At 39.1% G+C, this 144,179-nt stretch overlaps 1 protein-coding gene, 1 non-coding gene and 1 pseudogene across 2 annotated transcripts; 2 read left to right on the forward strand and 1 right to left on the reverse strand.

Moving 5' to 3' along the window:
- Window positions 1-59,815: 59,815 nt before the first annotated feature.
- Window positions 59,816-105,271, forward strand: LOC149228403 (putative E3 ubiquitin-protein ligase RHC1A). Its single transcript, XM_089378191.1, has 2 exons — window positions 59,816-60,594; window positions 104,715-105,271. The coding sequence occupies exons 1-2, from the start codon at window positions 59,955-59,957 to the stop codon at window positions 104,921-104,923; spliced, it is 849 nt and encodes a 282-aa protein (XP_089234317.1). The 5' UTR covers window positions 59,816-59,954; the 3' UTR covers window positions 104,924-105,271.
- TRNAK-CUU (transfer RNA lysine (anticodon CUU)) lies at window positions 67,812-67,883 on the forward strand. Its single transcript has one exon. It is a non-coding gene; the product is annotated as a tRNA-Lys (tRNA).
- Window positions 105,272-121,262: 15,991 nt separating the features above from the next.
- On the reverse strand, window positions 121,263-122,081 carry LOC149228405 (cycloartenol-C-24-methyltransferase pseudogene; annotated as a pseudogene).
- Between the last annotated feature and the right edge of the window lie 22,098 nt (window positions 122,082-144,179).

Here is a 144,179-nt window from a genome sequence, read left to right on the forward strand (position 1 = left end):
AAAAGACTCGACTAAAACACTAGGACTCACCTAAGACCTTGACGATAAATTCCACCCTAGCTTTGGGGTGAGGCTAGAGGGAAAAGCTTTGTCGATCATCCGTGTTTAGAAACACAAATGAATCAATGAAATGACAAACCTCCCAGGATGAAATTCATCTCCAAGATAATATGCTTACCTAGGTTGTTACATACATACACGGTACTAGCATAATTTACATTAACATTTTGCAGAATGGGTTGTAAACTCTGACAAACTGACCACTGATGATGATGAATCTAGAATTATCTGAATACTAGGACATGATGGAATCCCTTTGCGAAAAAGTGTATTTCTATAGGGTAGTTGAGACGGAGTGTTCAACAGAGGGCATCATTTTGCTCAATAGAGACTATACTGTGAATGGGATTTATGATCATGTTGATGGTTGACATATTATTTGGGGGAGGCTCCCTTATGAGATTGTTGTAGAAACTAGTGAGCTCCTTCTCAAGGTCTTTATGATCTATTAATTTTTTGCTTGTGTGATCTATAAGGGAGAAGATGTGATTATGGTGCTTATGTTTTAACATGGATTGTGAAAAAACTTTGTGTTTTCCCCTTGTTTAAACTAGTCAATTATGGATTTTTGTATTTAAAGAATCTCTTCCTACTTCCTTCGCTCTTGTAATTGGGTTGGAGTGTCTCCCTCTTGTTGAACGATCTCCTCTGTGTGCCCTTCGAGGATTATTCACTACAAGATGACTTCCATTTTTCTTTCCCACTACTTCTTGGCTTCAAAGATGTTACCTAATTCATCTTTGTTCCATTTATGAATTTGAGACTTGATGACCTTTAACTTTTGTTGGAAAGTATACATTGGGGAGGGTTTGGATACATCTATTTATTTCCACCACTACTTGGATTTGTCCACAAAGGAGGGATCCTATAACAAAAAATGTTCAAATTCGAAGGGACAATTTTTAGGCCCAACTTTTATGCCAAGCTTGAGACAAATAGGTTAGTGATCAGATCTGACACATGGAGGATAACTGCCTCCATAAAGGTGTATTTTTCAAATAAGGATTCTGAAATAAGAAATACACCAAGTCTATAAGAAATTTGATGCTTAACTCCTCAGTGGTTGTTCTACGTGAAGATTTCATTAACTGTGTTAACATATATGGTGGGCATGGATATAATTGTCTCTTTGAATATATGGGAGTCTATGTCCAAGTGCTTGACCCTTCCCTTCTTTTATTTAGGTATTTTGTCATATTGAAGTTGCCTCCAATTTGCCACATATCATTGGCCATTAGCTTTTTTCAATTGAGAGAAGCAATTTAAGAAAGTGGTCATTTTTGTCAGAAGTTATGGCCCATATAGAGTGAATAAGCACCCCTCTGCACTAGATCCTAGAGGCTAAAAATAGCATGCAAATATTCGATGGGTTGCAATCCAGCCGGTAAACTCAATTTTTGTAGCATTCCTCAAGATTACAAGGCCTCCCATGTGGCCATTTGAATCCAAGGCTACAGATTTATTACCCTTCCAACATTTATGCACTAAGGAGTCCAGTCTATCATTGAAGCACTTGGTTTCTTGGAGAATTATCACACTAGGCATGTCCTTTTTAATATGATTCTTTAGGAACCTTTACTTTCCTTTGCAATTAAGGCCCTAAATGTTCCGTGAAATAATATTCATTAAGAAAGGGATCAAGAGGAGGAAAATAGCTCTGTGATCAACATTATTTTACTTAAATTGGCTAGTAATTCACCTGCTCCTAGGATTAGCTAATTTTTGGATTTTCTCCCTCTCTTTTTGTCTTCCTTGGGTGCTTTTGGATTAACATTGAAGGAATCCGTATGGACCTTTAGTGTTGAACCAAACTGACTTTCTCCTGTTTATGAGGGGCCTTCTAGTTTTCACTTTGAGGTAAGCTTGATGGGTTTTTTTCATTTGTGCATCAAAAATTGTTCTAAGATCTTTCCCTTTCCATTCCTCCACCATGGTTGATAGCACTAGCTCATATGTGTCCATATCTTTAGCGTCATCTTACTTCAATGCTAGCTCGACATCTAACATCTTTGTCTCTTCCTCAATTAGAGCTTCATGTGTATTCTCTAGATTCTTCTACATTTTGAAGGTTGAGTCTTGTTTTAGGTCATGTTGAAGTGTCAAAGCCTTAGAGGTTTTTGTTCATTTTGTATCCATTTACTCAAGCAAAGCTAGGACTTCAAAGTTATTCTTGGACTAGGGGGGCTCCCATGAAGAAGAGGAGGGGACTTTTAGATTCCTTATTCTATTGTTGGTTTTTTGGAAACCTTTTGAGTTCACAATTGGGGATTGCATTGGAGGGACTGTTAACCGAGTTAGAGGGAAATCTTTGAAAAAATGGCCATATTCATGTCAACATCTGCATCAGAATAAGACATGTTTATAATTCAAGGGTTGGACTATCTATTCATTCTTATATGAGATCTCTATAGATTCAAGTAGTGGTTGGGATATATTCATGTAGACACATATTCTTGTGTATGTTGTATACCTTTCTTTCTTTGTTATTTCCAAGACCTTGATAAAGGAATAGATTGATTTGCTATTTCCTTCTAATATTTCCTCTTCCTAGTACTCCTTTGGGCGAGAGAAGAGATTGATCCAAATAGGAGCAACCAAAAAATTTCCCTTGTCTAGGTAGTATCTTGGAGTTTATAATCTCATGAAAAAACCAACATTATTGAAGAATAAGGGTTGTTTTCAAAAACACTTTATCCTCAAGGTTGGCAAAGACCACTGTAAAAAACCATTTTGCTCCTAGTTCCAAATCGATGTGCCCTTTTGGTTGCCATTTTTGTTTTATCCATGCCATGAGATCTCGTTCAGAAGGTCATATCCCTATGAACTTGTAGATCAAATTGTGATCCTACATGCGTTGAATGAATCCAATTATTTTATTTGAGCATAATCTGTACATAGGGTCTTGCACAACTTTCGGAAGACAACGATTTCGGCTTCCCCTCTACCAAGCAGTGCCTAGAAACAACTTCTTCATCTATAAGCTCAAGGTTGGTCCACTTTTCAAGAATTCGCCCAGGGCCAATTGACAATGTGCCATTGAAGGGATTCTTTCCCCTTAAATGCTTGCATATTTAGAGACTAGCTTGCATATTTAAAGACTATGTTATAGTAGGAGGGGTTTGCACCTCACCCTCCCCCTCGCCCCCCACCTGCACCTACCACCTTGAGACTATTAGAGCGACTACATGACGAAGGTCACAGGCTATGGAATGACCAGCTGGAGAGGATCGAGCTGACAATAATGAACAAAAACCCTAGAGAAATTGAAACCCTAGTTGCAAAACTACAAATTATGGATAAGAGAATCATCTTACCAAAGTTTTTTTTTTTTTTTTTTTTTTTTTTTTTTTTTTTTTTTTTTCAGTTTATGTGTAGATTTTTTATTTTTATTTTGCTTACCCATGGGGATTGAACCTTGAATCTCATTGTTTACACAATACTTTATATCATGGAAATCACTAATATGTGTAGATTGATAAAAATATAAAGATGAATAAAAAATTAATAATGAGTAAATAAATTTAATATGTTTGAAAAAATATACCATGGGGAGCACCTTGATTAGTGATGGTTGTGATATGAAGTATTATGTAAACCATGTGATTCAAAGTTCAAATCCCCCACAAGTCAAACCAACAAAAAAAATTAAAATTATAAAAATATTATAATTTTATTTTCACAAATTTAGGATAAAATTCATAATTTTTTTAATAAAAAGAAAAAATATAATTTTATTTGATTTTATCCATATTTTCAACTTTTGTTAAAAAATATAACACGAATCTTAAAGAAATTGTATATGATCACGACAACCTTTTTTAATGATTTCTAGAACTAGTACAACCATATAAATTAAATGGTTAATTAACAACTATAGTCATTAATCCATAATAAGCATCAAAACACTTACTTCATGATACATTTCACATTGTTAAAATTAACAAAATCACGAAAACTAAATAAATTATAACATTATTTTAAATTATTATTATTATTTTTTAACGAAAACGGTTATAGTTTATATTAAAAAGAAATCCAAAGCCTGCTGGCCAGTTACATTTAGGAAGCCCAAGAACCAGCTGTCCTCAACATATAGATAAACTAACACCGTAACCTTAATGTTCTGAATCTTCTTAACTCCGTTAGACGAGTTGATTTCCCGAATTTCCCCATGCTTGTGAATACAAACAAACTGTTGAAGTAAAAGATAGTAATACATGAGAAACAGAATTAAGGGATTGGATCCCAATCTTCAACCCCGTCTCTTATTTGAATGCCTGCAGGAAGGAGGACAGCTTTGTTGGCTTCTGCATCTGCTTCCTTATTATTCTGCCAAAGAATGTGGAAAAAAATTCACCTAAAGAAAGGAGCCAACTAGCTTCCTTATTCTAGCAACAACTCTTGCTAGTCGAAAGTCCCTTGGCGACGTGTTATTCACTAGAAATCGAATCAAGGATTGGGAGTCACCAAGAATAATGGCTTTCTCAATACCAAGATCCTATAAATGCTTTAGACCCTACAACAAAGTCATGGCCTCTACTTGCATGTTGGTACTATGACCCAGCCCCTAGGAATAACTATTCTCTATATAGCCATCCGCATTCCTGATGATACCTCCAACCCCAACAATTCCCGGATTTCCTTTGGCGGCCCCATCAAAAAACAAGGAGGAACCATCACGCTTATGTAGCCACATGCGGAAATCGCCCTCAGCAAGCTTGATCTGCCAGTTTTTCGTAGTTTTGAACTGTCTCTCGTCCTCAGAAAACTAGAGGCCAAGCTTGCTCCCCCACGCCAGTTCTTGAGGACTTAAATTTTTATTTTCCAGCTTCTCAAATTTCTCACCGAGAAATTCCTTGAGCAGGCCGTTGGCTTTTGACAAAACAAGGTTACCCTTCTGCGCTTTCTCTTGAAAAATTCTGTGATTGCGCTCAATCCATATTTGCCAGAAAATGAATTTTGGATAAACCAGCCAGGCTGCCTTGAACCAATTGTTTTTGGGGAACTTTCCGGGATAGAGGTGAGCCCAATCAGCAAAGAAACCAGCAATCGAGTTGGGCAGACGAACAGTGGATCCCCATGAGGAAAACGCGTCAACCCAAATACTCTTGGCGAACCTGCATTCAATTAATAAATGAGTGGCATTTTCTTCATTTTCCAGGCAAAGGTTACATCTGGAAGGGCCCAGGAAGCCTTTCTTTTTAAGCCTGTCCTCAGTTAAAATGTTGTTGTGGCACAACAACTAGCTGAAGAAATCGATTTTTGGCACACATTTCTGCCTCCAAAGTCCTCTCCAAGTCGCAAGGCAGCAAGGAACGTGAGGAATTTTCCTGAGCTATGCATAGCCTTGAGCAATAGTATAAGAGCCAATTTGAGAGCCCCAACGTCTCTTATCTTGTTTTCTGATGCTAATCGGGCTCATACCTTTCAGCTTAGTCAGCAGGATTGTCCACGCCTGATCTAGAGCATCTAGCATTTGAGGTTTCTTCCAACCTGCCCACACATTATCCTTCCAGTTAGAGATATCCCACAGAGTTTTGATGCCGTTGTTCAATGTCCAGCTTCGAAGCTCAGAGAGCTCTTGGTCTTCACCTAAAGGTTCTTCGTTCATGATTTTATCAGTGCAGATATTTATGAGCTTGCCATTACCCAGGATCCAAAAGAAATGCTTTTGTATCAGTGGTAAGGCTTGCATGCAAATCCTATGAATATGAGAGCCTTTAATGGTGTGGGTGAGATCATCCAAGCTTCGTAACCTCTGACCCCTGAAATATTTCTTTCATAGCGCCTTTTGAGCCCATCTCGGTTTTGGGGCTATTTGTCTCCACAATATCTTAGCCCCCATAACTATATTTTGAGTCCTCGGGTCCTTGAAGTTCAGATCTCTTCTAGCAAAGGTTTAGCAACTTTGCCCCAACTAACAAAGGGGATCTTCCTGTCATTTTGCTTGCTGCCTTTCCAAAAGAACTTCTAATCCACTCCATCTTCTTGAGGATGTTGGAGGGAGCCAACATGGCCGAGAATTGGAAGATGGGTAGGCTGGTTAGAACAGAGTTAATTAGCATTGTCTTCCCAACAAGATTCAACCATGAGAAGCCCTAAGACTGAATTTTTTTTTTTAATTTCTCAAACATTGGGAGCCAATCTTTACTCGAGTGTCACCTTTGGAAGATAGGAAGGTCTAAATAGATGAAAGAATTCCAAAAAGTAGAGCCAGCGAAGCCCAAACATCTGGAAATTGAGGAAAGCTCGCTGTTGGAGGCATTCCAGCCATAAAAATGGAATTTCCCTTCAATTAGTTTGTTGGCCAAAGTACCACAGAAATCGTCCAACACTTTCATGAATCTGGAGGTAGAGTATACAGAGGCATCACCCAAAAAAAGAGAATCATCAGCGAACAATGCGTGATTAATATCCTTGACACCTCGAGCAATCCTAAGACCCATAATCTCTTGGTCCACCTGGCACTTTTCTAAATAAAAACTTAGAACTGAAGCTTGCAAAACAAAAAGAAGAGGAGAAAGAGGGCAGCCCTGGCGCAGCCCTCTAGAGGCTTTAAAGAACTCCATTGCTCTTCCATTCACCAGAGGGGCAATCCAAGGCTCAGAGATGCAAGCCTAGACCCATCTAATAAACTCCTGACCAAACCCAAACTTGTGCATCACATCAAAGAGGAACTTGTGGTGAACTCTGTCAAATGCATTAGCTAGGTCCAGCTTGACCACCATACCTTTTTCTTTCCACTACAAGCTAGAGTGAATAACCTCTTGCACGAGGATTATGTTGTCCACGATCTACCTACCTTAAACAAACCCCCCTTGGTTTTTAGGAATGACGGAGGGCAAGAGAACCTTCAATCTATTGGTGATCACCTTTTTTATGAGTTTGTAGCCAATGTTGCATAACGAAATCAGACGAAACCTGTTAAAAGTGTAGGCTCCCTTCTCCTTTGGGATGAGGGCGAGAAAGGCAGAATTCGTGCTTAGTCCAATTTTCTTGTTGGAAATAATACTGAGAGGGGGGGGTGAATTAGTATTAGTAAATCAAACACTTTTTCATTCTCATACTCAGATTCATATACGCTACTTCAGTCAAGGCAACCCGCGTGTATATGTAACTGTGTTTAATGCAACTAGCGTATATCCAATAAACTTATGATTCAGTTAGTTAATCTTTAATGAGTACATCAAAACATTATTAACCATGTAGACAGTAAACAGGTGCAGTAAAACAGAACAGATCATCACACATAAGAAGCACACATGAACACCATGACATAAGGTGGAAACCCAATGTGGGTGAAAACCACCTGCTGCAATTTGTCTCTATCTTCTTTTAATAAGAAACTTCTTTTTACAATGTTTTTGTATTGGTGCAGTCTTATACCAGTACACAGGATTCTACCTGCAGAAGGCTACAACCTTCTCTCGTTCTCCAAATTCTCCTGGAAGGGAGCTACAACCCCCTTAGCTCTTGTACTAGCTGATGTACTAGTACGTAGGTGCTGGCCTACAGAAGGCTACAACCTTCTCTTTTCTTCCAGGGACCACGATTCATAAATTTTCATACTGAATCCATAAATACAAAACAATCACCACTGCAATACAATCATCAACAATCTCTGAATCACCCAATATTGAATCATTGAAACCCTATCATCAACACACAGTCACCAGAACACAGACTAGAGGCCAGAACTCTGCAACAGTCACTAGAACCAACAGCAACCTGAAATATCAAGTCTCATAATGTATAAGCTACTTGACTGTGTCAAACCAGTGTGTATACGCCCTTTCACCAAAGAGAACCCGCGTACAGATCTGAAGATAATTACTTATACTTTCACTGCAATCTTCAACTTCAGATATACCCAAAACATAAGATATAAAGGATAATACATGCGTCAATATTCAAATCTATTCATAATCATACCATATAATGATAATGTATTTTAGTCTTCATGATCCCGGTCCATCAACCTTTTACCAACCGCATAGATGCCTCCTTAGTTCAGATCAAGCAAAGCATCACCAACCCATAACCAGCATACTAGATCTCACACTTCATCAGATATTCATACTTACTTTCTTGCACCTCTTGGCCTAATGATCTTCTGCTTATATAGGTTTAGGCTTCTCTCAATACCATGGTCCAAAATCACATAGAACCAATACCTTGGACCTAATACCTGGGGTCAATACTTCGGGCCAAATACCATGGACCCAATACCACGGGCCAAAACTTAGTTTTCCAACATGTACATGCCTTTCCTTCTATGAACCTGCATGTGTATGTATACGCACCTTTTGTTCTGCTAACCCGCATGTATACACACTTTCATCAAGGTTAACCTGCGTATACCTCTCTCTTCACCTGCTGCACTTACGATCCATCATCTGAGTTAATTGCCATCAAGGATGACACCTATATCATAACTCTAAGTGAGTTTCCATCAAGGACAACACATGTATCATACCTGTATCATAATGCCAACAATCTCCCCTTTGGACTTGATGGCAACAATCACACTAAGTCACTCTCCCCCTTTGACATCAAGGGCAAAGGGCGAACCAAGATATTCTCTTCCTTGATATACCTTCTGTTGTCCATACTCCCCCTGAGTACCTGCTAAAATCTCTAATTGAGCTCCCCCTTTGTACATACCAAGATGTACCAATCCATCCATGCTCTCCCTGAGCACATGCCGAGTCATGATAGTCATCAACAGCTATCGTACATCATATATGATCTGTAATATAAGCATCTGTCACTAGCATCCAGATCTGCAATCCATTCTCTTGGCCAATCAATCATCAGTAGCAATACGTGTCAATAAGCATCATCACCAAAGACTTCTAACCATAATGCCAACAATGCATTATTTGAAGCATATGCTCCCCTTGAGCCTGTGCCAACCATCATATACCATGACCGAACCATTTCCTGAACCTGTTCTACTGCTTTTTCTTCTAAGCTCCATATACACGACTCTGCAGCCTCTAACTCGCGTATATACGCGACTTATCTTCACAATATCTGCGTATGCAAATTAGAATACTGAAGGTCTACACTTTTAGTTTCCCCTGTGTCTGTTATGTCAGCTAACTGAGTTATGCCACACCTTTCTGTCTCTAATTCTGTCTAGAATTGTGATGATGTATGATCGTCTTGCTTTGGAGTTCGAATTTTGCTCCTGTATTCCCTTACTTTATGTCCAAACTTGTTACGTGCATAACATCTTACATGTTTCATGTTCCTTCTATTGCAATCAATTGCTTGGTGGCCAAACATATTGCAATGAAAACAATATCCCTTGAAGTACCTGGAATGTGATGATCTTTCTGCGTGACGGTCTTGAACCATTCTACTTCTGCATCTGGCTGCAACATGTCCAAGATTAGAACATTCAACATTATTCATCGGAGGAAATAATCGTCTATCACTTCCATAGTTAGGAGTAAAAGATTTTCTTTGAGGAAATTCTTTCCTTGGCTGTTGATGAGGTTGTCCTCTCATCTCCTTGTTGAGTGTTTCAGAATTAGAGTTCCTTGCCGTACCTTGTGAGCTAGAGTCACCTTCCACAGATTCATAAAAGCCAAGACCAGTTTTGATAGTAGGGGATCTTTGACTACTAAGAATATCATCCAAAATATTAGTACTGTCTTGAAAACGTAACAGTTTATCCTTTTCTTCTAATTTACCTTTTAAGATAATTATGTCAACCTAATGTTGTTCTTCCTTTTCTAGATATTACTTCCTTATGCTTTCTTCAACTTTTCTTCCTTCTTCCACTTGTTGCCTTAATTCGAACACTTCATGTTCTTGATTTTCAAGTGCTTCTTTATTCTGCTTCTTTGATTCTTTAAGATCTTCTTTTAGAGAGAGGATCTTAGATTCAAGTCTCTAAATTGTTATGCTCTGATCTTTTACTACATCCTACAGCTGCTCCCTTACTCTGGTTACTATCTCCAGCTGTTCTTTTAATCTAGTAACTTCTTCTGTTTCTACGTCCTTATTTTCATATGCCATGAGAAGTCTAATGTCTTCATCACTATTCGATGAGTCATTAATTTTATCATGAGTATAATAACTTCTATTACCTTCTTCAGACATCTTTCCTTTGTTATGAGGGCATCTAGCAGCGTAGTGACCATGATCCGGATTTAAACAGGAACGCAACAAATTACAGAGATAACCATATACACAAAGATGCAACGGAAATAATACTTCATTTCATTAATAGAAAATACTGAAATATGCTTACAACCAGAAATGGAAATAAACTAGCTAGGGCGATGGTAGCTTATCTCTGAGAAGAGATGTGATGGCTACATGCCTCTGAATTGTGTTACAATGAGACTCGAAGGCCTATTTATTGTTGGGAAACAATGGAAAACCCTTAACATTCCAAAACCTAACCCTAGGAGATGAAACGCCAAACTGTGGGCCCTGTTTGGGGGTAAGTTGGTACATCAACTTCCCAGGGTCGTAACTTTGGCATATGATCTTCGTTTGACGCGTACAATAGCTCATTAGAAAGATCTATCCGAGCACTATCATTGTTGGAACGGGCAACATATGGACCCATGTTGCCCCCGGATTCCCCAAAAAACGTCGTTTAGGGCCTCAAAATGGCTCCGGAAGTTCAGGACCCGAAAAACTGCTAAAAATAGTAAGTTGTGCTACAATTAAGGAAACTGAAAATGCTGAGAAAGACAATGGTGGGGGTCCAGGTGGACTTGGTAGGTGGCCACCAATATCCACCTGGATCATTCCTCCCCCCTTAGGAAGCAATGGTCCCCATTGCGTTGAGCTCCTCCATGAGATGAGGAAACTTCTGCTGAACTTGTTCCCTGGTGAGCCACTTGCCCTGCTGAAGGAGTTGGCCTGCTTTGACAACGCGATACAGTTGGATATTCTGTTGGCGAGTGTTCTTGATCTGTGTGTCCATGATCCGATCAGTTGCAGCTTGTTCCATGCAATCTGGATTTAATTCTGTGGGTTTGAGCTGTTCTGCAATGTCGGATGTGTCTAGCAATGGTGGAAAGTATGGCCGAAGGCGGTCCACATTGAACACTGGGTGCAGGCCAAGGAATGGGGGAATGCTGAGCTCAAATGCATTGTCTCCCATAGCCTTAGTAATGGTGTAAGGACCATATCGAAGTGGTCTCAATTTCCGATAAGCTCCAGTAAGGCGTTCCTTTTGCAAATGCAACCAGACTTTGTCGCCCACCTGAAACTTGTGTGGCACCCGATGTTGATCATGTCGCTGCTTGTACTTGGCATTTGATTTCTCAAGAATGTCATGGACCTACTGGCGAATATGTTGGATGCGCTCAATGAAGTTGGTGGCCTTATCTGTTTCGGAATGGACATGAGCTGAATTCATGTGAGTAGCTGCAAGTGGCATGGCCACATCAATGGGGCATAATGGCTGGAATCCCAAACCCACCTGAAAAGGGCTATGGCCAGTGGAGCTGTGAAGAGCTCGGTTGTAGCTGTGCTGAACATAGGGGAGGCTCTCGTCCCATGTGCGTGGATGCTTTGAGTTATACATGCGCAGAATGTGCACAATCATCCTATTGACAACCTCTGTCTGGCCATCAGTTTGAGGATGGAAGGTTGTGGACTTCGTGAGTTTGGTGTCCAGCATTGACTAGAGACTGGACCAAAATGTGCTGAGAAACCGACTGTCCCGATCTGAGATGATAGACTGTGGGATCCCAAAGTGCACCCACACTCGTTCAAAGAAGAGTTTAGCAGTGGCTTCTGCTGTGATATTCTTCTTGCAGGCCACCATAATGGCCATCTTCGAGAACCTGTCGACGACCACAAAAACACAGTCATTTCCATGCTTAGTGGAAGGAAGGCCTGACATGTAATCCATGGAGATGGATTCCCAAGGTCGACTAGGGGTAGGCAATGGGGTATAGAGGCCGTGCTTCTTAATGGCCGGTTTGGCAATGGCACAGGCAGTACATGATCGGATGTACTTCCCAACATCCTGTCGAAGATTCGGCCAATAGAAATAATTTTGTAGTACTGCCACTGTTTTCTCAACCCCGAAATGCCCAGCAGCCCGACTGTAGTGTGCTTCCCAAATCATCTTGGCACGCTCGCTTGAAGGAACACAAAGGTGACCGAGGTGGCATAATAGGGCATCCTAGAGGTGAAAATCTGCAACCTGCCGACCCTCCAAGAGTGTCTGGTATGTGTGGCCGAATTCTGGGTCGCTTTTGTAGAGATTTGGCCAATTAGAAGTCTCGTGCCCACAAGAGTTGAGCACGGTGGTTAGCGCCATGATCGGTGGTCGACTGAGGCAATCTGCAACATTATTGGTGCTGCCCTTTTTATACTTGATATTCAAGTGAAACTGTTGCAGGTATGTAGACCACTTCTGATGGCGATCATTCTGCAATTTCCCTTGGGTCTGTATGAACTGCAGAGGTCGGTGGTCTGTGTGGATGACCGTTTCCTTCCCCAAAATGTAATGCTTCCATTGTCGGCAGGCCTGTACAATGGAATACATCTCTTTATCATAAGTGGGGTACTTCCAGACTGTGTCTGAAAGTGTTTCACTGTGATATGCCACTGGATGTCCATGTTGAGTACGGACTGGCCCAATAGCATAGTCAGAGGCATCTGTCTCAACCTCAAATGGTTGTTGTAAATCTGGTAACGCGAGCACTGGTGCCGTGCAGAGGCGATCCTTCAACTCCCTGAATGCCTTCTGTTGAGATTCAGACCAAAAGAATTTTGCTTTCTCTCCGCCCTTGGTGACTTGACTCAAGGGCCAAGAAATATGAGAAAACCCCAACACAAACCTGCGGTAGAAGTTGGCAAGACCTAGAAAGCTGCGGAGCTCTGTTAGAGTGGTTGGAGAGGGCCAATCCCGAATGACTTGGATCTTGGCTGGATCGACATGCACCCCCTGTTCATCAATGATGTATCCCAGATATTGAACCTGGGTCATGCCAAAAGTGCATTTCTCCAAATTGGCACATAGCTTGTGTTGCCGCAGTGTTTGGAGAACCTGTCGGATGTGGTGTAGGTGCTCTTCCCAACTCTGGCTGAAAATCAGAATGTCATCCAAGTATACTACTACAAAGGAGTTGGTGAATGGCCGCAAGATGTCATCCATTAGCCTCATAAAGGTTGCAGGAGCATTCGTCAATCCGAAAGGCATGACCAACCATTCGAAGAGGCCCTCCTTGGATTTGAAGGTAGTCTTCCACACATCGGAGGGTTCGATTGGTACCTGGTGATATCCCGACTTCAGGTCGATCTTGCTGAAATATTTCGCCCCCTTTAGTTGGTCTAGGAGGTCATCAATTCGCGGGATCGGGTACCTATTACGGACAGTGATCTTGTTCAGCGCCCGATAGTCAATACAGAGTCTCCACGTCCCATCCTTCTTCTGTACCAACACGATCGAGCTCCCACAGGGCGATGAACTCGGACGGATGTGACCTTTCTACAGGAGCTCCTGAATCTGCCTCTTGATTTCATTGTTCTCCAGAACGGAGCGCCGATAAATTGGTCCATTGGGTAGCGGCGCACCTGGGGTCAGATCGATGGAGTGCTTGACTTGACAGTGCAGAGGAACCCCTGCCGGGGAGGTGAAGATGTCCTCGTACTCCTCCACAATCTTGTCCATCTATAGTTGTCGTGCAGAGGGGCCCCGTTTGGAGGCCGCGGCCACTGTCTTCTTCTTTCCTTGAGGGCGTATCATCAGAAAAACAAATTTCCTGGTTTTGGAAATGATCTTACTGCATTGCTTTGCAGTAATCAAAGAGAGGGCGGCAGGTGGTGCTACCTCTGGTATCCTGAACAACTTATTTCCCAATGTAATAATAACAGCACGGGGCCTTGATTCATACACAGCATGTCGCTTCCACAAGTATGGTTGTCCTAGTAATACATCACAAACTTCAAGGGGAGCAATGTCACACAATACCTCATCCGTGAAGGGCTTGATGTTGTATGGAAGGCGACACTACTGGCTCACGCGAAGAACTCGTCCTTGGTAAGCCACCCAATGGTGTATGGTTGTGGATGGATTGCCCCCTAAAGTGCGAAGCCTGGAATAGATTTAGGGTTTTGTAATTCTAGGAAGGGTGAAGCGCTTTATCATTTCAAGGATTGTCTTGTGGATGACCCGGTTGGAACCTGCAATTTTCAACACAAAATACATGGATAAGATTATATCATCACTGAGGTAGGCATTCCCATACTCAGATTCAAAACTTTAACTAATGGACTAACTATTCTGATACAGGAATGATCTTGCAGTACATCATTTTTTATAGACTTTTGTAGACACAGTATGGACGCAGCCATCCGTTTATGATTAGTCTACATAGATAATGAATACAAAACTCCTCGCAGCCTGGATGGTAGAAACTAGATCCAGGGTCTTCACTTCTACTTCCCGAATTGGTATGATTCTAGCCATGTGATTAAATGATTCGATGTCGAACATGTTAGAAACCACTTGATTACCAGTCGATGATGTAAACTGTTAACAAGCGTGAGAGAAACCACCAGTAATGTCAATGGTTCTCAAAGTACCAAGCACAACCCGTGAAATGTGAATAGATGTTTTGATGTCGAACACTTCACGGAATCCTTTGATCGAAAGTCAATGATGTAAACTGACGTCAAAGGCAAGAAACCTGCCATTGATGCATGCAGACTTCAAGGTACTGTCGATTCCTAAGTCATCTTTCTAGATAATGTGTCGATGTCGATAGAAAGCGACCCGTTGCAGGCAAGCCCGCAACACGAAATCATTGTTCAAGTTGAAGAAATGTTGCTGTAAGGACTGACTCAGGGATGGTCAAATGGATGACAAGTATTTTGCAGATGAAAGTTTTTGCTTGCAGACCTCTTGAACACATAACGACACGACAGATGGCTTGGTGACGAATAACTCAAAGTTAATCCCCGGAACCCGGTTAAAGACTTTCAAAGTGGTTTGGTCAACTGTGAGGTAAAAGATTTCCCAACCCAGGTGAATGAAAAGTGTCGTGTTCAAGAGTGGTAATAAAGTTTCTTTTAAGACAAAAGGTGACAAACAGGTTCATTCTTCTCTCTTTTCCCCCACCATTTCTGGCAAGTACCTCTTTATTTTTAACAAGCTTGAGGAGGATAACATATGCTTGATTATAAGCTCATCCTTCGGACGAGTCCAACCTAGTTTAAATTCGAACCCTAGGAAGGAGTGGTTCGTTCCTGTTTGTAATTGAACAGGTCCTTTACTGTAAAAGTTTTAACGAGTCCAGTATAGGAGAAACTCGGCGTTTTTCATTTTTAGAGAGTCTGAAAAAACAAAAGGAGACTCCACGTTGAACTTTTTCGTATATTTGTGTCCCTCAAGCCCGAAAAAGTATAAAATAATACCTGGGGGAACCGCTTGATCTTGCGACCAAGGAGTACTTTCATAATAGTGTCGTCGACCTGAAAAGTAAAAAGCGATCAAGGACACGTCGTTTTATTTCCTTATCGAGTTTGAAATGACAAAAACCCGGCAATCTTTTCCTGATTTTACGGTCAGAAAAGAGCTAAAAGGGGACCGTCTTTTAATTCCGTTTTAACGAGTGTAAAAGAAACGCTCGGCGATCTTTTCATGTTTTAGGAGTCAGAAAAGGGCTTAAAAGATGACTCTGAGGTTTCACTTTTTCGTAAGTTTTAACGAGTTCGAAAAAGGGATAAAAATGTACTCATGGTTTTCACTTTTTCGTAAGTTTTAACGAGTTCGAAAAAAATGATAAAAATGTACTCATATGGCCGACTTTCAATTTAATTTACGAGTAGGAAAAGACGGAAAGAACTCGGCATTTTCATTTGTTTTACGAGAATGAAAGATAGCAAAATAATCTCGGTATTTTCATGAGTTTAACGAGTCTTGAAAATAACTAAAATTGACTCGAGATAGGTTTCATTTTTACAAAAGCTTGAAACAGATAAAAACTATGCTTTATGCCCCCTAAGCGTAACTGCTAGAGCGCATGCCCCCCCAGCTTCATTTCATTCAACCAGTAGGATGAAATGAAGGTTCAAGTACGAGATCATTTGAAAGACTTGACCTAAAACTGTAAGAAAACTATGCAAAAAACTGAAATAACTAACCTAAACACTTAACATTTATGAGATCTAGTCAATCTCTTGACTCAATTAGAGGAGGATTTGTTTCATTTTTTAACGAGCTTGACATAGGAAAAGAACTATGCTTGGACTCAGTTTCATGTTTATGCAAGCTTGAAATGAAAAACTATGCTTGTTATAAGTTCACATGCCCCCAGCATAATGACGCGAAACGAGGTACATGCCCCCCAAGCTTCATTTCATTCAATGAGGTGGATGGAATGAAGCTTTACTTTCAAGATCTTGGAAAGACTTGTAGGAGCTGTTTCATTTTTTTAGTGAGGTTGACACAGGAAAAGAACTATCCTCAAAACCCTTGTTTCATTTTTTAAACGAGCTTGACACAAGATAAGGAACTATGCTCATAACTACTCTCTACAATCTACCTAACAAAAACTCTACTCTAAAAACCTTGATTCATTTTTTAACGAGCTTGACACAAGACAAGGAACTGTGCTCATAAAATCCTTGATTCATATTTTAATGAGCTTGACACAAGACAAGGAACTATGCTCTAAAATCCTTGATTCATTTTTTAATGAGCTTGACACAAGACAAGGAACTATGCTCTAAAATCCTTGTTTCATTTTTTAACGAGCTTGACACAAGACAAAGAACTATGCTCATGACTACTTTCTACAATCTACCTACTTAACCTACCCTTGTTTCATGTTTTAACGAGCTTGACACAAGACAAGGAACTATGCTCAAAAAGTTCGCATGCCCCCAGCATAATGATGCGAAATGAGGTACATGCCCCCCAGGCTTCATTGCATTCAACCGGCTGGATGAAATGAAGGTTTACTTTCAATATTTAACTTGAAAAGGGAGTTGTTTCATTTTTAAAGAGGTTGACACAAGAAAAGAACTATCCTCATACCTGATTCATTTTTAAACGAGGTTGACTCAGTAACAGGAACTGTCCTCAAACCTAATTCATTTTTTAATGAGGTTGACTCAGTAACAGGAACTGTCCTCAAACCTGATTCATTTTTTAATGAGGTTGACTCAGTAACAGGAACTGTCCTCAAAACCCTACTTTCTACAATCTACCTACATATCCTAAAATCTACCTGATTCATGTTTTAATGAGGTTGACTCAGTAAAAGAACTATCCTCATACACTGATTCATTTTTTAACGAGGTTGACACAGTAAAAGGAACTTTCCTCGCAATCCTACTTTCTAACTATCTACCTGATTCATTTTTTAATGAGGTTGACTCAGTAATAGGAACTTTCCTCATAACATCCAATTTCATTTTTTAACGAGGTTGAGAGAGGAACAAACTATCCTCGTCAACTGATTCATTTTTTAACGAGGTTGACACAGTAAAAGGAACTTTCCTCGGACACACTGATTCATTTTTTAACGAGGTTGACACAGTAAAAGGAACTTTCCTCGCTAATCCTACTTTCCTATATAACCTACTATCTACCTGATTCATTTTTTAATGAGGTTGACTCAGTAACAGGAACTTTCCTCATAACATCCAATTTCATTTTTTAACGAGGTTGAGAGAGGAACCCCTGCCGGTTCTTCTGCATTGCTTTGCAGTAATCAAAGAGAGGGCGGCAGGTGGTGCTACCTCTGGTATCCTGAACAACTTATTTCCCAATGTAATAATAACAGCACGGGGCCTTGATTCATACACAGCATGTCGCTTCCACAAGTATGGTTGTCCTAGTAATACATCACAAACTTCAAGGGGAGCAATGTCACACAATACCTCATCCGTGAAGGGCTTGATGTTGTATGGAAGGCGACACTACTGGCTCACGCGAAGAACTCGTCCTTGGTAAGCCACCCAATGGTGTATGGTTGTGGATGTGCTGTGGTCGGTAAGCCCTTACTGCATTGCTTTGCAGTAATCAAAGAGAGGGCGGCAGGTGGTGCTACCTCTGGTATCCTGAACAACTTATTTCCCAATGTAATAATAACAGCACGGAGCCTTGAGTCTAAACTCTCTAGCGACAAACAAGACAAAATGGAGTGATCTTTCTCTAAATACACCTTTTAAAACATGAAAACTACAAGTGTTCAGGCTTACCTTATTCCAAAACGCGGTTGTTGTAGTTCGTCCTTGTCGATCCGGATGAGCTCCTCCTTCAAGTCAATTCCTGCAACCACAAACAATCAAACAATTACCAAGCACTTGCATTTCATATAATAAAACATATATTCAACATGCAGACCAAGGAACACATGAAATAACTCATTAACACAAGCTATTGAGAAAAATAAACCAGTTTGTATTAGTAACGAAACAAAGAAACTCTTACAACCTGGCCTTGGTGTTGTGCAAGTTCCTCCCAGGGTCCATCAAGGGTTTTCCTCTACTTTGACAAAGCTCACCCACTTCCAAGTAGAATCAAGCAAAGACAATCTCTCCTCACAAGGTTCTAAATGGGAGTCCTAATTCCTACAGCATTTACCCAAAGAAAATGTATAGCTCCAACCTCTCCTCCCTCTGGCTCAATGTCTTTATTTATAGTGCTGTAAAGAGGTTATTCAGGTCCACCATCAATGGGATAATCCCCCTCTTTGGGTGGGATAGCTCCCTTATTGATGGGATAAGTTCCCCCTTAATAGAGATACATGAACCAACTGGAGGCGCATCCAAATCATCAAACCGACCTCTAGAAAGTTCTAGAAGTAACCATAAGTAACTTTTTTAAGATGAAACTCGCGCATTTTGCCTTTTACAGAAGGACGCACCTGTCCCTTAACATACAGAGCGTCCAAGGACGCACCTTTTGTGAACATGGTCCGCGTCCCCGCAGGTAAGGCTAGAGAGAACCTGCGACCCCAGAGATAAACATATTTTTGACAAGACTTTCTCTCTTCTTTGAGTTTGAGATGGATAACAGAGGCATAAGACTTTGCCTAAGAGGGTAGCATGACTGTTGATTTGAGCCATACTAACTGTAAGTAGTCAAGGTGACATTTTTTAGTGTAACACTTGGATTTGAAGGTAGTCTTCCACACATCGGAGGGTTCGATTGGTACCTGGTGATATCTCGACTTCAGGTCGATCTTGCTGAAATATTTCGCCCCCTTTAGTTGGTCTAGGAGGTCATCAATTCGCGGGATCGGGTACCTATTACGGACAGTGATCTTGTTCAGCGCCCGATAGTCAATACAGAGTCTCCACGTCCCATCCTTCTTCTGTACCAACACGATCGAGCTCCCACAGGGCGATGAACTCGGACGGATGTGACCTTTCTGCAGGAGCTCCTGAATCTGCCTCTTGATTTCATTGTTCTCCAGAACAGAGCGCCGATAAATTGGTCCATTGGGTAGCGGCGCACCTGGGGTCAGATCGATGGAGTGCTTGACTTGACAGTGCATAGGAACCCCTGCCGGGGAGGTGAAGATGTCCTCGTACTCCTCCACAATCTTGTCCATCTATAGTTGTCGTGCAGAGGGGCCCCATTTGGAGGCCGCGGCCACTGTCTTCTTCTTTCCTTGAGGGCGTATCATCAGAAAAACAAATTTCCTGGTTTTGGAAATGATCTTACTGCATTGCTTTGCAGTAATCAAAGAGAGGGCGGCAGGTGGTGCTACCTCTGGTATCCTGAACAACTTATTTCCCAATGTAATAATAACAGCACGGGGCCTTGATTCATACACAGCATGTCGCTTCCACAAGTATGGTTGTCCTAGTAATACATCACAAACTTCAAGGGGAGCAATGTCACACAATACCTCATCCGTGAAGGGCTTGATGTTGTATGGAAGGCGACACTACTGGCTCACGCGAAGAACTCGTCCTTGGTAAGCCACCCAATGGTGTATGGTTGTGGATGTGCTGTGGTCGGTAAGCCCAACCGCTTCATGACCTCTGCCGAAATGAGGTTCTTTTGACTCCCGCTATCAACAATGAACTGTATCAGGGAGCCCTTTACCCACATCTGGGAGTGGAAGAGACGCTCCTCCTCCTCTGGATCTTCGGGTTCATTTTTCTGGATCTTTGCGGTAGCAACAGTGGCGCTGGGGTCCGCATCAATGACCTGCTTCCCTTTTTCATACCCCTTATCGGGTTCTGACTCAGAGTCGGAACATGCATCTGATTCTGAAACCTTTAGCTCAGCCACCAGTGACTGCTTGGCCCGACACTCACTTGTGTTGTGAGTGGAGCTCTTATGGAACTCGCACCATTTTCCAGTCTACTTTCTCGGCTTCGCGGCGTTGTTCTTTGCTTGCAGCTTCGGCTGGTTGTCTTGGGCTGTCCCGCCTTGGCTTTGTCCTTTGTTCTGTGGTTTAGGGGCACCTTTCCCCTGCTTTGGATTCGCAGATCCAAAGTCTCGCTTCTTTTGTTTAAACTTTTGCTCGACCTTGACGGCATACCGGTATGCTACGCCGAGCGAGGGGATGTTTAGGAATTGTATTTCTTCCTGTATGTACTTGTGCAGGCAGCCACGATATTTGAGTATCAAATGTTGCTCCGAATCCTTGATACCCAACTTTGTGCGAAGGGTGTGGAAAAGATTGGTGAACTCCGGCACGTCTTGGTCCCTTCCCTGCCGTAGCGTGGTCCACTTTATGTATTCATCCTCATAGCTCCCGACAGGGTAGTACTGCTCCTTGATGGCATCCCAGAAAGAATCCCAGGTGGGTGCGGCTGAAAATAGTGAGCCAGTACTTTCATCCTTCTGCTCGCAGTAGGTTTCCCACCAGTCCTTGACGTGGGGGGCTGCTTTGAGGAGAGCAAAAACAATCTTTTCCCGACTCGAAATTCATGAACAGAAAAATAACCCTCTAGCAGATTTAACCATTTATCTACAGCATCTGCGTCTATCTGTCCCTCGAATATGGGGATTTCAAAATTAACTTGTACCTTAAAGGGTGTGGCGTTTCCAGAGTAGCTGCTGGAAGCCGATGCATTGCTTCTGGGTAGCCGCTGAAGGATCTGGGCAAAGCTGTCCATCATCGCGTTCCGTTGTCGCTCGAGGGCTTCTTCGAGCAAGATTTTGATGGGATCTCCTGCCCCCTCGTCTTTCTTCTCGTCCGCCATGGGAGGCCGTCGGGATTTGCGAGGCTGGTCTTGCAAAGGTTCAACCAGTTCAAGCCCTAACTCCTTATATCCCGACCTTGTTGGGGACATGCAAAGAAAAACAGAGAAAAAGCAGACCGCTCTGATACCACTGATCCGGATTTAAACAGGAACGCAACAAATTACAGAGATAACCATATACACAAAGATGCAGCGGAAATAATACTTCATTTCATTAATAGAAAATATTGAAATATGCTTACAACCAGAAATGGAAATAAACTAGCTAGGGCGATGGTAGCTTATCTCTGAGAAGAGATGTGATGGCTACATGCCTCTGAACTGTGTTACAATGAGGATCGAAGGCCTATTTATTGTTGAGAAACAATGGAAAACCCTTAACATTCCAAAACCTAACCCTAGGAGATGAAACGCCAAACTGTGGGCCCCGTTTGGGGGTAAGTTGGTACATCAACTTCCCGGGGTTGTAACTTTGGCATATGATCTCCGTTTGACGCGTACAATAGCTCATTAGAAAGATCTATCCGAGCACTATCATTGGCCTTCGGATTCCCCAAAAAACGTCGTTTAGGGCCTCAAAACGGCTCCGGAAGTTCAAGACCCGAAAAACTGCTAAAAATAGTAAGTTGTGCTACAATTAAGGAAACTGAAAATGCTGAGAAAGACAATGGTGGGGGTCCAGGTGGACTTGGCAGGTGGCCACCAATATCCACCTGGATCAGACTAACTCTACCACATGAAAAGCATTTGAAAGGTAGCTTACCTTTGAACCTTCTAGATCCCTGTTAAATATTGTTGACAAAATTTACCTCATCTTCTTCTTCTAAAATGTATCCTGATTCATTGAGTTTTTCCTTTCCATTTGTTGATACTTTGAATGTGGCTTCTCTCATGTCTGATGGTCCTCCTTTTCTCATCTCAAAAGCAGTTAAGATTCCGTGAAGCTGCGTCATAGTGATTTTCTGCAGATCCTCCTTTTCTTCTATGGCAGACACTTTGGATTCAAATTTAGCAGACAAGGATCTCAAAACCTTTTCAACTAAGACAACTTCCTTAATTTCTTCACCCAGATTCCTCATACAATTGACAATCTCATCTATACACAGGAAGTAATTAGCTATGATTTCATTACTATGCATCTTAAGAGTTTCATACCGTATTCTGAGAGTTTGAAGCTTTGCACGTTTTACCTGATCATCTCCTTCATAGCTTAGAATGATTTTGTCCCATATTTCTTTGGTTGATTTGAACTGCATGACCTTGACAAATTCTGATTGTGACAAACTTCCCAATAAGACAGTAACAGCTTTGGCATTGAGTTCATATTGCTTTCTCTCTGCTGTATCTATAGGAATTGCTGATGGATATGTATATCCTCCTTCCATGATTCCCCAAACATCCATTCCAAGTGATTGTCGATAAGTTGTGGTTATTATCTTCTAGTAGACAAATTTGCTCCCATCAAAGATTGGTGGCTTGATGGATGCCTCTCTTTCTTGATTACTCATCCTGATGGATCTTCCTTCAAGTGATCAAGCTTCTTCTGAAGGACCTGCTCTGATACCAATTATTGTAAATAATACTAAGAGGGGGGGTGAATCAGTATTAGTAAATCAAACACTTTTTCATTTTCATACTCAGATTCATATACGCTACTTCAGTTAAGGCAACTCGTGTGTATACGCAACTGCCTTTAATGCAACTAGCGTATATCCAGTAAACTTATAATTCAGTTAGTTGATCTTTAATGAGTACATCAGAACATTATTAACCATGTAGACAGTAAATAGGAGCAGTAAAATAGAACAAATCATCACACATAAGAAGCACACATGAACACTATGATATAAGGTGGAAACCCATTGTGGGTGAAAACCACCTGCTGCAATTCGTCTCTATCTTTTTTTAATAAGAAACTTCCTTTTACAATGTTTCTGTACTGGTGCAGTCTTATACCAGTACACAGGCTTCTACCTGTAGAAGGCTACAACCTTCTCTCGTCCTCCAAATTCTCCTGGAAGGGAGCTACAACCCCCTTAGCTCGTGTACTAGCTGATGTACTAGTACCTAGGTGCTGGCCTACAGAAGGCTACAACCTTCTCTTTTCTTCCAGGGATCACGTTTCATAAATTTTCATACTAGATCCATAAATACAAAACAATCACCACTGCAATACAATCATCAGCTATACCTGCATCAACAATCTCTGAATCACCCAATACTGAATCACTTAAACCCTGTCATCAACACACATTCACCAGAACACAGACTAGAGCCCATAACTCTGCAACAATCACTAGAACCAACAACAACCTGAAATATCAAGTCTCATAATGTATACGCAACTTGACTATGTCAAACCAGCGTGTATACGCCCTTTCACCAAAGAGAACCCGCGTACAAATCTGAAGATAATTACTTATACTTTCGCTGCAATCTTCAACTTCAGATATACCCAGAACATAAGATATAAAGGATAAGACATGCGTCAGTATTAAGATCTATTCATAAACATACCATATAATGGTAATGCATTTTAGTCTTCGTGATCCTGATCCATCAACCTTTTACCAACCGCATAGATACCTCCTTAGTTCAGATCAAGCAAAACATCACCAACCCATAACCAGCATACTAGATCTAACACTTCATCAGATATTCATATTTACTTTCTTGCACCTCTTGGCCTAATGATCTTCTCCTTATATAGGTTTAGGCTTCTCTCAAAACCATGGTCCAAAACCACGTAGAACCAATACCTGGGGTCAATACTTCGGGCCAAATACCATGGACCAATGCCAAAATACCATGGACCCAATACCACGGGCCAAAACTTAGTTTTCCAACATGTACGCGCCTTTCCTTCTATGAACCTGTGTGTGTATGTATACGCACCTTTTGTTCTGCTAACCCGCGTGTATACACACTTTCATCAAGGTTAACCTGTGTATACCTCTCTCTTGACCTGCTGCACTTATGATCTGTCATCTAAGTGAGTTGCCATCAAGGACAACACCTGTATCATACCTCTGAGTGAGTTGCCATCAAGGACAACACCTGTATCATACCTGTATCATAATGCCAACAATATCCCCTTTGGACTTGATGGCAACAATCACACCAAGTCACTCTCACCCTTTGACATCAAGGGCAAAGGGCGGACCAAGATATTCCCTTCCTTGATATATCTTCTGTTGTCCATACTCCCCCTGAGTACCTGCTGAAATCTCTGATTGAGCTCCCCTTTGTACATAGCAAGATGTACCAATCCATCCATGCTCTCCCTGAGCACATGTCGAGTCATGATAGTCATCAGTAGTTATCATACATAATATATGATTTGTACTATAAGCATCTGTCACTAGCATCCAGATCTGCAATCCATTCTCTTGGCCAATCAATCATCAGTAGCAATACATTTCAATAAGCATCATCACCAAAGACTTCTAACCATAATGCCAACAATGCATTATTCGAAGCATATGCTCCCCCTGAGCCTGTGCCAACCATCAGATACCATGACCGAACCATTTCCTGAGTCTGTTCTGTTGCTTTTTCTTCTGAGCTCCATATACATGACTCTACAGCCTCTAACTCGTGTATATACGCGACTTATCTTCATAATATCTGCGTATGCAAATTGGAATGTTGAAGGTCTACACTTTCAGTTTCCCCTTTTTTTTTATGTCAGCTAACTAAGTTATGCCACACCTTTCTGTCTCCAATTTTGTCTGGAATTGTAATGATGTATGATCCTCTTTCTTTGGAGTTCGAATTTTTCTCCTGCATTCCCTTACTTTATGTCCAAACTTGTTACATGCATAACATCTTACATGTTTCATGTTCCTTCTATTGCAATCAATTGCTTTGTGGCCAAACATATTGCAAGCAAAACTATATCCCTTGAAGTACTTGAAATGTGATGATCTTTCTGTGTGACGGTCTTGAACCATTCTACTTCTGCATCTGGCTGCAACATGTCCAATATTATAACATTCAACATTATTCATCGAAGGAAATAATCGTCTATCACTTCCATAGTTAGGAGTAAAATATTTTCTTTGGGGAATTTCTTTCCTTGGCTATTGATGAGGTTGTCCTTTCATCTCCTTGTTGAGTATTTCAGAATTAGAGTTCCTTGCCTTACCTTGTGAGCTAGATTCACCTTCAACAAATTCATAAAAGCCAAGACCAGTTTTGATAGCAGGGGACCTTTGACTACTAAGAATATCATCCATAATCTTAGTATTGTCTTGAAAAACGTAATAGTTTGTAGAAATTTTGAATAATAAACACATATTCAACAAAGATTATCTTGATCATGCACTATTGTGGAATACATGCACAATACATAAGCTCCTCTACGTTGATCATCAATTTAGCAGCATCAAAAACAATGAAACATCAATAGCATGCACACATTAATACAGTATGTAACCCGGGGAAAGCTTACAGATGAAAACCCCACACTATCTGTATATTATAATGATTGAGAACATGTAACATTACATAGTACAATACTCCTCACAAGTATCCAGCACTATCTCCACCTGTTACACACAAAACTAGCTCAGATTTGATCAATCACTGCTCAAATCTCCTCCACTGCTTTGCCTGCCTCCACTGCACAACCCTGCAAGAGAATGAATGATGAATGGCTGATCCAAACTCCTATTTACCTTGTGAAAATCACTCACACTGGAAATCACGTGAGCACAGGCTATTCTATTGGGCATATGTTATGCAATTATCATGGGCATACTCAATACATTGCTTGTGCAAGATCTCATGCACAACTATAGTCACAACTGATAGCAATCTCAACCTCTAACACCTGTCTCCACTGAATTGTACATGCACTGAGTTAACTGATGTATTATCCAGTTGCTTTATGAGTTAATAATTAATTCACACAACTCATCACTAGTCTATTTGCAATTAGACTAAGTACAACTAGTTTAACAAAGTCAAACTGAACACAACTTCATCAACTCCACAGAACTCACATGCATGAGTTCTAACTGATGTCTTGCATGCAATAGCTCAACTGACTCACAAGAAAAGCGTATTTCCTTCTGACAGCTGCATGTGCCACATCTGTAGCTCAAACTGAAGTGCTCCAAGAGGATAAGATAATGTTTATAGTCTAAATATTATTATGAGACAATAATATTTGACTTTTCTATTTTTGACTAGCAGTCTAAAAATAGACTCTAATCACTCCTGCTGTGATCCAAAAATAGAAGTCCATCTATTTTTCCCAACATGACCAATCATCCATAAACAGCATTCTGCAACTCATAGACCATGATCCATATGTCTAAAAATAGACTTTGCGCCATAATTTGCCTGTGGGCCCACTTAGTGAAGGTGACTCCTTTCCACTAAGCTCCATCATCTTGTTGCATTTTCAACACAGTTTATCCTTTTCTTATAATTTACCTTTTAATATATTTACCTCAACCTGATGTTGTTCTTCCTTTTCTAGATATTGCTTCCTTATGTTTTCTTCAACTTTTCTTCCTTCTTCCACTTGTTGCCTTAATTCGAGCACTTCATGTTCTTGATTTTCAAGTGCTTCTTTATTATGCTTCTTTGATTCTTTAAGATCTTCTTTTAGAGAGAGGATCTTAGATTCAAGTCTCTAAATTGTTATGCTCTGATCTTTTACTACATCCTGTAGCTGCTCCCTTACTCTAGTTACTGTCTCCAGCTGTTCTTTTAATCTGGTAACTTCTTCTGTTTCTATGTCCTTATTTTCATATGCCATGAGAAGTCTAATGTCTTCATTACTATTGGATGAGTCATTACTTTTATCATGAGTATAATAACTTCTATTACCTTCTTCAAACATCTTTCCTTTGTCATGAGGGCATCTAGCAGCATAGTGACCAACTCTACCACATGAAAAGCATTTGAAAGGTAGCTTACCTTTGAACCTTCGAGATCCCTGTTCAAGATTCTTGACAAAATTTACCTCATCTTCTTCTTCTGAAATGTATCTTGATTCATTGATTTTTTCCTTTCCATTTGCTGATACTTTGAATGCGGCTTCTCTCATGTCTAATGGTCCTCCTTTTCTCATCTCAAAAGCAGTTAAGATTTTGTGAAGCTGCATCATAGTGATTTACTGCAGATCCTCCTTTTCTTCTATGTCAGACACTTTGGATTCAAATTTAGTAGAAAAAGGATCTCAAAACCTTTTCAACTAAGACAACTTCCTTAATTTCTTCACCCAGATTCCTCATACAATTGACAATCTCATCTATACGCAGGAAGTAATTAGCTATGCTTTCATTACTATGCATCTTAAGAGTTTCATACCTTATTCTGAGAGTTTGAAGCTTTGCACGTTTTACCTGATCATCTGCTTCGTAGCTTAGAATGATTTTGTCCCATATTTCTTTGGCTGATTTAAACTGCATGACCTTGACAAATTCTGATTGTGACAAACTTCCCAATAAGACAGTAACAGCTTTGGCATTGAGTTCATATTGCTTTCTCTCTGTTGTATCTGTAGGAATTGCTCATGGATATGTATATCCTCCTTCCACGATTCCTCAAACATCCATTCCAAGTGATTGTAGATAAGTTGTGGTTCTTATCTTCCAGTAGAAAAAGTTGCTCCCATCAAAGATTGGTGGCCTAATGGATGCCTCTCTTTCTTGATTACTCATCCTGATGGATCTTCCTTCAAGCGATCAAGCTTCTTCTGAAGGACCTATTCTGATACCAATTGTTGGAAATAATACTGAGAGGGTGGGGTGAATCAGTATTAGTAAATCAAACACTTTTTCATTTTCATACTCAGATTCATATACGCTACTTCAGTTAAGGCAACCCACGTGTATACGCAACTGTGTTTAATGCAACTAGCATATATCCAATAAACTTATGATTCAGTTAGTTGATCTTTAATGAGTACATCAGAACATTATTAACCATGTAGACAGTAAACAGGTGCAGTAAAACAAAACAGATCATCACACATAAGAAGCACACATGAACACCATGATATAAGGTGGAAACCCAATGTGGGTGAAAACCACCTGCTACAATTCGTCTCTATCTTCTTTTAATAAGAAACTTCTTTTTACAATGTTTTTGTACTGGTGCAATCTTATACCAGTACACAGGCTTCTACCTGCAGAAGGCTACAACCTTCTCTCGTTCTCCAGATTCTCCTAGAAGGGAGCTACAACCCCCTTAGCTCTTGTACTAGCTGATGTACTAGTACGTAGGTGTTGGCCTACAGAAGGCTACAACCTTCTCTTTTCTTCCAGGGACCACGTTTCATAAATTTTCATACTGGATCCATAAATACAAAACAATCACCACTGCAATACAATCATCAACTATACCTGCATCATCAATCTCTGAATCACCCAATACTGAATCACTGAAACCCTGTCATCAACACACAGTCACCAGAACATAGACCAGAGCCCAAAACTCTGCAACAATCACTAGAACCAACAACAACCTGAAATATAAAGTCTCATAATGTATACGCTACTTGATTGTGTCAAACCAGCGTGTATACGCCCTTTCACCAAAGAGAACCCGCGTACATATTTGAAGATAATTACTTATACTTTCACTGCATTCAACTTCAGATATACCAAGAACATAAGATATAAAGGATAAGACATGCGTCAGTATTCAGATCTATTCATAATCATACCATATAATGATAATGCATTTTAGTCTTCATGATCCCGGTCCATCAACCTTTTACCAACCGCATAGATGCCTCCTTAGTTCAGATCAAGCAAAGCATCACCAACCCATAACCAGCATACTAGATCTCACACTTCATCAGATATTCATACTTACTTTCTTGCACCTCTTGGCCTAATGATCTTCTCCTTATATAGGTTTAGGCTTCTCTCAATACCATGGTCCAAAACCACGTAGAACCAATACCTTGGACCCAATACCTGGGGTCAATACTTCGGACCAAATACCATGGACCAATACCAAAATACCATGGACCCAATACCACAGGCCAAAACTTAGTTTTCCAACATGTACGCGCCTTTCCTTCTGTGAACCTGCGTGTGTATGTATACGCACCTTTTGTTCTGCTAACCCACGTGTATACACACTTTCATCAAGGTTAACCTGCATATACCTCTCTCTTGACCTGCTGCACTTATGATCTGTCATCTGAGTGTGTTGCCATCAAGGAAAACACTTGTATCATACCTCTGAGTGAGTTGCCATCAAGGACAACACCTGTATCATACCTGTATCATAATGCCAACAATCTCCCCCTTTGGACATGATGGCAACAATCATACCAAGTCACTCTCCCCCTTTGACATCAAGGGCAAAGGGTGGACCAAGATCTTCTCTTCCTTGATATATCTTCTGTTGTCCATACTCCCCCTGAGTACCTACTGAAATCTCTGAGCTCGCCCTTTGTACATACCAAGATGTACCAATCCGTCCATGCTCTCGCTGAGCACATGCCGAGTCATGATAGTCATCAGCAGCTATTGTACATCATATATGATATGTACTATAAGCATCTGTCACTAGCATCCAGATCTGCAATCCATTCTCTTGGCCAATCAATCATTAGTAGCAATATGTGTCAATAAGCATCATCACCAAAGACTTCTAACCATAATGCCAACAATGCATTATTCAAAGCATATGCTCCCCCTGAGCCTGTGCCAACCATCATATACCATGACCGAACCATATCTTGAGTCCGTTCTATTGCTTTTTCTTCTAAGCTCCATATACGCGACTCTGCAGCCTCTAACTCGCGTATATACGCGACTTATCTTCATAATATCTGCGTATGCAAATTGGAATATTGAAGGTCTACACTTTCAGTTTCCCCTGTGTCTGTTATGTCAGCTAACTGAGTTATGCCACACCTTTCTGTCTCTAATTCTGTCTGGAATTGTGATGATGTATGATCCTCTTGCTTTGGAGTTCGAATTTTGCTCCTGCATTCCCTTACTTTATGTCCAAACTTGTTACATGCATAACATATTACATGTTTCATGTTCCTTCTATTGCAATCAATTGCTTTGTGGCCAAACATATTGCAAGAAAAATAATATCCCTTGAAGTACCTGGAATGTGATGATATTTTTGCGTGACAGTCTTGAACCATTCTACTTCTGCATCTGGCTGCAACATGTCCAAGATTATAACATTCAACATTATTCATCGGAGGAAATAATCATCTATCACTTCCATAGTTAGGAGTAAAATATTTTCTTTGAGGAAATTCTTTCCTTGGCTGTTGATGAGGTTGTCCTCTCATCTCCTTGTTGAGTATTTCAGAATTAGAGTTCCTTGCCTTACCTTGTGAGCTAGAGTCACCTTCAACAGATTCATAAAATCCAAGACCAGTTTTGATAGCAGGGGATCTTTGACTACTAAGAATATCATCCAAAATCTTAGTACTGTCTTGAAAATGTAACAGTTTATCCTTTTCTTCTAATTTACCTTTTAAGATATTTACCTCAACCTGATGTTGTTCTTCCTTTTCCAGATATTGCTTCCTTATGTTTTCTTCAACTTTTCTTCATTCTTCCACTTGTTGCCTTAATTCAAACACTTCATGTTCTTGATTTTCAAGTGCTTCTTTATTCTGCTTCTTTGATTCTTTAAGATCTTCTTTTAGAGAGAGGATCTTAGATTCAAGTCTCTGAATTGTTATTCTCTGATATTTTACTACATCCTGCAGCTGCTCCCTTACTCTAGTTATTGTCTCCAGCTGTTCTTTTAATCTGGTAACTTCTTCTGTTTCTACGTCCTTATTTTCATATGCCATGAGAAGTCTAATGTCTTCATCACTATTGGATGAGTCATTACTTTTATCATGAGTATAATAACTTCTATTACCTTCTTCAGACATCTTTCCTTTGTTATGAGGGCATCTAGCAGTGTAGTGACCAACTCTACCACATGAAAAGAATTTGAAAGGTAGCTTACCTTTGAACCTTCCAGATCCCCATTCAAGATTCTTGACAAAATTTACCTCATATTCTTCTTCTGAAATGTATCCTGATTCATTGAGTTTTTCCTTTCCATTTGCTGATACTTTGAATGCGGCTTCTCTCATGTCTGATGGTCCTCCTTTTCTCATCTCAAAAGCAGTTAAGATTCCGTGAAGTTGTGTCATAGTGATTTTCTGCAGATCCTCCTTTTCTTCTATGGCAGAAACTTTGGATTCAAATTTAGCAGACAAGGATCTCAAAACCCTTTCAACTAAGACAACTTCCTTAATTTCTTCACCCAGATTCCTCATACAATTAACAATCTCATCTATACGCAGGAAGTAATTAGCTATGCTTTCATTACTATGCATCTTAAGAATTTCATACCGTATTCTGAGAGTTTGAAGCTTTGCACATTTTACCTGATCATCTCCTTCGTAGCTTAGAATACTTTTGTCCCATATTTCTTTGGCTGATTTGAACTGCATGACCTTGACAAATTATGATTGTGACAAACTTCCCAATAAGACAGTAATAGCTTTGGCATTGAGTTCATATTGCTTTCTCTCTACTGTATATGTAGGAATTGCTGATGGATATGTATATCCTCCTTCCACGATTCCCCAAACATCTGTTCCAAGTGATTGTAGATAAGTTGTGGTTCTTATCTTCCAGTAGACAAAGTTGCTCCCATCAAAGATTGGTGGCTTGATGGATGCCTCTCTTTCTTGATTACTCATCCTGATGGATCTTCCTTCAAGCGATCAAGCTTCTTCTGAAGGACCTGCTCTGATACCAATTATTGGAAATAATACTGAGAGGGGGGGGGGGGGGGGGGTGGGGGGTGAATCAGTATTAGCAAATCAAACACTTTTTCATTTTCATACTCAGATTCATATACGCTACTTCAGTTAAGGCAACCCGCGTGTATACGCAACTGTGTTTAATGCAACTAGCGTATATCCAGTAAACTTATGATTCAGTTAGTTGATCTTTAATGAGTACATCAAAACATTATTAACCATGTAGACAGTAAACAGGTGCAGTAAAACAAAATAGATCATCACACATAAGAAGCACACATGAACACCATGATATAAGGTGGAAACCTAATATGGGTGAAAACCACCTGCTGAAATTCGTCTCTATCTTCTTTTAATAAGAAACTTCTTTTTACAATGTTTCTGTACTGGTGCAATCTTATACCAGTACACAGGCTTCTACCTGCAGAAGGCTACAACCTTCTCTCGTTCTCCAGATTCTCCTGGAAGGGAGCTACAACCCCATTATCTTGTACTAACTGATGTACTAGTATGTAGGTGTTCCCCTATAGAAGGCTACAACCTTCTCTTTTCTTCCAGGGACCACGTTTCATAAATTTTCATACTGGATCCATAAATACAAAACAATCACCACTGCAATACAATCATCAACTATACCTGCATCAACAATCTCTGAATCACCCAATACTGAATCACTGAAACCCTATCATCAACACACAGTCACCAGAACACAGACCAGAGCCCAGAACTCTGCAACAATCACTAGAACCAACAGCAACCTGAAATATCAAGTCTCATAATGTATACGCTACTTGACTGTGTCAAACCAGTGTGTATACGCCCTTTCACCAAAGAGAACCCGCGTACAGATCTGAAGATAATTACTTATACTTTCACTGCAATCTTCAACTTCAGATATACCCAGAACATAAGATATAAAGGATAATACATGCGTCAATATTCAAATCTATTCATAATCATACCATATAATGATAATGTATTTTAGTCTTCATGATCCCGGTCCATCAACCTTTTACCAACCGCATAGATGCCTCCTTAGTTCAGATCAAGCAAAGCATCACCAACCCATAACCAGCATACTAGATCTCACACTTCATCAGATATTCATACTTACTTTCTTGCACCTCTTGGCCTAATGATCTTCTCCTTATATAGGTTTAGGCTTCTCTCAATACCATGGTCCAAAACCACATAGAACCAATACCTGGGGTCAATACTTCGGTCCAAATACCATGGACCAATACCGAAATACCATGGACCCAATACCACGGGCCAAAACTTAGTTTTCCAACATGTACGTGCCTTTCCTTCTGTGAACCTGCGTGTATATGTATACGCGCCTTTTGTTCTACTAACTCGCATGTATATGCACTTTCATCGAGGTTAACCTACATATACCTCTCTCTTGACCTGCTGCACTTATGATCTGTCATCTGAGTGAGTTGCCATCAAGGAAAACACCTATATCATACCTCTGAGTGAGTTGCCATCAAGGACAACACCTTTATCATAATGTCAACATTTCTGGCAGTATTGAGATTTTGAAACCATTCTGTGCAGGTCCTTCTTCACTATTTGCCAACAGACTTGGATGAATCTGGCTATGAAGCCATTCAGACCCGGGGCTTTGTCCGGCTCCATTTCATAGAGTGCAACCTTTATTTCTTTTCTGGTAACTTTAGCTTCCAGCTTTTGATTCATATTTGAAGAGATCTTGGGGGGGATAACATCCAAGAACATAGTGTCCTGAATTATTACCTCGACTTCACTATATAATTTGTCAAAGTGGGAGAAGGCAGCCCCTTTGATACTTGTGGGTAACAAGATCTTTTATTTCAGAAATTGTGTTGAAGGACCTTCTAGCTTGGGCTTGCTTGTGGAAGAAGGAGGTATTCCTGTCTCCCACTTTCAACCACAGGCTATGGGATTTCTGCCTCCAATATTCTTCCTCTTGCAAACAGAATTTTTGTTGCAGATTTCCTTCTATGACTATAGATTCCTCCGTGGGGTCCTCTTCTTCCATCTGCAGTTGGTGTTTCTCAAGGGAGGCATGGGCCATCCTCCTTTCATCAGCCGGATTCAGAAGAGTTTTAGCCTAGCTCTTCAGAACAACCTTTACTCTTCTTAATTTTTCTTCCCATACAAAGAAAGGAGACCCTGTGACAGGCCGATTCCAGCTCTCTTTAACCTTATCCATAAAGTCTGGATGCCTAATCCATAAAGCACTGAATCAAAAAGGAATGGGCCCAAAATTTTTGTGTGCTGAGAGCTCCAGCCTTATGGGTTTATGGTCTGAAATGCTGCATGGCAGAATGAGCATCCTAGCTTCTAAACCAAGGAGAAGATAGGAACTTTGAATAAGAAATCTATCTAATTGCACAACAATATGGCCAGGACCCATTCTTTTATTTGACAAAGTATACTTACCTTTCAAGGGCTTGATGTCGAGTAAATCCCAATCTTGCATGATGTCCTCCACCCATTCCCTCACTAGATCCCTTACTATGCTGCCACTTCTCTTCTCGGAAGAGCTTAAGGTTATATTCAGATCCCCTGCGATAATAATATTTCTAAGCGTTTCTTCCTCAGCCATGAGTTTGATTGAGTCCCAACACTGCTTCTTTTCCCCTGCGTTTACCGGCACATAAACATTGAAGAGACTAAAGGCCTCCCTTGTTTCTCGACTTATGAATTGCATAAGCTGCCAGTGGGTATTCTGCTTTCCATTGACCAATTCCAACTTGGCTTCATTCCAGAGAGCTCCCATCCCTCCCGATGCACCTCGGGCTGAGACAACCTGCCCTCCACTTTTTCTCCAAAGATTCCTGCTTACTTGGAGGAAGCTCTTCTCCTCCAACTTAGTCTCCTGGATCAGTAGGATATCTGGGGTTTCTATCCTAATCAAACTTTGCATTGCTTCCTCTTTTTGCTTGCTCCCCAACCCCCTGCAATTCCAGGAGACAATATTCATTATTTACCTTTCTGAGATTGGGTGGCCCCTGTCCATGACTTCTTGTAATCTTTGGTGTTTTTGCTAGCAGCTTTTCCAACGTTGGCTGACTGCCTTGGAGTTTGTCTTTATATGTTTCTTGCTCTCTTTTTTCCCGATCAGACTTCCTTCCTCTTGTTGATCTGCGGGACAATGTTTGGGAGTCACCTATTTCTCCTTCCTCCTTAGATTCTTCTGAATCTTGGTCTTCCTCTTCCATATCTGTGGCCTTTCCCTTAGGGCTTACTGTTGCACTCTCGCCTTGCCTGGAGTTTTCAAGAATCTCTTTCTCATTTGCCTCCTTCTGTTGTTGTTCTATTTCTTGCACTTCAATTGAGGTTGAGGAAAGGGGGGCGAATGCGTTCTCTTGTGCCTTTGGTTGCTGTCCTTGGCCACTAGAAGAAGGCTGCAGCCCTTTTCCTTTTGAAGCTCCAAGAGAGTTTGAGGGTTTAGGGTTAGCCCTTGATCTTTTGACCTGCTTCCATCCTTCTTCCTTTCCTTGTGCCGCCTCTTCATTTTTAGTACAGTTCTTGGCAAAATGTTTGTATTCCTGGCACTTGCGGCACTTGAAAGGAAGCTGCTCGTAGTCAAGTTTTTGCACATGGGTCCAGCTTCCTACATTTATCTTTATAGCCTCCAGCAACCCCACTTCTAGATCCACTTTGACACAGATCCTAGCGCAGTCATATTGATCCTTGGTACTTGCGCAATCTATGAATTTTCCCAGCGCGTTGCCTATATGCTAGAGGGAATCCCAGTTCCAGCAATGTACAAGAAGATTCGGAAGCCTTACCCACACTAGAACTGCCGACGGAACATCTTCAGTTGGATCAAAATTGGGAGTCCATCTGTTCAAATAGAGACCTGAAGGACCCATAAAATAGGGCCCATTCCTGAAGATTAGATCCTTGTCTTCTTTTGAAATAAACTCGAACAGGAAATAGCCTCGCCCTAGGAAATACGAGGTGACACTTTGCTTGATTAACGGTCTCCAGTTCCTGCAAGCCCAAGCTTTTGTGGCTTTTGGAGAAGGCCAAAGGCCAGTGAACTATCCTACCAGAGCCCTCTTTGCCAACGACAAAGCTACCTTGATCAGCCCCTCCGAAGGAAGGGAGACCTTCGGTATATTTTCCAACTTTTTAACAAACTTTGAAGCATTCGGTTTCTTCTTGGATGGCATCTAAGCTAGAAGAGACTTGAAAGCGACATCTTCAGCCTTAGGGGAGGACGAGAGACAGATGGGACGAGCCCAGCTCATCCATGGCAGAGGGGTGCAGCCCTAGCGCGGCCAACTAGCCCGTGAGAGCACGCAGCAGATCGCTAAACTCGGGGAGGTGGAAAAATAAAGTCTTAAATTATTATTATTATTATTAAAAAACAATATATAAGTTAAAACATATATACATTTAAAAAACATGGAACAAGATTCATGGCCATGGAGATTTACCCCTACTTTACCATAGACATTCTTAATCTATAAATAAATTTTGTTACAATGTCATGGCTTATGAATACTACTTGCCAAAAAACCATAACTCACTCACTATGACACTTGTTCTTGTGACATTGTTTTTAGTTAATCAATTTATTAAAAGGGTAGAAAGGGCATAATTACTTTGGAGATAAATCTCGATCATTGATACCATTATGGATATTCTAGAATATTCCAAAGAAGTTAAATCCCTACCATCCACCTTATAATTATTAATAATTAAATTAAAATTCTTAAAGCCCTATTCCAAAATAGACATGCCCAAGTAACTTAGAAAGATATAATTCAAAATTAATACAAGCTAGACAAAAAATATTATTGCATATAGATTAATCTTATATTTATATAAGAGTATTTACTTTGGAATAGAGTTTATCATCAATAATTTATAGGTGGATGGTAGGGATTTAACCTTATCACAAAATATTTAAATGGATAGAGGTGTTTGTTTTGGAATAGAGTTTTTAGATTTTTAATTTAATTATTAATAGTTATTAAATCGATGGTAGGGATTCAACCTTGTAGCCACATATCAAAGATTGAGATTTATTAAAAGTAGTTATGCCTTTTTGGCCTTTTAAATTAAATTGATGAATTAAAAAAAGGTCATATAAATATGTGTCATATGAATATGAGTTATGGTTATTTGGACATGTGGTATTAGTAAGTCATTGTATTGTAATTATGATTTTTTTTTTTCAACTTTTGGTGATATGAGATGTATCATGAGGTAAGTGTTTTGATGCTTATCGTTGTTTACCAACCTAGATCTATCTTAACTCTCGATCTACCAAGGGCTAGATGGATCAAATATTTGTAAGGTGCAAATCTATTTTAGATTGAAAAGATATTGGATCTCTCTCAACCCTTGGTAGATCCAGAGTTTTTTTTTTTTACAGAAACGGTTATGGAGTGTTTGTATTCATCTTGGCCTGAATGCCGAAAATCTGATTACATTGGAGATTTCTTTGTCCTGTTGCCTCTCACTGCAGTGACTAAGTATGCAGCTGGAGCTTGCAGAATTCTTCCTTACTAAGGAGTCCATGGAATCAATTTCAGAGATTTTCCCCCACTTGAAGATACATACAAATTTATTTAATAGCAAACAGTAGAACATGGCAGCGATCAGATTATGGAATGGGTTCCCATGATTCTTTTCCGTCTTTCATCTTGACTCCGACAGAGAGGAGGGCAGCTTTGTTGGCTTCAATGTCCGCCTCTTTATTATGGGTTCTCAGCACATGATAGTAATTCAAGTCCTGAAAGTTGCTTTCCAAGCCTTTGATTCTGGTTATCAGTCTTGCTAGTTTAAGATCTAGAGCTGGGGATTTGGAAGCCATTGCGTTTATGATGATCTGGGAGTCACCTATAACATTAGCTTCTTTTATGTTTAAATCTTTGAGGATCTTGAGACCTTGAAAGAGGCCATTGGTAGATCTAGAGTTAAAACCTCATATATTAATAATTTATAATATTAATGTAACGATGATGTCAACATTATTATTAGATTTTTATTGGAAATTATTAAAAAAAATAATGTTAATAATTAATATATAAGAAATTAATAAAAGAAGAGTAATAATAATGGTAATAATAAATTTATATAAGGGTAAAAATATAAATTTGAGTAATTAAAATTCAAAAATTAAATTAAATTAAAGATGTGGCAAAATAAAAATTTATATAAAATATTATTATGAATCATTTAATGTCTATGGGGATAGTTTAATTGGTGAATGTCATGTTATAAAGTAATGTAAACCATGACGTTCAATCTTTAAATCCCTATTGGGCCAAACCAACTATATATATATATATATATATATATATATATATATATATATATATATATATATATAGTTGGTTTGGCCCAATAGGGATTTAAAGATTGAACGTCATGGTTTACATTACTTTATAACATGACATTCACCAATTAAACTATCCCCATATATATATATATATATATATATATATATATATATAGTTTAGTGTATGTCTATGGGGAAGATATTGTAGTGTCTATACATGAGTGTAAGCATTTAAATGTTCTCTCACATAGATCCGTCTAACTCCTTATCAACCAAGCTATGAAATCTCTCGAGGTGCAGACCTTTCCTCAATTTCAATCTTTAAACCTCTTTTTTGAGTGCAAAACTTAAAGAAAGGTTTGCATCTAGAGAGATTTGATCCATCTTGACTCTTGATGGATCCGAAGTTAAGATAGATCTGCACTGGTAGTTTATTCTTTTTTAGTGAAAAATATATTTATAGAGGAGATATCTATGTCATAAAATAATAAAATATTAAAAATGAAATTAAGTTAATAATTTTTCTTTAATAAAATACATTAAAATGAGAGAGAAAGAGAGAGAGAAACAAATTATATTATATTGAAGAACACTATATTAATTGTTTTTGTGATTGTCAATGTTTAGAATTGGAGTGATTTAACTTGAGCTTTGTTAATGAGAGCTTATATTTGACTTTGGCTTGTAAGGAAAGTTATGTTTGTTTGAAATTGCAAATTTGAGTTGTGAACTTTCCACAATCTCAGCGCCCTAACACCTCGGGAATAGCCCATTTCAAAGAAATATAAATGATACTATGTTGTGTAGTAGTCTTTTCACCATAGGTGAGATTCTTGTCTTTAGACTTTGCATGTCTTCAATTGAAAAGGTTCTTGGTCATTAGACTTTGCATGTAATTTTTGAGAATATTTTTGGCTACTAAGGTATGATTGATTTCATATGTAAAATTTATAGAGTTGAATTTTAATAAAGAATAGTTAATTTAATAAAAGATTACTTATAAATTTAAGAATTTGAAAATTATGATATAAAAGATATTTGCATCTCAAGAGATTTGATCCCTCTCTGTTGTTGGTAAAAACAGATGGATCTAGGTTGGTTTAATTATCCCCTTTAAATAAATTATATTCCACATGAATACCATGGGTTTTTATAAACCTAGAGTTCAAAACCAAATCAATTTTGCCTTAACTACCCAACAAAAATTAATTTAAAAAAAAATAACTTAGAATTTTTGTTTTAACATAGAGTTATTTTTATTTTTATTTCAAATTTACCTTAACTACTCAACACAATTTAAACAAAAAATAATAATGTGGAATTTTAATTTTAACATAAGGTTATTTTTATTTTATTTTATTTTGACCAAGTCAAAATGTTTATAGGAGAAGACATTACAACATCTCTTACATACTCGGTTGGAAAGCACCTCTCAGCGCAATAGAAAATTTTTAACCATGCATATTTGCTGCCACTTTACCATGGGAGTAGTCTTTACGTGCGACTTTTTGGAGTTTCCAATGGATTTATGATTGGAATCAAACAAAAAAATATGTGGTAAAATCTTGATTTGTGTTTTTTTAACTAGTTTTTTTACTACATATATGGATTCAACACCCTCAAAAACCCATGGGGCACATTGATTGTGAAAATTCCACCGATCAAACTTGTGATTTCATTGAACCCTTTCGGATTCTACACAAATTATATTGGGAAATAAACCAAAAAAAAAAATAGACTACTCTCTTTACCATGTATATTATTAATTTGTAAATAGGCTTTGCTACAATACCATGGGCCAATACCACGACTTATCAATACCACATGGTGAAAAATCATATCTCATTTCACACTCAAAATATTTTATGCATGTTTTATTTTAATTTGATTTTATAACACTTTATTTTCTTAACTAAATGTGAAAGCAAAAAGGTTATAATACTTTTGACATATATCTATACTCTTTGTCTAAAAATATTCTCTTAATATTCTATAAAGATTAAGTCAAGGTTTTAATAGAATTAAAAATGAGAATACTTTGATATATAGAGATGTGAAATTCATATAACTGTTAATATTTATTATTGCAAATTAATATGAAATTGTATGGTGTATATTTTTTATTTATACATTTATTTTTTGTTTAACACAACCCAGATTAAATATATTTGTTTTTACTTGTAATAGAGGCGACATTAAAAAATGATGGCAAACTTACTTACATTAAGCACATCTCCCCTATAGTGGGTTACAGCGCACCTCTCGACGCAACTAGTTATTTGATTTACATGGTTACACTAGTTTTAGTAATAGTAAGTTATAGATGGTTGAGAACTTGGATATATGTGCCTCTTTTGGAATAAGGTTGCTAGAAATTTTAGTTTAATTATTAATATTTCTGTTTGATAAAGATGATGGAGAAATTTTTATTAAGTTTGTTCCCCAATTGCAGCTGAAAAGGAGGGGAAATTTACATTTAGTCCAAGAGAGCATAGTCTTTTCGAGATACATAGAGTTGAGATTCAAAATTTAATTCTAGACATTTGTATCTACTAACTTGAACCAAAACGAAAATTATTGCTACTATAGATTCAACAAAACCAACCACACAACAAAATGCATTTACATAGAACATTCGAAACAAGGGGTCAATATACATTTTGTCAGAGGGATCTTCAGGGGCACTGCCAATTGTGCTCTTATAGTCTTCATGGGTTTGCCTAACGTGTTGTCCTACCTATTGTCTGTGGAGAATCTCCATCTCGTCTTCCAATGAATTGATTTTGTTTTGCTGACCTTGGATTTCGGCTTGCAAATTGAGTTGATGATGATGCAATCAATCTACTTCCTCCTCCGGCATGACAGCTCTGCTTTGTTGACTAAGGAGTTTCTCATCCAATTCAAAAATTTTGTTTGAGAGGTAGATAATATGCTGACGAAGTTCACTGGGTTCTCCTTGTCGGGTCACTGGAGAATGTAGGAAAAATTCGCGGTGGAAAGGGCCAGTGTAGTCCGTTTTGTGGTTGACGTGAGGGCTATAATGCCTACTAAGAACTTCTTGAAGGGGAGAGAGACCGCGGACTCTTAACATTGTACAGCCTGAGCAGAAAGAAAGTATGGTTGAGATACTTCGAGAAAGTGTTATCAATTATGGATGGCAATGTCAGTGGACAAAGGACCCTCCAAAACTTCACATTGAATGGAACCCTGTGCGCCCTCATGCAATCAGTGTTGTAATACGTCGAATTATACATCCCAAAGAAAGCAATTGCCTTGATTAAACTTTCTCCAATAGACATAAACAATGGGAGCCGTGGGATAATCTGATGAAAAGAGGCCACTCGGGTCTGGGTCTCTGTATTTTCTACAGGGCAGATTCAGAATCCGCCTCTCACATTTTCTTTTCTTGCCCTATTACCAATATGATCTGGGACTGCATAGCTGCTACACTCCAGATCCCATACACGAAGATAACAATTTCGAAGACTTCATAAAATGTTAGCTCAATGTGACAAAATAGTACAAGGAGCTTCCCCTTTGCATCATCTGGGAAATTTGGAAGGCTCGCAATCATCAATTGTTTGAAGGGAAGCAATACAACATCAACTGGATTGTACACAAGGTATTTACATGGATTAGTGCCATCACTCAGAAAAGTACTCAAGTTGTTGATCTTCCCCATAGATCGAGCCCTTCATTGATAAGCCTCCCAGCTGTTTTTTTAATGGCGCGACACAACTGGGCAGATGTGGATGTGGAGCAATACTTCAGATTGACAGAAGCAAACAATTTTATCTTCATTGAAACAAAGGCAAATACACCAACACAAGAGCTGAGGCAATCACATTATGGGGGCTACTCCGGTTTTCACAGCAAAAGAATTTATATTGCCTACATATCTATGGGGATTCCAAATCTCTCATTGATGGAATCAGGGTACAATCTGAGTTTGAGCCTCCCTTGCTATCAGGTTGGATAAAGAGGATAAAGCACATCTTGGGATCGTCCACTGCATATACTATCACTCATATATAAAGAGAAGCTAACAAAGAGGCAAACAGGTTGTCAAAGGATGCCATTTGTGAGCCCTATGGATATATGCACTACAGATTCATGGTGACAACACTACACAGGATGGGGGCCTGCTCAGACTACTGTGATACTTATAGCATACATTCTTTCCTTCTTGTTTTATTGTGATATTTCTGGTTTTATTCCAGTCAGTACAATTTTTTGTCTTACGAATGCTTAGTATAAACATTTTCAGAACTTTATTTTTGATGATGGAGATATGAGGGTCTGCTTGTTTTAAGCATATTGTTGGTTAATTGTCTTGGTATACCCGTCCTTTCGTATACACTGAACCATTATCTGCATTTCTATTATGAAGTTTCTGCACATGTACTGGTTTTATTTTGTTAATAGAATTAGCGTTTTTTTCCTCCGAAAAAAAAGGAGGAGGAGAGCTCCAAAGCGGAGTGAATGCACATAAGCCAGAGGAAAGACTACTAGCTAGGAAATCAACAAGGCCAGAACCTTTCTTGTTTATGAGGGGATGGAAATAGGGAGGGGATTTCAAATGAAACACAACCCCATCATCCTTCCTTCTGTGGTGATCCATTTGATTAACCTGCAATGAAATTTATGTTGTTGTTCTCCAGATATTGCGACATAGAGTTGAGATCAGCTTCTACGAATGCAGGATCAGAGGCGAGATTTTCCCATGCACCAGGAGAGATCACGTTATTTTTTTTCCATGGAGATAAATTGCCCAACTTCCATTTTCACAGGTGCTTGGCTACCTGATTTGAGGCGGAGGCGTCCTTTTCCAACTTTGAATGCATGTTGAAATGTATTAACCTTAGGGTGAGCATGTACGAAGACTTCCACGCTAAGCGGGATTTTGAGTCGAGTGCTCGACCTGTGCCTCCTCGAGATGTGTTCAATATTTTCCATACTCATACCATTATATAGAGAGTTGACCCATGTGGTTATGCAGCAATAAACTTCCCCCTTGTTCCCTGGAGTCTTAGCTTTTTCTTTTCTATTTGAGAAGAGGGAGTAAGTTGTCAAGTGATGATTCATGGAATCATTTGCCATCTTGTAGAGCCATTTATCTCACATTTCCCCTCTTCTAACCGACAGACTAAATTTTCTTGTGCGATTGCCTTCTTGGACTGCACTCGCAGGACATGGAAAAAGGACTTTGAATGAATAGATGCCATTGATTTTGTGGAGCAGGGCCTTAGGAAGATTGTTCTTTGGGAGAAATCCCGAGTGGAGGTAGTGAATTAAGATGAGGGAGTCACCCACACTAACAGTGGAAGAGATTTCACACTCCTTTATGAACTGAAGTCCCAAGTAAAGGTAATACATTTCCGCTAAGTTGTTTGATTTTTGCCTTAAGCCTCGAGCATACTTGAGTTTTGTATATCCATTGGGATTTATCAAAACCCCTCCCTCTCCTGCCATCTCTTTTAATTATCAATAATTAATAGATGAATGTTAGGGATATAACTTTATGAAACGTTTACTAAATAGATTCAGTAGTAGTCATATATAGATGGTTTAGATTTTTTCCATAGGTAATTATGTCTTTTTTACTTTTCAAATTAATTAAAAAAAGTTATTTATATATATATATATATATAATGGTTTTTTGGGTGTGTGGTATTGGTAAGCCATGGTATTGTTACAAAGCCAAGTTAAAAATCTCCATGACACAAAGTGGAGGTGAATCTACATAGTTAAGATTATTTTTGCATGTTTTCTTTTAAATGTATATATGTTTAATCCATATATTGATTCTTTTGGTAAATAATAATAATAATAATAAAGTTTTAATTTAGTTTTATTTTATTTTATTTTATTTTTTAACTTGACAATGTGAAATGTATCATGAAGTAGGTTTATCTATGTCTCTCTTTTGGAAAAAAAAAAGGTTTCTCTGTGTCTATTATACATTGATGCCAGCAACATTTACCAACAATTTAATTTATATAATTATGCTAGTATAATGTTATAAAGAAATAGTTAAAAGGAAAATATATCATTAAAAATTTGAATATGATAAAAAAATCAATATTTTCTTTACAACCAACATTCAAAAATGTTTACAAACTTACTTACATTACATTACTTACTTACGTTACACCCATCTCCCCCATACTAGTTTGTAGAGGGCCTCTCGGTGCAACTAGCTATTTGATTTATATGGTTGCACTAGTTTTAGTAGTAGTGAGCTATAGAGGGTTGAGAACATGGATATGTGTGCCTGTTTTGGAATAGGGTTGCCAAAATTTTACTTTAATTATAAATAATTAATAATGAATGGTAGGGATTTAACCTTATGGAACATTTACTAAATAGTTTTAATATTAGTCATGTATAGATGGTTTTGATTTTTTTCAAAGGTAATTATGCCTTTTTTACTTTTCATTTTAATTAAAAAAAGTTTTAAAATTAAATTAAATTAAAATATATATATAATATTTTATGGTTTTTTGGGTGTGTGTTATTGATAAGCCAATGTATTGTCACAAAGCCAAGTTAAAAATCTCTATGATAAAACTGGGGAGAACCTACATGATTAAGAATCATGTTACATGTTTTCTTTTAAATGTATTTATGTTTAATCCATATATTGATTCTTTTTGTAAATAATAAAGGTTTAATTTAGTTAATTCTTTATTTTTTAAACTTGACAATGTGAAATGTATCATGAAGTTGGTTTATATATTTCAATTCTAAATCGATGCCATCAACATATACGAGCCATTTAATTTATATAATTATGTTGATATAATGTTACAAATAAATAGTAAAAAGGAAAATATATCATTACAAATTTGAATATGATATATATATATATATATATATATATATATATATATTCCTTACAACCAACATTTTTAGATATATATAATTCTTTTCATAGAAGCAATTTCAACCACTGTCAAAGAATAATTAAATCCTATAAAATAAAAAAAAATATTAAAAATAATTAAATTACATTATATTAATTAATCAATTCATCTTTTTCTTTTCTTTTGTAATCTTATAAAATTGTATTCTTTTGGCTTGATTTCTATTTCTCAACACAAAATAGATGCTTTCAGTTATTATTCTTTTTTTGTTGTTGTAAATTTCAAAGCTTTGTATTAGTAAAAGAAACAAAGATACATGGATAAACTAGTGTTGGCCTAGGGAATTCCAACAAAAGAATTCCATCTCATTCACATAGACCCAACAAAAATTGGTTACTAACATACTAAGATTTACATAATCACTGCCCAAATCGACTTACAGGCTCCCCACCGAATAAACACGACAAAACCAAGAATCATTACATTCTCAAATCAAACATACAAGCGGCCAAAGTTTGCTCTCAAACCCACGAAGCAGGTGACACACTGCATTTTGGAACCATAAAAAAGCATTAGCATTATAAAACCAAAACTGACAACCATACCAAACATTAGGCCACAACACCATACATCGTCGTAATCCCTATAGAGAAATGCACATATTGAGTCAAACTGGAGCACGAAAACTGCCATATTGGAAGTTGACCACCACGACAAACTACATCTATTCAAGGCTAGTCCTCATCAAACGAGGAAGTTGTCATCATAGAACAAACACTAGAATCAAGCAACTCACCATGACCACCACCCCTTGACTTGCATGGTACGTGGCTTTCAAATTGTCTCTAGCGGGAAACAATTCCATCCACACTGAAGCGCAGGTTCCTTAACATTTTCTTGACGTCCTCCAGGGATGCAAAGTGGTTGTATTTCTAAACTTGTTTGTCTCTAAGAACAAGGCCCAACAATGTCTTCATTTGCCAATGAAAAGCCACTAAATTTAAGAATTGTTTTTTCCTACCTTTAGTGTCCCGAATTTGGAACCCATCCACCGAAATCTTCAAGCAATTTTGAATTAGATAATGACTTCATTTATTCTCCTACCTTCACCTCCAATTCTCTTATTTCTACAAGGGTGCCAAGAGGGACAACATTGAAATAGGATTCCACTGATTCATGGGCAAATAATCTCACACCAATGTGATCAGGGTGAGCAACATTGCCACCACCCCTTCTGCTTCTCTGACGTTGCCTTGAAGGCATGCTAAAGTTGTTGAGGGGTTGGATGAAATCTTTATAGGGATTTCCCATATCTACAAAAGGACAGACAGACCAAAATATATATTCTTTGACCAATTCAAGACACCAACACACATAGTCATCACAATAGCCCCAAATGAAATGACTGAACTCGGAAAGAAGACCACCAGCACAAACGAGAGGTGATACAAACTCCACAACCAACTTAAAATCCTCCAACATTTGACCCTTACGACACTCCTTCCTAACACCAAACCAACCACAAACCCATAACTACAGGACTACAACACAACTGTTAGACCTAAACATAATACCAAGAAGGCCAACGCAACCCTCAACAAGAGACCATCCACACCAACCATCCACGTCGCAACACAAATAGAGCCGACTACACAAACACCCACGATGCAACACAAATAGAGACTGCTAACAAAAACCTAGACCCAAGGCCAAGCCTATAGAAGACACTCAATTCTGGAGCTATAAACAAACCAAGGTTGAGAAAGACACACCCAAGACAATGGCAGAACCAAGAGTAAGTAGAAAACAACAAGCTCACCAAGACCTAAAGCCAGAGCAGAGGACTAGAACTTACATTCCCAATTTGCCATACCACAAGGACAAGCTTGCCACTTCCTCAACGAACGAAGAGCTCATGCCAAAAACACTGCCTTCATGAACCACATGAGGGATGATCTTCATTTCTCCCTCTCCCACAGGAAAATCCCTTGGAAAAAAAACTCTAGGAGAGCCTCCACGAACCAAAGATCAGACGATATACCACACGACACCAAGGAATAAACCTCGACTCTTGTAATCTCTATCTCACAATGCGCCATCTTTTTGAACCACCTCCAAAATATAACATCATACTCGTGCACACGAGGGAGACATCACGTACTCCCACATTAAATGGGAGTGTGAATGCCCAAAGGTGGTGAGCACACAAACCCAAGCCCTATCTTTTCTACATTAACACTCCCATATGGGGGCTTTCAACTATTATTCTTATGATTCAATAAAAAACTAATAATAGACACCCAACCATGATAGTGTCTACTTTTATATACAATATTAGTTGAATATAGACCTATCTCGAAAAAATATATAATAAATGAATATATTATCTTATAATTATTCTATATTAAATATGGAAAATAAAAACTATTTATTAAATATGAAAATAAAAAATATAAAGATAAATAAGAATTATCATCATTTTCTCTCACGTTTAGAGATTTATACATATTATAATATAAAAATATTACATTTATGTTGACCAAGGTATGTGAAATAGAAGTTAAACCTTTAGCTAAATGTTTAAACAACTAGTTTATTAATGTAAAAATAAGTGAAAGAGAAATATCAATATTTTCATCTCTTCTATTGAAAAGTTTAACCAAACATTTACATTAAAAGCTAATAAATTATTTATATACTCAATAATAAAACATATATAATAAATCAAGGTAGAGCACCATGAGTTAGGAAGGCACCCTGAGTTAGGAAGGCATTTGAGAGGGGTCGCTTCGAGGAGAGGTAATCTACTCCTTCCCTTTGCTAGACTGTTGTTGTAATGGTTCCTCTTTAACAATGATAGGATTGGAGTTGGTGCCTTAGGAGGTGGGGGTACTTAGGAGCTCCACTGTCTCTTCCTCTTTGCTAAAACCCGCTTCATGCATCATCAAGATGAGACTAAATACTACCGAACAGAGAAATGAAATTTTTTCTTTTAGTCTCTAGAGCTTATGTATTAATTCTGGCTCATAAACCTTTTATTTCTCTAGGGTAATGGACACCATTGTTTTAGTGAGCTAGAAGAATTTCATTGCCTTGAATACTTTGGCAACCCCAAATCAATAATGCCCATTATCATGCAACTAGTCTTGAAATTTTGAATTGATTTGCTCATTTGAAGTATGTTGGCATCACTACTTCACCAAATTGACCAAGTGTTTAACCTCTTTATGTGTGTCCATGGGGATGCTTCGTTGGAAGCATTGTTAGGCCATCTTAGCAACCTACTTAACACTAGTGCTTTGGTGCCACAACAATCCCTGTCTTTGAGATTATCACCATCCACCATGCTATCTGCTAGCCCCCATTTGGCTTGACTCAAGAACCTCAATCTTTTCCATAGCCACGAGGTAGTTGAAGGTGAAGAATAATGAATAGGGACACCAGAAAAGAAGCCCAATGCATTACTTGACTCACTTCAACTAGCTTGCAAATTTTTTTTTAACAAGGTCGGGTAGTTGATATATTACCAAAAGCTTTGATGGAGCAAGCTCCTATTACAATCGACTATAACATGATAAACATCTAAGCCATGAGATAGGAATGCAGTCTCTTCTCCTAAGCTTGTGTTCAAAACTTCATGTATTTTTATGAGTATTCTAGTATACTACCTAACAAACTGACCTACTAGAAAGAGAAATTTACATGTCATGGGTTCTTTGACAGATTTTCATGGCTTGTAGACTGATTGATCCTGAGTTGGCTGGTTCTTCTTGTCATTATTGACAGAGTTCTCTCCTTCATTGCTCATAGTGTTGTTTTTGTAGTATGCCACTGCTTCTTCTCGATGTTTGCATTTGGTTTTCAGTTCCATGATTTCTTCTTTCTGCATTGCCATGTTTCTTTTCTGGATACTGTACTCCATTCTCATTTCATTTCTGACATCCTTGAGTGACTCTTGCAGGCGTTGGATCATGAATTTATTTGCTTTGCATGCTGGGCATGCATCATTCCTTGTTGCCTTTTCAATGGGGTTGGATTCCATTTGATTTGTTTGCTTGTTCTTCCTTTGGCTCTGCTTGCTGCTCCTTGTTTTGTTGTGCTTCCTTGATTTTGTATTGCTTGAGATACTTCTTCTTCTGCTGATGTTGAGCGCTTTCCTTTTTTCATACACAGGAACCGTTGGATATCAGAGATCAACGGACGAGGTTGTTAGATGAATAACGACCAAGATTAAATCATGTAGATTGGAATCAAGGGATGAACGGTGGAGATTAACCAGAAGCGCTGGTGGAAGAGGAATCTGGAGGAGCTGTCGCAACCATCGATGGTTGAAATCTACGGTCATCGGGCGCGAACAAGTCCGGACGTTAACCAAGAATAAAAGCGGATTTATATGTGGAAGTGGTATTTCGGGCAGGGTAGAAACCATAAGTGGTAAAAAGGAGTGGTCGCCCGATTCCACTAACCGAGCGACACGTAGCAGCGAAGGAGAGAGAGAAAACCGCTTTTCGGGCGGGTATTCTCCATGCTTGATATCTACCCGAAATCGATGTGAACCATCAGATCCATTGAGTATAGATCGACGGTGGAGGATTGTCGCGCAAGTTTGATTGATCAGGCTAAGCGACAACCGTTGAATCGAGCGCTAGATCAATGGTCCTGATTTGATCGGAGGTCGGAGAAAGGGAGGAGCAGCGCTACTGAAATGGCTTGGGAGTGCAGACCCATCGATAATTATAGTTGCAGGTGAATTTTTTTTGAAGTCCAGTTTAAGCGCTCGGTCGGGTTTTTCCCGTGTATTCTGATAGAATTGAAGTCCCTGTGAACGACAAAATTGAAGGAAGACCAAAATCTGGTTATAATAGTCAGGGAGGAGCGCTGAGATAATGGGAGGGGCAGATGGAGGACGTGGATGCTACGAAGGGCTTTGCACTGCAATGGAGCTAAGTGGAGGGAGTGAAGGGATACGGAGTGAGCAAGCTAGGTAAGAAGAAGGGTGGGGGCTTAAGATGAAGTCTACGCGCTAAACAAAGGAAACACTATGGGCTATTAGAGAAGACATGGAGGAGCTTTGAAACCAAAGTAACACTATACTAACATGGAAAATGAAGATTTCTTTGCTGGGATTGCTGCTGCGATTTTTGTGAATGCTCCCTCTATTCTTATAGTGCTTTAACGCAGCCCGAGACCTGCATTTGATGAGATAGATTGCAATGTGGTTCTTGTGACCAGGATTTCAATCGTCCTTCTTGCCGTTGCTCATACGAGAATCTGAAGTTTCATGATTTTTCCTTTGCATTCCCGTGATTTCCTGGTTGTTACTGCATTGATATTTCCTTTGTTGTTTTGTGACTGTTGTTTTTTGATTTATTTCTTTTATCATTGTGATTTTTCCCTTGGTTTTGGTGAGCTTTATACTTGTGATTTTTTGCTGATTATTAAGGAACAGAGTTGTGATATTCCTCCTGGTTTTCATGAACATGCCCTTTTTTCCACTGCTTGGTTTGCAAAATATTCTGCTTGTTGATTGTGAATTATCAAGACATGTCTGAAGATTACATCGCCAAAGCCTTCCAAGTTCTTCCTGATTCTTCTAAAACTTCTATTCATGAACTCATTGCTTGGATTTTTGTTTCTTGCCATTGCCTCTATTATTATGGTTGAGTCTCCTATTATGATAGGATTTTGAATTTCTCTTTTTTTATTATTATTCTTGTTCCCATCAACAAATTGTATGCTTCTGCGTTATTATTTGAGATTTGTCCCAGTCCCCATTCATATGTGACATTTTCTTTCCCATCAGGATCGAGGATTATTCCCTTTGCCCCTGCCTTTCCCAGATTATGCTTTGAGGCCCCATCAAAGTATAGACAGTATCTATTCTGATTTTCCTCTAGTTTGTCAGTTCCTCTTCACTCATTCATATTTTCCATATATATCCTAAGTTTATCTTCCTCAGTCCTTTTTGTCCATTATTATTTATTATGGCTTTGCTAAGCCAATCTTGCTCTTCATGTTGAAGAGTGTTATAATCTGTTGGTGTTGTTCCTTTGACGTTGAGGATTTCAGAAGTTAATCCCCACGTTTTTGAGAGGGTCTTCCCTATCCTTGGAATTTGATTTTTGAAAATGCACTTGTTTCGTGTCAACCAACTTTGCCAACATAGAACTATTGGAGGCACTTCCATATTCTCTGAATTGTGACTTTCTTCTTTGTTGTGTATGGGTAGGCCTTCTCAAAGGTCAAAAGAAAATCTGGCAAGGGCTTTTCAAAATTTATTCTTATTTCCAATGGACTTATCAGTTGTTGCCAACATTCTTTGGCAAAAGTGCATTCTTGGAATAAATGTTGTATATTTTCTTCAGCCTGCATGCATAATGGGCATCGTGTTGGGCCTTGAAAGCCTTTTTTTTTAAGTTTTCACTGGTCAATATTCTCCCTTTTAAAAGAGTCTAGATGAACATTTTGATCTTAGGCAGACTTTCTGATTTCCATGCTATTTTCCAAGAATCCCAGTCTTGTTGATTTGGTTGTTCTTGAAGGATTTTATATCCAGTCCTAACTGTGTAATGTCCACCGCTTGGGTCCCAGAGATAATCATCTTCCTCATCATGGTGGATTGGCGTTGCCCCTTTTAGGAGCTACCTGATTTTGCTCCATTGCCCTTCTAGATTTGCCGGAATTGCTGAGATTTTCCAGTCTTGCCACTCCTTTTGGTTCCATTGAGAGATTGAGTGTAAAGTATTGAAACCTTTACCTTTCATCCACTCTTGTATGTCTTCAATTTCTGGATGAGTCTGTAGTGGTTGTTTCCCATGATTCTTTCCTCCCAAATTGAAATTGTTTTTCCATTGCCTGGGATTTTAGAGATGTATCTACTCATTAATAGAATTGTATTTTTAACCAGCTTCCATACTTAGGTGCATTGTATTATTGGGATATTTCCATTAAGAAGTCTTTTCTTGGTGCCATCCATGTATTTTGATATAAGAGTCTTTTTCCACCAGCTCTCTTTTCCTGTAATTAGTCTCCATACTATTTTCATTCCTAGTGCTGCATTCATGAGCCGAGGTATTCGTATTGATAGGCCTCCTTGTTCATATGGTAGCACTACTTGCTCCCACTTGACCAGGCTAAATTTTTTGTTTTCTTGCTTCCCCCCCTACCACAAAAACCTTCTTAAGATTAACTCCATTTGTTTGTGGGCACTTGCTGGGGCCATGATTATTGCATATTGGTAGATAGGTAGTGCTGCAAGGAGTGCTTTGATTAGTATTACCCTTCCTGCCATATTCAGCCACATCATACCCCAGCTTTGTATTTTGTTTTTCATTTTTTCAATTTGTTTAGTCCATATTTCTATCTTCATGTTCTCTTTTGAGATTGGAAGTCCTAGGTAAAAGAAATGTGTCCATTTTTCCTGTACAGGGATGTCTAAGATTTGTGAGATCCTTTGCATAGTTTTGGGAGGGGTATTCCATCCATATATCCTGCATTTTGTATTGTTTAATAGCCCACCTGAAACCTGTAAAAAATCATCCAAAACTTTTTTGAACCTCCTTGCTATTATTGTTGATGCCCCTCCCAGCAGCAATGTGTCATCAGCAAAAAGTGAGTGGTTTATTGTTTTTACTCCTTTTGCTATTTTGATCCTTGTGATATTTCTTTCCTTTCTTTGTTTTTCCAGAGCCCTGCTTAATGTTTCTACCATTATAATATATAGGAAGGGAGAGAGAGGACAACCTTGCCTAAGGCCTCTTGTGCTTTGAAAGAAGTCACTAGGCCTTCCATTTATGAGGGGGGCAATCCAGGGAGTAGAAATGCATGCTTATATGACTTCCATTATTTCTCTTGAGAACCCAAGTTTCTGAAGGACAACCATTAGATATGGATGGCTAACCCTGTCAAATGCATTTGCCATATCTAGTTTGATTATAAGGCCTTTTTCTTGCCTTAGCATACTAGAGTGTACAGCTTCCTGTACAATAATTACAATAACATGATTTGCCTGTTGGGCACGAATCCTCTTTGATTTTAGATATGATTATTGGAAGCACTTCCTTGATTCTATTTGCAATTATTTTTGTTATTGTCTTATAAGATGAATTGCAAGGAGATATAGGGCGAAACCTATTGAAAGTTGAGGGGTTTGCTTCCTTTGGGATTAAAGCAAGATAGGAGGATTTTGTGTTGCCTCCTATTTTTTTTTTTTGAAGACATTCTTCACCATTCTTAAGAAATCCTTTCTGATAGTATACCAATGAAATCTATAGAATGCTATTGTGAAACCATCTGGCCCTTATGGCCTCCACTACCTCTTCTTCTGTGGGATCCTTGCACATTGCTACATTTTGATCTTTTTAATTTTTTTTTTTGTGTGCTTTAAGAAATCTTCACTTTTAGCCATTTCTTCATTGGCTGAAAGTAAGTTTTTAAAGTGCTGATAGGCTGCTTTTTTTAGTTCCTCCGCACCTTTGACCTCTTGGCTGTCGACTTGTATTTTTCCTATTTGGTTTCTTGGTCTTCTTATCTTCATTGTGTTGTGGAAAAATGATCTGTTTTTGTCCCCTGCCTTGAGCCACAAACTTCTGGATTTCAATCTTGCCTCTTCTTCTTCTTTCCTGTTTTCCCTGTATATTTCGCAAAATATTTCCTTTTCTCTTAGATAATCTTGCTTGCCTTCTTCTTTGCTTTCTTTTTCAATTTGCAGTTGTCCATTTTCTGCTATAAATATTTTTTCTTTTCTTATTTTTTAATTTCATTTGCTCTTGCCCATTCCTTTAAATTGGTTCTTGCAGTTTTTAATTTTGTTTCCCAAATATACTTTGGTGATCCTGTTACTCTTGGCTCCATGCTTCCTTGACTAATTTGCTGATTTCTATGTCGCTGTCCCAAATTGAGCTATATCTAAATGGGAGCGGTCCCTGGTTTTCCATTTTGCCCATGACTATTGTCACCGGTTTATGGTCAGATGTTGTGGTGTGTAAAATTTTTGATTTTATGGAGCTATGTACTGCTGCTATGTTTTCTGGTATTAGAATTATATCCAACCTTTCTTTTATGTTGCTTTTTCCCACTCTTTTATTGCTCCAGGTGTATTTCCCGTTGCTTGGCAGGATGTCTATTAAACTGTGATGTTCCATTATTTCTTCTAGAATATCCCTAGATGGGTCTATGTGGTATGTTCCTCCAAACTTGTCTTCTATACTTCTTACCAAATTTAAATCTCCTCCTAGTATTATTTTCCCAGCTTGCATTTCTTTTAGTGCTTCTTTTATTGTGGCCCAACATTTCTCTTTTTCCTTGTAGTGATTTGGGGCGTATATATTTATGACACTGTACTTCTCTTTTGTACTGATGTGCATTAGATCCGTTGGGATCCAATGTTGATCTTTTTTGTATTTTATTAATTCCCAGGTTTCTTTTTTCCATATTGTGCAAATACCTCCTAACGCTCCTATTGCTTGTATTGCTTCCCCTTCATAATATATATATATATATATATATATATATATATATATATAGTTTCTTGGCTGTTTGTTTTTGTCTCCTGAATCATAGGGATGTTTGGGTTTTCTTTTGTCAGAATGTCTCTTATGGCATTTTCTTTGACGAATGATCCCATTCCTCTGCAATTCTAGGAGACCACTATCGTTATTTGCTTGTTGGGTGGTGCATGGCCCCTTTCCCTCTTTGTTGGCTTTTTTCGTTGTTTCCTATACTCCTTCCTAAGAAGGTTTCCATAGGTTGTTGCGTTCCTAATGCCATTTCCTTTGTTGTTGCTTCATCCCTGAGTTCTTTGTTTGTCTTTCTTCCTGCTTTTTTTTATATTCTACATTTGGGGGTGCTTCCTTTGACTGCTATCTGTTTAGGATTCTGTCTAATGAGGGGGGGGGACGGGTATGGGTGTTTGATACCAGATGGGATGCAGGGGGGTTGGGGGTATGTTGTGGGGATCTAGATATGGATCTGGATCTTTGTCCAGGGGATGGGGGGGGGGGTTGAAGGATCCAAAGGCTCAAAAGGATTAAGGCTATCAAGAGGATTATTATCTTCTTTTGGTGATGGAGGGTGAAGATCAGAGAATGTGGAGGGTTGCGAGGAATATAGATTTGGTTGTTTATGGACTGTCTTCTTTCTTTTAACTTGTTCCCATTTGTTTTCCAGATCTTCACTCTTTTCATTTTCATTTTCTTTTTTTTTGTACATCTATTTGCAAAATGACCATATTCGTGACATACCTTGCATTTGAAGGGGATTTGTTCATAATCCAACTATTGTATGTGTGTCCACTGGTCCACTTTGATTTTGATGGCTTCTGGTAGCCCTTTCCCAAGATCCACTTTTACACAGATTTTGGCGCATGCATGCATATTTTCCTTTGGCTCACACCTGTCTATATATTTCCCAACTGCATTTCCTATGGCTTTGACCGAATCATCCCCCCAACAGTGAAGGGGAAGGTGTGGCAGTCTGACCCAAACAGGAACGACATTGGGTACATCCATTTCTGGATAAAAATCCGGCGTCCATCTGTTTAGATACAATCCCCTTGTATCCATAAAATAAGGTCCATTCCTAAATATCAAATCTCGATCCTCCTTGGTTTCAAAGTGAAAGGTGTAGTAACCTCTTCCACAAAACCTAATTGAGATTTTCCCATCTATTGACGCCGTCCAATTCCTTTCTACCCATTTTTGCACAGTTTTGGGCGATGGCCATAACCCAGTGAACTGCCCCACTAATCCACGCTCCGCCAGAGAAAGTGCTGCTCTACGGGGAAGGGCAGGAGGGAGTGAGATTTCAGGAATGTCTTCCAATATTTTAACAAACTTAGTGACTGATGGTTTGTTCTTTGTCGGGCCCATTGCAGAAATGAGAGAGGCGAAAGCTTTTGTTGTTCCTTCATTTTCTTGTTGTTGATATGAGAGAGGCTCCTTGTCCTCTGATGCGTCCATGGTGCTCAGCCCCCAGCAATAGGAGGCCACTGAGGGGCAGCTGCGTGTTGCTGCGTTCGCTGGCTAGGGCTGCGCAGCTCCTTCAGCAAGCAGCTCGATTTCTCTGTTTCAGCAAGCAGCGCAACTAGCTTGCAATTTTAATAAGACAAGAGACTAGATAAAACACAATTGATAGGCAGTTGCAAAGAATCAACTTATAGCCCATAAAAACGAATAGCCAAAACCATCCTAGCATATGTCATGGTCGCCAGATCCAAGGATGGCAAAAAAAACCACATATAGAACCCAAAAAGATAACCAAAACATAAACTAGAGGAATTGATAGACAATTAGAATGAGATAATTGAGAGCTAACCATAAGGGCAAGGCCAAAACTGATGATGAAACCTGCAGATGCCTAGCTTTGTTCTTGTTTAATGGAGCCTTCCCATTCAACCACATGATGTCATATGTCCTTGCCATGGCTAACACAAATGACCTTACGAACTGGAACAAGCTAAGACTATGATAGTACACTCAAGGTAATTTGTCATTATTGTCCCGCATTAACCAAATCTTGACCTTGATTAAGGGCTTCATCACACTTCTACAATGAATACACATGTATTGCCGATTTGTCTTTCCACAATATCCATTACATGTAAGTAAATCTCACCATTACATGTTCTGTACCCAAGTTAGGCTCACATGTTTGTGCTATTACCTGATGCAGGTAAATATAATTTATCACATTTATAAGTAGTATTTTATAAAAATAAAACATAAAAATATATGTAGTTTTTTTTGTTTGTTAGTGTGTCCATGACTCATAAGACTAATTCACAGTCTAAGAAAGTAAGACCTTAGGGAATCTAAGCCATCAAAATCATGTGGGAATCACACCTCGCCTAGGACACACCAACCCTTAACATGGTTGGATTTTTTTTTTTTGGTGTTTCCTTCCCAATAACATGAGCTTTGAACCTCAACCACCCTATAAATGAAAATCCTCAAAATCTAATCACACTAACATGATAAATCATCACAAAATTTATAAGATTTGATTGCTAAAGTCTATGAAAATGTACATGTTATACCATCTCTAAATTCAAAACCTACAATCACTTGTAAAGAAATAATGTCTTCACCATTACATCCCTTTATAAGCCCATGCTCTTAATCCTATTCAAATTAATATATTTTTACATGGAATATTCAAAATAGTATATTGAAAGTGGTTTTCCTAACTGCGAAAATTTTACAAATAATCAGGTAATATGAATGAATGAATGAAGTGTTTTAATCACATTGACGAGGCCAAGCAACTTATGAGACCCATATAAACATGTAGCCAACAAAGAAAAGCCTGTACAACTCAAAACATAACACATAAATCTTCTCTTCTTTCTACATCTTGGATCTTCCACTGTGTATCTTGACCAGGAAGTCTACAATTCTTATTATCTTCTTTTTTTTCAAACAAATTACTCAAGTTGTTCGATTTTAGTGTCTCAGTATAATTAATCTGGATATCCTTGTAAGCTGAACATTCCATAATGTAATGCCATTCTGCTTCTACCACTTCTTGAGTGCGATAAATACACCTTTTATTTGCCCATTCCTCTTTGGGTATCATCCATTTTCCAGGTTCACATCTAAGCTAAATGGAACTAGTTTTTATCTCAACGATTAACATTTTTTCTTTCCATTCTTATATATATGAAATGAAATGATATTTTAAGGTTCACGAGACTAAAAATAGTCTATGAGACCATTAGTTCCCTGTTTTTTGCTTTTTGCAATTCAATCCTTTTTTGATTCAAATTGATGATGAGCTGACCCAACCTTCCAACAATCCCCTCGCTAAAAGGACAATGCTAAGAAACTAATGCTAACATGTTCTCATGACTTTCTCTAATGTCTCTGAATGCATCACATTCCAAAATGAAATGCTTTTCCGATTCCACAGCCCCAAACGTGCAAAATGTACACACTCGTTCTTCCCAAGCTTCTTTAGGCCTTTTCCACCGTCCTGTTTCACACCGAAGTTGATGTGAGTTGGTCCTTAATTGAGCAATAAGAACCTTTGCCCTCCACGAAATGCTAGCTCCAATGAACTTTTTTTGTTGTAGATCACACATAGGGTTGAATTCCTCAATGTAATATTTCTTCTTTCTACCCAACTCTTTTCCCCATACCTTTTTACGAAACTTCTCCATAACAAAATCCTTTAGCTTCTTGCTATTTGTGGGATAAACATTGAGGTAGATATTCCTTTTTTGCATCCATGTGTAGTTTTGTTTCATCCATGTTTTCTTTATTTCACTCATGCCTTCATTGAAGATAACATTAGGCCATCTACCTACTCTCATTTGCTCAATTCTTTTTAGATATCTTATGAGCCGCACCATAGCAATTTCTTCAATGGGAGTTGCTCCTGTTTCACTCAACATTATCTCATAAGATACTGAACTTTTTATTTTGAACTTGCTCATAATCAAGCATTTTTGGATTTTCTCAATTTGTTTCCATTTTGTGACGGTAGTGCTGCTAGCCCACAATTCACACCCATATAGCATCACTGGACAAACTAGGAGTCCAAAAAGCACTTTAATCATTTTCCAATCCCATAACTCTACCTCTCTACATTTGTTTTGAAGAGCATATAATGCTTTCCACCCTCCTAAAATTCTCTTCTTTCTGCAGTCCTCCCAATTGAGTTTGTTGTTGAAATCAATCCCAAGGTACTTGTACTCATTTACTTCTTCAAAAATGTTGTCTTCAAAGAAGAAAGTATGTTGGCTGCTTCCTTTTATTAGAAAAAAACATTATTTTGGTCTTGCTAGTATTGACTTGCATCCCCACTGCTCTACAAAAATACTAAAGGGCATATAAGTCATTTGTAATCCATGGGCCGATTTAGAAATCAATACAATATCATCAACATATAAAAGAAGCTTTATCACAAACTCCCCCAACCGAACACCATCTCCACCTTGCAGATTTAGCCAATATAGACCAAAAAGAGTAGGGGATAGAGGGCAACCTTGCTTGACTCCAACGTCACTTCTAAAGCTTTCTGAAATACCTGCTGAGGTTCTAATTTTGACTTTCACTTCTTCATAAAGTCTATGGACAGTGGCTCTATAATGCATAGGAATTTCAAGTTCTTCTATTCTACGCCACAAATTATCCCTAGGGACTTTGTCAAATGCTTTTTTGAAGTCAACAAAACATCAAAATACTTCTTCTTTGTCCTGCCAAACCTTTTCAATAATGTGTCTCAACGTGATGCCATGATCCATTGTAGAATGTTTCAGCCTTTTGTATATGATCATATAAAGGATTGAGACACTTTATATAATATCATTTTTTCCTCCCAAACATCCTTTTCCATATATTTTTTTTTTCTCATCCTTTTCCATATATATTTTTTTTCTCCTTTGTTATTTTATGCTAATACTCCACTCATTCATTGTTGCCTCCGCTACTCTCTAACTACCATTTTAACCAACGATGAGTCTCCAAATCCTCGACTTCTACTAGGACAATTTCATTTTCTATAAACAATCAAATTCTCTATAGACGAAGTCATAGAGGTGGAGCTACGAAATTCAGAAATAACTTCAATAAGATAATAACGCATAAATGTCCTCATCCCGCGCTTTTTTTAAAAGTGAAATAACCTAAAAAAACGAAGTTACAGTAGTACACCAGTGCCTTATTTATAATCCAGCAAAGGCAAAAGATTTCATTCGATTAATACACAGGAATCTGAAGAGGCGAGCCTGGGTTCTGCTCGGCACTGGATAATTGAGGGTTCCAAGGGTTTAGCTAAATATTCGACGGTCTTTTGGTGAGGATTGTCAGCGATGTCGTCTGACAGGAGCTGGTGGTGCCATCAGTGCAACATGGCAATCAGGCAGCCCCGCAGCGGAAGCAGGCTGATCTGTCCTCATTGCCATGGTGGCTTCGTGGAAGAACTCGATAACGGCAATCATGGCGCGGAAAAAGAAGACGAAGCCATGGCCCAGGTGATGCAATCCCTTGCCAGGTCTGCTTCGCGTCGGCCCTTCAACCACTTGTACTTCCCTCCCCACGGGCACGTGCACGACGATGAATTACTCCCCGTGGCCATGAGGAGAATGATGCGAGGGAATCTGGGGGAGTGTTTACTCGGCCCCGGTCTAGAGCAGCTGTTGCAGGAATTGTCGGAGAGCGACACCAGCAGAAGGGGTCCGCCCCCGGCGTCGAGAGCCTCGGTGGACGCTCTGGAGGAGGTGAAGGCCAGCGGCAAGGATGCGGCGGGGCAGTGTGCGGTGTGTAAGGATGAGTTCGAACTGGGGAAATATGCAAAGCGGATGCCCTGTAATCATATGTATCACGCCGATTGCATTCTTCCATGGCTTGCGCGGCATAATTCTTGCCCGGTATGTCGATATGAGATGCCGACAGATGATCTGGAATATGATCGGATGCACGCCCGGGGTCGAAGCGGCACCTCTTCTTCAGGTACTATGGGAATTTTGGTCCACGAGGATAATTCTAAACGGAGATAATCTCTCTGTCCGAGCTGTCTGTGTGCTTTGTGGTTCTTCTCCGTTTGTTGTCATTGTTTCATTCTTAATTGCATGTGGCACATCCGCAGGATTTCGATCCACAATTAGATTTGATTCTTCGAGCATTCTGTGCATTTGTGGTCCCTCTCGGATACTTCTCATTGACCATTGATGGTTCATTACTCGTTCACTCCCTTGCTTGTTCCTCCCTACCTGTTCCCCTTACTCGCCCCATGCCTTTGGTGCTTGTCCCCACCCCCTTCACGCGTCCGTGTTGTCTGGTGTTCCCCACCTTTGGTGATTGCCCCCCACCCGGTACGCTGTAATGTCCCAAGTGGATTTGCCATTAGGGTTTTAATTTTGACTAGGGTTTCCAACAAATCAACAGCAGAACACATTCATTCGTTCATACAACAATAGATATCTTTCTATGATATGATAAGATAACATAATTTTATTAATGTCCATCAAATGACCACAAAAATAGATCAATTGGACTAGAGGATACATCTAGTGAGACTACAATGGAATGACCACAAAAGTAGATCAATGGGATTAGAGGATACATCCACTTAGAGTACAATGTGGGAGTGCAAATGCCAGTCATAGAAAAGTTAAATCTAATATATATGTGTGTGTGTGTGAGAAATACAAATAGTAGAACATCCTCATGTGCATGAACATGTATAAAACTGTATCAATGGCCCGGTGAAGAACCCATAGGGAGAGAGGGTTGATGTCAAGAATACCCGAGTTTGATAACTGATGGTGAGGAGGATGATGATGGTGCTAGCTCATTGTTTGAGTGTTTTGGCGCTATTTGGGAATTTGGTTGCACAATTTTGGGGGGAAGGAAGAGTGAGGAATACTCCTAACATCCAAGGCCGAAAGATAAAAGCTCTGGATGAGTCTTTGGTTACTTTGTTGTGGCTTGGAAGGCATTCGTGGGGGGGGGTGGGATTGCCTCGCACTGGGTTTGCCTAGAATTGATGCCTTTGGTGCTCTGGACATTTCTAGATTGATTTGCTATTTGGTATGTCTGAACTGGTCTCGAGGGTATCAGTTAGCCTCTTTTAGTGTGGGGCTGCGGGGAGCCTCGATGTCTCAGCACTATACTATTTAAAGTACTCTTGAACTCAACTAGTCGCTTTTTGCCTTGGTTAGTTGAGTAAGCTTAAAAGTATGATGTGGTCATTCGAGCCATCTCCATGTGATGTGATGTATATAGGGCCAAAGATTTGTGTATGAATATCTCCCTAATGAAGAGGGATAATCATCTTTGATTTGGATATCAAAAGAAGGCAGAGGTAATGGGAGCGTCCTTTGATCTCATAATATAGGGGGCAGTTAAAAATGAGGTGTTGCTTTGTCTCTAGCTCTTGTAGGTGACACATGTGCCAGATCTTATCAAATTGTGGTATGTGGTGGTCAGTCACCAGTTGGAGTTGATGAGAACCAACTCGGAGTTGTCCTAGGGTATCTTGAGTGAGTGCATCCAATGTTTATATGTGTATGGGGGGCGGACAATGATACCATCTTGCAACCCCAAGAAGTGCACAAGGTAGAAGGATATCTTTGGACCTAGGCTCGTCGTGGATGAAGTCTAGGTGATCTGAATGTACAATCTGTAGATATGCTCTTTGATGGACTGATTTAGTATTTGTCTCGGTGATAAGAGATGGCTTGGAGCATCAAGGGAGAATTTGAAAGGGGGGAGGTGCTCTAGAGAGATGGTAAGTGACCAGAGACGACGAGATGCATCTGAGAACCAACCATGTGTTCGACCTCCAAGAGTTGAAGTGAGGGCCTTCAAGGAGCAAAGTGCAAGGTAGGGGTATCGGTCTCTCTTGGCAGTTGGATATCTAAAAGATTTGACTTTGTGAAGGAATGAAACCAAGCAGAATATGACCTCGAGGTGGAAGGGACAATCCCCATACTTTGCCTGAATAATGGAATGTGAGACTATACATTTGCATCGAATGATGTGCTTAAGGAGTAAGGCTAGGACTCGCTCTATTTGGGCCTAATTTGTTTGTACCAAGATTGACCCTTAGATCTCAGATTCATAGAGGATTGTGGGTTTAATAATTGCCTCCATGATGTAGAGTTTGGATGATATGTCTTGAAATTGACTCTGGAAACATTGTCTCTTTATGAGGGTTAGGGAACCATACCTTTTATTAAGCGGAGGCTGGAGCGCTGGTCGCATACCAAAACAAGGTCCTGTGAATTGCACTCCCAAGTAGATGTATGATGTGATGATCTCAATCTCATTCCCCTGACAATAGAAATGTTTGTTTGTAAGAGCTTTCTTCAAAGCATTGACGATTACAATCTTAGTTTTACAAAGGTTGGTTGTCAAATGTTGAAGGTCATAGAAGCTTGCCAGGGCATCAATTTGTCTCTGTAGGCCCTTTGGAGTAGATGCCAACAAGATAAAGTCGTAAAAAAAAGGAGTAGGGAGATTAGTACCTCATGCAGAAGGCAACCATCACCCTATTGGATGTGTTCATGGAGGAAAGATTCCAACTCATTAATATAAATTCTAAAGAGGGTTGGCAAGAGAGGGCTCCTTTGTTTACTCGATAGTACTTTGAATGAAATAAAAAAGACCATGCACCAATTTGAGGCGACCGAAGATTGACTCGTACAGTCCATGATGACTATTAAGAGGGACTTAGATATGCTAATGTCACGAAGTCTCTAGAACAATGCCTCCTGGGTACAGTGTCAAATGCTTTTGGAAAGTCTACAAAGTAGTAATAGACTTTTGAATAGCGATGACAAGCCTCTTCAACAATGGCTTGAATTGTGAAAATGTGATCAATCATTTGGTATCCTAGGCTTGCTTGTCCTCTCGCTTTAAGATGTCATCTCTCTAGCTTGCCGAAAAGCCACTGATGTAAGATCGTGGCATACAACTTAGAGAAAGTATGGCCTACCATAATAGTTTTGTAGTTGTTTGGATCGCAACTATTCCCTGATTGTGGAACATATGGATAATTTGTCGTGTCCATGCGGAGGGAAAACCAGAATATACCACTTGGTTAAATAGATCAACAATATAAGAATCGAGAGATTGGATACCATGTTTCAGGAATTCGGCCTGGAAGCCTTCCTTGACCATTGTCTTGTTTGTGCTCATAGCTTTGAATGCTCTCTTGATATCTCACTCTAAGAAAAGGTGACAAGAGGAGGGAGGAGAGGGGACGTACATTGGGGTTTGTTCGAGAATGTCATAAAACAAGGTGGTGTGGGAAAACATGGTTTGAGGGTTAAGGTCGGATGGGGTATCATAGTGTTTAGTAAAAAGGGCATGCCAAAAAGCTTTTGGGGAGTGGCAGAGGGTGGTACAAAGTTTGATTCTTCTTTGAGAAAGAAATGCTCGCTTTTTACGGAGAAGGAGTTGGGTATAGGCTTTGTGAAGGCGAGGGGAGGATGAGGGGTCATGTGTGATGGTGAAACGAAGCCTCTTAGGAAAGTATTTGCATTCCTCATCGATCCAACAATTCATGGGATAGGATCTTGAGGTACGCTTATGGATGTGTTGGCGAGTGGAGTGGGGATAGGAATCAAGGGTAGCCTCCTTAAGGGTCGTGGAGAGTATTTCATATTTGGCTAGGGTCATACCTATTGACCTGAAGTGGGAAATGGGGAGAAGAAGCTCCTTAAGGCAGGTAGTGTAGGAGATGGCATAATATTTGTCAAGAAGGAAGGTGGTATGGGGGTGGAGGAAGGGGGGAGTGTAGAGAGGGTGAAAGTGTGATTTGCCAAAGGGGGACGGGATATAGAGAGGTGTTGGATGCATGGGAGGAAGTCCTGGTTGGCTAGAACGTAATCCACCATATTGGCACCCCTGTTGTGGGGGAAACAATTGAAGTCACCTGAACTTGGGAAGCAAGGGAGCTTGTTCAGAAGTAATAGATTGTGGGATTCCCCTAGCTGTAGAAGATGCCTCCCATACCCTGTGAGGGGCCCATTCTTGTTCTATCAACATCTCTGGAAACTCATGGATTCTGGTTCTATCTCCTAGAGGCAAAGTGCATCCTCAACTCGATCATGTAGGGGTACCTGAAGGCTTATGTTGTGGGCATTAAGTCACCTAGAAAATTGATCTCCCCAAGAGTCAAGTAGTGGGAAATGTTTGTGTAAAGGTCAAGGAAGGGGTCCCCTTCAGATTCACTATGAAATGCAAAGTGTGATGAGGTTGAGGGGAATATCATATCACAATGTAGTTGCCTCCGAGTAGGGAGCTCTTATGATGGATTTGGGCCCACAGATATCTAGCATGCTCGTTTGATGATATCATAGGGACTTGACTTGTAAGAGAGTCTCGTACAAGGCAAGCCACCCCCATGACCCTCTGACACAATGGGATCTTGTCTCTTATCTGCATGACCATATCCAGTGGTACCCTTGAATTGGGGGTGTTCTCCACATGGGACTCGCATGTGTCTTTGTGAGGAAAGGTCACGTGACCCAATAACATCTTGAAATGTACGTGGTGAAGACCAAAATTTGCCATTACAATTCTAACAACCAATGGAGATGGTGGGATTGCCTCCCTGAAAGTGTCCCCCATCCAAAAGAGACCGTCATTTGGCCCAAGGTTGGGAGTATCCCAGAGTGGTCAAGTCATGGATGATGGCTTTGAGATCTCGAATAACTGCCCACTTTCCTTCTTTTCATGCAACTACTACCCGATCTCTTGCTTGCTTGAGTTCTGCTTGTTGGGATTTGGTGAGGTCAACATCTAGAAAGATTTTTTTTGCGGGTGACAGCGAAGTCAGTTTCCTTGGCTTGAAGGGTTGCTCTAAGTCAGTCCTCAAGTGTCCGAAAACGAAGGAATATTTCCAACAACAATATGATCAAACCACAATAAGATAGGGTTGACCCCTAATGAACAGTATATTCATTCAACCAATATTGTACTGTTAATATTTAATATATCAACTCTCTAGGTGTAACCCACACTAGCACTGTTCAATAGGGATGATCTCTAATGAATGGTAGATTCATTCAACCAATAATTCATCAATATTGTACTGTCAATATTCAATATATCAACTCTCTTGGTGTAACCCACACTAGCACTATGCAATAGGGTTGACTCCTAATGAACAATAGATTCATTCAACCAATAATTCACCAATATTGTATTGTCAATATTCAATAGATCAACTCTCTAGGTGTAACACAGACTAGCACTATTCAATATTGTGGTTACTAAACTAATTAATAACTCACTGTTTAACTATTGCTCTATCTGCATTGTGTCCAACTGATTCACTGTCAAGAGGGCTCATGACAACTCTCTTCCGAGCTTCCACTTGTGGTTGGTGTATTCCTTTGCGTTGGCCCTTTTATAACATATTGCTGGCTAGGGCTTATGACAACCCCCTTCTAATATGAGCTTATGCAATGAAACCACAAACCACTTGAACAAGATATCCACTGTCTTGCAAAATGATTAGCAGCTATCTTGCTGTCCTCAGGAGAGAATGCCAAATTGATAAGAGGTCGATTTGTTTTAGGTTGGCCTTAGACACCACCTACGAACTCTTATTTGGTTGAGGGAGGGACTTGTTGTTTTGGTTAGGTTTCAGAGCCACAGAGGGGGACTTCATAGCCTTATCTTTCCTTATTGCAATAAATTTGGGCTTGGATATATCATGAAGAACCTCATTGAGAGAGACATTATGCCCAGACACTTGTTCATGGCTAAATATATAAAAACCACTTTGTTGACTGTGTAAAGCGCTTTGTTAGCCTTTCTTTGGCTTTGGTGCCTCAGAGAGGACCTTCGTAGCCTCACTTAGCCAACAATATTGTTTTGGGTGCACTATAGCCAAAGAAGGCCTCACTACCCAGAAGGCTTGTGATGGTCGGATTTCTCACAAAAGACTACTGCTGCTCTTGAACCAATAAGATAGTCATCAAAATTCTCTTCCTTGCAAAATAGAACAAACCCAAATTGCTCCCAAAGAATATGCTGTAATAGACAAAGAAGAAGGTGACTAGCTAGGGTGGGATCACCTCCATAGCAATTAGACAAAAGGAAAGGTGTCATAAAACTCTCAGAGCCTCAACTCAAGAAAAATAGAGATATTTGCTAAAATTGGCAACTAGGGCCAAACTCCATGTGGGTCATCGTATTTGTTGACATCTAATCCTCAGCGGTTGGGTGAACCCGGAATGTGAACAGTCATCAAGAAGATGAACTGATCAGTCACATTCATGTATATAAACAATAGCTACCTAATGAAATATACGAATCAGTTTTTCTGCCAAGTCTGGAGTTACTCGTGGCCTGACATGGTATCAGAGCCAAATTCTAAAATAGTCGTAACTCCCTGCCACTGCCTCTGTCCTGAAATATCATTACTCTGTCCTGAGCGCCACTCTGTCCTGAGCGCTGCCTCTGTCCTGCGTCTCTGCCACGCCTGTGCTGCCCTAACGCTCTCTCACCTAACGCTCTCACCGTTCTGAGAGACTCCATGCGCAGCGAAAACACCATCGACAAGATTGTTGAACGCTGCCTGATCCAGGGTTTTCATCCTTTTACCAGTTGGGAAGGTTTTTGAGACGTGAATCCAGATTTTGGTGCCATTCCGGTGATGCAAATCTCCATTGTGGAGGACGCAGCTGGACTGTTGAACGCTGCCTGACAAAGAATGTGGTATCATCGTTCTGAATGCGCAGTGCATTAAAACTGGTAACGGGTTTGTATATGCATTGTTTACACGCTGTTTGTATATGCCTTGGACGCTGTCGGTTCAGTTATTGGATATACAATGTATACAACGCTGCTTATATTGAATTCATAATGTATACAATGCTGAGAATTGTTGCGGTGTTTTATGTCTGCCACTCGTTGCCATGAAAACAAAAATTTAATCCATTTTGCTGAGAATTGTTGCGGTGTTTTATGTCTGCCACCCGTTGCCATGAAAACAAAAATTTAATCCATTCTGCTGAGAATTGTTGCGCCACTCGTTGCCATGAAAACAAAAATTTTCTGCTGAGTATTGTTGCGGATTTCTAGTCTCTGGTTGGAACTGTTCGTGGCAAGAAGATCTGTCACTTATATAATTTGAACTCCAACGTGATATGTGAATACATCCGTCCTCTTTTTAGAGATTTCAAATAAGTCGTTCAATGCTCTGTAGTGCTCTCTAGCTCAGTTGGTAGAGCGCAAGGCTCTTAACCTTTTGGTCGTGGGTTCGTGCCCCACGGTGGGCGTTTAAGTTGATTTTGATATTTTCGTAAAAACATATTCAGCTATCGCATGAATTTCGGTGTTTTGAGTAAAACTGGTAGCGAACTCCCCAAGTCTCTTCAGTAATTACATGTGGACCAGTCATGTGGCTTCTTGTGTTGGTAATCTGAGTTTAATCAACCAAAGCGACGGTAATAGCACAGCATATTGTTTGCGATCTAATTGTTCCATTACCATGTCCCGCAGACGTTTGGGCAGCGTTTAGCACAAGCACTTAAATTGTTTATGCAGTGATATATATGTGGTGATATATGTTACAATGGTAGTATGTTATCAACATTCGTTTCAATGGTCAATAACATATAAATGGCATAGCAGAATCAGAATCATTCTTTTAGCAGCAAAAGTTTTTTTTCCCTCAAAAGCACATTTTTTTTTTGTCAGCAGAAGTAATTTTCTACAGAATGCATTCAATCATCTCTATGGTAGGAATAGTTCTCACTGGCAAGGAGAACTATCCTGAATGGTCCCGGATGGTAAAACACACCCTCATCTACAATGAGTTGTGGAAAGGAGTGTGTGTCGGAGAAGAAGACAAAGACCCAGTGCAGCCTACATCAGATAAAGAGCTTGTCATTTGGGAAAACAAGAATAGCAAAGCCTATGCATTGATCGCAGCATCTGTAAATGAAGAAGTAAGTCGTCATATTTCATCTTATTCAACTGCCTTTGAAGCTTTACAAAAGCTGAAAGAACTCTATGACTCACATTCTGCACTTGAAGTTGTTCAGCTCATGATTAAACTCTTCACTCTTGAACTGAAAAATAATGATCCTCTTGCTCTTGCATCTGAAGTAAAGTCTATAATGCATGATATTAAATCCACTAAGGTTGAGCTGGATATCCCTCTTATTGCTTTTCTCAAGGCATTCTATCCTACCTACTCCAATTATCTTGAGTCTTTACAAGCAAATGGAAATCTTAAAGATATAACCTTTGACTCTCTTGTGAAAAAGTTTGCTGAAAGAGAGAAAGCCTTTGGAAAGAAGACAGTCCCTGAATCTTCTGAAGAGACTGTGTGCCTTGCTCATAAAGAAAAGCATCCTGCTCAAGACTCTACAAGAGGAAGAGGTGGACGAAGAGGAAGAGGAAGATATTTCAGAGGCAGGGGGGGTAGACATTCTCAAGCAGAAAAAGCAGATCTGCATTGCATTCGCTGCAAACGAAATGGATCACATGATGCTTCTACATGCAAGCTACCATGGGACAAAATTGAGCAGAGAAGAAACCAGCAGAAAGGTAAAACTGATGATATAGACAAAGGTAAAGCACCTGAATCCGCTCACTATATTGAGGCACAATGTAACATTGGAGTAAATGAAGATTTGTTTAATGCTTCACTTGCTTCTTCGAAAAATGATTGGTTGCTTGATTCAGGAGCAACATGTCATATGACCAATGTTACTTGGGAGTGGGAGCGGCGGCGGGGAGCGGGAGCGACCATTTTCAGAAGCTCCCAGTTTGGGAGCGAATCCGGGAGCGATTTTTTAAAAAGATATATATATTTTTTAATTTTTTAATTTTTGATACACATATGTCAACAAAAACATGTAGAATGATGAAATAGACATAAAAAACATAAAAAAACATAAATTGATCATTGAACCATATCACATCAATCATCTAGAAATTATAATCGTCATCAACCATGTCCACAAGTTAGTAAAATACATATTACAACTGCAACATATTGAGTCTTATAAATCATGATTCATCAAATTCAATATTAAAGTTTCAACTTCAAGCTTTCAGAATTGAAAATTCAATAACATTTATCATCATTGATCACCAAAGTTGTACTTGTAAGCCAAATTTAACCATTACAAGAAGTAATATCGAAGATATTTCTAAGTCCTAACTTCTAACTGTTAACATGATATGAAATGTTAAAAATTTATAAAATGAAACATGAATAATGAGATGAAATGAAACAACTTTAGTCTTTCACAAAGCATCATATTCATAATTCACAATCATTACCAATGAGTTATAATTGCCAAGGCCCAACTTCAAACTTCAAATTTTCATTGTCACAGTGATATAATGTTTACAAAAAATATCATAATGTCATAATGATATGAAAGAGTCAAGAGTCAAGAGTCAAGGACTCAAAACTCAACAGTTATGAAAACCAAAGTCTAATAGAAACTAAAAAAGACAAGTAAACTGTAAGTGTAAATCTACAAGTGGCCCTTGCCACGAGAGTCTCCAGGAGTATAAGTAGGTCGTGGTGGTCTTCTAGGAGTCTCCCGCACAGACCGACGACCAGAACTAGAGCCTCCACGCGAGGGTGTCGATGGAGGTGGCGACAGCAATGGAACAAGACTCGGGCCCCGAGCACTGCTACTAGTACTGGATGGTGGAGGTGGAGGTGGCATGGCTGCTGCAGCTGCTTCATTTTCATCCCTTACAAGCTCCTCTTCTAGTTCTTCAATATGTACAATGCCATCCTCCAAATTGTCGTCCTCAGGGTGATTGTCTTAAATTTTATATGTGGGATCTTCATTAGCCCGATCATAGTAATGGCTCAACAACCTCAAGTTGTAGTGCACATAAACCAAGCTTTCTGCTCGGTTTTCGTTGAGTCTGTTTCTTTTCACATTATGTATATAACTGTAGGTGCTCCAACACCTCTCTGCAGAAGAAGAATTTACAACCTGTGAAAGAACTTTTTTTGCCAATTTTGGCAAAAGTCCGTGGCCGCCATATGTTTCCCACCATGTGAGAGTCTCAAATTTATCTCTGTCGTCCATTGCATGGAAGTTACCATACAAACCACTGCCACTGAGGTATTTGCCTATTTCAAGGCGCACAACTGCACATTCCTCCCTGTCAGGTATCAATTTTTCTAATGCTTTCAAATATCCTCTAGTTACCTCTTGATCTAAGTGGGGTTTGGTCCTAGCCCCGCCCCCTGCTGCAGGTTTGCCCAACCAAGATGAAGAGTAGTATTTTGGCGTAAGGATATACGCCAAGAAATGTAGTGGAACATTAAGCTTATTCCACCGTTCACACACACAATCATGATTTAGTTTGTACAAGTTGGGATCTCTATTATGAACAATATCTTTTATTTGCCCCAACATGGTATCCATTTGCTCATACACCTCGCCAATCACTGGTTTGTCTGTATCTGCAAACCGAATCATGTGATAAATTGGCTTGGTGAAATCCAATACCTGCCTCACACTTGTCCAAAACTGCCCATCAAGAGCGGCCTCCTCCACCATTTCAAAACCTCCCATGTCAGCTGCATTTGCTCCCCTTTCCTTTAATACCTGCTAATGTGGACTTGATACCATGCTAGCTAATGCCTCTCTTACCTTCACAAGGCGCCTGAAGGTGAGGTAATAGCTACCAAATCTTGTCTTCGCAATCTTCAACAACTCCAATCTCGAGTGATTGCGGAAAAGGCCATGGGTATTGCTATGATTTGTAATAAATTTTATCATTTGTTTGCCTTTCTTGTACAAATCACCAATCCATTTGTATTGTGCATTTTTGTTTTTGACAATATCATGCAACAAAAGGTTCAATGTGTGAACCAAACATCCAGACCAAAATATGTTCGGGTATTTATCCTCAATAATTGCTCCCGCTGCCTTACAATTAGGAGCATTATCAGTGATGACTTGGATGACATTGTATGGGCCAATACGCTCAATTGTTTCAAGTAATGCTTCTGCAATGTTGATAGCGGTCTTGAACTTGTCTGAGTAATCATGTGCAGCTAGAAAGATGGGACCACTAACAGACACAGCAAGAACACTTATCAATGGCTTGCCTTTTACATTTGTCCATCCATCAGATACAATGGACACTCCATAGTCAGTCCAAGAACTTGTCATTTTATTCAAAGAATGTGATATTTTTGCTTTTTCATGATCAAGGCCAACGGTTCTTGCCTTGTCATACCCAGGGCTCTTGTATCCTTTAGGGGCATCATTTATGGCAGAAACCATTTCGTGCCAATAAGGTGAGCGTAGAACATTGAATGGTATCCCACATGCATAGAGAAACCTGTAAACTTTTGAATCCACATCATTCCTACACCCCTCATCAAGGAAATCTGATATGGTTCTACGGCGTAAAGATGATGACCCTGTGCCTCCATGTCCATATCCACTGCCTTGGGAGGATGCTGAAGGAGTTCTTTGTGAGCTTGGTTCAAAGAAACCCCTTGATCTTTTTGTTCTGTATTGGGCTTCCTCCTCTTCCTTTATGTATTTGGCTCTATCTGCTGTTGACACCGCTGCACAAGTTTTGATTCCTATTTGTTTCTCTCCATCCCATGGCCTTTTCCCACAGAGGTGTCTTCTAGCACGGGTGTATGAACCTGTGTAATCAGTGTTGCAATGGGGGCAATGAAATTTAGTGGTTCCACCCCCTCTCCCTGTTTCAGCCCTTTGAACATATTTCCACAGTGGAGTTTGGTCTTGTTTAGTTTTTTGAGGGTCATGTTCACCCTCCTCCACCTCCTCCTCACTGGGGTTTTCACCCATTTGACTTCCTCCGGCTTCTTCATCCACCTCTTCAGTTTCAGGCCCCCTCCGTTTCCTACTCTCCACCACCATAATAACCATAAAAGGGACCAGGAAGAGGAAAATGCCAATAAATATCCCCAGGTCCATGGTGTTTGATGTTTGTAGGGTTTGAGTCTTGAATCTGCAAATTAATTTAGTTTATTGGGATTAATTCATTTAACTTATTAATTTAATTTAAATACATGATCTTTAAACTCAAACAGCTAAATTAAACTAACCAAATTAACTACCTAACTAGCTAAACTAACTAAATGATTAAGTTACTTACCTCTACAGGCTTGCTCCTCGCTCCTTGGCACTTGCTCCTCGCTCCTCGCTCCTCAGCTCTGGCTCCTTGCTCCTCAGCTCTTGCTCCTTGCTCCTTTGCTCTTGCTCTAGCTCTCAATCTCTTGCTCAATGAAGTTGAAATGAAATTTTTTTGGCCCATTGGGCTTATAAAATAAAAAAAATTTTCTAAATTTTTTTGAAATTTCGGGTCCGGCGGATTTTTTTTTCCGCCGACCCGCTCCCGGCCCGGTTGAAATCGCTCCCGGAGCGATTTTTAATGCCCGGGAGCGATCAGGGAGCGATCGCTCCCGGGCATTAAAAATCGCTCCGGGAGCTCGGGAGCGATCGCTCCCTAAGTCGATCCCTGATAGACCAGGGAGCCGAAATTTTTTTAAGGGGACGCGCTCCCGAGCCGCTCCCGCCCGGAGCGCGGTTCGGGAGTGGGTTTGAGGGGGGGGGCGCTCCCCCGCAACATAGCATATGACTCATAGGAAAGATTTTTTTGAAGATTTCACTGACAATGTTGATGGAGCAGTATACTTTGCAGATCAGTCAAAAATCAAGCCATCAGGGCTTGGCACAATCAGGCTTAAACTGCCTGGTCTTCCAGACTTTCTTCTGGATCATGTTCTATATCTCCCACAGCTCAAGAGAAACTTGCTGTCCTTGGTCCACATCCGCTAGCAAGGTCACTCCATTCATATGTTTGATGGCAAGCTTGAGGTAAGAAAAGCATCTGACCACTCACTTGTCATGAGGGGAATAGAAGAAAAAAGACTTCTCAAACTGCAAGGAACCTCTGCTCATGCACAACATTTCTCATATATTTCTCATCATGAAGAAGGTACACTTCCATCAAGTTTATTATGGCATGCTAGATTTGGACATTTAAACTATGACAGTCTCCGCTTATTGAAGAAAAATGGTGTTGTTGGTTTGCCTACAATTCCTAGGAAACATAAGCAATGTGATGCTTGCATTCTAGGAAAGCATAGCAAACAATCTTTTCATGATTCACATTCAAGAGCACATAGGAAGCTTGAACTCATTCATTCAGATTTATGTGGTCCAATGCCTGTTCCTTCTGCAAATGGAAATAAATATATCATGACATTTATTGATGATTACACCAGAATGTGTTGGGTTTATTTATTGAAGAACAAATCTGATGCTTTTCAAACATTCAAGAATTTTCATAAATGGATTGAAAATGATGCACAATCTCATATTGGATCTATACGCACTGATAATGGAAAAGAATATACATCAAATGAATTTGAACACTATCTTCGCCAACATGGGATCAAACATCAAACAACTGTGCCTTATAATCCCCAACAGAATGGTGTAACAGAAAGAATGAATAGAACAATCTTGAATATGGTACGATCCATGCTTTTCTTCAAAAATGTAAAGATAATGTTTTGGGTTGATGCTGTTCTATGTGTTGCATATATAAAGAATAGATGTCCATCAAATGCTATAAGAAACAAGACTCCTTATGAATTGTGGTATGGACATGTTCCTTCGGTAAAACATCTCAGGATCTTTGGTTCCACCTGTTATGCTTTGATACCAAAGGTACATAGAAACAAACTTGGTGCTAGAAGTCGTATGTGTATCTTCCTGGGGTATTCAAACACCTCTAAAGCATACCGTCTCTATGATGAAGTAAATAAAAAGTTTGTTGTATCTAGAGATGTCATTTTTCTTGAATCATCCAAATCTGACAGTGTTGTTGAGCGGCAACTTGATCGCTTGGATAGATTCACAAAAACGAAATCATTTCAAGAGTTTGATAATCAGATTCCACATCTTGAAGGGGGGATTCCTATACTAGATCAACATGTGGAATCTTCTTCTGAAGAACAATCTCCCCTGCATGAAACTCCAACACCGGATGATCCTTTAAGTGATGTAATTGATAGAATTGGGAGACTCAATCTTGATTCAGTCCCAACTCAATCAACAGAGCAGCCTGGACCATCTCAGAAAGGTCCCCCAAAGTGGCTGACAAAGACACTTGAAAGTGTTCATCCTGATGAAATTGGAAAAACAGGAACCAGAAATTCAAATCGACAAAATGGAGGTGATGTAGATGACTCTAATTCACCTGTTGATATGGATGTTACTTATGATTGTGAATTGAACTTGTCTACAGATTTTGAACCAACTTCCTTCAAAGAAGCTGCTTCTCATGATGAATGGAAAGAAGCGATGAAAAAGGAGTATGATGCCCTCATAAAGAATGGCACTTGGAAGCTGGTTGATCCTCCATTTGGAACCAAACCAATTGGCTGCAAGTGGGTCTACAAGAACAAATACAAAGCTGATGGCTCACTTGACAAGCACAAAGCTAGGCTTGTGGCAAAAGGCTTTGCACAGAAGGAAGGGGTCGATTATGAGGAAACTTTTGCCCCCACAACAAAATGGGCCACCATCCGGACACTCTTTGCACTAGCTGCTCAGAACGGTTGGAAAGTCCATCAAATGGATGTAAAAACTGCATTCTTGAATGGAGATCTAAAAGAGAATGTTTTTATGTTCCAGCCTGAAGGATTTGCTGTGAAAGGACATGAACATAAAGTATGCAAACTTGTGAAGTCCTTGTATGGCCTCAAACAAGCACCACGAGCCTGGTATGAAAAACTAACTGAGCATCTTTTGAAACTCAACTTCAATCATTTTGATCTTGATGATGCAACTTTATTTGTCAAGAAAGTTGCCAAAACAGTTGTATATCTTGTGGTATATGTAGATGATCTTTTAATGACAGGGAACAATGAAAGCTATATTGCATCCATAAAGAAAGAATTAGGAAAAAGTTTTGAAATGACTGATTTGGGCTATGTTCATTACTATCTTGGCATTGAAGTAACCCAACATCCAAAATCCATATTTCTTTCTCAAAAGAAATACATTGGAGATTTGTTAAACAGATTTGGCATGACAGAGTGCAATCATCTTTCTACTCCAATGGAACAAAACTTAAAGCTCACATCTATTGAAGGAAAGGAATTTGAGGATGCAACAAAGTATAGATAGCTTGTAGGAAGTCTCATCTACCTCACTACTACCAGACCAGACATTTCATTTGCTGTTGGAATCCTCTCCAGGTTTATGCAAAAGCCTTGTGAGGGACATTGGTCTGCTGCAAAAAGAGTTCTAAGGTACTTGAAGGGAACTCAAGACCTTGGAATCAAGTATACACAGGTGGACGACTTCAGCTTGATTGGATACTCTGATTCAGACTTCGATGGAGACAAAGAAACTGGGGTATCTACTTCAGGATATGCTATGAGTCTTGGATCAGGAGCTGTCTCCTGGAGATCACGCAAACAATCAGTTCCAACAAATTCCACAACAGAAGCAGAATACATGGCAGCAGCTGAAGCAACGAAAGAAATTGTGTGGCTCAGGAAAATTCTTGAAGATTTGCAGGTAAAACAAGTACAATCAACCCCACTCATGATTGACAACACCTCTGCAATAAAGTTGGCCAAGAACCCAAAGTTCCATGATCGTACAAAGCACATCAATACTAAATATCATATGATCCGACATCATGTTGAGGCCAAAACAATCCATCTCCGTCATTGTTCCACAAATGAACAAATTGCAGACATCTTCACCAAAGCGCTTGGAAGAGAAAAGCTTGAAAGATTCAGAACGATGCTTGGACTCACCAACATCCCTTCAGATTAAGGGGGGGAATGTTGACACCTAATCCTCAGCAGTTGGGTGAACCCGGAATGTGAACAGTCATCAAGAAGATGAACTGATCAGTCACATTCATGTATATAAACAATAGCTACCTAATGAAATATACGAATCAGTTTTTCTGCCGAGTCTGGAGTTACTCCTGGGCTGACAGTATTTATGGCAGCTGATATTTTTCTTGGATTCCTCTCGCCGAGAGGTGTAAGATTGATCTAACGATCATCCGATTCCGACATTTATTCATGGAGATATGAATTTATTTGTATTTCTTGACAATTTGTCAAGGTCGACCAGCAAGATAAGTTGTGTTGCACACCCCCAACTAACTTCAACATTGCATATAAAAGGAGACATTGTGTCCCATTTCACTCACTCTCACCCTCTCATCTCTTCCTTGTCTCTTGGGTAAACAAAAGGAAGGAGGACGCAGATCTCTTGGGCAACTTTGAAGAAGGATGCAGATCTCTAGGGATCATTGTGATGACGCAGATTAGGGTAGCGAGGATGCAGGAGGGTACAACCATTTGTTTGGGGTGATTTAGGGTTGCTTTGACCAGCGTCTTACCCTCTTTGACTGTGGCTTTGCATGGGCAGCCTCTCCTAGGCTAAACGAAGTGCTGCGTTGACTTTTGGAGGGCTAATTTGGGACAACGTTGACTGGTTAGGGCTGGTTGCAGGTTGTTGTAGCTTTCATTGCTGACTTGTCCCTCTTACTTGCACTGTTTTGGGTTGCATGTACTTGCTGTTGGAGGCCGAGTTCTCCTAGGATATCTTAAGGTCATTGGTGAGTTGTTTCACCAGCTTTGACCTTGTTGATTTGATTTATGCTGTTGTTGTTATAAATCACAAATTTGTGATATTGTACTATCTCTATCTCTTTGCTAAATTATTGAAGAATATAGAAGAATTGATCAAAGGGTTTCCCTTCATTGGGGTTTGTCCCTGGCTAGCTGCCACATCTTGTGTCTCTTGTCTTGGCTTGTCTTTTGTCGATTTTATTTATGTTCTATCAACATTTTACATTATATGTTAATGTGATTGCTATACTGAGAATTGACATTGGGCTAATAAGAAAAATTGAAGTAAATCGCTCTTAGGCTAGAACATACCATAATTTAACATGGTATCAGAGCTGAGGTGAATACAAAGCCCAAGCAAGAACAAGAGCAATCATCGAAGATAGTTGGAAAAAGTCAAAAGGCTTCATGGGTTCCTCATCACACTTCCCCGCCAAAGACAAGCTCGGTTAGAAGTCTGACTATCACGGATGGAAGATGTCTCTTGACCTGACTGGTGAGCCCCAGTATTGCAGCAATAATGCTGCAACTCCTAGGGCTCCCTTCTTTAATTTTATCAACCCGGTAGTTCGTAACAAACTTGGAAGTGACGGTGCTGTATGCACAAGTACTAGCTCTTGCTGCAGCTGTCACTTGATCAGCTGGCACAAGTCCGCTAGGGGCTTAAGCCAACTTCTATGAGCTCTTAGAAGAAGCTTTTTAACTGATGGATGAAAGCTAACTCAAAGGAGGCTAATCTACTTGCAGAAAGAAACTGAAAGCGGGAAGGAAATGCAAACCTTAGCAAACCCTAGTTTTATCGATTAATCCTACTGGTGCAAGAAAAATGATGCAAGCTACAAAAAGGAATGCTATTGACTCTTAAAAAGGTAAAATGCATGTGACTAAGCTACTTCTGAAGTGAAATCTGAAAAGAAACATCTTTTTGTATTTTTGAGTAAGTTGGTAGAATTGTCATGCATGCGATTTAACTGTTTTTTTTTTACTGTGCAGAGGTGGATTGGCGAGAGGAAATGCTTGGAGGAGGTCGGGAAGGTTCAGAGAGGGCCTAAGGGGTCCCTAATACCCTTCCAGAGAGTTTCACAAAGTTTGGCTATCAAGAAACCTCATTCGTGAGCTTATACAGGAAGTCTGCAGGGGTTCTATAGGATGTTCTGGGATTTTTACAGGATGTTCTGTAATTTTCTACAGGATGTTCAGAAATGGGATTTTTGAGGATGGATGGAGGAAGGAAGATGAAGGAGTGGGTATGGAGGTGAGATAGGGGTGTGAGGAGGTCCAGGACTTGGGGAATGGAGCTGAGGAGTGGCAAGGATGGTTGGATTTGTTCAAGGAAGAGGGAGAGCAATGTTGCACAACAATATGGGAATTTAGGGCAGAGCGAGCGAATGGAAAACGTAAGGCAAGGATTCTAAGTAGAGGATGAAGTAGGTGGGATTGATGGAGAATGGGCAGATAAAGAAGGATAACAGGTGCTCTGCAAGTTGTTTTTCAAACGAAACAAACAAGGATTTGGAAAATCAAAGACCTAGTTATGTTAGTTTATTCTGACCTAGACAACAGCAAAGAAATGGAACAGAAGTTTATTTGCACTGAAACCATGTATACTAACTATGCAACGAAGCAATCAAGAATCTGAACATGTAACCAACTTTTGCAAATAAAAATCGAACACTAATGGTTGCATGGCAAAGCGAAGATAGTGTTTTTGGGCAGCAAAGTTACTCTTGTCCCAGCTCATGATCCCACTGAGGGAGAGGTGAGATCAGAGGTGCTTGATGGCCTTTTTCTGAAGATCTTCCCTGTTAAGAACCTATCAAATCAATCTGAACATGAAAAGCTATTTTAATCATAAAAAACAACCTAAATAACAAAACAAGATTTAAATCTAAATAGTATATTTTATTCTAAGAATGTAGCAAAGACACAAGAAAGTAAACAAAGGAGGTACTGGGCACTTGAGATGGGCCCAACCCCAAGAGCTACAGCCTTCTAAGAGAGATTTAGAGCTGGTGCAAAGCTGGATTCATCTTTATTGATCAAAAGAATAGTTACATTCCGAAAACTGTCCACAAGGAAAACTTGAAAATGTGTTGAAATGCAGAGCTAATCTACTGCCTAAAGAATGACTAAAATCGAACTACAAACTAGCTAACTTCTGCCTACAAAGTGACTAACTGAAATGAGGCCCTAAGCCCTCTTATTTATACAAATTGAGGACCCCAACAGCCCTCCTAAACTTTAGGAACTCGGCTGCCAAAACTTGTAGTTAACAACACTTTTACTAGCACTTGCTCGGCTGCCCTTGTGATGATTGATTTGGTGGCCCTTGAACTCCGAGATGATGGTGGAGAATTCGAGGTAAGGGCCCATAAATGAAGGAGACACCTTCCTACAAATCCTCTCCCTTGTTCTCCCACGAATTTGGCTGCCAAGTGCTCATTAAAACCTTTGATTTTGTCTCAAAATTGACTAAAAATCTGCACAAAGCACCCATTAGACTTGTTGGCATAATGACTAACCCAATTCACTCTATTAGCATAAATATAATAAAAAACATGCAATAAACTAATGAGAATGGTGGATTAAGTCGAATTAGGAGGTTGAATGAGCCCATATAATTATCCATTTTTGGGGCTCATCACTGACATTGGAAGAGCATGAAGTGTTGGATTATGTGAGAGGTAGAATTTCGGAGCCTCCATCAAATGCACCGGCTGCTACAAGGAACAAGTACACTAAGGGTGAAGTCAAAGCAAAGAAGATCAGTGGTGACTCTGTTAACAAGCGTCCGGTGGCCTACGTTTTCGAGTTGATCACCTCCAAGGAGATCTATGATAAACTAGTAAGCTTGTTTAAATTTAGCGATGCAAATCAAGTTTTGTTCCTCAAAAATAAGCTGAACGATATTAAGAAGGGCAAAGACGAGGATATTCAATCCTACTTCTTAAGGATCACTGAGATGAAGAATGATCTCCTATCGATTGGAGAAGTCATTGTTGACAGGGAACTGATTATCACTACTCTTGGAGGGTTGCCATCTGAATGGTATGTATTTAGAACCACCCTTCTCAACAATGATCTAATTTTGGGATTTGAGGAATTGATGGCGAGATGCATTCAAGAAGAGACAAGGATGGTAGAGCAAGAAATGCCTTCAAGTAGAGGCAATCCTACTGCTTTTTTCTCTCAAGCTAAAAGGAGAAATAATTCTGGGTTTAAATTCAAAGGAATGGCCAAATCGAAGGGTGGGAGGAAGGGAAGATGCTTCGCTTGCAATAAATTTGGCCACTATGCGAGGGAGTGTCCTAAGAGGAAGGACACATCTCACAATGATGATCAAAATCACTCTCGGGGCAACTCCAACCACAATCAAAGGAATGGTAGGTTCAATGGCAAAGGAAAGAGGAATGCTGGAAATCAAGGAAGTGGTCAACCCTCCAAGAAAGTAAGGAACTCCAGGTATGAATCAAATGTTGTTAACAATAAGCAAGATGAATATTATCTGATATCGGCCCTCTCCACTACCTCTCCTCCATACTCGTTGGGAAATTGGCTTATTGATAATGGTGCCTCAAGGCACTTCACTGGTTACAAGGAAGCTCTCTCTAATCTGATAGTGAAGGAGACAAACTTGGAGACAATTCCACCTATCTCGTAAAGGGTGTAGGGAATGTTACTCTTCAATTAAATGAGGGTAACACAATTCATTTGCAAGAAGTCCTATATGTACCTGATCTCAAGAAGAACTCCTATATGTACCTGATCTCAAGAAGAACCTGGTGTCAATTTTGGCAATGGAAGACAAAGGCTACAAGGTGGCCTTCATCGATGGCAAGGTATGTGTGTGGAAAAAGAATTTTAAAGATGCTTTTACTCTTGGTTTTCGTGTTGACTCTTTATATCAAGTTGGAGGAAGTCTGTTGGGAGTCATGTCTTGCGACACATCTCTTTAGTCTGAATTATGGCACCGGAGGTTTGCCCACCTTCATTACAAGGCTCTACCCGATGTGAGGCAAATGGTGACAGGGATGCCCGAGTTCAAAATACGGCATGAAGGTGTATGTCTGGGATGTGTCGAAGAAAAACTCAAAAGGGGGCCATTCCCCTCAACCCATAGCAAGACCTTCGACATTTTGTAGTTGGTTCACTCCGACATATTTGGTAGGATGCTTGTGAACTCTTTGGGAGGATATTTATATTATCTCACTTTTACAGATGACTATTCTCGTAAGACTTAGATATATTTCTTGAAAAAGAAGGATGAAGTGTTCTCATGGTTTCGTCACTTCAAAGCCTTGATCGAGAATCAAATCGAGAAGAAGATCAAGATCTTAAGGACTGATAAGGGGACCAAGTACCAATCCATTGAGTTCCATGACTTTTGCAAAGAGGTTGGCATTAAGAGGGAGACCACAACACCATACACTCTTGAGCAGAATGGTGTGGCGGAAAGGAAGAATCGTACAATTGTGGAAGCTGTTCGTGCCATGCTCCATGATCAAAGGCTTCCAAAGTTTCTATTGGCCAAAGCTGCGAATACCGACGTATATGTTCAAAATCGATGTCCTCATCAAGCATTGGATTCCAAGACTCCCAAAGAGAGGTTCACTAGTAAGGAACTTGCTGTCTCTCATTTTAGAATTTTTGGAAGTCTCGTATATTTTCATGTGCAGAAAGAGAGAAGGAGCAAATTGGGTGCATCTGGAAAGAAGGGAGTCATCGTGGGCTATAGCGAAAATTGTAAGGGCTATAGAATCTATGTGGCTGGTCAAAGGGAAGTTGAGATTAGTCATGATGTCACCTTTGACAAAGATATGGCTCTTAGCAAGGTTGACAAATGTTCCATTCTAAGGAAAACTAAAGAAGCTGACACCAGGAAGCCGGATGAGAAGGAAGATGAGATGATGCCCGATGTGAAAGAACCTATGGATCCTATTGATCCCCTCTACAAGAGCCTTCTTCTTCTAGGAAGAGGCCCTCATGGCTTAGGGGGACACTTGATGGTGTCGAAGGACATATTGCACTCAGAGGGACTTTTCGTGAAAGTAAGAAGCTGACCAGGTATCAGGGATACTTGACCATTATGAACACCATCATTCAAAATGAGCCTTCATCGTTCAAAGAAGTCGTGAAGCATCAAGTATGGAAGGATGCTATGAATGAGGAATACGAGTCCGTCATGAAGAACGATGTCTGGGATGTGGTCCCCAGACCCCAAGACAAAATAGTTGTCACCTTGAAGTGGCTTTACAAAATAAAGCATGGAGCTGATGGGAGTGCTGAAAAATATAAGGCTCGCTTTGTTGCTCGAGGCTTCTATCAAAAGGAAGGTGTAGATTATGACAAGATATTTGCACTTGTTGTCCGATACACCATCCGCTCGATCATAGCCCTTGCTACTACATCAGATGGATGTGAAGACCGCGTTCTTGCATGGGTCGATTAAAGAGGAAGTGTATGTGGAACAACCCGAGGGGCTTGAGATTCATAATCGGGAATCTCATGTATGCAGGTTGAGGAAAGCTCTCTATGGGCTGATGCAAGCACCCCGAGCTTGGTATGAGAGGATCGACAACTACTTGATGAAGCTGGGATTCACTAGGAGTGAAGCCGATCCAAATCTTTACTTTAAGGTTGAGGATGATAAGCCTCTCATATTGGTGCTGTATGTTGACGACCTCTTCCTGACAGGTGCAGATCCTCTCATTCACAAATGTAAGAGGGAGTTGGCTTCCGAATTTGAGATGAAGGACCTAGGATTGATGCACTATTTCCTATGGTTGGAGGTCTGGCAGAAGGCAGGAGAGATTTTCCTATCTCAAGGAAAATACGTGGTGAAGACATTGGAGAGATTCGGTATGGTGAACTGCAAGCTCGTGACTACCTCGATGGAGCTTAACTTCAAGAAGTTATGCGGTAGTGTTGCCGGACCTGCTTTGGGAAATGCTTATGAGTATCGTTAACTCATAGGAGCATTGATGTTCTTGGTGAACTCCCATCCAGATATATGTTTTGCAGTCAACGCGTTGAGTCAATATATGGTTGAGCCTCATCAGTCACATTGGATTGGTGCCAAGAATCTTCTAAGATATCTTCGGGGCACAATCACTCATGGGTTGAGATACACTGCTGGAGATGTGAGGCTACATGTATATTCCGATGCTGATTAGGCAGGCAACGTGGTGGACTGAACGGGCACTTTCGGGTGCTGTTTCTCTTTGGGTTCTACCTCGATATCCTGGATGAGCAAGAAGCAGAAGCTGGTGGCTTTGAGCACCGTTAAGGCAGAGTACATTGCTACGAGTATGGCCTCCTGTGAGGCTGTCTGGTTGAGAAAGCTCTTCAGTGTGCTATTTGGACATACATTGGATATTATCGTGATCCTCTGCAACAGCCAGAGTGGGATTTGTTTATCCGAGAATCCCGTATTTCATGATCGCTCCAAGCACATTGATATCAGGAACCACTTTATCCGGGATATGGTACAGCGAGGAGCAATAAGGCTCCATCATATTGGGACAGATGAGCAGGTCGTTGACATTTTGACGAAGTCCTTGGGAAGGTCAAATTCTTGACTTTCCGAGAACGATTAGGAGTCGTTGAGAGACCCTCTTATGAGGGTTCTGTATGATGCATACATTGAGCTCTAGGAGCTTTGGGGGGCTTGGGGTACTTCTTGGAGCAACAAGCGACCATAGGGTGACTCACCCTCCCCTAGTGGTGTGCTGTGTATAGGGTGAATGGTTCAACCTTCCCTTGTGATACCTCGCGGCGACATGTAGGCAGGATGAGTGGTTCATGCTTCTCCTGTTGAGACATCCTACCCATGCAGTCTAGGACTCATGGGAAGTACCTCTCATCTGGCCAACGAGTAGGGAAATGAGGATAGGGACCATAGTAGTATCGATGGACGCATCATGTATCTACCGTACTCCCTATGTTAGGATGACAATGATTTGGGATCAATTGGAAATGACTTCGGGTTAGTAAGAGTGATATAACTCACTCTCTTTTGGAACTGATCTGGGATCAGTAAGAGTGGTATGACACACTCTTCATTGGGACTCACTTCGGGTCAGTAAGAGCGCTATTGGGCACTCTCTTTTATTTGGGACTGACTTCAGGTCAATAGAGGAAGGTATGCTACATTCTCGATCATTTCTTCTTCTTCATAGTTCAGGGGAGCAGAGTCAAGCAGTGCATTTGATGGCAGAGATAGTACTAACAGACATATGGATTAGTAGATGGAGTTCTCCCTAGTAGAGAGGGAGTGTTAAAATTGGCAACTAGGGCCAAACTCCATGTGGGTCATCGTATTTATGGCAGTTGATATTTTTCTTGGATTCCTCTCGTTGAGAGGTGTAGGATTGATCTAACGATCATCTGATTCCAACATGTATTCATGGAGATATGAATTTATTTGTATTTCTTGACAATTTGTCAAGGACGGCTAGCAAGTTAAGTTGTGTTGCACACCCCCAGCTAACCTCAACGTTGCATATAAAAGGAGACATTGTGTCTCATTTCACTCACTCTCATCCTCTCATCTCTTCCTTGTCTCTTGGGTAAACAAAAGGAAGGAGGACGCAGATCTCTTGGGCAACTTTGAAGAAGGACGCAGATCTCTAGGGCATCATTGTGAGGACGCAGATTAGGGCAGCGAGGATGCAGGAGGGTACAACCATCTGTTTGGGGTGATTTAGGACTGCTTTGACCAACGTCTTACCCTCTTTGACTGTAGACGAAGTGCTGTGTTGACTTTTGGAGGGTTGATTTGGGACAACGTTGACTGGTTAGGGTTTGCTGCAGGTTGCTGTAGCTTTCATTGCTAATTTTTCCCTCTTACTTGGACTGTTTTTTGCTGCACATACTTGCTGTTGGAGGCCGAGTTCTCTTAAGATATCTTAAGGTCATTGGTGAGTTGTTTGACCAGCTTTGACCTTGCTAATTTGATTTATGCTGCTGCTGTTATAAATCATAGATTTGTGATATTGCACTATCTCTCTCTCTTTGTTGAATTATTGAAGAATATAGAAGAATTGATCAAAGGGTTTCCCCGCATTAGGGTTTGTCCCTGGCAAGCCGCCACATCTTGTGTCTCTTGTCTTGGCTTGTCTTTTGTCGATTTTATTTATGTTCTATCAACATTTTACTTATATGTTAATGTGATTGCTATACTTTACAGTGTTTGCTTTTGATGAGGACTACCAAAAGGCCTTAAAAGAAGGGCCATGGTTCTGGGGTTCAGCAGGTCTATTCCTCACCCCCTGGTTCCCAGACTTCGATCCATCCACAACAATCATCACCAAGCTCTCAATCTGGGTCAGACTACCTAACCTCCCAGCACATCTTTGGCACTTCGCAGTGTTCCAAGGGATAGGTAACTCTCTAGGCCGCCTTCTAGACACAGACACGTCTAGAGGAGAAAAGGGCCTATACACCTTTGCCAGAATCTGTGCAGAAATAGACATGAGCAAAGGTCTCCCGGACAAGATCAATCTCAAGATTGGAGACTTCCACTGGACTCAGAACTTGGACTACGAGAACACAGCGTTCCGCTGCCGCAACTGCCATCACACAGGGCACCTTCAGAGCTCTTGTCCCTCGATGCCAGCCCAAAAAAAGAAAGCCAATCCTAAGCAGAAATCCAAAAGCTGGAAGCCTCATGATCCTCCACCCATGGACGATTTTGATTTCAGCTCGGATGAAGAGGAGGAGAATGAGGAGGAAGGGGATGCAAAGATGGCACAGGATCCGCCCTCGGCTGAGCCTGAAAATTTGTCCGTCCAGCCATTCTCTCAGAAAAGAATTCATGAATCTTCTACCTCGGATTCAGATAAGGAAAACTCTCAGTCAACCCAGCTCAGTTTGCAATCCATGCCAATTCAACATTGCCCTCCTGAATGGGTCAAAGTTGGTAAAAAGAAAGGGAAAAAGTGCCGAATAGTCGACTCTACCCATGTTGGGTAGAATCCTATTCTTTGCTTTCGCTCCCTGGTTCTTCTAGTTAATTCCTGCTCATCTCTTCCTTCTTCTCTCTTCTTCTAGGAGCCGAGGTGGATAGCATATCCTTTCCGGTTGTCTGTGCTCCTGCTTCTCCTGGTTGTATTTTCCTGATGTACATTACTTTTCTTTAATAGACTTAATCTTTACCGAGAAAAAAAAATGTGATTGCTATACTGAGAATTGACATTGGGCTAATAAGAAAAATTGAAGTAAATTGCTCTTAGCATAGAACATACCATCCTCTATTTATAGATTCTTCATGGGGGTCTTTCTTCCTTAATCTAATGTGAGGGGTTACATGTGCAACCCCCAATTTGGGCTTTTTCCCAAGCTACCCCAAGTTTCACCAAAACATTGGATAATGGGTTTCACTCTTTATCAATTACTATAGCCTACGGGGTTGGATAAGCTATTTTGTTCTCCCTTGGGCAATTAATAAATAAGGGACTTTACATATACACTCCCTTGCTTCTCCTTTGTCCCTCTCCTATCCCATGCGCTCACCCATTCATGTTTCACCAGTGGCTTAGTCCCTTTTATTGCATAGTTGTCTGCTTACTCCTTGTAGTGGTGTTACATTCATTCTCTCATTTAGGTAAGCACTGTACAATAATGATAACTTGGTTGTTTCCTCACTTGATTGTTGGCTTCTTGCTAGCTCAATTGCTCTATTGCTAGTTGGCTCAACCAATAGCTGGCTGGATTGTTGGTCAGCTGGGTGATGGCTTGTTTGGATTGTTGATTGACTTGGTCATTAGTGGCCTTGATTGCCCACTTGGTTGTTTTCTTGTTTGATTACTACTTGGCTCGGTCACTTGCATGGTTGTCAGCTTGCTTGATTGCTCATTGGCTTGGTCACACAATCACTGGTTGGTTGACTTGGTCACTGGTGGGCTTGATTGCTCACTTGGTTGTTTGCTTGTTTGATTACTACTTGGTTCAATCACTTGCATGGTTGTTGCTGTTAGCTTGCTTGATTGCTCGTTGTCTTGCTCACTTGATTGATTGTATGCTAGCTTGGTCACATGATCACTTGTTGGTTGGCTTGGTCTCTAGATTGATCCTTCATTAGAATTTTCTCCTATATCTCATTATCGCTTGTTCCTTTACGTATCAATTATCCTTTATTTATTGCATTGAGAGAAGTAAGGCACACTTTATCTCTCAAGTGGAAGGGATGTCTCACATAATGTGTGCAATTTTAACTAAAATGGAAAAAGTATTGCATCCGAACGACCAATGGGAAAAAGGACAAGAAGTCAACATTAAAAAACCTAAGTTGCACAAAACGGGGAAACGGGTACGAGTTTCCGAAACGGGAAGCGATACGAAACGCGACCTTCCCAAATTTTGGAAACGGGGAAACGCGAATATATATATATATATATATATATATATATATATATGAAAATATTTAAATATATATATATATATATATGTGCAATCATAAAGCATAAATGATACATTATAATTTATTACACTTAAACATTAAGATTTAATTTACATCACATTTACTCATGAATGATCACATAATGAAAATAAAAATATCGGAATATCCAAAAGCAACGTTTATTATATATCCAAATCTCAAAATCAGTGTTTATTTATATTAATATATGAGGCTGCAAGTACAATAAAGACTATAAGGCTGCAAGAGAGAGATCCAAATCAGGATTTTCTGCATCCACATCCCATTCTTTAGAAGGACCACTGTTGTATTGGGAGTCTCCTCCTACATAGTCGAACGACCTTAGTGCTCTTGATTAAATACACGTTTCATACCCTAGTACCCTACATGATGTTGATTATTGGGAGTTTCCCCTGCATAGAGGGCTTGATTCTCTTGATTAAATACAAGTTCCATACCTTAGTACATGATAAAATCCAATGGAAACATTGCAATCCCCCCAATCCCGAAATCCTGAAAAACAAATAAGTTTGATTTTGAGTGAGATATAAAATTCTACTTTCTCCATATGAAATCCAATGAGGGCGAAACCACTCTCAAACATCCTGAGTCATTTCATGGTAATGTTAAAAATTTAAGTAAAAGGATGAAAATGGAAAATAAAGGAGGGTATCACTTTTACTTTAAGAATTTAACATTACCATGAACTGCATATGCCTCAAACTTCTTGATGAACTGCAATTCACTTTTATAACTTTAGACACACATCTAGAAATCACTAACATTCCCTAAAAATAAATTAAAAAAACACAAGTTAATGAGGAAACGTGGGTCGTACGGCCTTGAAACGCGTTTCCGGCCATACTGGCCACGTTTCCATTTCGGGAAACGTGGCAGTACAGCCGGAAACGCGTTTCACGGCCGTACCAAACGCGTTTCCGCGTTTCGTACTTGTTTCCGTACGAAAACGGACCTCTATGCCACGTTTCCTGCAACATAGTAAAAAACTAATTGAAAAATAAACTAGCATAAATCCATCTTAAGCCTATATTTTTAAAGCAGCGAGAAGTTTGCATGTTGGTTTTTTTGATCTCTCTTGGTGTTTGATAGATATTGGGTTAAGATGGATTTATATTAGTAGGTAGCAAACAATGTTTATCTCTTCCTGTTAAAGGGAGGGTCCCAAAGGGGTCTACCCAAGCTAGCCCAACTTTTTATTTGCTATTATTATTGCTAATGACCTTAAAAGTGTTACTTTAAGTCCATAGACAATCACTAAGTCCAGGACTACCTTCTCATGGGTTGTCATCCTTTTTCACTAATGAGATTTTTGTCATTATCCACAAATGAGTTGTCAGTTAGATATAGATCTATAGGTGGTCAGATAGATGCATTATAAATTGATATCATGAGATGAATACAGCTGTAGAGAATTTCTTAAAGCCTTTTAAGCCAAGTTCTTGTCTGTTCTATTTCTTAACATGGTATCAGAGCCCTTATGGTCTTTAAGGGCATGAAGGTGAGGTGTGATGACTCCTTCATAGTGGTGATTTCTGAGGGGTATAGTCAATAGTGTGAGATGATTGTGTTGAAATGATGGTGCTTGTATGAGCATGAAGTAAATGAAAAAGCTGCTGTACACCCTTTTGAAGTCATAGTGGCAAAGAGAATGTTATATTTCTCTTAATTTCTTATTGGTTTAAGATGCAAATAGTTTTTAATATATTTTGGAGAATTTGTCATTGTATGTTGAATGTGTGCATATGGTGCAAAAGAAGCTAAGGATTTCTTTGTTGAGATTTGCACAATGGTTGTTTTTTAACGAGGAAAGAAAAGCAACACTTCAGATCGAGGGCTTTTGAAATTAATTCTTGTGTTTCATATAGATCTAGATTTAGATCTCATATTTAAATGTATTTTCCTTTGAATTGATGCAATAATAACATTCTATCAAATGATCTGGCTTTGTGACACACTTCTGTGCTTGTACTTGGTTATGTGATAAGATCCGAGAATGAGAAGAAAAAATTGCAGATTTAATTCTCTTTGCCTTTTTGCAATAATGCAAAAGCACCTGTTGCTGGTGTGAGTTGAGACTTTATAAAATGCATTTGTTTCTGAACCATTCAGCTATAAATGTTACACCCAAATACATGTCTTTCTTTCCAAGTCCATTTGTGTTTGTCTTGCATATATGCTTGCAACCAGTTGTCTGCAACATATTGCCTTCATAAGTTACATGGTTAAGTAGTTGAACCTCATATTTAACTTGTTGTATAAAACCTTCCTTGTCACTTTCTTTGTGCTGATTAAGATGATCTTTCAAAATCTATTCTAGTTTTTCTTCTTTTTTCCTTTTGGACAACTTTGTAGTTTCCTGGTATCTATTTGTTCACCTTCAGTAAACATCTAGAACGAAGCCATTGAAGCCATTGGGAGCTAGCCGATATAGTCTTCAATCAACTTGCTTTCAAACAGTACAGGAAAGACTGCTGTTGGGTTTATCATTGTTTTCGTTGATAACTTGATACACCTATTTTTTCATGTGCATCATACAAAGTCCATTGTGCTAGATCACTGAGAACTTGTGGTCAAGAGACTTACTCCTAGCACATCATCTTAATCAGTTTCCTTCACCATTTTTGTACAAAGTTTCAGCAAATTTTAGGACTTCAACAGAATCAGCTGCGAAATTGATGTCCTTAGTGAGGTCTGCTTGGTTGGAAAATCACCAATGGCTGAAATTGGGCTGGTTGAAGGTCACCAACCAGGGAATGACAGTGATGGGCAATGGAACTGCTCAATCCTTGAATACTTAGAAAAAAACATTATCGCAACAAAGTTGACTACACAGCGTGAGAAAGGACTTGGAAAAATCAAGAGGTGTTTTGGTCTAAATTATTGTGTGAGAATATTATGAAATCCTTTCAGGTCAAAGGCTTTCCTCATGTTGCCTCACAAAAATATCACACATCTAAATCAGAGCGTTTGTAAATCGTGGCCCACACAAACTTGGCTTGAGTGCTTCCTTGAATCCTCACATAGAGCCATAGTTGGAGAATTTGGTGTATAGTCAGAAATTGAAGGTAACAGAACTAAACTAATAGAAGCTAATAACCCACATGTAGCTGTCAATTGGAAAGAGAAAAAGGGGGAACTAATTTTTAATTGCTCTATTAATCTACATAGTCAAAGTAATAACATAGTTATTGCCTTACATGTGTTGAGAAAATAAAGCCATTGTGAATTGCTAAATGAATGGTGCCTTCAACTGTGTACTTCCTTCAACTATGTAGGCTCGTATGAATGTTGTATGGCCTATTTTTTCTCCCTTTAAGGTGCCAATGTGAGCGCATGACCCCCCATGTGCAACAAGCTTGCATGTGGGTTCAGCAAATAGTTGGGAGACAATGTACAATGGAGGAATAAACTCAACCTCCTAGCCGCAGCAATCCAAGCTTGAAAAAAATTAACCAGATTTAGAAACTGGCTAGATTATTATGATAATAATAATAGCCATTGATCTCAGACTTCAAAGAGAATTGGATGGTGGTCATTCTAGAGTTGTTGGCATCCATACTCTGCTAATGAAATTTGGTTTTTGAGTGAATTTAAGAGAATTACAAAATGGGACTCTTTATCAACCATGAGTGCAACCAGAAACAATTGTCAATAACACACTATAAATGGCAGCAATAATCTCATCCAAAACATTCTACATGACATTAAAACACAGAGATAAAGTCTGTCACATGTGAACACAATAGTTACTCTGGAAGGCCAAATGGGGAAACTAGCTTGAAATGGTTGCTTAGTCTATTTCGACAATGTCTGTTTGCAATGCAATTTGTGGTTCTATGGCCATTCAACAATTTGTACCAGTTCTCTTCAGTCTCTCATCTTGGCCCAAAAAGATCATTTGAGGGTGAAAGTACAAGATGAAATAAGGAGGGTTGGGTTAATGGGAAGGCCAAGAGGCTTGACTTTGCATTTCCCATTCCTTTGTGGTCCTAGATCACCTCTTACAGCTAGCACCATAGGTTAATGAGGGTTCATCTTGTACATCTTTCACCTGGATTGCCTCTTCATTCTTCGAAGTTGGCCCTCTAGGGTTTTAGATTAGAATGCTCTTTTGCTTCCTGATTTTTTGTCTTATATAGGAATCACTTTAGCACTTCTGCTTTATGTCAACATCATTGTACCTAACATAGCCCCATTGATCTACTTTTATGGTCATCGGTTGGACATTAATACATTTATTATCTTTATCAACCTTTTCTCTCTTATTTATTTAAATTTTTTATTCATTCATGTTTTCTTCTCTTTTATCTTATTATACCTTACTTTGCATTGACTTTTATTTAGTTACTAAACTTCATTAATCACTGAAGTATGCTTGCAGGCACTGAGCCCTACAATCATTCGCCTGTTAAGATCCATTTTGGATCAATCTACCACTCCCAAGCTTCACCATTTGGGTACTTGGATGATATAAGTATGTTTTTCCAATTTTCCTTGACAAAATTACAAGGATTGGTCCCATCTTTATCATCGCTAAATTTTGGTAATGCCATTAGTTCTTGCCTCAAGTGCCTAGTTTCTTGTCAGAACCCTTGAATTCCAATATAGAAAATTTGCAATGCTTATCCCGCAAATGTAACAAATATTTATTATGATATTCTCCTATATCCCCTCTTTACAACATCTTTTAAATCATTTGATTGGACTATCCAATAAGAATTTATGATAGTTTTAAGTTAACATGCCTTTTAAGCCCCTATATGGAAATTGCTCAACAAGTTGACCTTGTACTTTTTATAAATTCAAAATGTTTGCTCCAAGGACTTTGAAATTCTGACCTATAATAGTATTAGATGTTTGCATTACAATTCCATTAGTCTTATTCATTGTGGATTTTTTTCGAAAGGAAAATTATTGGCACTTCACCAAAACCTTGCCAATTTTGCCCTTCTGTAGATAGCAATCTTGCACACTACTAATTTTCCCCCCAACAAATTTGACTTTCGGAGTTGTTTTAGCTTTTTTCCTTGTTATGTCTTCTTTCCTATGCCGTCATTCTCACTACAATTGGAGTTCACAATTTTAGATATGTTCAATTTAGTGAACCTTAACGTTAGCAAGGTTTTGGGAATGAACAAAGCCCCTATCTTGCATGTATTGTAACTTACAAATTCTTGTGCCTTTGATGTTTATTTTTTTTAGATATAGTTCAGTGTGTCTTCTTTACAACCCTTCAAGTCTTATTGAACTTGGACAAGGGAAAAGTATGAGTCAGACCGTGCAAGGTGTTGTTTGAAGGTGTCTAAATCAAAATTTTGGTGGCTTTGATATGAAATGTTATGACCCTCCTAGGGGAATACATTGGGTAAAATGTACATAATGAGAAGATGCATATATAGAGGTCAATAGTGAATTGTGATTTGGATATATGGATGTACTTGGGTTATTGGTAGATCTTCTCCTATTGTATAACTCATCATTATTATCACTTTGGGCACCTGTATTCATTATACATTATTTATATGTAGGTTTATCATGCTATTTTTAGTATTGGGGTTTATATCAACTTAGGACTTGCAATTTGCTTGTAGCACAAGCAACCCACAAGAAGTAAACATGTCACTAGGGAGGCTTGAACCTCAACACCTTGCTTTCATTGACTAGGCAAGCCCTTGTTAAAAATATGACTTTATTTACTCTAACAAATTATTGTTATTCCCTCGTGATTGTTGTCTTTGTGATGCCTTCTTAATTACAAGCTTACTAAAAATCAAAGTAGGATATTTCTTGTCTAGGGTTATGTTCTATGATAGTATGGCATTATTATTATTATTGCTTTTGAAAGACTCGAGGCACTAACACTACAAAGAGCCAACCATTGTTAACTTAGTGCAGGACCTGTAGGTGCTATGTTTGAGGGGTATCTATTTGATCAAAACCATCCATGATTTGCATCGACTTCATTCATGGCTTATAGATGGTGGAGATCATGACAATAATGGAACTTTCATTAATGACATAGTATGATAGCACTATAAACATAACTAGTGAGTCAATGCATAGTTGATCTTCACCTACTAATTGAAAAGATTCATCAAATACATTTTTCTTGCATATTCTTTATAGAAAATTGTTAACATGCTGATTCTCCTAGTTCTTATCTTTAAGTAAAAATAACTTGTGAGCTATTTTCACTTAACTTGAATTTGGATAACTACCTGAAAATCTAAAAACTATAGGTTTTATTAGAATTTAATTTGACTTATCTTGATAGAATTTTTGAGTTAATGGAAAGCATCAAATGAATCTGATAAGCTTTACTTCAATTTAGTAGTTAGTGGGAGATGGTTCTAGTCATAACTATTTTCAGTCATTGTAGACATTTGTGAAAATAAAAGGGAAAATGAAGGAATGGAACACAACAAAAAATTAAATTACATGCATGGAAATGAAAGGTAAAAATATTATTTCTTTTTCTAATGATATACACTTTAAAAATACCTTATGATGACAATCTTAGGATTTGACTAGTCACATGGACTTTTAATTGATTAAATGAAGCCTGCAACCGTCAAAAAGAATGAGTGGACAAAATTGGATTTGAGAAGAAATGGATTTTAAACATGAATTAGAGCTGACTTAAAATTATTGTTTAGTCTTTTAAATTGATTTTCAAAGTACAGAGCACACCCAAAATAATGATATTTTTAACAGTTGATTGTAGAAAAAATTGAAATCAATAGGAGAGATCTCTGCTTATTTGAAGAGATATTTACATTGCCTTTAAGCAGATAGTAATCAAGTTAATTTGGAATATAACTAATGGTTGATATCTTTTAGTCTTCAAGAGAGATTTTTCTTTGATCAGAGAGATTTCTACAATGCCTTTAACAAGACGACAAATAGTCAATTTGGAAAAAATTACTTGCCAACCTCTGTTAAATGGATTTGAATTGAAAGGAAACAACCTTGATCAATATCTTAAAATGTTTGCAATCCAACCATGTGTCTAATTCAAACTCAAGCCTTATCAAGATAATTTACTTTTAAAATCTTTCCGAAAATAAAGAGCCCAGTTGTATCTCATCTCTTAAATTTGTTGCAGTAAAGTGTAACTTCTGCTCTTTAGTTTGTGGTTAGCTTGAGCATAGTACATAGCTTTTTCAATTCTTGTACTTCCATTCTTGTTCTATTTAAATGAAATGAGGAAAGATTGTAATGGGATATTACTTTAACTTATACTGCTGTTTTTTGGTAGAACAAGGACCATAAAATATGAACAAAAACAAGAAAAATACAACCACCTCTGCTTAAACTGGAAATTTGAAAAATAAGGAGTTAAACATTTTAGAGCAATTTGGATTTCTTTGGGAGCTTCTATCTTCCCTTCATAGAAAGGGAAGAAAATTCAGAGAACCCTTGCCTTCAACGAAAGCAAGGCAGAAGAAACCTTCCCTTGAAGAAAGTAAGAGGAATTCAAATGATTGTAGGAAAACTGAGGGAACTTCATTTTGGGGTTTCCAATTACAGCGAGCCATTTTTTTTGCCACTCTTTCCATAGCAGTGTTTCTAAATTCTATCCTTATTTTGGAGAGGTTTTTTCTATATCACACGAAATAGAAATTTAAACTCTGTTCAAGAGGTTTTTGCCTTTTTTTGTAATGACTCCCTTTCCTCTTTTTACTGACTTTGACCCAACCATTTTGACCTGGCTGGACCGAAACTACTTGCAGATTGTTCTGTGCTAAAGGAGGAGACTCCTTGTCTGAATCAGAAGGCGAAGACTCATGAGGACGTTTCTGCGAGAACAGAGGCGCAGAAGGATCCTCGGCGCGGGCTGAGGGCGCGTCCTTCAATGTCCTCCTCATCAGAGCTAGAGGACTCTATGTCATCCATAGGGGGTATATCACAAGGTTTCCAACTCTTGGATTTGGATTTGCGAGTGATATTCTTCTTTTTGTCGAAGAACGATGCACATGAGTTCTGGAGATGCCCCGTCTGATGGCAATGGCGACACCTGAAGGCTGTGTTCTCATAGTCCAAAGTTTGCGTCCAATGGAAGTCCCCGACTTTGAGGATGATCTGATCTGGCGACCCTTTACTAATGTCTATTTCTGCACAAATTCTGCCAAAGGTATATATTCCTTTCTCCGCCCTTGAGGTATCTGTAGCCAGGAAGCGGCCTAGGGTGTCCCCGATTCCTTGAAAGACAGCAAAATGCCATAGATGTGCAGGGAGATTTGGAAGCCTGACCCAGATAGGAAGCTTGGAGATGACCGCAGTGGAGGGGTCAAAGTCTGGGAACCAGGGTGAGAGGAAGAGTCCAGCTGATCCCCAGAACCAGGGGCCTCCCGTTAAGGCTTTCTGGTAATCTTCGTTGAAGGCAAAGGCTACAATAAAGAAGCCTTTCGAGCAGAGGAAGACTTTGCAGTTGTTGGTCCAATTGGAATGGATCCACTGGTATAGATCAACAGTGCGGGGCCATAGGCCATTAAATCTGCAAATGAGGGTTGTTTCTGCAAATGTTTGGTATTGATCATCCAGAGATGGATGAGAGATTTCAATGGGAGGGGTTTCCTCCATTTTGTCCACCAAGAAAGGTTTGGTGGCCTCGGCAGATTGGGCAGACTTCTTGGCAGGCTGTGCATGTACTGCATCTTTGTAGGAAAAACCTTTGGAGGCAGAGGATTGCCCAATTGCACCTCCCCTTAGTCGAAGTGATAGGATCACTATGGCATTTCTTTCAATATTATAAAAGGAAAGAGGCAAATTGTTATCAAGCTGCTTACCTGCAAAGAGGAGCCGCAGAAGGGAGGAAGGGATCCCCAACCTCTGTTCGAGTATCTTTAAGAGATGGCGCACTGTGAAAGACGGCTGGACCCCAAGGAGCAGGGTTTTGCCTGTCAGAAGAATTATTTGAATCTGAAAATTTGCTTGCTGGAGATGAATAGGATCTCGGCTGCCTGAATGAGGAATCGAGGCTGAAACAGTGAGATTGCGGGACTGCAGAGCCAGCTCTAGATCCTGGCAATACTGCTGCTGCATGTGGAAGAGTGCAGTAGTTGCCAGGGGTATTTCGTCAAACACTTGCCGCGCATCCTCCATGCGTTGGCTTTTTGCATACTTGTTGAAAACAAAGTTACCCAGAATAATTTTTGTCTCCAATCCGCATTGGATCAAGTGGGCCTGCATAACTTTTCCTTCTGCTAGCGCTTTCATATTCGTACAACCTTGAAAAAACAAGGCATTTGTCCTGATGCTAGGCTGAATCGCTCGTTGCTCCATCAAATGAAGGATTTCCAACGCTTCCTTCAACCGTCCTTCCTTACATAGTATACCCACAGTCTCCAGACATGGCAGGTCTATGTTTGTATAAACCGCTGGAGATGAATATCCAGCGTTTCGAAGTAGTGTGGAGGAGTCAGCAGTCCTGGAGGATGGCCTTCCCATCTGATTCGGAGGCAAAGGGCGGATCCCTCTGCGAGAAGCAGTGAAGCCGAAATGAACCATCAGAGAGCTTAGGGTTCCCTGAGTAGTCTGAGAAACTTCCATTTCACCGACATTCCACACCCTTTCCGCCTGTAACAAGCAGTTGGAGGACAAGGATTGCAGAGCCATCGGACGAATCTCGACCTTCTTCACTCGTTACATTGATTTTTTATTTCATTGTTATTATTATTATTATTATTTATTATAAGTTAAATATAGGCACTGTATTTTTAAAATTTATATATGAATATAACATAAGTTATTTATTTAGAATTATATAATTTTTGAATTTTTATATAAGTTTTATTTTATAAGAATCAGATTGGCTAGGGGATAGTTTTCCTTGGACATAAGAAAACAGGTTAACGACCCAAGACCCGGGGGCATCTGGCAGGAGTAGAAGTCTGTCCCCTTACATACCACCAGCAGGTTATTTCAAGCAGCCAATTTTTGTCTGCACACAGTGGGGCAGCTGCACACTGGGGTGCTGAGATTGTATCGACATAGGTTAGGTTGATAGTCCTGCATATTGTAGACTTTATCCTGCTTTGGAAAAAAATATAAATATATATGTATATTGCTTGTACTTTCTGTTTTCCCACTGTATCCAGATCCTGGCTTTTCAAAAACCTGATGGATCCGTATTCAAATCCTGGTAATGTAGCTTAACAGTTACAAGGCCCAATGCGAGCCCTTGTATGGTAGGGGTTGGGGATGTTTTTCATTTTATTTTATATTTTGTGGATATGGCTTGGGATTTGTACTGCCTGTTTCTGTTATGTATCTTGAGTGTATTTGGGGCATATCTGGTACCAATATGTATCCAGGCCATATCATGCCTATATAAAAGCTGTAACAGGCTCAGATACATAGAGGATAGGGGATTTGGCATAATCAGGTAGGCCTCTGGGTGCATCTGGTAACTTAGTCTTTCAGCTTTTTCTATAATACTGTCCTATACTAAAATAGATTTTATTGATTTTTAGCTTTTCTTGCATGGGCATGGCAGGCTTTATTTTGCTGGGATGTAAAGAATTTTATTCCCTTCCATTTTTAATTTTTTAGACTCATCTCTTCAAAAATGGATATTAAATATCCTAACAATCATCTTCATCCTTTCGCTTTTGAAATAATTTTGTTAAGGATCTTGTGAAACACTAATGTTAAAAGGTAATCAATGGGTGACTGGTCAGCATGCTCTACTTTTGTCAACTAATTCCAGGTAATTTCACCTGTTTGACATTTTATGGGATGGGAGGGGTTATTGTAAAGGATATCTTATTCCATCTAACACCCTAGGGATTGGTTTAGCTTCTAACCTCACTGATGTAATTGTTACCACAATCTAGCAGGGCCCAAGGAAGGAAAGCATATAGCACAAAGAGCTAGCCTAATTGATAATAATGGGACAATGACCCACTATCACCACAGCTAGTGTCCCCTGCTCTTTATTGACTTTCACTGTTGGGAGGAGTCCCAATATACAAATAATCACCTTTGATTGATATTCTAGGGTTAATGGTGTTAGGTGATGAGGTAAGATCTCTCAAGGAAAGATCTATATGATAATATAACACTTCAAAAGGGTTTTCACTCCCTTTAAGAGACATAGAATAAACTTGCACGAGATCTAGGGTTTTGTGAATTGTCGTCATTAAACGTACTCCCGAGATCGAGGCAAGGAGAAGAAAGGGCCTTTTATGATTTATTCCAATGAATACTAAGCTCATATAAACCTCAAAGAAGTCCCCAAGTCAAGGAAATGCAAGCTAGGGTTTCCCTCTTAGGCACTCCTAGGGCAGAAGATTTTATGGATGAAAACCAATGGGAAGCTTCTCAAAATTTGAGGTCTTGTAGACAAGACCCTAAGCTCGAAGATTATCCTCTCGTAATCCGCCAATTCCCTCTCAAATGAATTTCGCTCTATGCCCTAGCCTAGTCGTCCAAGAGAAAGGGATTGAAATTTTAGAAGGATAAATTATGGAGAGAGAAAGGTTTGATCACCAAATGGCTTGGACCAATGCCTTCTCCTTTGGGCTTATGAAGTCTTAGAGGTTTTAGATTTTCCAAAGTTGTCCTTAAGGAGGTCAAGAATTGATGCACTAACTACCAATCCTCAACAATTACCCACTCAAAATTTATGGAGTTTTATGGAGAAAAATAATATTTCATCCACTAGAAACATTCATCACATGTCATGCTATGCGTAACATATGCATTAATCTTTCTCAAAATTAATTTTTAACAATTAGGGCACAATATAATGTTAATCTAGTTGCAACAATTCCATACATTAAACATTTTTCAAGAACAAAACTTCAACAAAAGGCACTTACAAGATGACAATATGATATATCCATCCACAAATCAAGAGGTAGCTCCAAAGAAGATCGAATTTCAGCTCCAAATATTGAAATGCGTCCAAGACATCCAATAGCCAATCCAAAGAAAAAATGTGAATTTGCCAAGAAGGCTGAAATTCCCATGTGTGATGATGATCCATGACAAAAGAAGTCGAGTTCTATTTATATGAGACCTAGTAGGTCGAATTATTACCCTAAGAACCATTAACATTATAAAAATGTACAAAATACATCCCTTGGTGACAAGCCAAACCAAGTAGCTTTTACAAATTATGAATTAACCATCCAAATGCTAGCCGAATTCATGACATCATGTTGATGTAAGGCTGTTGGAGGTCCACGTTGAGTCCTCTTGGTGTCGAAATGTGTGAGAGGGCTCCATAAATCACGAACAAGGAGATGATCCCTAACTCTCCATGGAAGCTATGAAACCGGATTCGTCCCCCAGGCCCTACGTGTCCCAAATCCAGCGAATCGGACACGATTCGGGCGGATTCGTGTCCGAAAATCGGGACACGTCGTGTTCGATCGGGACACTTCGAATCCGAAATGTGTCCCAATTAGGACACTTCGAATTTGGAAATCAAGAACCCGCGCAACGTTATAAAGGCATATTTCCCCATTCTATTTGCACATTCACTTGTTTAGTTTGTTGTGGGTGTTTGGGAGCAAGGAGCAAAGGGTGTGGGAGCATTTTCAAGGAGATTCAAGCAACAGGTAAGTGCTAGAGCCTGTCAGATTTGATGATGGTGATACTATAGAGGGGTCATCCTCCACACCAGCAGATGCAGAGATGACTTTGGATACAGAGGAGGAGGATGCAGCAGAGGAGAGCAGTGGTGACCATGATGATGAGGACAGTGATGCTGATTTTGATGATGACTCATGAGTCATGAGCTACCTACTGCCTTGAGGCTTGTATACTTGTAGACTTGTAGTTGTAGTTGTTTGTATTTTCTATTTCTATTTGCCATTGCCATTGCACTACCTATGTAAACAGTAATGAGAAAAGTAATTTTGATGACTTAATGAGAAAACTACAATATCTTTATCTTACTATCTTGTCTTTCTCCTATTGGATCATTGATGAATTGAATATGTATTATAAATTTATAATTTATCATTTATCATTTATGTCACAATTGTATTTGTAATTTTGTATGCATAATGTTACTTTGTAAAACTTACATCTAGATGAAGATCTATGTTTGAATCAATGAATTTGTGTAAGAAATATCTAATTTTTAATATATATATATATATATATATTTTTAATAAAGTAATATATAATGTATCCAAACGTGTCCACATGTCCTGTTTTGGGGGGTCAACGTGTTCGTATCCGACACTCGAATCCCCGTATCCGTCGAATCCTGAATCCCTGTGTTTGGTGACTTAGCATGGAAGTCATCATGTGGGGCCCCAAAGTGAGTTTGGGCACAAAAAATGGTCTCATGGGTCTCTTGATGATAAAATAGCCTATAATACTCCAATATTGAGGGTATTTACAATGGTGCTTGCTCTCACATGTCTCATAGGGGAGACAAACCTCCTCTAGGCCTTAGATCAATTACCAAACCATGTGATCACTACTAAGCCGGATCGGGCACACTAGTCAAAGTGCACCATCTCGTGAATAAAGTGTAGGGCAATGAACAAACTGCTGAACGTGCTGAGGGTGCCCATGGCATGAAATGATGCTCTACACATGATGGGAGTCCCATGGCTCTCGATGCTTCACCCGAGGGTGTCAATATGATCCTCTGGTGGAGTTGGGCCCCAATTAAATTGCCCAACCCATGATGAAACCACTTGCCAATTACATATAATGTCCAATTCTACATCCTCACCATTAGGTACAATAATTTTTTAGTGCATCTAAGTGAATCAAGCTTGTTTATCAAGGTCACATTGAGACTTCATAGTGGGCTTCCCTTCCAAATTTGGGGCTTTGATCTCATAATAATGTTACCTCTCTAGGTAGGAGTGGCTAATAAACAATACTATTAGGTGTTCCTAGCCCCCATGGGGAAAGGTAGTTCTCTGGTACATCCTTTAATTGATAGGTGTCATGTGAATGATGACGATTGGATGGGGACAAGGGGTTTTAGGGCCAAATACCATGGGTTCAAGGGTGGCAACGATGAGGGATGTCCACATATTGGGCATATAGATGTAGGAGGGAGCAATCGTGGATATATGAGTTACTCGACCTTTGATTTTCCACCCTCTTTTATTTTCGTTTTGCCTTTTCTTGACTTTTTTCTTTGTATTATTGCTCAGAGCTTCAGGAAATGAGAGCATGTTGTGTATGATGTGAAGCAATTATTACCTCCTTAAGGTGGGGCAGTTCATTACCCACTAAGGGTTGGGACGTGCATGGGTTCCTTAATGATGTGGGTGCACTCATGGGGTGCTAGGAACTAGGGTGATGTCTATATTTGGCTCATGTTTGGCTTTTGCCCATGTGCTATATTTAATGTCTAGGTCATCTTTTGCCTTTTATAATATTCTTTTTCTTTTTTTTCATGCTTGTGGCCATGATACGCTTTTAATGTTCTTTTCGCTGCATCAACCTCCGGGGCAACATTTCTAGACCCGACTTAGACATGTGGATAAGGGGAGGGGGTGTGCTAGTTCCTTGTGGACCCAGTGGTCATGTGGACCCAAAGAAGGAAAATGATGAAATAGGGCTTGTAATGTGTGGAGGGGAGTGAAAAATGTGGATCGGGAAAATGGGACCACACTACCAAAATCAAGGTTTCCCAAGTAGTGCCCTTCCTAAAGCCATAGGCCAATAGGGGAGATCCCATGGGACTAGGATTGAGGATTAACTCCCCATTTAAGGTGAGGGAACAAAACCACGGTCAAAACTCTTCTTTCTTCTAAATCACCAATAATCCATGACCAATATGCCCAAGGAAAAACAAGCATAAGCACTTCTTTGCACAATGAAAGACATACCTTTTGGGTTGGATTGCCCACCTTCTAACATATGCTCTTGACAGATAGGTGAGGGGACCGTGGACGTATGACTGATGCAGGGAGCAGAGATCAAATGGCACAATGTATCGGCTACACTGGTGGCTGTCCAGGGCTGCCAGCTGCCGGCTGAAGAGAGACCTAGGAGAAAAATTTCTCCTATGGGATCACCCACTTTTGTTGGGTAACAGTAATTGTAGCATGCACTAGCCTAGGGTCTTCACCTTTTTAGAAACCAAAATGTGAGAATTTTAGTGGTTTTGGGGATTTCAAACTGGTAGGTAAAATGGTGAAGTTCAAAGTTCAAACACATTGAAGTGGTAATTGAAGTGTCTTTTGCATGGAGGTTTTAGATTCAACTAAGGCTGTTACTGGCAGCAGTTTTAACCACATTAAGGGTGATTTGAATAAGTTGGTTGATAAGATGGCAAGTGATGGGTTAAATATGGAACTTGCAAAATCTAAAATAAGGATACAACAGGATGGATCCGAGGATTCTGATTGGGATCTCATTTATCAAGTCACTGAAGATGAACAGTACAATTAATAAAAGAAGTGATAATCCCATCATTAACCAATTAATAAAAGGAGTGATAATCATATCACTTCTGAAGGGCTTCCAAGTAAGCAAAAGTTGCTCATGGTCCAGGGCTAGAAGCTTCAAAGTTAAATTTTTTCAAATTTCGGTGGGAATTGTGTAAACAAGGTGCGTTATTAAAATAGGGATGAGATTGAAGCTGTTCACGTTGATTGGCTTTAAAATCTGTTGGGGTAGAAGTATAGGAGAAGCAATTCAAGTGTTACTAGTTTGCTGATGTAGGCAGACTGGTGGGGAGGAAGCTTGGTAGAAGATGGCAGAGAAGGACTGAGGGAAGAATTAACACCAGGGAGAAGTGGAAAAGAGTATTGGAGAAGCTGTGAATTGGGCTTGTGGAAGATGAAACTTTCGACTTGGAGGTGGGCAGAAGTCCTGGTAAGAAAATAGTGAAAATCAAAGGCCCAAAGCTTAAGGAAGACTGTGAAGACCTGAGACACTTTAGAGTGAGGTACATAATTTTTATGTGGTCAAGAAATGCGTGAGGCAAGGGGAATTCTTGCTGGTATTAGGTAAGAATTTCATCATTTGTATGGCAAAGTGGTTATCTGCTCAAGAACATGATGGCAGAGGTATACATGGCCAAGGAATAGCTTTGGCGAGGCAAAATTTCAGTTAAGTAGCAATTCCAGATCGACGAAGGAAATGTCAAATGTTGAAGGTTTTCTTGAAAGTTTGAGGAATGAGAATGCAATAGCAGGTACATGGTCAGTACTTAAAAGGTTCTGAAGAATGAGCTGAAGCCTCAGATTGACAAGGCAGGGCTTCTTGCATCTTGCCAAAGTCATGGTCGGAGATTGGGGACAGAAGGCTGAACAAATTTCCTATGGAGATCCTAAAATTTCTCATTTAATTATTATTGTAGTTTACAAGGTGGTTATTAGTTTGTCGACAGTTTTCTGGGCAGGTATAGGATGGATTCTGTCTCGTCAACAAACAAGATCCTGTTCTTTTCTGTGAAGAAACACAAGGATTTTATGGATCATGTTTTATGGTAATTCTTAACCTTTATCTCCTTCAATCTCAGAAAAATTAACCAATCCAGAAATGAAGACCCGTCTTTTTCTTGTAAATAAAAGACTCTTCTATTCATTGTTTGTGGAAGTAATTTAAATATGAACACCACTGCATTTTGAAATTCCTGGTTTTGACATATAAAGTACTTTTATGTTTAGAGATGATAAATGTGTACATAAAAATTGATTAAGTGGAAGACGACCTTACCTGTCTGAATGTTGAGGAAACAAATTTTTAATTTTTTCTAGAGTCTGCTATAAATTGTGACAAGTATATTGCAGTGGTATGGTTTTATAAAGGACAGTTCCATTGTATTAGTTCAAGTTTGCAATCATAAAGGAATATTTAATAATTTTTCTTCTAGAAGATACATATAAATTTCAGTTTTTATTGTATTTTAATATACTTCACATGTTTATGATTATTATGAAAGGTTTGCTAATACCTTGTGTATGGCTTGGGCATTTCTATATTTTTTATTATACCAATGATAGAGTTGTCGTTTTTTTCCATGTCTAAAGCAAGTGTTTTTCCATGTCTAAAGCAAGATATAATTTCTTTGAAATACCTTTTGTTCAATAGGTAGAAGGTCACACTTTTCCCATATCTGGCCCTTCAGAGCATCCATGACAACATCCCAGCAAGCTCAAGCTGAAACGAGCTCAGGCCCAGCCAGTAGCGGAGAGACTGTGTCTAGCTTCTTCCATGACACTCAAGGAAACAGTTCTGGGAGTCCTAGGATAGATGATGATGGTGACGGAATTATGCAAGACACAAGGGGGCAACTGTAAGGTTATCTATTGTCACATTGTACTGTGCAGCAAATTTTCAAAGTTGCAGAAGGTAAGGTTGCTTAGCTTATTTACACCAGCCTAGTGAAGGAAGTGGCAACTAGTTTGATATGTTCTTGCCCTCTCGACAGTCATTTTGACAGGTGTTCAGTGTTCTTTAGGCCTTAACAATAACGGTGGTGTATAACTGATGTGAATAATGTGCAAAGAAAAATCTAGTATTATATGGTTGACAGCAGTCTCTTTCAAATAATTAGCCATCCACTGCAAATTTGTAATATATGCAAAACAATTTCAATCACTTTTCTCTTTGGGAATTAGTTGTTGTGACAAACTGGTATTCTTGTACATGAGGTGTAAATCAACACTCCATTGCCTGACTGACTAAAATAACGTGTAGAAAATGATCTACCTGTTTGAGTCATGAAGTCAATTGAGTTCTGTCGCTATCTAAGTTAGGAATACACCTGAAAAGTTGAACTATATACAGGAAGGTGCATTTTGGACAACATTCTGCTTCTTTGTGTAGATATATTGTCACTAGCTTTAGCTAAAATTTTATAGGAACAAATAAAACTTTTTTCATATTAGTTACATAACTGGCTTTTGTTTGCTATATTTCAGAGCATGATGCTATTTGTTATAAGTTTGAATTGATCCAAGCTTTTTCTAATTTCTTCTTGGACGAACAACATAACCGAGACATCAAACAAATCAATCATGAAAAGAAGCCTTTTTGCCATTATAATATCAACAGATACAATCTGGCCTTTTCCAGTCAATTGTTTATTAACAGTGATCCACCTGCTAGTTTGCAGCCCTTGTATGGCTTCCCTATCTTGCTAGGGAGGTCATTATTAAAATTGGCAATTGGCTCCAGAAAGAACTTGATAAATGGTAGAGTTTCATGTGCCTTTTAAGTGGACATAAAGACTCAAGTTAAAAAATGTGGTTGAAAACGCAAAATGTGGCATTTCTCTTGGACATAAAGCTTTCAAATAAAAGAGATATCGTTGCAACTGAGTTACCTGAAAAGGAAAAATATGGCATCTTTCTTAATTGGGTTGGGGAATGAAATTGTAGCTATGCTATTTAAACATGACATATTTCTTAATTGGGCAGTAAGTGTAGTTATAACTAGGTTACCTGCAAAGGCGAAATATGGCAGGTTTCTAAAATTAAAGTGGGTTCCGAAAGTTTAGCTTCCGGTGACTGAGAGCCTGAGAAGTGATAAATGGTGGGTTGGTTTAATCATAATGAATTAAGGAACTCACAGCTACCATGGAGGCAGGACTAGATGAAGGGTTGGGACTTTCTAGTATTATTTTTTATTTAGTACTTAATAATTAGTTCCGTCTGTATCTTGGTTTTTATGGCCCCTTGCCTGGTCTTTGAAGAAAATATTATGGGAAAAAGCTAAGATGGCTGTTCTCTTGCTTGAAGACAAAAAATTTCTTTGCTTGAAATGGGCCATGGGAGTGTGATGTCCAGTAACCAAAAAGGGACAGCTTCATTTCCTAGTTTCCAGCCTGTGGGTTTGAGCTTTTTGGGGAGTTCTAGAATGAGAATATGTTTATGAGGGATTTTTGAATAACCTGAGGTGTCGACTATCCTTATCATGTGTTCGATATCATCATTTGGTTGTTTTACTGTTAGCATGCCTATGGCATGCTCATATACTATGCGGAGAAATGCTGAATGAATTTAACCAAAATTCCTTATGGTGTAATTGCATTTTGTTTTATTGCTTTGGGAAGCCTTCTTCAGTTCTAACTTCTCTCTTGGAGTGATGATGAACTGGTTCATGATCTTGAATTGAAAAGTGTGGATGACAATCAACATGTTGCAAGCCAACACCTTGACATTGTATTCAAAATCCTATGCAGAAAGACAGGAATGTTATTGATGCGTCTAGGTGACCAAAAGCACTCAGTGTGACAAGATATTACATTAGTGACCAAGGATCAAGGGAGAATTTAGCAAGGGAATTGTGGCTGGAATGCTTCTGCTTTCTAAGTAAATCATATGGATGTATGGTGAGCTTGTTTTTCTCTGACACTGAGAGGAAAAGGCTTCTAGTGGCCTAACTTCATGCATCACCCCAGAAATTATTTTGATACTTCCTTAGGATCAGCTTCTGCAACATAGGATTAGATTTCTCTGACCAAATTGTTGTGCACAAGGGTCAATACATGCAAAGCTAGCTGTGGTCCTGTAAGAATGCTAAATCTAGAATAAGCAGAATAATTGGATATCTGCCACAACAGTGAGAACCACTTAAAAACTTAATACAGAAAAACGAAGATGTTAGCAGAACCTTTGACCGAGTTGCTTACCTTGTGAAGTTTTCTCTGTTTAGCCTCTCAACTATGTCAAGGTTGGTGTACTCTCCATCTCGTGGTAAAGTATTTGAAGGCTAGTGTGTACTCTCCATCTTATGTTCTATACCCCCTTAAACCAACAGGCTTGGTGATGGCTCTGATACCAGTTTGAATTTCATGTACACATGAATGAGACAAGGCCTGTGTTTTCGTTGGGTTTGACATTGAACAATCATTGTTATTAATGCTCGTGTCGTATTGTCGTTATTGTTGATGACTAATTACTTGGTAGCTGAAAACTCATAATAACAATAAATTTGCAGTATGTTTTCATTGGGTTTGACATTGAACAATCATTGTTATTTGGTAGCTCATAATAATAATGAAAATTTGTAATAATAATAAATTTGCAGTAATCTCAATATGTTTTCATTGTATTCAACATTGAACCATCATTGGTATGTATAAAATGTATATTATTAATGATCGTCATTGAAGCGTAAAAGTTTAAACATTTATATGCCAAGTTGTCTATGCCCTATCTTACCTTGTCTAGCCCCTTGAATATTCTTCTGGGGTCTCTGGACACACTAGGTACATGTTTCCTAGAACCCAAAACTTGGTGTAACATAGATGATTAAAGATAAAAAACTTTTGCACTAATGTTAAGATCAATATCTTTATAATAATTCACATCTTTGTGACGAATATCTTCTTAATAATTTATATCTTTATAATTCAGATCTCATCAATATCTTTATAATTTATATTTCATCAATATCTTTATAATAATTTATATCTTTATAATTCATATTTCATTAATCCGTTTAGCATTAAAGGAATTAGAGCCCTCCATATGTGTTAATAATTTATATATCTTTATAATTCATATTTCATTAATCGGTTTAGCATTAAGGGAATTAGAGTCCTCCATATGTGTTTTTGACGTAGTTGTAAAACATCTCCAGAGTTAATGATATCTCATTAACTATTTTAGCAATAAAGCAATTAGAGTCTTTGATATTGATGTCCATTTTGTGAATTTCATTATATATAATGTCATTTCTATACTGAATTTAATGTCATCAAAGAAGACTATTCTAGAGAAAACTCTGAGTCACAAGAAATCAAGGAAGAAGGAAACAACTCTCAAAGCAAGCAAGGAGAAAGCCCGCCCCAACAAATCAACAGTTATGAAGATTTGAATACCGTAGAAAATAAATCTCCATTTAACAGCAAAGCAGATCTCCTAAACCAAACTTCTCCGACTATAGATCGCGAAACTAAGACACCAATGTCCCAAGAACCAGAAGAGATGAAGGAGATGCAAGACAAAGGAAGTTGGAAGACCGTAGAGAAAAGAAAGAAAGCTACAACACCAATCTCGCCAAGAAAGACGAGGAGCCAGACAAATAAAAATTAAGAAAATTGTAGGTCCGATAGACCAATTTGGTCTCAGTGGACGTTAACCACCATCATCATCATCATCATCATAATGTCATTTCTATGCTGAATTTAATGGTTTATCATGATCCTGTCAAAGTTTGTATTTAATAGTTTATCATAATCATATCAAATTTGAAGAGAGCCATTAATTAATTTGACACTAAAGCAATTAGAGCTCTTGATATTGATTGCTTTAAAAAAATTATATAGAAAAGTCAATTTCATCACATATAATGTTGTTTCTCAATATTATTTAATAGTTTATCATAATTATGTTGACCTGGTGTAATTTAGATTTAACAAAGTAGATTGGACATATAAATATCAAGTTACATTTTTACCATGGGAAATATTTTTGGAAACTTTAGTTTCTTGCACATATTTGGTGAGTGACGCGGGGAGTAAATGTTGGTAAGTATATGTGCTCCTCTTAACCTATAGAGACATAGGACCTATTAGTGATATTTTCCCTAGAATTGGTTGGTTTAAGTTAATTGAGCTAATCCACTAGGTTATACAATAAGATATTAGTGATATTTTCCCTAGAACTGGTTGGTTTAAATTAATTGAGCTAATCCACTAGGTTATAAAATAAGATAATTTACTAATGGCTAACAAATGGCCACAAAATTATGTCAATAGGACTAAAATAGACATCTAGTGTGAATACAATATGCCATTGTAAAAGCAATGCCTAGGTAACGTTGAAAGTAATTTTATATGGAGACAAGAGCATCATAACTTTCACTTAGGGGGTGTGGCGAAGCACAAAATAGAAAAACAAGATACTATGAGATGGTTACCGGAAAGCAATTGTCCATTCTGTTAATACAAAAATAGTAGGTAAAGACAATAAAACAAATGATACCAATCAATGACTAAATATTGAAAGAAGAAGTAGCACATCTTATTGTATTATAGTTTTTATTTCCAACATGCCATAAAACCAATATTAATAAGCAATTAATGTAAAGGTGTCCTTTAACTGTGATATGGTATGCCTAATACAACTCTATGTAGCACCTTGATTAAGAAAAGGTCTTTGGGATTGCTTTCCTAATCTAGTTGGATTAACTTTATGTTGAATGTTGAAAGACATCATATCCTAGATTTGAATGAAGCATCATAGTGATTTTTTGATTTAGCTAGATGTTGAAATCTTAAAAACTGGGGCAATGAAATATCATTGTTGTTTAACTAAAGTAATTATGTGAGCCTACCCTTTATTTGTATTGGTTTCAGGGAATACACAATCCTTAGGTAACATCTCACTATGCTTTGGAATAAAATACATGTATCTTTTCATCTTTGGTTTGATTTGTAAATTGTGTGAATAAAGTGCTCTACTTAAATGGGCTCTTAGTTTGTGTATATATATTTTCTAGTACGTGGGATTATGTATTTTACTAGAAATTGTTAATTTAGAGGAAGGAAAATTTTAAGGATGGATTCTAATATGCAAATTGTAAAAATTTTGATGATATTTTTATAAGTATTTAGATTTCTAATTATTTATATTAATCTATATAATGTTTTTGTAAGTTTTAAGCTATATAAATTTTATACTATAGAATTTAGGCAACTTGTGTTTAGAAAAAATGGAAATTGACGAATCTTCTTTTTGGAAAAAACATGGAAAATCAGCCCATTTGTGAATATCAGCCCCTAAAATCTTTCCTGATTTAGAGCTAGATGAAAGCGTTTTTTATATCAAATTTAAAAGATATATCAGTCTCACATGACCAAGAAAGAAGGTAAGCTTGTTATAATTCGTGACTTCATGGCAATTATGTGATGATCTTTTGAGGTGGTCATGCCATTGGCTGACCTAATGACTCTTATTGGGACAAAGAGGTGATGACTTCTATCTTTGTTGTATTTTGGCACTTGAATCTTCCTATTTGGTAATCTCCAAGTACTTTCTTGAATATGCTTTCCATGTGAGATCTTATCTTATTCAGTGAGACTCGTAAGATCCCTTAAAGAGCATTCATAGGCGCTGTTAGGTCTCAACATTCAGACATGGGATGTAGATACATGGTAGAGTTCATGTCTCAAGAAGTGTTACCTGCCACATTTGAGGTTGTCTTTGTACCAATGTATTAATTTTGGCTTTTGATGCAAGTTAATGTGGATTTAAATTTACTTTGGCTTAATCTTGCCTCTTTAGGTATGTGATTTGATATACATTTTTTTTGGGTGTCTGCAACCAAATTCACAATCAAATTATCATATTCATCAAGCAATTACTATAATGAATATAACTTGATAAAATAATTGATTAGAAATGCACAATATGACAAACGGATCATAAATTAACTTCTACTTGTATTAAATTTTGAAAAATAGTTTTTCAATATAAAATTTAAACAAAAACCACTAGCTTTAGATCTAAAATTCATTTTGTTGAGCTCACACAAATAGATTAAAATTAAGTAAACATGAATTGCATTTTTATTTACGAGTTGTACATATATAAATACGTTTTTCATTGACTTCTCATGTCTATTAGTGTTCGCTTGTGGCTTTTCACCTTCCTTTTAGTTGAATAAGCCAAGTTTGCGTAAACCAAGATGATTATGTTTTCAACATTCCCCTCATTAGTCCGAAGGGGTGTATGTAAGTCCAAGAAGAGAGTTGATATACAAAAGTGCTTGCCAGCCAAAGGCTGAATGTGCTCTTTGAAATGGTGGTTTAAGAAAGACCACAAACTAAATGAGGTAGCAATGTTGGAAACACTGAGAAGGGGGTGTGGATGGGGGGTGAATCAGTGTATCATAAATTTCAACAATTGAAGTATTAAAATGATTAACCAGTAACATCATATCAAATGAACACAATATATATATATATATATATATATATATATATATATATATATATATATATATATATATAATGTTTTAATATTACAAAGGAAGCTACAACTTTCGGTTTACCAGCTACAACCTCAAGATTTACCTGCTCCCATTGGATGGAGGCGACAACCTCTTGAAGGAAGCTAAACTTCCTTCCCTAGCACCACCTTGTCGCCCTATAGAATAAAAGATGAAATAAGATCTTCTTGGGCTCCTGTACCAGGGATACATGCCCAATAACAACCTTCAGACAAATTCAGTTCTACCCCACATCAAAGTTAGATCCAAAAAGTCTGCTTCAGCACTTTTCAAGTCTGTTCAAAATAAGGTCTCAAGATGACCTCAAGGATGCTTCAACGAGTGCTCCAAAGGTCTCCTTTAAGTCTGCTCAAGAAGTGTCTCCAAGTTTGCTTCAACAAGCCTGCTCTAATGCTTCTTCAAGTCTACGCAACGCCTGATCCAAAAGCTAATCAAAGTTTGCTCAAGAATTTCATCCAAATACTGCTCAAGGTCTAATCCTAAACTGATCCAGAGTCTACTCGGATGATACAAGATCTGCTCAAAACTGATGTTAAGGTCTGCTACAGAACTAGTGTGGAAATCTGGTCCAAGAAGGATATGCTTCAGAACAAATGTAGAAGTATGCTCTAGAATAAATCCAAACGTCTGCTATAGGATAATATTCCAAAGTTTGCTCTTAGAAATTTGCCTTAGATACTTGGAATTTTACCTCTAGATCTGGCTTTGAACAAAGATTTGTCTTCACGAAAAGCAATCCAAAATCATGCCTTAGAGGAGAATTGAAATCGTCCGATAAACTTGGTTTGATTTATCCTTTAGCCACAGGGCATAGGAGGCCGAAATCCTGCTTTGGGGCTGAATTATTTCAGACCAAAGAGGGGGCTGAAATTCTGGCCTCAGGGTTGAAATCCGCTGGCTACAGAAAGGCCGAGATCAACTACAAAAAGGGCTGAATCCTGAGTTGTTTAGAACGCTGGATTTGGTTGTCTCGAGATGAGTAAAGTCTACTCCAGAAATTTACAAGATTTCCTCAAATAAGTTTATAAGATTTCCTCGAAGAATAGACTAGCAATAGCCAATAACCATAACCTAAAATCACAAAAACTAGAACCCAAATCCCAAGCCAATTATTAGAATCTTCGATTCGCATATCTTTAGATTAGCGTTTAGGCACAAAGCCTCAGATGTTTTTATCTCAGCCTACTCCTTGAACCTCAGATCAACCACCAAATTGCTTTCACATGTCTGTCCATGACTAGGGTATAAATACACGATGGAGGAGCCTATAATGGGGCCAACTTGACCCATGAATAGGCACAACGTTTGCTGGAGCTGACCTGATTTTTGCCTTAAATATTTTCAACAAAATGAATATTTTCAAGTTGACAATTGACTTGCTTAGAGGAGACCCACAGAATGTGCCACCTATCAAACAAAATGGCATGGCAAGGGCTATCACTCTAGGAGGTCCTTGTAACCAAATTCGATGAACTGTGCACACAAATTGTCAAACAAGATTTGGCCCATCACCCTACATCAATGTCAAATTCTTCCAATAAGCAGAACTTGAAGTTTTCTACCGATGGTGGTTTAAGGTTGACTACCAACTTTGGCCCATCACCCTACATCAATGTCAAATTCTTCCAATAAGCAGAACTTGAAGTTTTCTACCGATGGTGGTTTAAGGTTGACCACCAACTTTGGAATGAGGCTTGAAGTAGTTCCTGGGACAATTTTGAATTTGGCTAGACATTGAAGTCTTCTATGAAGCGGAAGTGCTCCTTGAAGATGGCTTGAAGATGACCACAAATTGATGAGATGGGTAGCAGAAGCTGAAGTCTTTTGCCAACACTAGTTTAAGGCAAGCCACCAACCAAATCATGCTCATGGAATATGAATCTGTCTCTAGTTACAACTCTGACTATGACATTGAATAACTCTGGCTCTAGGCTCTAGCAAATGTCTCTGGTTCAGGTTATGGTTTAGGGTCGCTTGATATATTTTCGAAGCTAGTAGTTGACCATCAATTCTCTCCCTATTAGATATAAGGTGAGAAGATGAAGATATCTTCCCCGCAAAGCTTTTCAATACTCGAGAATGAACTCTAACGTATGATTGATATATCTTATTGGCTGTTGAAGAGATTTTCCAAGAAGCGATTCATCTAAGGTGAATCATTGTTCTTGTAGGACTTGTTTTTGGAACATTTGTTTGAATGATGAGTATGTCTTCCACAATGTTCACAAGGGTGAAGATCGAAACATTGAACTTTCACATTGCCAACCCGATCATAGTGTTGGCATTTGACAATCTGAGGTGGTTGTGGAAGAGGAGCAAGAGAAGATGAATTGTCTTGAAGAAATACAACATTTTGAAACTGGATTGATTTGGAGTGGTCTTGAATGTGAAAAAGACACATCTTTTCATATTCGAGACAATTTTGTTCTTGTTGATGATAAGTTCTTGCCAAGGTTTGATGATGGGCTTGGAAAGTGCAAGTTGAACTTTTGCATTTTTATGTAAATCTGCGCTTGAAATAGCCTCAATGATTTGATCAGTCGCTAGTTGTTAATGTGAATTGACCTCAAACAAAGAGTTGTTATAAATAAGAACCAATTGAGAATGTTAACCTAGTTCATTTCGTTGGAGCTGAGACTCGAGATGCAGAAACTCAATATTGTCTTATGCATTTCATAACCATGTTAGAATGTTTGAGAGATTAATAATGCTGATTTCGACTGTCTTATGAACAATAATGTATCAGAGTTTTCAAGAACTCCAATACTTCACCAATTTGAGACATTTTTCAAACAATTCAAGCTCAAAAAAATGAAGTGTGTCAATTTCTACTGAAAAAGCACCAACAATAAAAAAAATCAATGAAGAGTGAATGAGTAACAAAATTAGTGAAGAGTGAATGAGTAACGAAGTCAGTGAGATATTACTATGCAATAGATGTACAATGTTCTTGCTAACGAAATCACAAATGGAAACAAGTTGCAGGTCTTTGAGGCATAAAATCGTGCAAGGGGTTTCATAAAACTGGTTGTAATCTCAAGCTAATTTCACCATCTAGTCCCCAATGCTCATGGCCACTTAATGGATTTTTGAAAGAAACTGTATCTAGTTTTCTTGTCTGTAGTTCTTGTAGCTAGAATTTTTTTATTACCGCATATTTGTGCATAAAGGATGGGATTTTCTCTCCATTGCCCACATGTGAAAGAACCAACATTAAAAATCAAATCAAGAAAAAATAATCCAATGAAATCAAATCATACTACACTGAAGTGTGAACTAGCTGATCTCTTTCTTTTGGTTGGTAAAGAGACAACCTAAGATTTTGGATGGCTAGATACTCTTAAAAGAACACAGTGGCCAAAAAGCTTCTTTTTGTACGATGAATCAAAATTTAGCACATAGTTTAGGGAATATAATTTCAGAAAAAAATGGTGGCAGGACACACACGATACTGAAAACTTATATTTACAGAAATGCATTGATTCTCTCAATTTTCACCACAGGAAACTGATACAATATTGCGACAAATATCATCAGTTCAAAGAACGTTAATACCTTGAATCTTCTCAATTTAAAGTGCATAAAGCTAGAAATTTATCATTTTCTTATAAGCATGGGGTACTGTAGCAACCATTGGAGTACAAAACCAACAAATGCCAACCACTTTTTGATGGAAATACTTGTCTTTTTATTGATCTTTGACACCAAGGAGATCAAAATCCTTCATGTTGCTGTAGTTATAAGGGACCATAGAACCTTAAATATAGTAGGACTGCCCTATATAGCTACAGAGAAGGAACCCAACAAGAAAGGAGAGAACATACTAGCGTATCATTTGCTTGAGAGTCTTTGAAAATGGTGTGAGTTTAAATTCATCCCTCATTCCAATCGATGAAGGGCTCCAATCAAATAGACAACAACAATTCGACAACATTCAATGCTCGTGAAGCAATGGTGCTTTAGCGAGATTTTGCTGGAGAAAATTAATTGACTACTCTTGAGAGGCCTTTCGTTAAGCGACAAGATTTTACATATCAATCTATTGTTCTAGTACAAGTCCCTATTAGAATAGAGCTCCCATTCATGCAAATTGTACATATCTTAGACTTGACGGTGCGGGGGAGGAGGTGAGGGAAATATTGCATGCGATAGAGAGCAACGCTAAATGGTCATTGTCTAGAGGAGAGAGAATGCATTTGCTAGCCGATTCATAAGGCAGGGGGTGCTATCAATAGCAGAGAACCATAATGGTTCTTGAATACTGGAATATGAGGATAGTGTGATAATCTTTATCTGACACATAGACATAAGAAACAACCATGAAAAGTGCTGGGCTTGACAAGGCACATATTTGACAAATTGTCGAGGGCACTCATACTTAGGGTGGAAGATCCACTAGGGTTTTGAGAGGTTATTATGATTTTATCCTATTTCTAGGAAGATAGGGCTAGTAGGGCTATAGCCCTGAAAAGGGTGGCATAAGTGGACGAAGTAGAATAATATAACAGCTAGATTGCGTTCTGATACTATGTTGAGCTCACAAAAATAAATTAGAATTAGATAAATATGAATTGCATTCTTATTTACAAGATGTATATATAGAAACACATTTTTCATTGACCCTTGGTTTTCATCTTCTAATAAGTCTCTTGGGATTTTCATGTCAATTGGACTTCACTTGAGACTTTTCGCCGAATAAGCCAATTTGCATAATCCAACAGGGTTTTGTATCCAACACATTTGGTAAAAGTATAGAAGAATGAATTACATGTCTCTCAATTGTCAAGTATTCAATCCTTCTTAAAATATTGATAGAAATGTACATGTTTTAAATTTGAATTTCCAACCCATAGGTTGTAAAAAATATAATTAGACTAATAGAGATATGTAATCTCGATTACAAGGTTTCCAACCCCCATTACATAAAAAGTGTAGATTTTTATAATTAATCTTTTTTTTTTTTAATTGCAATTACTTTTCTCTTTGTACCTATTTTTCAATATTCTTTAGTAAAAAATGTTATTAAATAAAACATAATATCTTTCTAAGCCATTGTATGGATACATGGTTGTTTCTTTTCCAATTATTTTTTCTTTTTTTTTTTTCCACTTATCAATTGTACAAGAAGTTAAATATAATTATTGATATTTACATCTTTAGAAAAGTATTAATTAATATTATCATAAAAAAAAAAGTTTCTTTAAATAATAAAATATGAATGGATTATAAGAAGAATATTAATTAAGTTTTGTTGGAAATACTGAGAGGGGGTGAATCAATATTTCTCTTTCTTTTCACAATTGGTTAGTGTATTGAGCATTAACATAAACATAAGAATCACCACATCAATGAACAATGCACAAAAGATTTTGTCCAAACAATATTTGCATTTTGTATGGTTGCATACACATTTACCAGCTTAGTTGGAAGGAAGTATTAGTCTCCCCAAAGGTTTTTGAAGAGTTTACAGACACAATCTGAAAGGGTCTTTAGTCCCCTAAGGGTGAATCAATATTTCTCTTTCTTTTCACAATTGGTTAGTGTATTGAGCATTAACATAAACATAAGAATCATCGCATCAATGAACAATGCACAAAATATTTTGTCCAAACAATATTTGCATTTTGTATGGTTGCATACACATTTACTAGCTTAGTTGGAAGGAAGTATTAGTCTCCCCAAAGGTTTTTGAAGAGTTTATAGACACAATCTGAAAGGGTCTTCAGTCCCCTAAGACAATTCAACTCTTTTATTACACATTTCTACCTGTGCTCTCTATTGCTCTTGTCACTGAACATACTGCTATTGTACCTCATTACTCCCTCATTCCACTACCACACTTCTTGTTACTGATGCTGCTCCTTACTACTGCTACCACACCTCCAGTCACTGTTGTTGTACCTCAATCTGCTACCACACTGATCAAGATTTTATAAAGGAATGAAATGAAATACATATATAAAAAAACATAGAGATACAATGAAACCATAACTTCAATTCATTAATAACAAAGCACTGAAAACTGTTTACATGCAGAATGGAAACAAACTAGCTCAGGTGATGGTAGCTTATCTCTGAGAAGAGATGTGGAGGTTACATGCCTTATGAACTGTGTTACAATGAGGCTCAAAGAACTATTTATTATTGAGAAACAATGGAAAACGCTAAACATCCGAAAACATAACCCTAGGAGATGGAGGTGCAAAAAGTTTGTGGGTTCCGTTGGGGTAAATTTGGTACATCAACTTCTCGGAGTCGTAACTTTGGAATACGATCTCGGTTTGATGTGTAAGATACCTTTGTTAGAAAGATATATCCGAGGATTACAACTTTCGATTGAAAACCCCTATCTTGGGTTAGTAGTTTATCCATTTTCAAAAAAAAAAAACATCGTTTAGGGCCTCAAAATGTGGCTCCAGAAGTTCAGGACTCAAGAATTGCCCAAAATAGTAAAATGTGCTACAATTGACGAAACTGAAAGAAAAAATGGTGGGGTCCAAGTGGAATAGGCGGGTTACCATCAATATCCACTTGGATCAGTCCTCCCCCATTAGGAAGCAATGGTCCATGTTGGGTGAAAATATTATCGTTTAATTCTGTTGTAGTATTTGCCCAACTATTTAATTTGTCAATCCAAGGTTCGTAGACTTACAAGACACATGCACTATATATGCAGCACTGAAGTGGAACTAATCTAATCTAAATTACTGAAATCAAATTAATCTAGGAAGGCATTGAAATACTAACTAGGAAAGTAGGAAATTGCATAAGGGGGAAGCAATACAACATGTGAAGAATTGAATGACAAACAACATATGTGAGCTCACAACAATAAAACTATCTCAAATTATATTACAAGAATCAAATTACAAATCATGAAAGCATAACAATAAACTATGAAAAACTAAGAATTCCTTTCCATTATTCATTAATATCCAAATGAAGACAGAGCACTCTCTTATATACATGAGGAAGATAACCATCTCATAATTACATATCCAATATTCTCTCAAGCACTCTCAACTAATTTCTCACTATTACAAGATATGATCCCTTTGAATCCTCCACAAATCTCTCACATATCTTGGATAAGATATGCTAACCAAATCCTCCATGATTTTCTCCTTAGGAATAGGCTTGCACAATTATCCCCTTAATATGGTGGAGGAGATATGGATAAGATATGCTAACCAAATCCTCCATGATTTTCTCCTTAGGAATAGGCTTGCATAATTATCTCCTTAATATGGTGGAGGAGATATTTGAGAAGTCTCTTGGAATTAATTCTTCACATATTTCCTACACATCACAAAACTCACATATTCTTGAGATATATATAAAAATATGTATATTTTCCAATATTTAATCATAAATTCACTTGTAATACAAAAATGAATAAAATGGAAAATAAGAAGGTGAAACCCAAATGTATTTATGAAAATGATATGATAAAAGGTTAATGGGATGATGAAATGTAAGGAATAGTGAAGAAAAAGGTGGATGAAAATATGACATTTCTGAGTTCCAACATCCTCCCCAACTGAACTTGTTGCATGTCCTCATGCAACCATGCATGGGTCTCTTTAAGAACATTTGGCATCTTGAACTTCGGCTTTACATGATGATGTCTTTTAATAATGAATGTTTCCAGGATATGTGAAAGACATGAGAAACAACTTACATTTTCTTATGGTTGGTTCTTGTGTGACAAACATGAATACAAAGAATGTTGGTTCTTGTGTTAACAACATTCATTTTGTTTTCTGTTCTCTTTTCTTCAATAATAATGTAAACACTCACTGGAAATCTAATGTGCATAAGAAAGCCCTTTTGTAATATTAATGAAGCATGCCAATATTGCATATGAAGCAAAGTGCAACAAAGTATCGTTGGAAAATAAATGTTGGTGAATGGTAAATGAGAAAAAAATGGAGTGATAGTGATGAAGAAATGGAATCATGGTAGTGAATATGTAGTGAATATAGTTCTCCCCCCCGCCCCAACTGAATTGGTTGCATGTCCTCATGCAACTTGACATGGCTCTTGAAAGGAAATGTAGCATGGTGAGGGAATTTTCCAAAATATTCAAGTTAGCATATAAGGAATTGCATGATTAAAGATTAGAAAACAACATACCTTTACTTACCCAAGAATGATGAACTATGCAATAGGAATGTAGCTGCTGCTGCTGTTGGATCAGGAAAATGTGATTGATGTTGCTGTAATTGGATCCTGGGAAATGAAGGAATCTAAACTGCTGATGCTGAATCATGGAAAAGATAAACGCTGAAAGTGGAACTGTGGTACTCTCATAGATCAGAGTTCATGCTGCTGTAACTGCTGAGGGAGTCGTGAAAAAGTGTATAGTCTTCACCTGCTACTAAACTTCTTGGTACAATTCTAATCATGCGAAAGAATGTGTTGATGTCGATCATGAAAAGAAATCATTGGATTACCGGCCATTGATGCATGCCGTTAACCAATGCGAGGCAACTCACCATTGATGTCAATGAGTGCCAAGGTACCCGGGTACATCTTGCGAAATGCAAATAAAGGGGTTGACGTGGAGCCATTTGCAAGATCTGACGATCACGGGACATTGATGTATTCCCATGATTGTCAGCGAGAGAACTTGCCATTGAGGCATGCAAGTCTCAAGGTACCCAAAAGGAACTCTAGTCTATTTCCCAGATAAGGTGTTGATGTCGATGGGGCAAGACTTGTTGAAAGGTGGGCCTTAAGGAATCCCACATCAGTCAACGCGAGTTTGTACAAAAAGATTTGGTAGGACTATAAATGGAAAGAAATCACGGACAAGCAGTGTGGATCAGCATGGCGAGGAAAACAAGGTAATGTAATCATGGAAAGGGAATGAGTTTTATTCAAAAGGAAAACTAGAAGGCAAAACTAAACTGAAAAGGATAAAGGAATGTATGCAATTCAGAAAAATAGGCGTGCATGAAGTCGTGAAAGATAAGGTAATGGAAGATGGGCTGCAACATAAGGATGGTTTAGGCGTTTGGAAGGAAATAGGTGAGTAGTCATGACGCAAAAGGATTTTTGTGTAGTGGAAAATGTCATGATATGTGCAGTGAAGAATTAGTTCCTTCAAGCGTCCAATGATGCATGTTTCATTGTGATTTCGAAAAATCACTTTTGCATTAGATTGTCTTCACTCTGAAAAACTTAGCACCATTCCTGCATAAAAATTGTCACCTTTGTGTGCCATCTCCATCGATCATTCCTGTATGAAGTGACTCAAAAACAAATTAGCTCATTTTCAGGAATTTATGAAATGTCCATTTTTTTAAAATTATTTTTCGAAGTTACACTAATCATGGATGAAAAGGGTGTCACATCGTAATATTGAGCTTTTTGCATAAGCTTCTCTTGACTTACACAACACCAATCTCATTTATCTTGTTAGTCTATGCATCCTAACTCTTGCCCACAAAAATAAATGATAAATTCCAACATACTTTTATTTCCCCCCAACTAGAAATATTGCATGTCCCCATGCAATGTACTCATTGATTGTGCAATACTTTTTCAAAATGTTTTTATTGGTTTGCAGGAAAAGTGATTTAAAACATTTGCAATTTATTATTTATGTCGTTTTTTTAATTTATTTATTAAAAACAAAACTAATAATGAAACTAATAAAAAAAACTAACCCTAATTAAAAAAACGACCAAGGGCTGTGAGACGAAAACTACTCAAGGATGATTTGGATCATAACTGTTGATGAGACTGTTAGGTTCTCTTCAAAGAACACCTCAAATCCGGGAGATTTAAGATCTTCAATACATTGGTTTGTAGTACGAATGTCAGGAAGCCCATCTGCAAGTTCAATTTTTGCCTTAATCCTCTGGTGTTCTTCATTCTTTGGGTCAAAAGAGTCAGTCATGCACCATTCATATGCCGCAAACAGTTGGCCAGGTTTCAGTACTCTTTTTATCTCTTTGTAGCAGCCAACTGCATCTGGTGCATGACAGGTAGCCTCAATTGCATAAACTGCATCAAAAGTATCGTTGGAGAAAGGCATCTTTATGAAGTTTCCCTTGACAAAATCACAGCTTTTGTCTAGCACACATTGCCTGTTAAGCTCTTTTCCTCTTGATATCTGATACACATTATTATTCAATCCTGTGATCGAAGTCCGGCTGAACCTAGCAATTTCTCTCAATGGACCTCCAATCCCACATCCAACATCCAATACCTTCATTACAGGCAAAGCTGAAGAGCAAGAAAATGTTCATGGCACTTTATACTTTCTCGGAGGGACTCCCCTTTCCATTCATACTCATAGAAACTAGTCACCAGATCATAATATTTATTCACCATGTATGTGTAGTTAGATTTTCTCGAGTCTTCATCTCCACCATAGTACATGTGATATTTTTCGTACTCTGCAACAGTGGTAAGCATTTTTTCTTTCTCAATTCTGCCTCCCATTCTTGAGGCCAGATCCATCACTCCTCCTCTTGTCGCCATTCCTCAAACAGAGCTTTATTAAGATATTCAGTGAATCTTTTTGAACCCACAAAAATCGTTAATGGCCTCACTGTTAGGATTTAGGGGTTATGGGATCATAGGGAGCAGAAATAATCCCTCCATGCAGCGCTGGCTATCGGGGGGAACTAAAGTGGTGAGTAATTCCCTGCAATCTGCGTTAACGGTAAAGGGAATCTGGACGTTGTGGGTTCCATCTGTCCATGCACCAAATGTGCATTTCCAAAAGCATCCCTCTACCTTCTACGCCCAGATCATACTTTAAGTCTTGGGCCTGCAATATGCAATGCGTTTTTTTCTCGGCCCTTCATATGATGCGTTGTATATGAACAAATGGACACAGTGTTTTGCATATTGAAAGATGTTTTTGGTGAAACATATTGCAAGACATGAATTTATTTATTCCTGAAGTTAGTCTAAATCATCCCTATTTTCTGATCCTCACGATTGCACTAAGCGCGGAGGAGAGCATACTTATTTTAGGTAGAAGCAAAACTGAAAATGAAAGCAAACGCTGAAAATGAAAGCCTAGCTATTCTATACTAATTAGAATTTACAAATTAGTTACGTGTAGTTAAACTTCCAATGAAGCCACTCACGTAGCAGTAACAGCAATAGATTCAGTAGCAATTTTTCAAATGAAAAATGAAAATATTCGAGAGTGAATGAGTCTAGTTGTTGTATCTGTAAATCAACTAAAAAATAAAAAGATGAATCTAATCTAGTACTAACCTGGAACCATTGTTCGATAAAGCTTTGATAGGCACAATTTTTCTCACTTAGATCATGTTGTAACTCCTGTTCTTCTTCTCCGATCTGCTGTTCTTCTTCCTCAATCTCCTGTTCGAATGATTGTTCGCCATCAGATACACAAGATTATTCAGATGTTAAATCTTTGTTTATTTCTTGGTGAGTAGTTGAACTTTCAATTCTTGTCAAGATCTCCTTTTCCAGGGAAGAAGAGATCTCGACTTTTGCTAGGATTTGAGTGAGTAGTTCCAAGCTGAAACTCATTGTTAAACCATGTTGAAAAAGGAATTCTTACATACTAAAAACAGAGTGCTAATAATTGTCTGAGCTTTTAATCCTTTTACAAGGTTTTAATTCACAAAAACTCTTCCAAATCAGCACACTAAAAATTGAATTTATTTAAAACAAAGACCACAGAGATAATCTTGAATTCAATACTCAATTAAATCCTCTTACAAGGACTGCTCATTAATTTAGTAATTGAATTCTTCAATTACAACCATGAACCATGAATTCATCAAACACTCTTCACAGTTGCGAAAATCAAACACACTTGCAGAAATTGAAATTCACACTTGCATAAATGTAAACACACCCTACATGCCCTGATCCATAAGAGGTTGAGCCCGTTACGGTATCTCGAATGCGATGCGTAGGCTATTCCCCACGTCTTACCGCCTTAACACCTCAGAGTTAGGAACATGTCTAAACTCACTTGCATAAAAAATCAAACTAAACTTCAGTCCATAGTGCCTCCCCGGCAACGGCGCCAAAATGTTGGGTGAAAATATTATCGTTTAATTCTGTTGTAGTATTTGCCCAACTATTTAATTTGTCAATCCGAGGTTTGTAGACTTACGAGACACATGCACTATATATGCAGGACTGAAGTGGAACTAATCTAATCTAAATTACTGAAATCAAATTAATCTAGGAAGGCATTGAAATACTAACTAGGAAAGCAGGAAATTGCATAAGGGGAAAGCAATACAACATGTGAAGAATTGAATGACAAACAACATATGTGAGCTCACAACAATAAAACTATCTCAAATTATATTACAAGAATTAGATTACAAATCATGAAAGCATAACAATAAAAGATGAAAAACTAAGAATTCCTTTCCATTATTCATTATTATCCAAATGAAGAGAGAGCACTCTCTTATATACATGAGGAAGATAACCATCTCATAATTACATATCCAATATTCTCTCAAGCACTCTCAACTAATTTCCCATTATTACAAGATATGATCCCTTTGAATCCTCCACAAATCTCTCAAGCATTTTCAACTACTTTCCCATTATTACAAAATATGATCCCTTTGAATCCTCCACAAATCTCTCACATATCTTGGATAAGATATGCTAACCAAATCCTCCATGATTTTCTCCTTAGGAATAGGCTTGCATAATTACCCCCTTAATATGGTGGAGGAGATATGGATAAGATATGCCAACCAAATCCTCCATGATTTTCTCCTTAGGAATAGGCTTGCATAATTATCTCCTTAATATGGTGGAGGAGATATTTGAGAAGTCTCTTGGAATTAATTCTTCACATATTTCCTACACATCACAAAACTCACATATTCTTGAGATATATATAAAAATATGTATATTTTATAATATTTAATCATAAATTCACTTGTAATACAAAAATGAATAAAATGGGAAATAAGAAGGTGAAACCCAAATGTATTTATGAAAATGATATGATAAAAGGTTAATGGGATGATGAAATGTAAGGAATAGTGAAGAAAAAGGTGGATGAAAATATGACATTTCTGAGTCCCAACAGTCCCCATTGCATTGAGTGCCTCCATGAGATGGGGAAACTTATGCCAAACTTGGTTGCTAGTGAGCCACTTGCCTTGGTGCAGGAGTTGGCCAGCTTTGACAAATCAGTACAATTGGATCGTGTGCTAGCAAGTGTTCTTGATCTGCGTGTCCATGATGTGATCAATTGTGGCTTATTCCATGCATTATGGGTTTAGCTCTGTTGGTGTTAGCTATTCTGTAATGTCTGATGTGTCCAGTAGTGGTGGAAAGTATGGCCGAAGGTGATCCACATTGAACATTGGGTGTAGGCCAAGGAATGGGGGAACGTTGAGCTCAAAAGAATTGTCTCCCACAACTTTGGTGATGGTGTAAGGCCCATATCAGAGTGGTTTGAGATTCTAAAGGGCTCTGCTAAGGCGTTCTTTTGGAAAATGAAACCAAACTTTTTCACTCACCTGAAACTTGTATCGCACCTGATGTTGATCATGTCGTTGCTTGTATCTGGCATTGGACTTATCCTAGATGTCATGCACTTGCTAGCGGATGTGTTAGATGTGTTCAATAAACCAGGTTGCTTTATCAACCTCAGATTGTACATGTGTGGATTTTGTCAGCGTAGTCGCATGAGACATGGCAACATCAATCAGACACAATGGTTGAAAAGCATGACCCAGTTGAAAAGGATGATGACTTATCGAGTTATGGAGAGCTTTGTTATCACTGTTCAACACATAAGGAAGGATCTCATCCCAGGTTCGTGGATGCTTGGAGTTGTACATGCGTAGTATGTGCATTATCATCCTGTTGATGACCTCAGTTTGGCCATCAGTCTAGGGATGAAATGCAATCGACTTGGTGAACTTAGTGTCCAATAATGTCCAAATACTCGACCAAAATGTGCTCAGGAACCTACTATCCTGATCTGATATAATGGTCTGCGAGATTAAATGTACCCATACTCGTTCAAAGAAGAGTTTGGCAGTGTCCTCTACTATGATACTCTTCTTGCAAGCCACCAATATAGCCATCTTAGAAAATCTGTTGATGACCACAAATACAAAGTCATTACCATGTTTGGTATTAAGGGAGGCTCGAATGATAGTCCATGTAGATGGATTCTTAGGATTGGATGGGAGTACACAGAGAGGTGTACAAGCCATATTTCTTGATTCTTGGATTGACGATGGCACAAACAATGTGGGATCTGATATATTTTCATTGCCATGTCAAAGTTTTGGCCAATAAAAATATTTTTGTACTACAACCACAATTTTATCCACACCAAAGTGTCTTGCGAACCGATTGTAGTGTTCCTCCGACATCAGCTTGGCACGCTCGCTTGAAGGAACACAAAGGTGGCTCAGGTAGCATAATAATGCATCATGGAGGTGAACATATGAAACTTTCTTACCATCCACTATCATATGGTATGTAGTGGAGAATTCTAGATCATTTTTGTACAATTGTGACCATCCAAAGGTATCGTGGCGACAAGAGTTGAGAACAATAGTTAGTGCTATAGTCGGGGGTCGACTGAGGCAATTTGCAACATGATTGGTGTTTCCCTTCTTGTATTTAGTGTTCAAGTGTAATTGTTGCAGATATGTAGACCACTTTTGATGTCGATCGTTCTGCAAGTTCCCTTGTGTATGGATAAATTGAAGAGGTTGGTGATCTGTGTGGATGACCGTCTCCTTACCTAGAATGTAATGTTTCCATTGTCGACACACTTACACAATGAAATACATCTCTTTATTATATGTGGGGTATTTCCAAATTGTATAAGAAAGTGTCTCACTATGATAGGCCACCAGATGCCCCTATTGTGTGAGCACTGTACCAATAACATAGTCAAAGGTGTCTGCCTCAGTCTCAAATGGTTGTTGCAGGTCTGGCAACGTGAGTACAGGTGCAGAGCAGAGGCAATGCTTCAGCTCAACAAATTCCTTCTGTTGGGACTCAGACTAGAAAAGCTTTGCTTTTGCTCCACCCTTGGTAACTTGAATCAGAGGCCAAGTGATATGAGAGAATCCCAACATGAACCGTTGACAAAAATTGGCAAGGTCTAAAAATATGCGAAGCTTTGTTAGAGTGGTCGGGGCTGGCCAATCCTAAATGACTTGGATCATAACCGGATCCAAATGAATTTCTTGCTCATTAATGATGTAGCCTAAATATTAGACTTAGCCCATACCAAATGTACATTTCTCCAAGTTGGCACATAGTTTATGTTGCCGTATGGCTTGAAGGACCTGCTGAATGTGTTGTAGGAGCTCTTCCCAAATCTTGTTGAAGATGAGGATGTCGTCTAGATATACAACCAAGAAGGAGTTGGTGAAGAGTCGCAAGATGTTATCCATCAGCCTCATAAAATTTGTAGGGACATTTGTCAATCTGAAAGGCATGACCAACCATTCGAAAAGGCCTTCCTTGGATTTGAAGGCGGTCTTCCATACATCTATGGGTTCTATTAGCACTTGGTGATAGTCAGACTTCAAGTCTGTCTTGTTGAAATAATTGACCCCCCTTGATATGGTTAAGAAGGCCATGGGATTGGATACCTATTCTTGACAATGGTTTTTTTAGTTCTTGATAATCAATGCAAAGTATCTAGGTTCCATCTTTCTTTTGTACCAGTACAATCGGGCTCCCACAGGGTGAGGAACTTGGTTGGATGTGCCAATTTTGCAACAACTTGTTGGATTTGCGGCTTGATTTATTCATTTTCTAGAATGGAGCAGTGGTATATCGACCCATTGGGTAGAGTTGATCTAAGAGCAAGATTGATTGAATGTTTGACCCGACAATGCAAAGGTACCCTTGTGGGTGAGGAGAATATGTCCCTGTATTCTTCCACGACCTTATCCACTTGCTTCTGCTGTGTGGGGGAACCCTTCGTGGGGGCCATGGATGTGGGCACTATCTTCCCCTTATTTTGAGAGTGAATTAGAAAGAAAACAAATTTCTTGGTCTGGAAGATGATCTTACTACATTTCTTAACAAAGATCAAAGATATGACAATAAGCGGGGCTAGGCTCTGGTATCTTGTATAATTTATTTCCCAAAGTAATAATAACAGCGTGAGGCTTGGACTCATACACAACATGACGCTTCCACAAGCATGGTTGGCCTAATAACACATAAAAAACTTCAAAAGGAGAAACATCACACAATACCTCATTCGGGAAGGGCTTAATGCTGTAAGGAAGGCGACACTGATGGCTACTGCAAAGATTTTTTCCTTGGTGAAGTCACCCGATGGTGTACAAATGTGGGTGTGGCGTGGTCGGTAGGTCCACCCGCTTCATGACCTCTGCTGAAATGAGGTTCTTTTGGCTCCCAATGTTGACAATGAACTGCGACAGAGAACCCTTCATCCACATCCGTGAGTGGAAAAGATGCCCCCCCTCCTTTGGATCTTCGGGCTCAATCTTCTAGACCTTGGTGGTGGTAATAATGGCATTGGGTTTTGTGTCAATAATTTGCTTCCCCTTGCTATTTCCCTTGTTAGGTTCTGGCTCAGAATTAGAACATGCATAAGACTTTGGAGCTTTCAGCTCAACCACCAATGACTGCTTGGCGTGACACTCATTTGTGTTGTGAGTGGGGCTCTTGTGGAACTCACACCACTTCCCCGTGTCTTTATTCGTCTTTGTGGTGCCATTCTTTGCTTACAACTTTGATGGGTTGTCCTGGGTCACTCCACTTGGCTCTGTCCTTTGTTCTGCGGTTTGGGGATGCTCTTGCCCTGCTTCTGATTCACATATCCAAAGTCACACATCTTTTGTTTAATCTTGGCAACATATCGATATGCTACACCAAGTGAGGAAATGTTAAGGAATTCCATTTCTTCCTGAATGCATTTGTGCAGAAAACTATGGTACTTTAGCACTTGATGTCGCTCATAATATTTGATACCCAACTTTGTGTGTAGAGTATGAAAAATATTTGTGAACTCATGCACATCTTGGTCCCTTTGTTGCCGTAGTGTGGTCCACTATATGTATTTGTCCTCATAGCTCCCCACGGGGTAATACTATTCTTTGAGAACATCTTAGAAAGAGTTCCAAGAGGGGGCGGTTGTAAACAGATAGGGTTCCTCAACCCTTTTCTCACAGTAAGTTTCCCACTAGTCCTTCACATGGGGGGCAACCTTAAGCAGTGCAAAAGTAATCTTCTCCATATCAGAGAAACTATGGACCGAAAAATAACCTTCCAATAGATTCAACCATTTATCTATAACATCTGCATCTATTTGACCTTCAAATATAGGGATATTTAAGTTCACTTGTACCTTGAAGGAGGTGACGCCTTTGAATTGACTGTTGGATGAAGATGCATCACCGGTGCGCATCCGTCGAAGGATCTAGGAAAATTTGTCCATCATCTCGTTCCTTTGCTGCTTGAGGGATTCTACGAGAAAATTTTTGATAGGATCTCCGGCTCCCTCGTCTTTCTTTTCTTCTGCCATGGGAAGCTGTTGGTGTCAAGAAGGACGATTTTGCAAAGGCTTGACTAGTTGAAGTTCCAACTCCTTATACCTTGACCTCATTGGGGACATGCATAGAAAAAAAAAGAGAGAAGACCACTCTGATACCACTGATCCAGATTTGATGAAGGAATGAAATGTAATACAGATATAAACAGAAACACAGAGATACAACGAAACCAAAACTTCAATTCATTAATAACAAAGTACTGAACACTGTTTACATGCAGAATGGGAATAAATTAGCTCATGCGATGGTAGCTTATCTCTGAGAATATATGTGATGACTACATGCCTTTTGAACTATGCTACAATAAGGCTCAAAGGCTTATTTATTATCAAGAAACAATGGAAAACCCTAAACATCCAAAAACCCAACCCTAGGAGATGAAGCACCAAAATTCAGTGGGCTTCGTTGGGGTAAATTGGTACATCAACTTCCTAGGGTCGTGACTTTGACATACAATCACCATTTGACGTACGATACTTCACTACAAAAATTTATCTGAGGACTAAAACTTTTAATTACAAAGCGAGTTTTATTGTTTTCCAAAAAAATGTCATTTAAGGCCTCAAAACGGCTTCGAAAGTTTAGAACCCGAAAATTTGCTAAAAATAGTAATGGGTGCTATAATTAAGGAAACTGAAAGAAATAATGGTGGGGGTCCAAGTGAAATAGGTAGGTGGCCAACAATATCCACCTGGATCACACACCTCCAGTCACTTCTATTGTACCTCAATCTGCTACCACACCTCTTGGTACTGATGCTGCTCTTTATTGCTGCTACCACACCTCCAGTCACTGCTATTGTACCTTATTCTAATATTACACCTCTTGTCACTGATGTTTCCACTTACAACCAATGTCACTATCAGGGTCTACCTTGTCACTGTAGTATGTGTGCTTCTGTCATATTAATGCATGCCTTTGAATATTAAGATTGTACATCACCAATTCCTTTTATTCTCTCTGTCAATAGTGTGCCACCCTTTTTCAACATTAGTTACTTCCCTTTGTCATCCTTCATCCTATACTCAAATCCTTGTAGTCCTTAAGGATCTGGAAATACATCAGTCCTCAAATAATATCCGTCAGTTTGTATATGATTTAATGATGACAAGATGCTTGTACTAGTGCAACAACAATCAAGCATATACCCAAAAATGTTTCTAGATTGCTATACAAATAAACATTACAAATTTTTCAAAATAATGCTCAACCATGTCCAAATCAATTCACTGTTAATTCACAATTGAAGGTCACTATTCAAGAGTCACTGTTTTATCATCAACGATGTCATTGTTTCACATGTTCACAAGTTCTATTGTTTAGAAGGTATGTGTATTTTTTATGATAAAAATTCACTGTTAGAGTCAATGCATCGCGCTGGTGTTTCTTCAATACGTCACAAAACTGGTTTATTCAACTATGTCTATGTAGAAATAGCTCAAAATTTGTAGTTGTTAATGAATTCAGACTAAAAACAATAGACACAAATTTATTCTACACAATTTATAGAAGGGAAAAAATACAATAGAAATACATGCAATAACATGCAACCACTAAATCACAATGAACACAATATTTTTCTTGGGGAACCCAACTGGGAAAAACCCCTCCTCCGTTTTGTATTAAATCAGATGAGAATATGAATCTATTACAATGGTTGCTTCAATCTTTGAAGTTCCACTTGCAATGCAATACTAATCTCCTGCTCAATGACTTGATCTGACCAACACATATCCAAAACATGCCTCAACCTTCCTCCTATTTCCTTGCGTAATCTTTCAGGAAATTAACCCTTAAAAAATAACAGAATTCCCTATTTCCTTGTGCAAATCCTTAAGGAATTGATCACCTATTCCAATACAAAATACAAAACCTGTACACTCAACTAGTATACAATTTACAATTACAATGTGCCTTTTTCTCCATCTCAACTAAGAAATTCAAATTCCACGCATGACTAGGGATATTTTTTAGTAAATTGATTAGTTAACTGAGAGATTAGTGAGTTAACAATAGTTACTACTACTCAACTGAACTCCTACTGATTCTATTCTAGACTAGAGCTCAAATAACTGAGTTTAACTAACTATAACTTCACTAGATTTCTATATTTTAGCAATCAACTCATGCACAACTATAATTCTAGCCTACAAACATGAATTTACTGATTTAACTAAGTGATTTGGCCATGTCACTCCTGCTAACTGCAATTCAAGTCATCCAGTTGATGTGCAATTTCAAATTTCTCCATTTGACTAAGGCATACGTCAAATGAAGCCTTTCTTTCTACAATTTAACAGTCTGTTCATTCTTTAGAAATGTCTCGCATATACTCTGTGAACACTTCTTGAATGCTGTCAGAGTCAATTGATCAACCATTCTTTTTGGAAGAAACTTATCTCAACTTACCAACAGAGTCACTGCAGTGAATATGGAGTCAGAGGTTTTCTTGTTTTTCCATACCTTCCAACAAGTCGATTTGCTTTTCTTTATTAGGGCTGTAGACAAAACTAACACCATTGTCATATCCACACAAGGGCACATGGTCACTGTTGTAGATCAACTTGAGGAAGACAATCTTTCAAATTACTCAATTTCATACTCCACATTTAGTCTATGCGCACATATATGTATTGACAGTGCTTCAAATTTGCAAGGAGGACGACATTCCAGACATATCAGAATTAATTTGTTCGAAATGTCATCAGAATTAGGGCATGGAGTCACCCCTTTGGTTTAGTTATATGCAATGAAATTTTGAGGGAGCCTGTTGGATTGTTCTGCCACAAAGAATAGATCACTACATGTAATTCGATCTTTTCAAGATCCACGCGCTTAATTAATGCCCAAGTTACTTTTTGATGGGTGTAGTTCATATCACCAACACGATCCAAAACATTTGTCTTTTGCATTAATTGTCAACTACAAAATTGTGACCATAATGAATGTAGATCACATATGCATCATGCACATACTCCAGAACAGGGCATGCAAGGACCAAGCACCACGACGTCTGCTTAACAATTCATCAATACTGTATACATTGCAAAAACATGTGTTGGGAAGTCAACGTTTAATGTTGGCATTTAGGGTTACTGTATTATCTGTCTGTAATTCGAAATATGTGGCACTGAAAACAATGAGACGCCCCTCATAAATAGTTCAAAAAATCCTTTGCTGATCTTGTTTTATGTTGGTCGTTGCTTGAGTATAATAAGGATTACTCGAGACTTAAGCATCCATATGCGCAATACAAAGATCCCAGCGAAACCTTATCCAAGTAAACAACGAAATAAGAAACCCTTCCCACGTTGGATCTGCCAGAACCATGTACCTGGAAGTAAATGAGACCCACACATTTTTCGCTGTTTCACAAATATTTAGGATTGGCCACAGAGTTAAAGTCCAAACACTTGCAAAGATATCACTACCCAATGAATCAAAAAGTAATATTATAGCCCACGACTTCTGAAACCAATAGTTCCTCAGTTCAAACCTTGATTAATTGTTTGAGGGAGAGGCTGTCATAAAATGCTTGACTTGGCATCAGAGGATGTTAACATACCTGCAAAATAAAAATCTTAACGAATCACGTAGATGAGAAATTGCCTAGAAACCCTAAACTCCACAATTTTCCTAGTCGCAGAGGAATTTCTCTCATCTTCTGTATCTTTGGAGAGGGGAATCCATGTGCTTATATAGTCTTTGGAGGAGGGCTCATGAGGTCAACTGACCTACAGTTTTTGGTGGGAAAAATGAACTTTGAAATTTAAAATGGAGCTAAAAGTCCCAATTAAATGAAGCCCAACTTTACTAAAGATTTGATGCCCTTGTTGAAATATTTTGGTAATATAATATTTAAATGAAATCCTCCCGTTTTTTTGTCCTCATGGCTTCATGATTTTACACCTAGTAATAAATTGCCATGTCATCATAATAATTGCCACTTCATCGTAATAAATTGCCACGTCATCATAATAATTGCCACTTCATCATAATGATTACCACTTCATCCATGCTTTGGGATCAAGGAAAAAATGCCACATCAACAACCAATGCTATTATGCCACCTCATAATCCTTTGGGGTTCTTCACCTCAAATAGGGTGTAACAACTTTGACTCAGTGTATCTCTCAAACCATGAAGGCCCACGAGACGCTCCACACATCAATGGAGTCAGCATGACGAGGAGAATCCCATGGAAAGGAGTTTCCAAGACAAACTTAATGATATGCTTCATCAAAAACTCCAACAACTGCGAGGTGTGCTCTACTTCCAAGGAAGCCAAACCCTAGAGCTAGGGTTTCATCATCCAGCTGCAACATCTTGTGATAACAATGACCTCACCACATCAAGCTCCATCATCATTATCATGGGTTGCAAGGTATCCAAACCCTAGGGTTAGGGTTTCATCCTGCAGTTAGGGTTTCTGTATTATCATCATCATCATCATCATGCATTTGTTGCTTGACATCCTGCGCCTGCTGCACTTGTTGCTTGACATCAATGACAACATATTCAACAAGTTCTTTCTATCTCATTCCTTTATTTAGGAACACATTTATTTTTATTTTTCTAAAATAATTGAAAAACCATTATTATAGAAACTAATCATTAACAAAATCCTTAAAAGTATTAATAAATCCTATTATTTAGAATGAATTCTTTTTAATTTATTTTGTCTAAATCTTATAAGTTTATTCTAAAAACCCCCATAATTTACAAAATATGAAATTATTTAAATGAAATTATTAATAAATTCAATCAAATTAAAATTTTCAATACCAAATCAATTTGTCAATAAAATCACATAGAATAAATTAAAGGATAAATCTAGACTAGTAAGTTTTAACATTTTCTCTTTTCTTCTCTCTTAAAAAAATATCTTGGGCATTATTAACATATTAAATCTTGGGTATTAAATCAATTCGTGAGTCCTTTCTAAACCATTTTTTTGGGGTAATTTATCTCTCTCTTTTGTTGTTGTTGTTGTTGATTTAACATTCTATTGCCTTAAAATGACTTCATACAAAACCAATTATCACTGCTTTAATTGAGTCCCGTCACAGTTTTCCACATGGAAACATGTACCAGTGACAATGGACAATAGTTTGGGAAAATGTGCCGCCAAGGGAGCATTAATGGACTGGATTTGGGGGGAATGGTCGAATTCGAATTCAAAAGGCACTATAAATTGCAAAGAGCTTCCCTGCAAACAACACTTTGTCATTTGAGAATTGAGCTATTGCGCGCCCAGAGATTCATGAACCCTGATTTGTTCAATCTTTTGAAGTCAAAGGCAATGTTTGAGCACTTACCTGAGCTGTTGAGAGATTTGTGGAACATCAATATGGCAGCATTTGAAGAACCCATGGATATCGGAGAGATGACCGCTGAAGAGGCCGCATAGGCCATGACGATAGGAGATGCCCCAGAAAGTGTCAGGATAGTCGCAGAAATCCCTAAATCACCACGCACACTAAGACCCAAGAAAGATAAGCAGCCTATGGTACCGGTGCGTGTGTCCCCTAGAAACCCGTTGAGAACTAAACTTACCATGGAAGAAAAGGGGAAGGCGATCAATCTGGAAGCCGATGAAGAGGAGGAAGATTTTGAAGAAATCCTGGTAGAAGAGGAGGATGAAGAAATGGACGAAAAAACCTAGGGTGTGGACCCTCTAACCAGGTTGTCGGTGTATGTTCCTTTGGAAGGGGAAAGCAAGGGTGCCCAAGGACCTAGATGAGAGCAAGAGCTCTCTACAGACTCCACTGCTACCCGATGATATCATTTTTGATGGAGTGCACTTGGGACGGGTGTCGGTTCTAAAATTTGAAGACTGGGATCTTGCAGACCATGAGAAATTCCCACATTTGGCAACCGCGCAACTAATGCAGCCAAAGAAAAATATAGCAGCGGGAGTCATAGAATTGGAGTCGCACAAGTGGTTGCAAGGAGTAGAGAAAGCAGGGTTATTAAACCTGCTCTGGGTGTCGCATTACCATTGCGCCCCAGTGACTATCTTTGTCATCAGGCAGCTACTCTGCCTGGTGCATGATGGGTGTTTGTGGCTGGAGGAGCCCATCCCCATCACGGATCATTTGATTCACATAATTACCCAGCTCCCTTGCAAAGGGGAGGATCCAACGAACATATCCGAGGGTAAAAGTGATGATTTGGCCATCGCGGAGGCCATGAAGAAGAAGTTCAAGATGGAGAAGAAAAAGAGAGGGTACGTGATCTCCAGTATCAATAACATTGCGGTCAAAGTTGTAATGCAAATATTGGCAGGGAAAGTCATGCGGAAGTGTCGCGTGGATGAGGTGCCCATGCCGGTGGTTGCACTTGCCGCATAGTGCGCAGAGGGGGTCCAGTTTAACTAGGTGGATTACTTGTGCAGGGAGTTCTTGGAAAATTGTCGCGAGGCGCAGGAGTAGGGGAAGACTTTCCACTATACATGTCTTCTACTATCCATAGTGTTGGTGGCTTGGGAATTGCCTGAGGAAAGCTAGTTCCCCACGATCACAAAGGATCTTCCGAAGGCAGTGAAGTACGCTTCACTGTGGGAAACTAAAGACGCACAAAGGATCAGAGATAGCAAGATATTCTAGGTGTTCATGGAGATGAACATCAAAATGGTCATTAACCGCAAGCACAATTATCGCCCACTGTCTATAACAGTCTACAGAGCTTCACAGAGTTCAAGGTGGACTTCCATCATGTGTATATTAGGGCGTGCAAGGACCCCGCGAAGAAATGGAATGAGCTATCTTACCAAGCCATAAACGATGTCATATTTGTTGTGCTTGAGTTGTGGTCATCGGAGTGTCGTGCTCTAGCCAGCTCCGTAGTGGAATTAGAGAATTCCACCGCACAGAGGAAAAAGGAGGAGGTAAAACTGCGGATGGCATAGTTGGCCGAGAAGAGGAGCAATGAAGCAGCAACAGCCAAGGCGCAAGAGGCATGCCACGATATGAAGGTAACAGAAGAGCAGCAGAGGGTAGATGAGAAGGATTGCGAGGGAGAAAAGTCACCTTCGCTCACACAGGAGACATATCCAGAAGAAGGTGGCACGGACCCACAGACAACATCCACACAACTAAAGCGAGAGGGCCCGAGAGAGTAGGTGGGGCCACGAAAGAAGTCAAAAGCATCCAAGACTTCATTCGACTTGATCACCTTCACTGAGGGGGATCTCCATGACATAGGGGAGACGGTGCGGTACGTCACCGCAGAGGCCCTCCAGCAGTTCGTGGAGGAAAACCAGATAGTGTTGGGGACCCTCCGGATGCAGATACAGGAGTTTCAGGTGCGCACTCCTCAGGATCGTACTCTATCGACTAGCCTCGCAATTGGACATAACCACGGCTGAGGAAATGTTGCGCGCCCGCATGACCAACACCATAGTGCTTCCAGAGGGTGCACTGGTTACAGAAAATGAGGCTGACATGCCTATGGTCAGTGCACTAAAGGGAGTTGGGATAAACATGGTTGCGCTCCCTTGGGAGATGCTCTATGTCTTGCAGGATGGAGTGACTACAAAACTGCGAGCCAGGGAGGGTCGTGCGCTCCAGGTGATGAGCAAGCAACAGATTAATATTGAACAATTGAGCCTACAGCACGATGAGGTCATGACACAAAATAGACAGCTAGTGCAAGTGGTTGAGGAAGCCTGCCAGATGGTCCCTGAGTTGGCCATCCCAACAGAGGAACCAGCGGAGGCGCGCATCCAGAGACTAGCAACAGGGGTGCACAAGGCGAAAGAAGAAATGGCTAAGGTTCAGTTGGAGCTGAACCTTTAGATAGCTAAGTTGCAATTGAAGGCATAGCCTTCAACTCTGCTTGAGGTGAAGGAACAACGCGCCAACACCATTACAGCAGGAATAACAGAGATCAGCAGTGCAGTGAAGGACTACACCAAACTGTTTGAAGAGTTGTTCGAGGTCCTCACCACTCTGCAGGAGGACCCAAACATACAATGCTTAGAAACAGAGACGCGCGAGCTGCAGCAACAGTACGATGACCCTTACACAAAGGCTCGCACGGATGCAGCAAGCAAAAACGCTAAAGGAGTAGGTAGACGATGCGCGACATAAGGAAGTTATCTTGAAGGCGCACATACAACCATGGATTGATGAGGCATTCATCATTACAGCCTCGATTGAAGCCAAGCTTATGCAAATGCAGGGAACGCAGGAACAAGTCCAGGGCAACAGTTCAGCTATAACAGTCTCTGAACAGCGCATCCAAGAAGTGCAACAGGCAGCTGCTCATTGTGCTATCGATCTCGCAGCAGTCCAGGTAGAGTTGGGAGGTCTCCACGTGAAGATCTTCGCACCGATAGAGTGACTCGAGGGCGAGTCACGATGTTTGTGTTGGGGGTCTATTGGGTGCGGGATCCCCCAAGGGAAGTTTTGGTGCTTAAAGCCCAGATTTTGGCTAAAAAGTGTAAATCCGATGTAAAGAATTCGCATTTTGTGGGCGCAAAGCACGAAGTTATAGATGAGTCATAGGGTTGTCTGCCCTCAATTTTGTAATATAATGTTGGCTTTAAAGATCTACCCATGGTCCACAGACCATGGGATTGTATAAATAGAGTGAGGCTCTAAGTTGTTAAAAGAATAGAAGGAATAGAAGAAGAAGGAATGACGAAGAATTGAGTCTAGTCTGAAGTGAAAAGTTGAGTCTTTGGGTTGTAGAGTAGGAGAAGGCTCTATAGCTGAGTGCGCAGAGGCCTAGTAGTATGCAGCTGAGTGCGCAGACCCCTGCAGCTGAGTGTGTAGAGGCCTATAGTCCGCAGCTGAGTGCGCAGACCCCTGCAATTGAGTGTGCAGAGGCCTAGTAGTCCGCAGCTGAGTGCGTGGACCCCTGTAGCTGAGTGCACAGGGCGAGTCCAGTCTATAATTGTTGAAGCATTAATAAAGAGAAGTTTTACCGCAATTCAATGTTTTTATTTCTTGTTTCCTGTATCGAATATATTGGGCATAAATTGCATTTTTGTTCTCTATATGGTGCACAAACATATATAACTGTGTAGATTAAGTAAATGTGAGTTAAGTATCTGGTTACATGAAGTTAACTAACATTTGTAAGAAGATAAGTAAGATATGTGGTGTAACTTGGGGAAATAGCGCAGATCGCTGCCCTAGCAGCATGAAAGTATCTCAGCCCCTAGTTAGGGCTACGCGAAAGGCGATCCTAACAGATCGCGAAGGTCCCGCAGGTCAAGACGGTCAGCGAAGTGACCTGCGTGAAGGTAGGCACAATTGGACTAAATCGACCCCTCAGACATCTCCAGGGTGCGAAAACTTGGTTCCAGCATCCCCCCATACTGCTTCGGGTGATACTTCAGTTTGTGCACTGCGGGCTGATGCCGAAAGGGCCAGTAGTGTATGGATTTGTTTGGATAATTAACTTTGTACCTGGGTTAGGCCCCATCAAGCTAACAGTCTCTGAGAGGGTCTTGGGTATCACGTTCTGTTTCTGGCTCTGTCTCTAGCTCTAGTTCCTCTACTTCTTTTCCTTTGTTTGTCCCACTTGGACCCACATGTTGCACAGTGCCCCCCACTGCTTCAGTGTCGTGTATGGTTGAGGTCATCCATTCAGTTGATCATTGTTGTATTATTGCGAGCAGGTCGTCCTCAGTGACCAAATATGGTAGAGGGTTCCATGTCTCCATTGGATCCTTTTGAGCCTTGATTTATACTCTGTGAAAATCTTCCTTGAATGTTGAGATGTTGTGATACTGCTCATAGAAGCTAGGTGATAACTTGGGATACTAGTCCAACACCATGTGAAAATCCATGTCCAATAGCACAAATAAAATTATGTTCTCCTACGCGCGCAATGACTCCTTGTTATACCACAGTGAGGCATATCGCGCAACTTCACATACATCGATTTCAAATGGAAAAAATTGTTAGTCCTCTGGCTCCTTCCATGCTTACAGTGCAATGATCAAAATAAATCACGTATAATGAAATGTTTTGGCTTCCTCTTGTGCCTTGCAACAATCCTCCAAAAATTCCTTGCATAAGTAACTGGCCCAGTTGAACTAAACCCCAACACTACATTGCGCAGCCAAAGAAACCATGGTTGCAGGGACTTTGTTTGATCTACATTTCCTCATTGCTTTTCCTACTAAATTTTGAGCAGCAAAGCACACCCCTTAGTCGCTAACAGAGTTGATATCATAATCATGCAACTTCTTGATAATCCTGAACTTATCCTTCATGGTCTGTGCCATTGCCTTATCTTGGATTTTTTCGACAAACTCATCGGCGGGGTCCTTCCCTTGGTAGGGAAGTCTAGTAATTCTTCTTATCAACATCTCGTCAATAGGGATCCTCTTCCCCAACCAGAGGCATCCTTCATGCACCAATACTAGTAACTGTCGAACACAAGTGGTGTTTTATGTGCTTCTACCAAAGTGTGGCACATATAGCATATTTAGCAAGCCTGATCTCTGCAATCCTGTAGCCCACTGGTGCAACTCCAACCTCGTAACTCCACTCTATGGATAATAGACCTAGTGTAATTACTTTCTCGGCTTGAAATATGGGTATTTGCTTCTGTCATTAAAGTCCCAATCCTCCATTTTTAACTGTGGGATTTTCCCAAGCAATTCGCCTTCAAATGGCACTTTTTCTGGTAGCAGATGTGTGAAAGTGTCAAACTTTATGTCTATCAGGTCCTTAACCAGATTGGCACCCGGTTTCCTTGGTGGAAACTATGGTGGTAGCACAAAAGGAATTTATGTGCCCTCCGTCTCCACCTGGGGCATCTCGGCTTCCTCCTTGCTATCATGGATTTCTTCTGGTTCTTCCTGTTGTATTGACTTCTTCGCCTTCTCCTTAGGTTTCTTATATTGCCTAGTCTTCGCCTGCTTCTCTTTTGTTGTCTTATACCTTGGGTACATTCTTAGCTCTACTCCAGAGGCTTCAGTTGGACTCTTTTCGATTCTTTTCTTGGGTTGTTCTTTTGTAACTACTTTTTTCCGTGGCAACCTCGTGTGCCTTGGGGATAGGGGTACATTCGGCACCCCAGAGTGACCAGCCTAGGCTTCCATGACTTCTGCTAGCCCTTTCTTTGCAAATGCTTAAGAAAATTCTCCAAAGCTTCTCTCAGACATACACTTGACTCACTCTTGATTGCAAATTATCAAACTAAATTCTCCATATAGAAAAGTGTAAAATGTGGAGTGGGACATAGCTTTTATAGAGAATTTGAATTTTGATCCTCATGATTATATTAGGTCTTGTTCATTTAATTCAAGTATGGCGCTAGATCTGACTAGCTGTGCTTCATAAATGCATTTCTCCCGCGTCTTTTAACAAAAACCTCCTTTTAACAGCAGTCGTTTCCTTCCAACAGTTATATTTTTCTCATTATCTTCAACAATCGTGCAGTAATATACCCTCATTTGCGGTTTTTCAGACTTTGACATACTTCTGAATGTCACGTAGTAATCCTCCTTTAGCGCGGTTCTTTTTGACATTGACATACCCTAGAATATCGTGCAGTAATCCTCCTTTGGCGCGGTTCTTTTTGACCTCGACATACCTCTAAATATCGCGTAGTAGCCTTCTTCAACAAAGTCCTCTTCTACAGAGTAGTTTATAGTGCAATTCCCACTTTCAACTGTAGGTGGCACTAAGACTCTTCTCCTTTCATTTTTCAGTGTGAAGCTCTAGGGACAGAGTTGTCCCTGTATTCCTTCAATCTACTACCATTCACTTGTCTTGGAATCAACTGACCGTTTAACTTCGCGAACTGAACTATGCCACCATCAGAGACATGTTTGATGATATACAACCCTAACAAATGTGTCTTAAATTTTCCTGGGAACTTCACAAATTTTCTATCATATAAGAGTACAAGATCTCCTTCTCGAAATGTCTTTTGCTTGATATGTTTGTCATGCCAGGCTTTCTCCCTTTCTTTTTGTACTTGCTGATGAAAACTTGCTATAAACATGTCCTCTCCCAAAGTAAGAAATTGTGGCATCCTCTCCTTCGTTATATCGGAATCTTCCATGTTTGTCAAGGCTGCAATTCTTAAACTCGACACAATGTATTCCATAGGCATGACTACTTCTTGTCCATATACCAACCTAAAATGTGTCTAGCCTATCAATTTCTTGCATGTTTTCCTATATGCCCACAACACCGCCAAAATCCTTAGATCCCAGTCACTTTTTTTCACATTGCACACTTTTGTGAGTGCATTCTCTAGAATTTTATTTAAATCTTTGACTGTCCCATTCACTTGAGGGTGATATGGGGTACTTTTCTGATGGTGTACTTGAAACTCTTTAGTCAGCACCTCAATAGTCTGATTCAAGAAATGTGAGCCTTGGTCACTCATTAATATCTTCAAACACCCAAATATGGACAAAATGTATTCAAAAATGAACTTCGCAGCGATATCTTTGCTGCAATCCTTCACTAGCTATGCCTCGGCCCACCTCGTCAAATAATTACTTACAGTGATTATGTATCTTGCGCTAGTCTTCTTTCCTAGTGGGTTAATACATCCAACAAATTCAATAGCCCATTTTTCAAATGCTTGCAACGTCACCTATGGATTTAATGGCATTTCGTCTCTCATAGATGGCCTTCCTATTCTTTGACATATATCACACGCTTGACAAAACTCTTTTCCATCCTTATGTATTGTGGGTCACCATAATCCAACTCTTAAGATTTTCTGCGCAGTGGCCTTTCCTGCATAATGTCCACTTGCAACTCCTCCATGAGCTTCTGCTATAATACTCTACCTTTCATGTTCCGGAACGTATCTTCGTAGTATTTCATTCGGTCCCATTTTGTACAAGTGCCCTGAAATCAACATCAAGTCAGTTGCTTTTACCACCAACTCATTATTCTACTGTGTAGTGCACGCTGCGGGCGAGGAACTAAATAATATCCGCGAAGTGATCATCCACGACCCTAATTGTGAACAACTATGCATCGGGCAGGTTATCTTCAATACTAGTGGGTTCTTCTCCTGTCTCCAATCTTGACAAATGATCATAACCGACATTCAATCTTCCTGGCTTGACTACAACTTCAAAATCGCACTCTTGAAAGAGCAACAACCATCGACAAATTTTTCCTCCTAAAATAGGGTTATTCACCAAATATTTCAGCGCGGAGTGATCAGTGAACATCTTGAAATGTGCTCCCAACAAGTAGTGCCTAAACTTTTGTAATGCTTAAACCATAGCTAACCCTTCTCTTTCTGTTGTAGTATATTTCTTTTCCACCTTGGACAATTTTTAGCTTGCAAAATCTATGGGGTGATCAACTTTTCCTGCTCCTGGCTGTGCCAACACTATACCCAATGTTAGAGTAGGTTAATTTGTTAGTTGAAGGTATTCGGGAATAATTTTTTCTTCTCTTAAAAGAGGTCAAATTCATAACGTTTTCACTATCATAATTTGACCTGTCACTGGCTAAAGAGTCATTATGAGTTGGGCCATTATTCTCGGATGGGGGTGTCTATGTTTGGAAAACTATTGTAATAAATTGCTAAGCCTGGGTATTAGGTATTGATAGGATGATTACATGGTCAAGGTGTCTACAATTGAAGGAAAGATCTCAAAAAATCATAGTCATAAATGTTCTAACCTATTCCCTTGTTAGACATCATATTTTATCGTTGCCTATCCCTTGATTTCCCTCATAAAATTAATTTCCCACTATTCCCAAACATTTGCACTATTATTATTCCCTATTTCAGGCCTAGACCTTCACCCCCCCTTTTATCCTAACTACAAGTTCCTAGGCCTAAATACTCCTTTCATAAGCACCATCGCATATCGTGATTGACCTATGCCCTTTTCTACTTCATACAAATTGTGATCATAATCCCATGATTTCCAAAGTTTTCGCCAACACCCCAAATTCAAATCAGTGATCATGTTCCATGTGATTTTCAAGAGAAACGCAGGTTAAATGTCAAATTCGGTTACATAAAAAATTTATTTTGAATCATTGCAGAAATCCATCAATTTTGTTCATGACTGATCGCATATCAATGGGCTCGTTCTTCATGCAGGGAAAGGGTAAACTAGTTTTATTTTGAAGCCGAGGTCGCAAAAGAAATCACAGGGCGTTGTTTTTGTCTACGAAGAGAGGGTCAAGGCAGTAAATTGTTTCACAGGCCATCTATCAACGCCCGGTTTCACTTTCAAGTATTGGAGAGGTAGAAATTCGATGACCTATCCTAAATTATCATTGTTTCATATCCTGGCTAGTGTTGTCAAACATTGAGTTTTTCCTACTAATAAATATGTTGCACACTCTCTGTTTTGCTCAGCAGTAATCATTTGCCTCTAAATTTGTTGTCGCATACCATAGATATGAAATTGTGTCAATAATAAATTGTTGAAGGGTCAAAGTCAATTGTTTTTATGATTCTAAAAGTTTCTTGCTTACATTTGACCCCAAAACCTCTCTGTCACTATCTTGTTGTCACATTTATTGAACCATAATTGCATTGTCACCCTTGTTTCACTGAGTTTGTACACGTAGCCCTTGTTCAAAGTCAATTTTAATTTTCCAAGTATTAAAATAAGATGGCCCCTGTTGCCAGTAAAAATGGTGGAGAACTTGTGCATATTGAACCCAATACCTTAAGCTTGTTACACTCATCACCTACCATTAGAGTGGCATTTGAAAATGCGGGTTGCATTCCTGTTTGTCAAAAAGTCTAGAAGATAGATCACAACACAAGACTTGCCAGTTTGTTTGCTCTCAATTTCCACGATGGAGGAGTGAAACTAGGAGACCTGGAGATTGTTATGACTCAGAAATTTATTGTCGATGAAACCAACCTCCCTATAGTAGGGGAGAAGCGTTTTAAATGGGATGAGTTATACATCTTAGCCTATAAGTAGTTTGTGAAGCCAGAGTTTCTGGACAAGTTTGCCTCTACTTTCCCTAGTGTTTATATTCAGGAACAGTATGTCGACCTCTTGAAAGTTATTCAAAGATACTTCACCTATGAGGGCAGGTTTAATATGATATATCAATACCATCTCAGA

The sequence above is a fragment of the Pinus tabuliformis genome, chromosome J, assembly GCF_031772625.1.
Source record: "Pinus tabuliformis cultivar Carrire ecotype Pingquan chromosome J, CPIR1, whole genome shotgun sequence".
NCBI classification, from domain to species: domain Eukaryota; kingdom Viridiplantae; phylum Streptophyta; class Pinopsida; order Pinales; family Pinaceae; genus Pinus; species Pinus tabuliformis.

Excerpts from the sequence above, each read along its gene's own strand:
- LOC149228403 (XM_089378191.1), top strand. The coding sequence starts at position 59,955 with ATGTCGTCTGACAGGAGCTGGTGGTGCCATCAGTGCAACATGGCAATC. Across the intron at positions 60,595-104,714 it reads AAGCGGCACCTCTTCTTCAG|GTAGAAGGTCACACTTTTCC; the intron begins GTACTATGGGAA and ends TTTGTTCAATAG.